Source organism: Lepisma saccharinum, chromosome 7 (assembly GCF_977018435.1).
Source record: "Lepisma saccharinum chromosome 7, izLepSacc3.1, whole genome shotgun sequence".
Taxonomy (NCBI): Eukaryota; Metazoa; Arthropoda; class Insecta; order Zygentoma; family Lepismatidae; genus Lepisma; species Lepisma saccharinum.
The window spans coordinates 31784850-31906745 of record NC_139235.1 but is presented as its reverse complement, the minus strand read 5'-3'; the positions used below and the strand labels follow the sequence as shown (position 1 = coordinate 31906745).

The 121896-nt window shown below is 36.8% G+C and overlaps 1 long non-coding RNA gene across 1 annotated transcript; it reads left to right on the top strand.

Annotated features, from left to right (window-relative positions):
* The first annotated feature begins 3057 nt into the window (after positions 1 to 3057).
* Positions 3058 to 69297, top strand: LOC145990176 (uncharacterized). Its single transcript, XR_014441943.1, has 4 exons — positions 3058 to 3118; positions 11955 to 12081; positions 35972 to 36102; positions 69173 to 69297. It is a non-coding gene; the product is annotated as an uncharacterized LOC145990176 (long non-coding RNA).
* Positions 69298 to 121896: the final 52599 nt, after the last annotated feature.

The window sequence follows — 121896 nt, the reverse complement described above, 5'->3', positions numbered from 1 at the left end:
CTTCGGTATGAAAGTTGCCTTGGACCGAATGACCCGTGTCGCTTTGGTGTGAAATCCTCGTATCGTTTGTTGCGTGTCGCTTTGGTGTAAAATCTCCTTGAGGAAACGGTGCAGTCAGAGCTTTTGTCCCTACGGTTCGAAAGGCTGCATTGATTTCCGACTGCTCGCTTTCAAGCGACATTTGTGGTTTGTCGCCTCGGTATGAAATATCTCTCAGGATACTATTTATATTCTAATAACATAGAAAAATAAACTCTAATACACAGTCCAAGACCTGACGTCCGGAATCACATTGCGATGTTTCTTCTTGTGTTACGCATGCTATTTATTTATTAATTTTATTTTACTTTTCTTTCCAAATTAATGCCATTTCGTGACTGCAAATCACTCCACAAATATAACTGTTTCCATCAATTCACTTACAGCCTTTCTAGAGAAACAAATCTACACAATATATTCCAAAAACTAACTAAGCCGCATTACTTTAATAACAAAATTACCACCTAGGTCGATCGCACAGCCATCTACTTGTCATCGTCTCGGGGAACCAGTTTTTTGGGTCGTTTTCCACACTACGTTATTCAAGGCGCTGTAGTTGTAAGAGAAGCGGGTGGAATGACGTCAGCGTGAGATTCCCTGACGTCATTCCACCGGCAGGAGAAAGGTTCCCGGACATTCAGCGGCTAACGGTTGGGAGCATTCGGGCGCTGGAAGCAAATAAATGTATGCATCGAAATTCGTTTGGAAAAATATTGCGAAGAAATGTATATATATATATATATATTTTTTTAAAAAAATAATAATAAATACAGCCGAGTCATCTGCGATTACCTAGATGACCCAGAGTATACGCCGCCGTAGTGAGAATAAATATGATTCCTTAATCATAAGTACATGAGTATATCAAATAAAGTTTGTTGATTATCAATAGCTAGATAGTGTATAGAATCTGCCTCGCTTTTCTGGCTCCCATCCACTCTTTATCCATCGTACACGCAGGGAGCTTTCAGACAGAAGGGACAGGCGACAAGCGACACAGGCTTTTCGCACCAAAGCAACAAGTGACACGCTCCTTTAGGGATATTTCAGACCGGAGCGACAAGCGACACATGTTGCTTTGGAAAGGGGGAATCAACTGCAACGTTTCACAGCGTAGGAGCATGGTAGGCCGCACAAACCTGCGTTCGATCGGTGAAATCCTGAAGCGATACGTGTTACGGTTCGCTTGTCGCTTCGATGTTAAATCTCCCTAAATCTATAAGCAAGCTTTCACTGTGAATGCACTACCAACAGACAAAGGCGACACTATGCATGCTATTAGAAAACGGCCCAGTCCGAACGACACGCAAGCGACAAAGCAACACGTGCCGCTTGCCGGTCTAGTCGCTTCCTTTCGGAAGGTTGCATTTATTACTGTGGGTTTATTTCCAAGCGAAACGTGTTGCTGACTGCCAGGCGGGAGACCCAGGTTCGTTTCTCGGAGTGGGTGAAAAAGGTCGGGATCTTTCTGCATTGTCCCCGCATAAAGCAGCTCTGGGGCTCAACAGCCTCATATCAATTGGTGCATGGGGCCAATTCTGGAGGGCAAAAGCTGCCGGATTGTGTTGCTGATCACTGTGATCACTTAGCCACCAAAATGACCTTTCCCCCACATCCCGTATATGTGCCTTCATGGCAACTGTGTTATATGCACTTGGAACTTTACCTTTATCTAGGTTTTTAGTGCGAAATCTTTGGGGTTTGCAACCAGCACTCGAGGCTGCTGTGGATTTTGAGAAGTGGGACGCAAATGAAAGAAAGGTCTGTTTGGGCAAGAAATTTTATGACGATTGTCGCCAATAGGGCTGGAACAAGGCCGTAGTAAACAATGACAGTGACTACCTCCGGATCGTTTTGCGCAAGACCCTCCTGTGCACCATACTCCCGCGTGAAGGGGAGGGAGCCCGAGCTGAACTGAAGAAGGGAAAGCTGCGCGGCGACTTTTCGTCCAAGGTTTTTTCCTTGTGGTAGCTCTGAAATTTCAGAAGATACAGGGATTTTGCAAGATAAGATAGGTGGGACACGAGGCTAAAGTCTGGTGAAATTCGTAACGGACAACGTGCAACAAATTAGGATTTTTCAAGGGGGGATCGTAATAAAAGCTGATTTGGGTTTTCAAAGAAAATGCTTTATTCCGAATAAATAAATATTTGCAATTAATTAGTTATTTTGTTTATATTTTTTCCGAGATTTTCGATACGAGACGAGACTTTTCACGAGCCGTCTCGTCCCGTCTCGTGTCTCATCTCGTCTCGAATTTTAAAAAGTCTGGCCCGTCTCGTGGGCGACACTAAATGGGACAATCACAGACGTTTATTATTTTATTTATCGGGACAAGGAAACTGCTTTTTAAGCAAAATGTTAAAAACCCTTGAATTAACCTAAGTTGTTATTGTTATTATTTTAATCAGTATTATATTCATTGCCATTATTATGCTTATTATTTGTCGCTTTCTGGCTTTGTAAGTTTTTTTTTTTAATATAAGAACTGAACCTTTCTAACTTTTCTTTAAATTAGATGAAACCAAGTTTAAATCGTTGGAATATTAAATGCATAGAACATAATCATTATGTAAAGATTCAATTGTTGTTTGGTTTCCATAATTTTGTTTATGGAATAAGTTAGTTACTGATTGTTATTTGGGATTTATATTTTTTATTCACACTGTTTATGTTGTCTAAAGCCCCTCAGGCAAAATGTCAAATAATCCTCATATTAATTTAGTCCTAATTTAGTATTTTTTCACAAAACCTACAATTTTTACGTCTTAAATATTAATCCTTTTTATTACTAGTCTTACACTACCTTATTTACGTTAATTTCTTTACTTGGTTATTGGATTAACTTTAGTTGTTTCCCTCGTCCTCCATTAAAGAGGAATATTTCTAAAAGTAATTAATGTCATACAATTAGAACCTCATGATATACCTGAGATGAATTGCATTAATCATTGTTTGAACCAACATGTTTGTTGCACTTCGATACCTTCCCTGGACTAATATTTTAATTCATATTCCAGAAGATCCGGAAACACACTTCATTAGAAGGACGTTCGTTTCTGATGAGAAACTGTTTGAGGTAAGGATTCTTCTCTTTATTGTTGTTGCATTCAAAATACACTATTCATATATCCCCATCACTGAAACCGAAAACTACAACCGAAAATAGTCTAGTTGATATTAAGTGTACAATCTGAATCCTTTGTAACCATTTGAAAACAATAAATCGAAATAATTGCCGAACGCTAATCTACACCTCGCAACCAACTGGCCGTTAGCAAAAAAGTTTCCCAAGGGAAGGACACACAATCAAGGTCATGCAAGATGGCGTCATGTCTACAGGTCATTACGACTCTTGTGTTTGATTACATGCATAGGCGATCAAGGACGTACTTAGGTGGGGGGGGGGTCCAGGGGGTCCGGATCCCTCCGAAAGGCTTACTAAATACAAAAATCAAATAATGAAAAATACGATAACTAAAATTAAATAATGAAAATATACTTGTTGTTTAATCGAGGGTTATTCATTTCCGCCAAATTCATTTGAAGGCAAGGATATTATAGTGATCATACTACTTTGAATGACACTACCAAAGCAGATTTATGCAAGATTTATTACTTATTATTTATTATTCACATTCATATAATATCACCAGGAACTTTACTTTTCTTCAACTGGATGGAACATCCTATTTTTATATTCAATAAATATTGTTATTTTTATTTATTAGACAATTTCGTTGTCACGGCAACTTTCTTAATTATTTTTTTTAACAAATTTTGCCGATCTTAAATGCACGTAAGCTAGATAATTAATACGTGTTGTTTATATCACTATTCTTATATCGTCCTTTAACCAATTCATGTAATAAAAATACAATAAATAAATTAAAAATAATTAATTTGAATATTTTAATTTTAATTAATTTAATATAATTATAATTATTTTAGTTTAAACATTATTATTATTACTATAATAATAATATTAATAATAATAATAATAATAATTTAAGACCCTTGGTCCAGATCCCCCGAAACATATTTCTAGATACGTGACTGCCGAGGATTGTTTAATAAACAAATATTCCCACGTAAGAATATGCCCAAGTTATTCCAATCCAGCGATACTAATGACGTAGGGCTCGAAAGTTGATGACCTAATATATATAGAATGACGTTAAAATTATTTAAAAATATGACCTATTTCTTTTTTAAATTACCAGAAAAGAAATTTCGCTCATAAAATGTGAGCTTGATTTTTTCATAAATTACAAGAGAGTAGTTGAATAATTCGATAATAACCCATTGTTTGGTTGTTTAAACTACCGAGTCAAAAGGAAAAATAATTAAGTGCTAATGCGATTTTCTTTATTTTTACTTCATTGTTACATAAAATACACAGCACGATTTTTTTTTATAAGTCATTCACCTCCTTTCATAGTGGGTCTTGCATGATACAGTAGTCTCTCAGCATCCTTGTACAGTCGTGTTTCAAGTGCACCAGATTATAGTATTTTTTTATGTTGTGAATAATTTTACTTTAAAACTGCATATTGAAGCGATAAAATAGTGGCCAACAAAGGAACCTCAAAATTACTTCACCTAAAGTGTTTTAAGTTTACTGAAGGAAAAATAACTTTATAACAATTAATTATTTAAATCCACAGTCAAAGATTTCAGTTAATAATACTATTGTGCTTTTGGATTGACGATGTTTTCGATTGATGGCCAACTTGCTAAAAAATATCGTGTTAGGAAATTTACCTAAATGTGAAATCTATGCTACCAAATGCATTTAAAATTCACGAAACAACAGGGAGCAAAAAGAAACCTCAAAAATGATAACAAATTAAACAAAAACTGCAAGAAATTACTGGATTATGACATAAAAGCCAATGGTCGAAAACTGAAAAAAAGAAAACAGAAAATAAAAACAACATTTTCTGGTTCAAGACCCAAAAAGAAAATGATTTTTCATCAACTTGCGAGCCCTACTAATGAGTGCAAACAAACCACAGAATGATAAAAACTAACCAGAATCGGCTTGACCAATAAATTTGTTAGCATGAATTCAAAGGGTCGGGAAAATCATGGTTGACAGTGTCTCAGTCTCTAAGTCATACACAATCGCAACAGGTGCAAGGTCCTCCTGACGAGCGGTAACTAAAAAGGGCAACTTCCTGACATGTTCACTCCTAAGGCCAGCCGCCTGGGGCAAGAGTACCAATCTCTCCCCCCCCCACACATTTGTTCATCATAAATCCCCCCCCAAATTATTTTGATAAATATGTAGTAACTGATTTTAATTTGAATGCAATAGTCTGTCAAGTGATTCACAGTTTAAATTTTCGACATGCAGAAAGGTAGCACATTGATTGATTAGATAATTTGAAATGCCAGGAAATTAGTTATGCACGGACGGGGATTAAATGTTTAAAAGCCGGCAACTTAATGATAAGATAGAAAAATCTAACTGGGCACACCGCTGGCGTACGCAGTATTTTTTTTCTGTGGGGGCTGGAATTGTAAAGGTAGATATTACATAGCTGCGTTCTGGAAGGGGACGGGATATAGATTATAAAAATATTTTGTAAATATCATTTTTAACTTCGTTTTGAAAGTTGTTCAGACAAAAAATGGTAATGGAGGGTTGTTTTAAGGGTAGTTTGCAGTTATCATTTTGCCTTTCCCGAGTTCTTTACTGTTTCCATTTGAAAAAAATAATTTTATAAAAATTTCAGGAGCTGCAGCACCATTAGCCCCCCCTCAAAACCCTGCGTACTCCAGTGGGGTAAACGAAATAATTGTACTGCAGTTGCCTTAACCAAAACTGGTTTGGTCGTGTGACTGATTCAATTGTTGTTTCATACACAGAGCCGTACATAGTGAAAATAGATTTTGGTACCTTCTGCAACAAATTCTCCTATGCTTAGAGTATCCCATAATCAAAATTTTCTGTATTGTATCTGAAGTGCAAAATTCACTTCCTGTGACAAGTTACATTATATACTTTTCTGTTGTATCGGGTTACTTACAATGCGTTACTATGTAGTATATTTAGTAAAATTATTACAGTACAGTGAATAGACAATACAGTAGTATTTATAATAGAACATCGTTAAATGATGCACCTGGAGGAATAAATCGCACGGGCCAAGTCCTGTGAATAGGCTGGATTGGGAATAAATTCGAGGCAAAACTCCTGCAATTTTGTCATTGTGACGCTCGATTGAGGTTTACCTGTTGAAGAAGCATTTTTTGGGCTGTTGGAAAGTGATCTATTCATCTAATAAACTGTGGCATCATCTCCTGAAAATTTACTAAAATATTCGAACAACCCTCATATAGTAGTAGACAAACACTAAGGATTATAATTTCAAAACTGAAGAATATTGTTAATTACTCATAATGCAGCAGTCGACCTTCTATTCGTGGCGGAGTGGTTACACAGCGCACTAGCAGGGGTCACGGTTTCGAATTCAGGGCTGGGGCATGCGTTTTCTTTGTGAAGTGTCATATCACTCATTCTCATTGTCGCGATCAGCCCAAAATGGAAGAAAAACGACGATAAATAATTAAAAAAACAAAACAAATAAAATCGTAATGCAGCTATAGTATAATCCTTCAAAATCATCTTATCAAGAAGTCAAACACTGACAAATGCGAGCGAAGCGAGAAACATTTTTTTATATCTATTTCTTTGCAAACTTGCAAGAATGTTAATTTAATTAATTGGGCGTCAATACTTTCACAAGGTTCCCAAAACGAAAAGGGTGCATCACTAAGAAATGGGGCGAAAAAGTGGTACAATATCAAATAAATGGTCAGATAACCAAATAGTCTCTTTCGTACATGATGTTATCACAAATTGTGAACGATGAAACATTATCTACTTTTATCTGTAAACGATAATACTGGTTTTCAGGAGAGATGACATCCAGCGCTCTGTTTCCCCATCCTTCGACCGGCCCTTGCACACCGTGAGTAGCATTGCGAGCAAGAAAATTTTTAGGGTATTTATTTCGAAACTGGCAATAATACTAACACTAGTGGATATCGTCACAAGGGGCCGCGACCATTACTCTTCCAATTTTTTTTCTTTTTGCTTCTTCAACAACCACTTTACCTTGTGGCGCTCCCCCGTAGCAAATGCTGTGTCTAACCATCACTCATCCTTATTATCCTAAAGGAGCAGAAGAGCCAGCAAAATAAGGACCCGTGGACTTCTTGTTTAATAGTCGGTGCTCTATTTTACTTCACTATTTTTTCATGTATGCGATGTTTGATTTAGGAGTGAAGGAACAAAGGCGGATGGTTATGACACCCACCGCCAATCCGCTTAGCAAATAATTCAGAGTAAACTTCACTTGATACCATGAGACTTCCAAATTATATAGAAAAATGGCAGCCTATATAATGATCATCATTTGAATTTTACACCAAAGTGTTAAAATTTCCCCTCTCCCCCCTAACTTTAAAGTACGACCCCCCTTATTATATAAAGTCCGTGCCAAGCTAAGATTTAACATTCATATCCAATATCGGGATATCTCCCCCGAGATTTTTCCCTCCAATTTAATTCTCAATCCCCCCTAGTAGACGTCTCGTGATAACCTAAGACATAACATTGGTAGTCAAGAGTTTATAGTATTCCCCCCGAAAAATGTAATGCTTAGTCTCCCCACAAGAATTCGTCTGATAATTTAAAACTTAATAAGAACTGGGCACTGCTCCTCCCCCCAAACAATACTTATTACCCGTCTCTTAGCAGTATATTAGCATTATGCGAATTGATTATTACATATTAACGAAGTTCAACTTCAGTCCAGCGATATAATTTTTATTCAGTCAAATTTCCATAACAAAAAAATAATACCCACCCCCAAATTGGGTGGGCGCAACCTGCGTCCGCAAACCCAGCAGTGGGCACCCCTAGACTAAGGGTAATCCCCCCCGACAATCTTGTCCTAAAAAGTCCCTCCCACAAATCTTTCTGGGGAGGAGATTTCTTTTTATGACAACTCAGGGGTGCCCACAGGGGGGATTATGACGTAGGCTGCGCCATAGAGATTTTGGGGGGATTTCTTTCCCTTCAATTAATGTAAAATTCGACATTTATATACTTTTCCAAAATATATGTAAAAATTTTACACCTTAAATGCACCATATTTAATCCATTAGATGAAGAAAAGAAAGTGTTTAAGGGCGTTTTCAAAGGAAGAGAGAGGCAGAAATATCCAGCTCTTACATATTAGGTTTTAATTGACACGTAGGTTCTGTGGGGGATTCTGAATTAACGTTGGGGGGACAGTATCCAACTCTAGGTCTATGATTATTTAGGTATCTAGATATATTAGTTAGAGGGAGATTGATCATTAAAGTGAAGGGGTATCTAATTCTTGTGTATTACTATTGTCTTAGACTGTTGCGGAAATTCTGGTGTGGAGACTGAGTCTTAATTTTTTTAAGGAGGCAATATCCACTCTTCAATATCAACAGGATGTCTAAAATTGGCATGGAAATTTTAGTGGTAGGATTGAGTACTACATTTAAAGGGGGAGATACGAAGCTCTCGATAAAGTGTTAAATCTTAGATTGTCAAGGGATTTCTGTAGTGCACTTCCACGTAGTATACCCTGGACTGCATTTTGCAGACTAACGAGGGTCTGGCGACTGGCCCCATGGCCAGTATAATTCTGTGTCGTCCTGTGTTTTGTCCTTATTTGTGCTGAGCGCCTTTTTAGCCTCAGCTTTTAAGCAAGGTAAGGACATTTTAGTTTTCAAACACGGTTTTATTTTTGTTATGATAAGGGGCTGGACCCCGTATAGCGTGACGGGTGAAAAATAGCCTAAGTGCTGACGCACCCAAAGATTTTAATTCAAATTCAAATTCAAAATTTCTGTAGTGAAGAGAGAGGTCTAACATTAAATTTTCAAGACTGTATTTTGTAGAGCTGAGCCGATATTACCATTAGCCGATATCGATGCCGATACCGATGCCGATACCGATGCCATGACCGATACCCACCGATACCGATGTCGATACCGATACTTGTATAATTCCAGTATAAAATAAAAAGGCTAGTTACCGAGTCATACATCTCGTCACATCACTAGGCACGTATCTAGAAATATATACTAATGTCCAAAATTAAAGCAACAAACGGAAATTCTTTCCCGTGTGTCCATTTGACCACATAATCCGATCAGGTGATAGTAATATTTATGATGTCATAGACAACTGGTTTAAGATAGAAAATAAACAAACCTTAATGTGCCAGGATTTATCAACAAAAAGATCACGATAGCAACAGGTTAAACTTGGCAAATTAAAAAAAAAAGTCACACGAGGAAAGGATTTCTGTTTGTTGCTTTAATTTTGGACACTAGTGTATATTTGGGGAGCCAGTCCGAGTCAAGTGTCTCAGAAATATAATAAAATTGTTTCTATTTAAACGTTAATATAATTTTTTGTAATAATATAAAAGTTAGTTAATTAGTGCATGCATAATTTCTCCGATGCGTATGTAGTATTGTTGTATGTAGCCACAGACTAAAAAACGGAGGAAAGACAACGTTAATACTTATTTTGTTCTTTCTATCGTGACTAAAAAATATTGTTATTACATAAATACAAAGGCGTTATATAAAATCAGAGATAAAACAGCAAATATTCATCATATAGCTTACGTGTAGTTAAGACCGATAAAATTTATGTAAAAACAACAGTCATGGCAAGGAAATTTATGCAAAGAAGTAAAAGCAATGAATATTTATTGAATAACAAAAAGAATGATAGTACGTCCTTTTGATGAAAAGTAAACTTCTTGATAAATATTATATGTCCATTATTGTAAGTAGTGGTGTACATAAATCTTTAGACGGGCCTCTCCGATGGTGTCGCCGTCGCCTTGTAATCAATAGATCCCGGGTTTGATACTCAGTGGAGGCACATAGTGGTTCGGGTCCCACTTTAAAATGTAGGTCCAGTCCCGGTTAGCTTATATTTCTTAGTACTGTCATTCCAAGTCGTATGTTCTCAATCTAAACTCGGCGGAAATTATTATTGATTGATTGATTTGCTTTATTTTACTTCGCTTTATTTTACTTCGCTTTTTGTGCCACTTTTGTCTAATGGGGATGGGGATGGGGATGGGCATGAGTGATGGTGTGATGAAATTGATGAATGTACACTCCCAAACATCCAGGCCGGGATTCGAACCCTGGCGTCGTAGCGCGATGTGCTACCCTCTCCGCCACGGGGGCCGGCTTTCGGCGGAAATAAATAGCCAACATTGGCCGATACCGGCAGTCACACGAAAGACAGAAGTGAAGAGGATAAGTATAAATTCCTGATTCCCTTTCGCGCTTGAACGTAGAAAAAACCAAGCTAATTTCACAGTGATCTTCATCCCTCTATTCCAAGAACCTCGCAAATACCTGACCCGGCGTTAGTTCGACGAGGGTTAAAAACATCCACCTATCTTACCACCACGAGTTTGAAGCAAGAATTGGCAAGGAATGGTTTATTTCCCACAGCGTTAACTAAGAAGTTACATGCCTTCATAGTCACGTTTGGGTTCATCTTTCACTTACCCATGCCTTCGATCTTGCCATCTGCTTCCCAGGAGGATGGGGATTTATGAAAGTATTGACACACCATTAAATTAATATTCTTAAATGCATGCAAAGAAATGGATGCAAAAATGTTCTTGCTCGCATCGCTGGTAGTGTTGTACTAACACAACCGACATTCTCGATATTCATTAATAACATCACTTCTCAAATATATAATGCTTAGTGTTGGTATACTGCTTCTAAATTTAAAGCGGCTGCGTCGTTTGTAATAAAAAGCTAAGAAAAAAGTTACTTTCGGTAGACACTCTGTCGTAATTAAATACTTTGTAGGAATTCTGATATGGATTGAGAGTGCGAATGATATTATTTGGGGAAGTCGGATGACCTGATTTTGGGGGGAGGATGCGCCATTGGCCTTGGTGGTGGGGGATGGGCACAACAACAAAAGGTAAGCAATTTTGGTTTGGTGTTTTAAGTCCACTTTTTGCACAGTAAGGCTAATCGGGACTTTGCCAAAGGTTTAAAGTGGGATCCGACCCACTGTGGCACGTGCCTCCACCGAGTATCGAACCCGGGACCCCTTGATTACAAGGCGATGACGCTACCACTGCGCCATCGGCGAGGCCAAGGTAAGCAATTAGTTTTGACTTCAAATATACTTCACTTATTAAGAGAATAATATCGAAAACACACACAAAGTAGTATTTTTGTGTGTGTTTTGAATGCTTTCTCTCTCTCTCGTCCAAGAGACAATAACAGATCTACACCAATGACATTATACACATACGGCCAATGAAAGTAAAACAAGAATGTAAATCAAATATAACTATGAAATCTAATTAATTTATATTAACATGAAGCAAAAACTAAACAAAACGTATACATAATAAAACTATTTCAACTATTTTGTAATTTATTGACACCTTTAACCAGTTAGTAAAAGAATACTTTGATACCTTATAAATATCAGATATAAATAAAAGTAACAAGTTAATTCCTTTATATGTATAATAATGTCTTTTAGAATAATATTTAGTAATTTACTTTTATATTTATTAACATTACACACATCTATCTATCTATCTATCTATCTATCTATCTATCTATCTATCTATCTATCTATATATATATATATATATATGTGTGTGTGTGTGTGTGTGTGTGTGTGTGTGTGTGTGTGTGTGTGTGTGCGTGTGGTGTAGATTAAGATGTTACTCCCCCCACGAATCTTCAGTGATCTCGCATCCTGGAGAGTAAATCTACTTTCTAATTCCTGCACTCCATGGGACTCAATATGTTGGTGAAAACAGTAAGTAATGTTTTCTTTTTCTCTACAGAATTCAACCCCCAGTTCATGTTCTTCGAGGATATACCTGAAACAGAATCAGTTCAAGACCCCTGCTGATCCGGAGACCGTGCCATAGTTGGGATTACTCATCTGCTCTTTTCCTGCTGTGTTACGAGGTGAGTGCAAATTGCTTCCACTAACTTAACTATAACATAAAAATAACAGGTTGTTTAATCATGCGTGATCTGATATATGGCTAAAACATGTTAAATGATTCATATTATTATCTCCAGTTTTCAAATAATTAATCCATATTTACATTTCACAGAGAAGACTTCTTGAATATCTGTATAACGTTTATGGAGAAATTAAAGAATAAATTTTGGATTCTGATTGCTGCTACTTGACACTCAGGCATTTTGTACAGGCACATTCATTAAGATCCGATTGAATTATAAGGCGATTTCACAATAATTTCGATGAAAAATAATTTGGCAAACAAGGGTAATAGAATTGAAATAACCATAAATCAACTTTTATTTATTTTGGTTACGGTCAGTTTTGTGGACCTGCGTTCTTAAAGAAAACGTTTTAAGGTGCTCAGCGAATAATTGAGCATATATCTTGTCAAGCCTGCGTAAGCTTATGGGGTAACTTCGGTCATGATTATCTCGAGAACTGATCGACAGAATATTTTCAAATTTTATCTGACAACTGAAAAAGGATGTTTCTAGAGAACTACGTTTTGATATTTCAATGTCCCGAAAACTAATTAATTAATTTTGCCTTTGAAATATCGTGTTGTTTTACTTTTCTTGACCGGGCAACCCTGCAGAGAGCCCAGCAAGCTCTTCAGCAGGCTCTTGTTCACGACTATAATGGAGTCGTCGTAGCACAGCGCAGAACGGTTATTTTGACAAAATCCTGTTTCCCTACTCGCTGCTTTGAGGAGGGAGACATAGGCGTGCGCAGACCCTTTGATTAAGTGAGGGAGGGGGGGCAAAGCCTTGATGAAACTTCAGTCTGACAAACTTCATTCCATCTCACTGTTTTATTGTATTGATGGGTACTAAACAGGGGCGTGTGTGTCCGGGCCCACCGAAAATCACTCTTATTAGAAGGATTCCAGCTTCCGTGGCACAAAAGTTCTCTGTTCCCCTCCCTCTTTTTTTGCCTTCTCTGTAGTTCAGAATAATTTACATATAAACATGAGTTCGTACAGCAGATTCAAAACCCAGTGTGTAACCAATTTATTATGCGTTCATATTGATGTAACGAATAAAATGTGTGAGTCTTAGTTGCTGAAGAACGAAGTGAGATAGTCCATTTGCATAGAAAAAAAATCCTCCATAGTTGCTTGGAACTTTCGTCGGCTTGAAAATATATTTTTAAAGACAATAATAGTATTGTTTAATAACGGTATTAAGATTTCTCTGCACTAAATTTATAAGTGAGAGTATTTGGAGGGACAACTGCCCCCCTTGACTCCCGTCCGCCTCCGCACGCCTATGGAGGGGAATTTTTCATGTCACTTCTTGGCCAAGCACTAGGCCAAATTGGTTGTTTGACCGCGAGTTCCTTCCTAGAACGCGGGAACAAAGGGTCGCTGCCACGAAGCCGGTTCCCGCGCCAGATATAACAGCGGCGCGCCTGTAATGAGCCGGGGGAGAGGGGGGAGAGGTCGAGGAGAAAGTACGATCTGCTTTCTACCTGCATGAAACAGGTCTCGGGTATAAATAGCATAGCGAAAAAGCCCTGTGGACATCTGAGTATTTGATAAATTATTGGTTAAAAATGGTCAGACAAAACTGTTCTGTAACACAGTTTCAACGCATATTCACTTACTTTGGAGTATGAAATTGCTCAACTTACGACGATGGTGAAAGTATACAGTAAAATAGTGCTGTGCTCAAGAAGGGGTTGAGGGCGTACATCAAGAATAGATATCAATTACATAAAATCCATTTCAAAATAATTTCAACAACGAAACAAGATATTGATGTTTTGTGATGACAAAAACATAAAACATCTGAGGTCACATAGTTGGAACTTGCACAGTTTTATTACACATTTTAAATGTTGGTTGAAACGTGAGGAAGCTGTTAAGTTAGGCTTGAATATATATTTTATATGTTGTCTTCAAATGAACAAAAATAACCACAACAATTTTTGAAAATGTATTTGAAAGCACATTTTGTTGCGTAAAATGTCTCTCTCTCACACACACGCGCGCACGCGCAGTGGTGTCGCCGATAGTTTGGCAAGTAGGCAGATTTTCATCCCGTATATGTTCGCGTGCAAATCACAGAAGTAGATAAAATAGTGGACAGTGTCGTTAGCCTGGGCAGAAAGTGAACACTTATCCTTCCATAATCCACAAATGTACATGTATTATGGAAATGTAAGACTAGGTATTATATACAGCATGTTCACATGATAGAACGAACAACTAGCGTTTCACCTACTGCTAGTAAAAGTTTCAGAAAACAGGGGAATTAATTTGAAGATGACAACGATGGATGTTGACAGCAGTAAATGCATTATTTCAATATACAGGAAAAAATCTTTGTTTTCGTAATTTTGGAGTAGCATAACGCGATACCAATACAGAGAGTCTAGGTTCAATTCAATTTTAGGAGAGGGGTGTGACGGAAATAACTCTTTTCTTAGATAAATTTGCTGCTTGTACAGTCACGGACACTTCTGGGTTGTAGCTAGTGTTGCCCACGAGACGAGACGAGACTGACTCGTCTCGAAAGTATTCGTTTGTCCCGTCCCGTGTCCCGTCTCGAAGGGTTCTGTCACGTCTCGTCTCGTCTCGAAAAAGTGATCCGGGATATCATGCCAATAAAAGACAAAAGTAGCAGAAACAAAATATTTTTCCGGAAAGTGGGATAAAGCTCCAAATATTTTACCCATTGCATAGTGAGAATAAATAAGGTTCGTTAATCATGAGGACATTAATATAAAAAAATGCAGTTTGTTGGTTACTGATTGCTAGGTATCTTATGAAATCTGCCTTATGTTTTTTCTCGCTTCCATACAACTGTCTATCCATCGTACATTTAAGTGAGTGCTCTTTTTCATTACTGCTATACCTTTTGGAAGTTTTGAAATGTTTTCCCCTGGATCTTCTTTCTTTCTGAATGTCGAATTTCCGTGCACTATGAAAATGTACATTTTTTCATTAAATTCTAAGCTTGACGCTGGGGATCATCAAATACGTTTTTAAATGTGTGGTACGAACACAAAAGACTATTTAAAATTGCAATACTTAGTATATTACAAATAGAAAGCATTTATTGTTAAACATCTCCTTCTATGACATAAGTTTTATAAAATGTTTCTTTGTGATATTGTGCTGTTTCTTATGTTCAGCTTATAACGCACATACTTGTTTGTTTTTCCTTTAGCCTCTAAGCCCGATACCACCACCGCTTGATAAAATTTATCCTTCGGCAGGCACGCATCTAGAAATATATTTTTGTGGGGGATGTTCAAGCCAAGTGTTTCATAGAAAATAATAATAATAACATTAACGACAACAATTAAGCAAATGTTTAAATTAATACATTAATAAAGTATAATTCATAGGTCTATTCACTTCAATATGTAAATTAATTAATTCTATTATTACTATTACATGAAATGTTACAAAGACGGTACAAGAATAGTAATATAACAGCAGGAATATTAGCTAATATCTAGCTTACGTGCAGTTAAGATCGCCAAAATTTGCATAAAAACAGTTGTCCTGGCAAGGAAATTAATGTCAAAAAAGGTGATGAATTGAATATTTGCTGAATAACAAAGAAGGATGTTAAATCCAGTTGACGAAAAATAAAGTTCCTGATTAATATTTTATGCTCATTATTATAAGTAGTAGCGTACATAAATCTTCATTGATACTATCATTCAAATCCGCATGATCCCAATAGAATCCATGTTTTCTAGTAAGTTCGGCAGGAATAAGTAACCCTCGATTATGCTAAACAATATATATTTTATGTTTAGCTAGAGCAAGTACATTGCCCACCTTCGGTACGTCCAGGACTTGACATTTCTTCTCAATGGCAAGGACAGTCAAATAAGGCAGTTTGCATCCAGCATCCTGTTTCGAGCAAGCCTTTTCAAAGATTTTAAGGACGAAAAGGTTCTTTCACAATCACACGCTGCATTGGAAACTGGAATTGTTACAGAGAATCCAACTAGAGTGTGAACCTTGTGAAATGCTAATTTATATTTTCCTAGGATTTCAAAGAAATCCATTAAGTGGGGTACTTCCGTGCCATCTTCGTAACGCTGAAGAGTTTTGGGCAAACTGTGCGTTTCATCTTGCAGGGAAATGTTATCACAGGATTAAAAATCTGAAAAAGGTTACAGTTATCTCATAATACAAGAAATATTCTGACCCTGGCATTAATTACTCTTACTCTACCACTTCAACGTATGTCTGTGCTACCCAATTACAGGTACCTATGGAGTTCGTGGGACCAAGATCTTCGATTTTGATATGTACGAGAAAGAGCGAACCTGCATCTAATGATTGATGAGTGGCAAATCCTAATATGCGTTCTTTTACCTGCCCGCGATATGTTTTGAATCGAATTTTAAGTGTAATTTGCATTTTAAGATTCAAGTTCAATACATTTCCAAATAATACCCCTCATTTTGAAATTAACTTCAATGGTATCGAAGAAATTCCCTTTGTTAAGGTTTGCCTCAGACTCATAATCTCGAAATTCAAGTCCCTGAATAGTACGAAACCGTGATGAATCCACAACAACTGACATGTAGTGTCGGTTTTTCTTCGATCACCTTTTCTCCCGGGTTCGATACCCAGTGGAGACACTTTAAACTGTAGGTCCAGTCCCGATTAGCCTTACTGTGCATAAAATGGACTTAAAACACCAAATCAACAACCAACCAAATCTTGAATCAACTTTGAATGTCTTTTACTAATTAGCGTTGTCACTAACGACCACGATTAGAATAATTTCCCCGTACTACAGATGATGTCTTGTGGTCCGCAATATATTCGTGATGTTTACAAGGTAACGACGCTACCACTGTACCATGGGGGAGTCCCCTCATATAACAAAGTTTTCTCCTACGACGATTATACAGAACTTAGTGCGCTGCCTTCATATGAAATCTATTCTATATCAGCATCAGTATTTCGTTATTACAATCCAAGGAATAGTATTCTCCTTAAATAATAAATAAATAAATAAAATATAAGCATTGGAAATAATCTTGAAACGGACGTAAAAACATCGAATCCAACCACCTATGGAATGCCTGAGGGAAATAACAAGAATTTTCTCAACAATGACATTTCCGAAATTTCCATAACATTCTAATAATTTCGCAACCCGTGCAAATAATCATGTAGTAAAATCTTGTCATGGTTCCCTGTAAACACTAAAATCACCAAATTAGTACTTTCCATATTTTCAGTATTTTCTCTTCTCTTTAGCTCTCAGCTGCTCGGAGTGGGATAATGCAAGATTATTTGTCCCTAATTATCTCCTTCTCTTAGTCTTGCTAATATCTTGGACTCCCTAATAACTTCCCCAACAACTCCTTATCAATTTGTACTGCCATGTTTCCTACAATGTTTTTCCTACTTCCTAATAACATTCACTTCTGTACACCCTTTGATGTAAAAATTAAATAATAATAATAATAATAATAATATTCTTCTTCTTCTTCTTCTTATTATTATTAATAATAATAATAATAAACCCTATTTGTCGGTCCGTTTATCTTTCCAACATATAGAGCTGAGACTATTTTTAGAAGATAAATCTCGGACTCAGACACTCCACGATGTTTCGGCCCCTCCTTCCACCTTTTCTACCTGTCCTTTTACTTGATGTTATTCAGAATTGTATTAGTATCTGGAGTACTATCGTAACATAAAATTATTAACCTGGAATAAATTGAAAAACAAAAATGGGGAGTAACGCTGTGTTTCGGAAGAGTATTGAAAATACATTTAGGTATTCATTCATTACTCTCTTTAGAATAGTCTTATTTTGACTTAATTCACGCTTATCAACGTTTCTAATTGAAATACTTTATTCCAAGCAAACAAGTATTTCCGACTGATTAAATATTTTGATTTTATTTTTTCGAGACATTCGAGACGAGACGAGACTTTTCAAAAGCCGTCCCCTCCCGTCTCGTTTCGAAAACGAGACGAGACTTGCATTCTGTCTCGTCCCGTCTCGAATTTCAAAAGGTTTGTCCCGTCCCGTGAGCAACACTAGTTGTAGCAACGCCATTGACTTCCAATGGGATCATTACAACCGGATCATTACAACCCAGAAGTGTCCGTGACTGTACGTGTATGTGGTATTCATACATGTAAATGGGTGTTCAACGGTGCTACTTAAGTCCCTCGGAATTTTTTTAAAATTATTACGACATAGTCTTATGACATGTAACTGAAAAAAATCCTTCTTCCCTTTACTCGAGATAATATTTCCTGCGAATACCCTTCGGGTTCAGGGAGTTGCTATTGGTGTGCAGATAATGAAAAGTAGAGTACACAATGAAAAAAAATATTTGCATGAGCAGGGAGTGGTCATTTATCATCCCTCATCCTCATCTTCTAGATTAGTCAAAAGAGATAGAAATGCAAAAAGAAATCAATCAATCAATCTCGGTTGGTAGCTCAATAAAATTATATATTAAGCTCTTATTCGTACAGGTTTGCCTTCTTTGGACGAATTAGCATGTTATTATGCTAATACAGCTGATTACATCTCATTAGTCTATGTTTATAAAGTGGATGAAATAGATAGGAATTTAAAAACGAGTCAAGGAAAACTTAATCTTTACTCATATCCTTGGAATACACACACCTTTAAATCCAAAAAAGAATTTCAACTTTTCGATCAAAATTGGAAAAGTATAATTAAACTGATGGATTACATATTGCATTATTAGATTTTAACGGCGAAGCAGGATGGAAGGCACGTTTTGGTTAGTACACGTGGCTAAGTGACTGTTTAGACATTTCATCTTATGTGATAAATGAGGCTTTCTAATAGATAATTAACACTTCTGCTTGACTTTTGGTTCTAGGTTGCACTTCAGTGGACGATTGTCTTCAGGAAAGCCATTTGTGTCTAAGGTAAAGCTTATATGAAGCGCTATAATAAAAACAACAGCAATTTCCACTGAACACGAGTGAGCCAAGAAACTTCAAGTGAAAAGTGAATGTGAGTGTGTTCACTTATTTTCAATCGAAGTGCGACACAAGATCCTAGAAGTGAATTGGTACATTTGCAACATTCGTTCAAATTAAAGCAATGCATACATAAAAGAGGTTGATAGGTTTTAAATGGAAAACAAAGTATTGGGTACAGTGAAAACCGATATGAAACATGCTTAGGTTATATCCAACATATAGAAGTAATGGATTTTATTCATATAGAAGAAAATAAGCAGCTGTCAGGAAGTTCATTGGTAGAATTGTGTGCGTGTGTGATTACCTACTCTTCTCCAACACAGGAGTAAAGTTAGAATTTTGAAAAGTTGTATTCCTACATAAATTCCACTTTTGATTACAAAAATGGAGGCAGTAGTTTAAAAGTCAAAGGGTGGTGGCAGACATGACGAAGAAACAGTGAGCAATTCATCTGAAGACAAAGGAACATATTCTGTGGATGGACAACAACGCATGGCATATGAAAAACGGCCCGGTACATCAGGAATGAGTGGTCAACTTTATGAAATCTACCTATCAATGTATTTTCTTCTCAAAGGAAAAAAGCTCTGCGAGGAAAACAAGATGGAAGACTTCTTGTTAGCCACACATTAGCAGGAGGCAGGCAATTTTGATGATATAGTATTCAGATATCGCTTTGTAGGCCAGAATGGAGCAGTGAAGACAAAGATCATATTCCTACAAGCAAACCACCGAGATGACCCACAGAAGAATAAACTTACTCTAAAGGAAATGCTCTCGAACAAAGGTAAAGAAGACTTTAAGCTGACGACATATTTCACAGCCTACCGTAAGATTAAGGAGTGCTTTCTGACGATGAAAACTCATCCAATATTTGGAGGCAATTTTGAAGACTGTGAGCTCTTTTTGTTCACTAACAACGCACATGATTTCATGGCAAATGATCCAAGTGTTGAAGAGATTGAACTTCAGGAAGATAACATACTATGTATAGGCAATAAAAATAATTATTACAAGCTCAATTTACGTGGAATTAATGGAGAGAAAATCCTAGAAAAACTGTAAAATTAATCTGCTTGTCAGAAACTAGCGGAGCAGTTCGCCGAATATGTTTTTTTCTCAAAAGTGTGTAAGCGTGGTTAAAGGTGTCATGAATTTGTACCACCATGCTCTAGCTAAAGATGTAATTGAAAGTATAGGTGAGAATGAAGGAAAATTCAAGGAACAATTCCTCTTAACTGAAAACGACAGTCCTTACAAACAAATGTTCTTACATGAAATTCAATCTAGAAAAGGGTCACTGAATTTTCTGAGGGAGATCTGAAATCACAACTAGCCACAACAAATATCAACCTTCCAAAGAATTTTGGTCGTATAAAGGACAAAGATAACGCACCAACATTACCAAATGATATTGATCCTGAAACGGACATGGAGGATTTACAGGGAAAATTTACTGTAGAAGACAGTGACAAAGCAAGAAAAATTTGAAAAGTGGTGGAAAACCGACAATTATATCCCCACACAAGACAATAACTTTTATGAGGAATCAGCTACAGTTTCAGTATGGTTTGACGTCAGAGACCCAGTTGAGCTTATTTACAGGAAGAAAAGAAGAGGTACTCACATTGCACGAAGGTTTGCAAAGGAACCAAGGAAATGACAAAACCACTGTTATATCTCAATCTACTTCAGTTAGTGAACTAGTTGGAATAGGGAAGAGTGAGTTAGCAAGAAAATATATTCAAAGGTATTCCAAGGACAATGACGATAATGTCGTGTGGTTAGACTCTGAAAAGTATGACACAATTTGTGAATCATTTCATAGACTAGCGGCAAGCAAGTTAGGAATTCGCACAGAAACCGTGGATATAAAACCAAGAGATATCAAATGCATTGTGAATGAGGTGTATCAAGTTTTCTCAAAGAGGAAAATTCTGTTTGTATTCGACAATTCCGGACAATCTAGAGGTGAAAGAGAAGGAGCTAACGGTATAGGGCAGTTCATGTCTTCATTACCTGCAGGTACTAACAAACCATACATCCTTATAACTTCCCGCAATCAGAAGTGGGGTAACATAAAAGTTCTTTCATTATCCACTTTGACTCAGGAAGAAGCAGAAGAGTTCATTAGAAAAGCTGTAACTTTAGTAGAGGAGTCGGAATAAAATGATGTCAAGACATTAGCTGAAATGTTGCAGTATTTCCCCTTAGCTCTGCAGCAGGCAGTTGCATACATAAGAGAAACGAACAATAAATTACAGATGATGGGTTCATCAATATTCTCTATTAGATATTCCATAGAACGTTATTAGAAGGAATCTGAAAAATTACTCAACTATAAGTTTCCAGATGATAGTTTGGTTCTGTACACCAAAACAACTTTTACAACGTGGAAAATTACTACTGACAAGATACAAGAAAATGTTGATTATGGAGAGCAACAAGTATGGTTCTAAACATTATTGCTAATTTATCTGAAAACAGTATTTCTGTAGAAATGTTCAGAATGTGTGGACAATGAGTGTCTGCAGGTGAATAGTTGCCAAATATATTTGACACACTTAGACAATATTCTATGATTGATGTAACAGAAGGTCTAGTGAACGTTCACAAATTCGTTCAGAAAGTTACGCACATTAACACGAGAGAAGAACGAAACGAATCACATATTTTGAGAGACATTTAAGTTACTAGAAAGCAGTGTACCATATCGTAATCATACATTGGATGATGCTGCCAGGATGATACTGTAAAACCACACTTTGAAGCATTCCTTGCCTACTTTGGTTGTAACGTACGTGGGAATGATGACGATAAAGGGAACTTCGAACGACTGAACCTGGAGCATCTATTAATTAAAATGGGATGGATGTATGAAACCCTAGGAAATCCAAGAAGACAGAAAGAGTTACTTTGTCAAGCTCTAAGAATACAGGAGCAGTATCCTCTACCTGATGATTTGAAAATTGCTTCCACGCTAAAGAACTTGTCCAATAGCTACGGAAATTTAGGAGAACCTCTGAAACAGAAGGAATTACTTGAAAGGGTCTTACATATAATCGAGAAACATTACGGAGATAATGATTTTGTAGTTGCTGGTACCCTTATCAACTTAAGTAATGCCTACGGAGCTTTAGGCGATCCCCTTGAACAAAGAAAATTACTTGAAAGAGCATTGAAAATGAAACATGTCGGCGCTTGATCATTTTGATGTTTCTGTTACTCTTTTAAACTTAGGTAACGTCTACGGAATTTTAGTTGAACCTGTAGAACAAAAGAAATTACTTGAAAGGGCGTTACAAATACAAGAGAAACGTTACGATCCTGATCATCATGACGTTGCAGAATGTGTTTTAAACTTAGGTGAAGCTTATGGAGATTTAGGCGATCCTCGGAAACAAAAGGAATTACTTGAAAGGGCCTTACTTATATTCCATAAACATTACGGTGCTGATCATTTTGAAGGTGCAAAATGTCTTGTAGGAGTAGTATAATTGATGCTATAACCAGGACGAGAAATGATGAGCCCCCCTCAGGCAGATTTGGCTACACTTAAAACAAGCTCAACATGCCCATATGAGGTTTTTGCTCAAGTGTGGAACCCTGTCTAATCCAAGATTTTTGTAAAAATGCCCTCGGGAATTTCTGTGAAATGATGACCCCCCTCAGATTGATTTGCCTACACTTACAAAAGGCACTTCTGTGAGATTTTTGTCCATAAGCTTGTTAAAAATATGCCCCTCTTGATATTTTTTTTGGCTACACTTAAAACTAAGCCAAGATACACACACACACACACACCTACACACCCACACACCCACCCACACACACACACACACACACACACACACACACACACACACACACACACACACACACACACACACACACACACACACAAAACACATTGTTGAACCCAACTGATATTTTTTATTAAGTATAGAGTTTTGATTTGAACCCCAAGAAATTTTATATAAATACCAAAGCCAAAAATATTCACACACATACACACACACACACACTAAATATACAAAACACACTGCTGAACCCAACTGATATTTTTTTATTAAGCATAGAATTTTGATTTGAACCCCAAGAAATTTTATATAATAAACCAACAACAAAAATGCCTAATCAAAAATATTGTAATCAATGCAATAAGAATATATCCAGCCCCAATTGGGTTAAGCACCAAAAGAATTGTAATCCAGATAAAAGCAGAATTCTCACAAAAATATGCCCAAAATGCCATAGAAAATATAACATGAAATATTTCACTTATACTTGTTCTGCACAGTCATCAACATTTCCAAACAAAATTGATTGGAAATATTTGTGTGATTGCCCTGTATAACTTAGATTGCAAGGCCATATTTTGTAATTTTCTAGACCAGGAGCTAGACCCTGTGCACCAGAAACAGGCCATAAAATGCCTCTCCACAAATTATGTGAGCATCATGGAGCACACAATACACTTTACAATTTTGAGAATCTCAATTTAAATTCAGGAACAAGAGATTTGGATTTGATGTATCTGGAAATATCCCTTTTTTCAAAAAAATGTTTGCATCTTGAATCAACCTGCAAACAATATTACATGTTAGGCTGGGCTATCTCAACAGCAGAGGCATGCAGCTTAGTGGTTTCCCGCACTCACACTCTGTAAATACATTCCATGATTTTATTATCCTATTAAAGCACCCAATGCTGCAATTTTTAAATTTTTGCTGAAGAAGATACATGATTATCTCAGTCATGTTCAACATCTGAGAATTGTATGCATCAAAATATTGCAGGTGATGATTGAAATCTGCACCACTATACAACATCCCACTGTCTGTTGTGACAAATTCTGACCTATGGAACCTGTCCAGATGCATCAGCAAAAATCTGAAATGTTTCCAGTTTGAGCTCTGATTGGGAAGGATCTCAAAATCATAGAATCTCCCCACACTTGCATGATTTGAAAACCATCCGCCATAATAGGAAAAATCAATATAATAATAAAAAACAACAAACTGTCCCACAATTCTCCTGCAAGAATTATACTTGTGGCACTCAAAATCAGTGATGTATCTCAAGTTTAGATATTTGAAGCTTTGTGTGCTGTGCAGTGCCCAGTGGAACTCTGTCTTATTGTTGATTGAAAATATTGAGAATCTAATTTTGAAATCAGGAATAAGAGATTCAGACCTAATATATTTTGCAACATTTCTTCTATCAAAAAATGACATGTAGCTATTACTCCAAGAATATGTGAATATTGCTCCTACCCAAAAAACTGTGCACAAGACCCAAACTGAACAATCCCTGTTGTGGAAATTGGTACTCACAACAAAATCCAACCCAGAATATATGAATCCTGTGTTTGTAGTTATAAACTCAAATATGTCAAAATAACATATAACAATATTATGATTGAGTTTGAAGTCTGATCAAAGGGCATATATAAATTGTACATGCATTTGTGAACCAAGTAATTGTTCCTGAAGCCCAACAATTCTCTTATGTGTGAATTCAACCTTTCCCAAATATCCCAGATTCAGGAATCATACAATTCTGGCATATCTATTATCATAGATTTATCAACATGACTACTGTATATTCTTAATTTTAATAGCATCTGGAATTTTATCATAATCTACATATATACTCTGCTCATCCATGTTGAAATTGCCGGGTGTGCAGGGCTTATTGTAGAGGCCTGGATCCTTGAATTTCTTACCCTGTTTCATGTTGCTTGGGGGCTGATCGATCTCAACAGGTTCTATGTTGAAACTGCCGGGTGTGCAGGGCTTATTGTACAGGCCGGGATCCTTTAATTTCATATCATGTTGCATGTTGCTTGCAGGTTGATAGATCTCAACAGGTTCTATGTTGAAACTGCCGGGTGTGCAGGGCTTATTGTACAGGCCGGGATCCTTGGATCTTCTACCCTCTTGCATGTTGCTTGCAGGTTGAATTCATGTCCACTGTCAAGCAACCACCTGAACTCTGTTTCATTCCTAACTGCAAACAGATCATATTCCCGACAAGTCAGAAAAAAAACAAGCCTGAAATCACGCAGCAGTGAATCTGATTTTATGTATTTTGAGAGGTTCCTCCTGTCAAAAAACATTCCTAAATTAACTGCTCTATAGATATGTTAAGATTTGAAGGTTGCAGAAAATTGCACCTCAAAGGTTCAAAATATCTTAAATCATGAAATCTTATCTTCTGGCTCAGCAGATACAGAATAATCTCATTTGCTTTGATAACACTTGTGATGTATTTTCCTCCCCTAACAAAATCCACACCAGAAAACACAAAGCCTGTATCTGTAGTTACAAATTCAAAATCATCATAAGATTTCAAATGAATATCACAATTTAAATGTTTCCAGTTCTCAGATATGTTAAATGGGATATTAAAACAATACAGTGCTTCAAAATATTTTGTTGTGAACCAGTAATTTTTTCTGTAACAATCATAAAACCTACAAAGAGCCCAACAATTCTCCTGTGCAGCAGATATATGTATTGTTCCGTCCTGCCCAACAATCCCAGATGCATGCATCCAAATTCACGGCCACAGTCAAGCACCCACCTGAATTCTGTCTCATTTCTAACAGCAAACACATCATATTCACATAAATTGGAAAATACAAGCTTGAACCTATCTACAAGTGATTCTGATTTTACATATTGTGACAAGTTCCTTCTGTCAAAAAACATAGTGCAATCAGTGCTGTGTGTCATCCCTCTAGGACAATGACACATTCAAAAATGCAATGCTGTAATTTTTAAGGGCATGTTCAACACTATGCCTGAGGATATTGTTCCTCTGCTGCTGATAATCTCTGTTTATTTCCAAATCCCACTGCCGGGAATACATGTTTGATTGTTTGCATTGCGGGATTGATTCCCACTGTACCAACCTATGTATGTATTATTGGGAGTTTAGATAATTGTTTCCCGCACCTGCATGTTTCATTCCAAGAGGTTTTGTCTAGGCACAGTGCAAGGCACTTACTGCTGCAATTTCTGAATTTTTGCCTCAGAAAATACAGAACAAGCTCATTCAGGCATTTGTGCTTTAAATACCCAACAAGATCCGGGTGGAAATCATCTGCACTGAACAAGTGCCCATCATCTGTGGTCACAAATTCAATATTCCTATTAAACAGATTGAGATTGGAAATTATTCTGTTCAAAAATTTAAAATGCACCCAATTTAAGCTCTGATCAGCCATGAACTCTAAATCATAATCTTCATACCCATCACAACAATTGCTGTACCAACATTCATCAAACAATTTCAACCTGCAGAAATAATAATAGCTCCCAGTGTGGTGATGCACAAACAATCCACAAATTCTCTTAAACTTGTTGTACATAAATTTTTCAAACTTGCTGATGCTCTTCAGTGACAAGTATTGAAAATTCTTGTCACTATCAAGCACCCAGTGCATTTCAGTCTCATTCTGAACTGTAAACAGGTCATACTCGGACAGGTTCAGGAACCTAAGCCTAAAATCCCCAACAAGTGATTTAGATTTAATGTATTTTGAAATTGATCTCCTGTCAAAAAAATTCTGCTTTATGACAGGCACAATGGCAGTGTGAACAATTCCCTGCCGCATTGGCATGTATTTTGTATGTTGTGTGCTTCAAGTGACAGGCATATGCATTCATGCTCACAGTTTTTAAATTTTTGCCTAAACATAAACATGAGAATTTCATTGAAGTTTGTATGTTTTAAAAATTTGCTCATGTCTGGCTTAAAATCTTCAGGTAGGTATAAATTGCCCTCATCTGTAGTGACATATTCAAGAGGATTCAGGTCCTCATAAACTCTGTTTGAGATTTTATAATGGACCCAGTTTAGACTCTGCGGCATAATTATGTCCATTCTGTGCACAAAACAATTCTTATTGCAATTGTTGTACCAGTAATCATCATACATTGCAAATCCACAATGCCAATAATAACACTCTACAGAATAATGCACAAAAAATCCAACAATTCTTTTGCATGTATTGAACATGGATATTTCAAATCTTGTCAGGGATTTCAGGGACAGGTAGTGAAAAGCAAAATCACTTGAAAGCACCCACTGCATCTCAGTTTCATTCTACACAGAGAACAGGTCATGCTCAGAGAGTCCAGAGAACCTATGCCTGAAATCCCCAACAAGTGATTCTGATTTTATATATTTGTAAATAGATCTTCTGTCAAAAAATTCCATACCTTTGATTCAATCCTCTCTCCCACTGCTCTGCTTTCCCTGCTGTTTCTGCTCTCTCTCTGCTGTTTCTGCTCTATCTGAAATTAAATTTTTAATCTAGATAATTGTTTCCCACAATTGCATGTTCCGCTGAGATTGCTCCCACCTAGAATCTTTGCAATGCAATCAGAGTCACAGTGTTTGAATTTTTCTCTTATGAAATACATAATAATCTCATTCAAGTATATATGCTTAGAGTACCACACACAATCAGGATCAAAATCATCCCCACTGTACAAGTGGCCACTGTCTGTTGTAACAAATTCAATATTATGATTTGTAGATATCCTGAATTTGTAATGCATCCAATTCAAGCTTGGGTATGAAACAATATTCATCCTATGCTCTGCAAACAAATTATAGCAATTACTCAACCAATGATTATTGAATATTTTAAGCATGAAATAATAACCATAATTATCTGTGTAAAAATTCACAAAAAATCCAGCAATTCTGCCACACTTGTTGTAAACAATTTTTTCAAACTAGCTTATATGTTTGAGGCACAGGTAGTGAAAGGGCAAGGCACTGTCAAGCACCCATTGCATCTCTGTTTCATTGCAAACTGCAAACAGGTCATACTCAGAGAATCCAGATAATCTGATTCTGATATTTTCCACCATTGATCCTATATAAACGTTTCAACGTATGTTGAGGGTAGAAGATCCAAGGATCCCGGCCTGTACAATAAGCCCTGCACACCCGGCAGTTTCAACATAGAACCTGTTGAGATCTATCAACCTGCAAGCAACATGCAACATGATATGAAATTAAAGGATCCCGGCCTGTACAATAAGCCCTGCACACCCGGCAGTTTCAACATAGAACCTGTTGAGATCGATCAGCCCCCAAGCAACATGAAACAGGGTAAGAAATTCAAGGATCCAGGCCTCTACAATAAGCCCTGCACACCCGGCAATTTCAACATGGATGAGCAGAGTATATATGTAGATTATGATAAAATTCCAGATGCTATTAAAATTAAGAATATACAGTAGTCATGTTGATAAATCTATGATAATAGATATGCCAGAATTGTATGATTCCTGAATCTGGGATATTTGGGAAAGGTTGAATTCACACATAAGAGAATTGTTGGGCTTCAGGAACAATTACTTGGTTCACAAATGCATGTACAATTTATATATGCCCTTTGATCAGACTTCAAACTCAATCATAATATTGTTATATGTTATTTTGACATATTTGAGTTTATAACTACAAACACAGGATTCATATATTCTGGGTTGGATTTTGTTGTGAGTACCAATTTCCACAACAGAGATTGTTCAGTTTGGGTCTTGTGCACAGTTTTTTGGGTAGGAGCAATATTCACATATTCTTGGAGTAATAGCTACATGTCATTTTTTGATAGAAGAAATGTTGCAAAATATATTAGGTCTGAATCTCTTATTCCTGATTTCAAAATTAGATTCTCAATATTTTCAATCAACAATAAGACAGAGTTCCACTGGGCACTGCACAGCACACAAAGCTTCAAATATCTAAACTTGAGATACATCACTGATTTTGAGTGCCACAAGTATAATTCTTGCAGGAGAATTGTGGGACAGTTTGTTGTTTTTTATTATTATATTGATTTTTCCTATTATGGCGGATGGTTTTCAAATCATGCAAGTGTGGGGAGATTCTATGATTTTGAGATCCTTCCCAATCAGAGCTCAAACTGGAAACATTTCAGATTTTTGCTGATGCATCTGGACAGGTTCCATAGGTCAGAATTTGTCACAACAGACAGTGGGATGTTGTATAGTGGTGCAGATTTCAATCATCACCTGCAATATTTTGATGCATACAATTCTCAGATGTTGAACATGACTGAGATAATCATGTATCTTCTTCAGCAAAAATTTAAAAATTGCAGCATTGGGTGCTTTAATAGGATAATAAAATCATGGAATGTATTTACAGAGTGTGAGTGCGGGAAACCACTAAGCTGCATGCCTCTGCTGTTGAGATAGCCCAGCCTAACATGTAATATTGTTTGCAGGTTGATTCAAGATGCAAACATTTTTTTGAAAAAAGGGATATTTCCAGATACATCAAATCCAAATCTCTTGTTCCTGAATTTAAATTGAGATTCTCAAAATTGTAAAGTGTATTGTGTGCTCCATGATGCTCACATAATTTGTGGAGAGGCATTTTATGGCCTGTTTCTGGTGCACAGGGTCTAGCTCCTGGTCTAGAAAATTACAAAATATGGCCTTGCAATCTAAGTTATACAGGGCAATCACACAAATATTTCCAATCAATTTTGTTTGGAAATGTTGATGACTGTGCAGAACAAGTATAAGTGAAATATTTCATGTTATATTTTCTATGGCATTTTGGGCATATTTTTGTGAGAATTCTGCTTTTATCTGGATTACAATTCTTTTGGTGCTTAACCCAATTGGGGCTGGATATATTCTTATTGCATTGATTACAATATTTTTGATTAGGCATTTTTGTTGTTGGTTTATTATATAAAATTTCTTGGGGTTCAAATCAAAATTCTATGCTTAATAAAAAAATATCAGTTGGGTTCAGCAGTGTGTTTTGTATATTTAGTGTGTGTGTGTGTGTATGTGTGTGAATATTTTTGGCTTTGGTATTTATATAAAATTTCTTGGGGTTCAAATCAAAACTCTATACTTAATAAAAAATATCAGTTGGGTTCAACAATGTGTTTTGTGTGTGTGTGTGTGTGTGTGTGTGTGTGTGTGTGTGTGTGTGTGTGTGTGTGTGTGTGTGTGTGTGTGTGGGTGTGTGGGTGTGTAGGTGTGTGTGTGTGTGTGTATCTTGGCTTAGTTTTAAGTGTAGCCAAAAAAAATATCAAGAGGGGCATATTTTTAACAAGCTTATGGACAAAAATCTCACAGAAGTGCCTTTTGTAAGTGTAGGCAAATCAATCTGAGGGGGGTCATCATTTCACAGAAATTCCCGAGGGCATTTTTACAAAAATCTTGGATTAGACAGGGTTCCACACTTGAGCAAAAACCTCATATGGGCATGTTGAGCTTGTTTTAAGTGTAGCCAAATCTGCCTGAGGGGGGCTCATCATTTCTCGTCCTGGTTATAGCATCAAGTATACTACTTGTAGGCTTAGGTGTCGCTCATGGAGCTTTAAGTGAACCTCTAGAAGCAAGGAAATTACTTGAAAGGGCCTTGCAAGTACAAGAAAAACATTACGGTCTTGATCATTTTCAGGTTGCTATTACTCTTGGAAATTTAGGTACCACTCACGGTGCTTTTGGAGAACCCCTTGAACAAAAGAAATTACTTGAGAGGACCTTGCTAATATTTCAGAAACTTTATGGTGCTGATGATTTTGAAGTTGCAAAGTGTCTTGTAAACTTAGGTACCATGTATGGAGCTTTACGTAATCCACTAGAACAAAATAAATTACTTGAAAGGGCCTTGCAAATACAAGAAAAACATTACGGCCCTGGTCATTTTCAGGTTGAAATTAATCTTGGAAGCTTAGGTTCCACATACTGTGCTTTACGCAAACCTATTAAACGAAGGAAATTATTCGAAAGGGCCTTGCTTATATTCGAGAAACATTACGGTTCTGATCACTCTGTAGCTGCAAATTGCCTTCTACGCTTAGGTGACGCTTATGGAGCTTTAGGTGAACCTCTAGAACAAGAGGAATTACTCGAAAGAGCCTTGCTTATATTCCAGAAACATTACAGCGCTGATCACTTTATAGTTGAAATTTGCCTCGTACAGTTAGGTAACGCTTATGGAGCTTTAGGTAAACCCCTAGAAAAAAAGAATTTACTTGAAAGAGCCTTGCCAATACTGGAGAAACATTTCGGTCGAGATCATCCTTCCGTTGCAATGTGCTATGCAAAACTTAATTTACTCTTAAGCAGCTCTAGGTGAAGCTCTGGAACAAAATGAATTACTTGATATAATCTTGAGAACAGAAGAGAAACGTTAAGATAAAAATCGTTTCCAACTAGCATAGAGTATTGTTCGAAATTGTAGATTGATTGACTTGGTATTTTAAGTCAACTTTTTGCACAGTAAGGCTAATCGGGACTGGACCTAGAGTATAAAGTGAGATCCGAACCACTATGTGCCTCCACCGGGAATCGAACGCGGGACCCCTTGATTACAAGGCGATGATGCTACCACTGCGCCATCCTGGAGGCCACTTATTAAACAAGAATATTGTAACATTATATGTAATAGCAGTGTAAAGTGGCGACAGTGTTCTGCGTCTGGAATTTACTAGAAGAAAAATAAACAAATAAATGAATTGATACACACATTCAAAGGAACATTTTCATGTGGAAAATAAATGTTAAAAAACTCGAGAGATTGCAATACTCTGAAAATGATCGCGGATTCAAAGACATTGACAAAATATAATGAAATGACCATTTTTATTTGCGGTAATTCAACACATAGTAATTTCACCCCTCTTTCCACTCGAGTTTATGCCAGGCTTCCTGGACAAATATCGAATATCATGTATAAATTTGCTTTAAATGTTTCCACTGATTCATACCACCTTCGTTTTTTTTTGTTACAATCACGTATTCTTTAAACAATACCTGTATAAGTGGCGAGTTGCATTTCAGCTTCTTCTACCTATCTCCAGAAAAGGAAGCTTCTAGGGTAGTGAGTCGACCTCCGTGGCGGAGTGGTTAGCAGAGCGCGCTACAACGTCAGGGGGGTTCCGGGTTCGAGTCCCGGGTAAGGCATGGGTATTTGTGTTTGTCCAAATGATAAGAAACTGAGAAACTGTAAACAATTGAAAACTGTAAAAGTGAGAAAAAGTGAGAATGTTGGGGGATACCTCCGTGTAGGGGGTATTTCCTTAAAAAAAAAAGTGGTTACCGTTAATGATTGTCAACCTGATGGTCGTAGGTTCAAATCCCTCCGGTGGTTGAAACTTTTCATAAGTTTTAGACTTATTCCATTGTATTCATTGTCAACTCCGTGTGAAATGGAATGATTCTGTTTGCCATTAACAATGAAATATAAAAGAATATATTCTCCATTTCATGAAACTGAGAAGTGGAGAAAAATTGGATAATTCTTATACGAGGGTCACTATTTATATTTTGAGCCTTGGCAACACTGATTGAAGTTAGGCGCGATTTGACGTTTGTACGGAATCGTCTGGCATTTTTGACCATAACGTACTTCAAATGTTTTGTCAATAGCTTCATTTGTGTTGTTTATGTTGCCTTGGAGATTGCGCGACAACAATAAAATGGAATTAACTCGTAAACATTTTTGTGCGATGATTTTTTACGATTTGTGACGTGGATTATCAAGACAAGCGTGCATCGATCAACTTACTTCCACATTTGGCGATGAAGCCCCATCCTTTGCCACTGTGAAACGCTGGTATAACGAATTTAATCGTGGCCGCCATTCGCTCACCGACAAGATTCGCGAAGGTCGTCCAAAATCAGTTGTTGTTCAAGAAAACATTGATGCTGTGCAAAACCTAATACTGCAAGATCGTCATGTGACATACTGTGAGATTGAGGCAACCATAGGCATTAGTTCCACCAACATATATAAAATATTACATGATCATTTAGCTGTGAGAAAGGTATGTTCTCGTTGGATCCCACACAATTTGACAAAAACTCAAAAAGATGCTCGCGTCAATTGGTGCAAACAAATGCTCAATAAATACAATCGTGGTGCTTCAAAAGACTTATATAAGATTGTAACAGGTGACGAATCATGGATATATGCATGTGAGCCGGAACGTAAACAGCAGTCGACTGTATGGGTGTTTCAAGATGAACCCAATCCAACAAAAGTTGTTCGCGCTCGAAGCACATCGAAACAAATGGTCGCCTGTTTTTTTCGGGAAAACTGGTCATGTGGCAACTGTGCCTTTAGAGGAACGTAGAACGGTCAACTCTGAATGGTACACAACAATTTGTTTGCCAGAGGTCTTCGGTCAAATACGGAAAACAAACAAACGCCGTCGGATCATTCTTCATCAAGACAATGCCAGCTGTCACACATCTCGTCTAACAACCGACTTTATAAACAGTCAAAAAATCGAATTGATGGGTCATCCGCCGTACAGTCCTGATTTGGCACCCAATGACTTCTTCTTGTTCCCGAATGTCAAGAATAAATTGCGTGGACAACGATTTTCGTCGGCAGAAGACGCCGTTGATGCGTTCAAAAACCATATTATGGAGGTGTCTCAAGAAGATTGGAAGAACTGCTTTGACAAATGGTTCGAACGAATGCAAAAGTGTATTGACCATAAAGGAGAATACTTCGAAAAACAATAAAGCAGTTTTCAATGCAAAATTCCTGTTTTTTCATTGTTAGGCTCAAAATATAATTAGTGACCCTCGTAAATATGAAATTAAATTCATGTTTTTAGTAGTGTAATCGTAGGTAAAATCGAAAGTCTCACGCGGAAGATTTTATCTTGCTCTGAACTCGGCCAAAACGCATTTCGCCTCGAGAATGTATTAGATTGAATGCTTCATGTTGATAATTGGATCAACGCACCAATTCCTGACGCTGAGACGTTATTTTCTGCAACTACCCCATCTCTCCTCTCATCTCAACTCTCTGCTCTTCTTCTGTTCTCGTTTTTTGTCTCCATCCCACTCTTCTTCACTCCCCTCATCGCTTCCCCTGTCTTCGATTTCTGATTCCATTGCATTTTCTCCTCTCCTCTTCGTTCATCTCTTTTTCTCTCTTTTAATCAAGTCTCCACTTACCTCTTTTCTTTTTCTCCTCTCCTCTCATTTCGTTTTGCTCATCTCTTTTCTCTTTGCTCCATTTTCCTCATCTCTCCTCGCATCTCTTTCTTTTCTTCTCACTACTCCTTCTTTCCTCTTATATACTCTCTTTTCTTCCATCCTCTACTTTTACTCTTCTCCTTTCGCTTCCTCTCTCATCTTATTTCCCTTTGTGTAGACTCATCAGCAATGAAATACTTGAAAATCGATTTTCATTATTTCAGAAATTATTGTGCCATTTGCGATACAATACTGATATTTTAAATATTTTTATACATATATTCCTTTCGCGTAATTCATACATATCTTTTGTGAATGTGGCAACCTTGAAATTGAGCCTAACTCTACAAGCAACCCCTTATGTAAGTTCGGTTGCCTATTATAAAAAGTCGTTGTCCTTAGACTTTTGAGAGACGCTGTACACGAACTACGGAATAAATAACCTAAATAGAATTGCCTTAAGCGGCTGTGGGCTTTTAACAAATAAATTTGTGAACATGAATTCAAAGGATGAAGAAAATCGGTGTTGATAGTCATGGCCGTAGGCAACAAAATTTTTCGGGGGGGTTCATTCATAATTGTTCTCATCGGCGACGGAAGAAATTTGAATAATATAAATAATAACTAATAATTATTAAATAATAATTAAAATTTCATAATAATAAACCAATTGATTCCAAACGCATTATCATTAGCTGTCCTTATATCCTTGAGGACACTTTCCACTCTATCAATCAGAAGTGTGAATATGCAGCACAAATCTTTTTACTTTATATTTATTTATTTTTACGTTTCATACAGTGTGTTCTGAAATGGACAGTTATTATATTTTGCTATTAAATTTTAGATACCTCAAGAAAAAGCTTTAAAAGTGTGAGAGAAATTTTAGTCAAAAGTTTGTTGTTTGGCCATTCACATAAAACTTAATTTTTGGAATTTTGAAAACTGTGGAATCAGTTATTTTTTGGATTAAATGGTAAAACATAACCTGGTGCCTGTATTGTAACCACCACGCCGTTTTTCTTTGGTTGTTCTGTTCGAATACTAACTAACTGGACATTATTTCCTTTATTAACAATAAAATTAACAAACGTTCTGCTATGCTGTAACTTGTAATAAGCGATGTGAATTTTTGGGGACGCTCATATTGTTCCTATACTTACCAAAAAGCATTATATACCTATAATTATCACAAAAAGCATTATATACAACCACTATGCACTATACAAGTATGTGCTTTATAGGACCGCATTTGGGTTAAATGTATGTATGTACTATATCGAACGCCGGGTGACGGATAGTGAATGTAACGGGCTATGAAGCAGGATATCCTAGGTTTGAACTCTTACAAAGGGGGATTTAAACCCTTATCGAAAAGGGAATTTAAATGTTGGAACGGAAATTTTTGGACAATCACAAGGAAATTTTCTGTCTGATCCAGAACAGCACTGGATAGAGGACAGCAGAAGTGATAATGAAGGGATCGGGAGTGGGCTGCGATTCTGAGAATTAAATCCGTTTCACTCAAATTTCAGAATGAAAATGTTTGAAAATTCTAGCGCGATCATTTCAGGATTGTCTCCCTGTTGTATATTTGTGAAACTGCAAATACATTTTTGAAAATGTGTTAGAAAGTTTGATTTTTGCAGTTCCATTAATCCAACATGTCAGAAGTTTCGGGGAGGGGGGGTGAACCCTAAACCCTCTAAATACGGCCATGTTGATAGTGTCTCAGTCTCTAGAACAGATGTCGTACAAACTGACAACAGACAATCAATTTGGCGCGAGGTCCTCTTTCGTATGATGGTGAATCGGAATGTGTAAGTGCTGTTTTATTTCTCTCTGCAGAATTCAACCTTCAATTCCTGTCCTTCTGGAATAAACTTCAAACAGAATCACTGCAAGCAAGTTCTGTTTCGCAGACTGTGTCAGCCATCATAGGAATCACTGATCTGCCAATTTTCCTGCTGTGTTACGAGGTTAGTGGAAATTGTTTCTACGCTAATTTGTCTACAGCTTGCAGAAAACAGGTTTGGAATCATGCAGGATTTGAAATGGTTATTTCAGATGGTTAAAATATGATAAAGATTTTTTTAAGAATCAAAGAGGGGAATCCCCGGAGAATGCCTCCTCTACCCGCATATTTCAGGGGTGTGCGGTTTGTGCTCTGGCGTCAGTGTGCTCAGAATTTACCGGTTCACCCGTCTATTTTATTTTTCACTTTATTTATGCCATTACATGCATGTTGCAATCAGTACAAAGTACAAACATAATTGGGTTATATATTTGAGTATCAAGACTTGTTTTGGTAGCGAGAAAAGTTTTGTTTCCAAGATCTGTCTATTACATATAAGGGTTGCCCAAATGAAACTAAGACTTAACTACGCAGAGCTTTGTTTTGCTTTGTTTCAGCTAATTGTTGGAATTCACTGTTCCCTCGGAGACAAAGTAGAAGGGACCGATGATTTTGATCTTCATCAAGCCGCCGGCCGCACCAAACGTTCAATTTCGGAGAACCTTGTTCTCTCACACGAACCTCGTGAGGATTATCGGAACCCCATATCCTACAATTGTGTCGGTTATCATGATGGCTAACATGGAAGGTGGCCTCGTCCGAAAAGCAAACACTGTCCAAGAATAAATCGTCCTGATCAATTTTCCTAAGCATTTCGTTAGCAAATTAGTAGTAGGGACGAGAGAATTCTGGCAACAACCTTGTCTAAGATTAATTGATACTATGGCCTATTTTGACCATAATTAAGGCTAAATTTTTATATATTTCTGGTTGATATTGCCAATTTCTAAGTGTAGCAAATTGTTTAATCATGCTACGAATTCTAAGTCCCCGTAATAGGATGATTAATACGACCTAGTATTAGGATGATTAATATTAGTAGACTATTTTAGTCAAAATTAAGCTATATTTTCATATCTTCTGGTGGACTTAGCTAATTTCTAGGTGTAGCAAATTGTCTAATCATGTTACAAATTCTAAACCCTCGTACTAGGGTGATTAACAAGAGCTTAATTTTGAAATGTCTGGCTTCGATATATTCAACCGCCAGGGTCAAGTTACACTCTGTTGATTAGTTGAGAGTGTATTTGGGGTTATGCTCCAAACAGGTGACTAGTCTTGTTTGAGAATGGTGTCTGAGGTTTGGGTTGGTGTCGTAAATTAGAGAAGTTCCTAATTTGATTTATTTGCAACACCCTACTATTTTAGGTGGTCTGGAAATATATTACATACTATTTTGATTAAATATAATGTGTTTAAATTACTTGAAGAGCTGGTGTACAGAGTCTCTGTCACTGTAGAAGCTCTAACACTCAATATTGCCAACATTGGTTTGTATGGTCTCTCTCTCTATATAAATATTAGTATCCAAAAGTATTTTGCTAACTAATACGCAAGATAGTTTACTGTTCTTGATTTACTTAAGCATCAATTAGTTTCTATTCAATTTTAAAAGTGATTGGGCTTTATATATTATTTCTAAGTAAGATTGAAATATTGACACCCTCTAGAGTTGTAGTCTATGCAGAAAAATGTATATATAAATACCAAATGAAACAAGGGTAAATCCTACTTGAGAAAATGAGTGTCACATTTGTGGTAAATTCATATCTAAAACAAATTTGTCAAAACACTTGGCAATATGCTCTGGCCAACCCAAAAATCCTATATACCAACCCAATCCTGTCCCTATTGTGAAAACCTTATTAGCATAACTAATATGAGCAGACATTAGAAGAGTTGCAAATCTCAAACATCAACCAGTCAGACCAATCCTAGAAAAAGACAAGCAGATATAGCTCCAACTGATTGTCCTGAACCAAAACAAATTAAATCTTCAACCACACCTAGTGTTACAGCTTTTGGAGGTCAACTCAATGATTACTCTTTTAAATCAGAGTCACACTGTGATATCGACAATTTTTTGAAGAACATAAAATTATTAATAATAGAACTCCTGAAAAATAAACTTAAAAGTAACTCTATCAAGTTTAATTCTACTCTATCCTCTGAATATGAGAAACCTGATGGAACACGTCATACATTTTGCCATTCTTCCAAGACCCAGACTCTATATTTGAGTGATATAGATAATTTGGAACAAATCTATGCCCAGCTTATGGACATATTACTCACAGAACATAAGGAATTTGAGGCTAAAGGATCTGGATGGAAATTATGTGGGAGTCCACACAAACTGAAACTGAAAACAAGTCAATTCTCATCTCTTTCTGCTTGTATCTATGTCCCTCTTCCAGTAAATATTCAAAATAAGAAAGCAGTGGTCAATATAAAAAATAAAGATAACATGTGTTTTCTGTGGTGTATCTTGGCAAAACTTTACCCAGTGGATAGGAATTCACAGCTGGTTCTTCATTATATGCAGTATGAGATAAAGTTTAAGCATGCTATGTCAGGTATCCAATAACCTGTTGCTATATCTGATATAACAAAATTTGAAAAACAGACCAAATAATTTTTCTTCGCAATCAATGTGTATGCAACAAAATCTAAAAGTTCTAAAATTTGATACAGGAAAGTTTGCTGATGAAAGAATTAAGAAAGATTACCAAATTAAACTGTCAAATAGATTTGATGTTTTACAGGATTTAAATGATGATGAAAATATAAATGAAACAGACGTAAATAAGAATTGGGAGCACATACATAATGCAATAGAATCAGCAGCTAAAGAAAGTATAGGATACCATAAACCAAGAAAAAGTAAGCCATGGTTTGATAATGCATGTCATAATCTAATAGAAATAAGAAATCAGGCTAGACTTAGGTGGTTAAATAACTCGGATGATACAAATCTAAGCAATTATAATAGAATAAAGCGAGAAGTTAACCGCACGTTTAGAAGTAAAAAAAGAGATTACTTGAAAAGCAAAATTAACGAAATTGAAACAAACAGCAAAAATAAAAATATCAGAGATTTATATAAAGGTGTAAATGAATTTAGAAAGGGGTGGCAACCTAAGTAAACTTGATAAAAGATAAAGACGGTGATTTTCTAGCTGACCCAAGCGATATTCTAAATAGATGGAAGAACTACTTTAATGACCTTTTAAATGTCCATGTAGGAGATAAATCAGAAGTAAATGAAGTACACACAGCAGAACCTTTAGTTCCAGAACCTAACTTGACTGAAGTTAAAGATGCTATTAAAAGGCTTAAGAATAACAAAGCACCTGGCATTGATTTAATATCAGCTGAGTTAATTAAATATGGTGGAAATTCATTAATATGTCAAATTCATAAATTAATTTGTTTAATATGGAATAAAGAAGAAATCCCTCAACAGTGGAAAGAATCCATAATTGTTCCTGTGTTTAAAAAAGGTGATAAAATGAACTGCAATAATTACCGTGGAATTTCTCTACTCTCAACAACATACAAAATATTGTCTAACATTCTTTTAACAAGACTAACCCCATATGCTAATGAAATTATAGGTGATTATCAATGTGGATTTAAACGTAACAGATCAACTACAGATCAAATTTTTCACATCAGACAGACACTTGAAAAAAAGTGGGAATATAATCAAAATGTCCATCAGCTATTCATTGATTTCAAAAAAGCATATGATTCGGTCAAAAGAGATAAATTATATAATATATTAGTAGAGTTTGGAATACCTAAGAAGCTTGTTAGTATGATAAAAATATGCACCAGTGAAACAGAAAGTAAAAATCGTGTGGGTAATAATATGTCTGACAAATTTATAATTCATGATGGGTTAAAACAAGGAGATGCATTATCTCCATTGCTCTTTAATTTTGCCTTAGAATATGCTGTTAGGAAGGTAAAAGAAACTAAAGAAGGACTAAAATTGAATGGTGTGACTCAATTGTTAGCATATGCAGATGATGTAGACTTACTTGGGGATGATGTGAATACAATTAAGAATAATGCTAAAATATTTTTCAAAACTGCTAAAGAGATAGGTTAGGAAGTTAACAAAGAGAAAACTAAATATATGCTTACAGGCCGAAACCAAGTGTTAGGTAATAATCAAAATCTAATTATTGATAACAACTCGTTTGAACCAGTTTCCAAATTCAAATACTTAGGAGTAATATTAACAAACGAAAATGATATTAAAGAGGAAATAAAAAGTAGGCTTAATTCAGGAAATGCATGTTACTTCTCTCTTCATAAACTTTTGTCTTCTCGTTTAATATCTAAGAATATAAAAGTTAAAATATACAAAACCGTAATTTTGCCTGTAGTATTATATGGGTGTGAAACTTGGTCCCTTACATTAAAAGAGGAACATAAATTGAGAGTATTTGAAAATAAGATCCTTAGGAAAATCTTTGGACCTAAAAGGGATGAGGAGACAGGCGAGTGGAGAAGGTTACATAATTTAGAACTACATAATTTGTATTCATGTCCAGATATTATTAGAATAATTAAATCAAGAAGGCTTAGGTGGGCAGGCCATGTGGTACGAATGGGAGAGGAAAGAGAAGTTTACAAGGTTCTTGTTGGGAAACCTGATGGTAAGAGACCTGTAGGAAGGCCAAGACGAAAATGGAGGGACAACGTTGAGATGGACCTAAAGGAAATCGGTAGGGATGGAAAAGAGTATATAGATCTTGCTCAAGATAGGGACAGATGGAAGGCCTGTGTTGCTGCAGCCATGAACCTTCGGGTTTAAGAAGGCTAGAGAGTTAGTTAGTTAGTTAGTTAATCAATGTGTATGCGTATACAGAGAATAATTTTGTATATCCTCTCAGAATAAGCACCAACAATAATAAGAATGCTACTGAGATTGATTTGTTACTTATTTCAGATGACAAGAATTTCCATTACTGTCTTATTCGTAATCTCTCTCGTCTGGTTAGAAGTCAAATAACCAAACATGGGGGAAATTGAGATTTGTCATAGGTGTTTGACCATATTTGATAATCAAGTTCAACAGAATTATGTCATATTTAATAATCCAGAAATTGCTAACCAGAAACTTGAAGAACACAAACTATACTGTGGTAAGAACAAGCCTGTGCGTATCATTATGCCCAAACCAAAAGAGGTTGAGAAATTCAAACAACACAAGGGTCTGTTAAAGCTTCCAGCTATAATAATAGCAGATTTTGAGGCATTTCTCAAACCATTCAACTATTCAGATCCTCAAATTTCTTCTACTAAACCTTATCAACTCCATGAGGTTTGTAGTTATGGTTATGTACTTGTGTGGTGCAATTTATTAAAACCTAATCAACCTTATATATATATAGAGGACCAAATGCTGTCAAACACTTTCTCCAAAAAATAAAAGAAGTGAGGAAAATTGGTATGGTATTATCTGTATCAAAACCAAGAGTACCATTATCTGCTGCTGAAGAGCAATTATATGATGCTACTGAGATTTGCCCACAGTGCAATTTATATTTTACAAATGAAAATATAAATGCTTATCACCATTGTCATTTCACAGGAAAGAAACTTGGGGTCTTGTGTAATACCTGTAATCTCAAAATACAGAGAGACAAATTTGTATCTACATTCTTCATAATGGCAGTGGCTATGATTTCCATCATTTGGTTAAGCATCTTAGTTATGATACAGAGAACATAGAAGTCCTAGCAGAGAATAAAGGTTAGATACATTAGTCTCAGCAAAACAGTAAAGATTCCTGGTGGTGGCATTATTAAGATGAGATACCTACTCCAGGAGATTTCTCTCTGCTTGATTGGATGCTCTTGCCAGGAAACTATCTGATGACCAGTTTCTAATTACAACTAATAGTTTTCCTAGCTTGGGCATAGAACATATTAGACAAACGTTGGCCTATACATATGAATATGTGACTGACCATACTAAGTTTAATAATGAATCATTCCTCCACAAAAGATGTTCTACAGTCAACTCAGAGAAAATAATATTACAGATAAAGATTATCATCATGCACAACTGATGTGGAAGAAATTAGGGTGTAGGGCACTGGGAGATTACCATGATATTTATCTAAAATAGGATGTAACAATTCTTGCTGACGTATTTCGGGCCTTTAGAAAATTGTCTATGAATGTCTATAAATTGGACCCAGCACACTTTTATAGCCTCCCAGGGTAAGCTTGGGCAGCTATGTTGTTGAAAACAAAAATTCAATTAGAGCTGATTACAGACGTAGACATGCTTCTCTTCATACGTGAGGGCATGATACAATGCACACAAAGATATGCAAGGGCCAACAACATACATATGACAGAATAAAACACAAATGAACCTTCTAGCTACATATTTTATGTTGATGTAAATAATTTATATTGTTATTCAATGATGCAGAAACTCCTCTATGGTGGTTTTGAGTGGATAAAACCTACATCAATAGATATACAAAATTTTGATGATACTAAGTATGGTCTCTTTGCTGAGCTGGGTCTTGTTTTTCCTCATGAATTATACAATCTGTTTTCTAATTTGCCACCAGCTCCTGAGTTCAAGTGTCCACCTGAATCAAAATAGAAGAAGCTTCTGATGACTCTTGACCGTAAAGAGAGAGTTATGTCATACAGTATAAGAATCTCAAATGTTTAATGGAGAAAAAGGTTCATATAGTGCAAATTCCAAGAGTTCTTAGATTCAAGCATTCCGAGTGGTTGACGCCTGATATTAAAACTAACACAAGACACAGAACACTTGCTACTTCAGATTTAGATAAGAATTTCTATAAATTAATGAATAATGCTGTCTATGGTAAGACTATGGAGAATATTAGGAAGCATGTAGATGTAAGACTACTTTCTGATCCAAAAAGGTGTAATAAATTAGTGGCAGATCCATATTTAAATTAAGAACAATATATCATGAAGATTTGTCACTTATCCAAATGGAAAAGCCTTGTGGGAGCTACAGTGCTAGATATGTCTAAGCTACATATGTTCCAGCTTCACTATGATACAATGAAACCTTTTTATAAAGATGACCTATCTCTTCTGTATGTGGACAAAGAGAGTTTTTTATATCATATCAAAACACATAATCTTTATGAAGACATAAAACACCCTAAGTTGTTTAATTATTTTGACACATCTTCATACCCTCCTAGTCTTGATATACCTTCCAACAATGAAAAGGTGACTGGCAAATTAAAAGATGAAAAAGGTAATGATATCATTAAGGAATTTACTGGATTACGAGCAAAAATGTATGTAATTAGATCAGAAAGCCAAGGGAGTAAGGAGGTAGAACTACTGTAGAGAATAAACTCTCCTTTCATGATTATTACAACTGTCTCAAAACTAAGTCTCGAAAACTTAGGGAGGAAAGAAGAATCCAAAGTGTTGATCATATATTAATTACAATAAAATAAGAAAAATTGCCCTGGGCTCAGAGGATGACAAGAGAGAGATTCTCTCATGTGAAATACATATATTTGTCAATAAAATAACCATGAATCTGTTTGGGTTTAGAAAACAAGCTATTGAAGTGCCTGTTCAGATAGCCTCACCAAATCTCACTAATCAAAAAAAAAAAGGTAAAGTGCTCCCCTGTGCTTAGCACCACGCCATGAAGGCGTATAGGGGGTGTGGGGGTAACGCCCCACACTTTCTTGATCCGGTCGTGAGTGGGGGTGATGTGATCAGCATCACGCCCCTGACCGCCTTTACCCCCCAGGGTTTCCCCCAGGTACCCATGTTATTCGACGCTGGGTGGGCGCCGGGGCCGCTTCCATCGTTAGAAAAGTTCCCGGATTTGAACCGGCCGGGGATCGAACCCGGGACCTTTAGCATGGTAGTCAGACGCGTTACCGACTGAGCCACCGCGGCCAACCTCACTAAATCTCACTAATCTCTTGTCTAAACTAAATTGACTACTAATTATCCACTTGAGCAGTATCCTAACAGAATATAATGATGATACTGGTAGAATATTTTATATTTTTAATAATAACCTAAATTATTACAAATTCCCCATTGGTGGGAAACTTCAATTTACTATAAATCCTGAGAACAAAGGTGAGATAAAAATATTTACTATGAGTAATATCTATCGTATTAAATATGATAAGATGAATACTATCACCACATATGATATATCTGCAAATGATTGTTTGTATATAGAATTTCTGGGAGAGTATGATAAACTTATGTCTCTGTTTCTAGAGTTAAAAATCACCTATCCTATAATAAATAATCATTACCAACACGCATAATGATATTTTTGGTCACTATATATACACAGGGTGTTTCAGAGCGACCCAGAGACTATCTTCTTCTCGAGAACGGGAGATCGTATCAAGTTGAAACAAAAAATGCACCACTAAGTTGGGCCCAAAGAATCCGTAGAAAGTATTTGCAACAGCCCGAGAGCCACTCTTTGTGGTTTTAGTGTGGTTTTCGTGCGATTTCAAATGGAAAGGGTATGTTTGGAATGCAGATTCGGAAAGGCTGGGAAAAAATACGATTGTCATATGAAACATTTGTCTGTAAAACCTACCGTTTTCCGTGTAGGAAATGGTTTTGCAAAAATAGGAAGGTGAGCCAAATCGAGAATATAGAGCTTAAAAATAACAGTTTCGGAAATTGCAGGACACAAGCTTTCCAACGATATGTTACATGATGACTGCGGGACTAAAAAAGGATGAAAAAAGGGGTCTAAAATTAGGGAAGAACTCGAAAATTTCAAATGGCAAGGGAGCGTCGAGTAATACCTCGTTTTAAAGGTCACAGAGATCGTGAAAAGGATGCGAACATGATTTTGTAATCCACTCACTGGTTTCAAAATGGCGACCAAAACAATTTCGACCCCTGAAGTTGGTGTTCCAAAGTGAGGAATTACGTACGTAAATAGCAAAATACAAACACTGGACAGAGTACATAAGATCCTGTACAAACAATTATGGTAATGGGTCCGCTCTTGAAACACCGTACTACTGTAAGCTTTGCTTGAGCTGCAATTTTGACCGCCCTTTACACTTTCTCCAGGCTTAGGACTGGCAACGAATGGTTTACTGTCACGCACAATAACGAATTCGTTGGCGTGTTTAACGGCTGCTTCGCCAACGAAAAAGGTCCTTTCTAACAATTGATTGCCAAACCATTGTTTGACAAGAGAAATAGGCCTAACTGAAATGATGATAAGAAAAACGAAGGAGTAATCAGAGACCAATGAAGAACGAAAACTAGAAGAATAGGTAAAGCACCCAGTGTGATGACATTTACCAACTTACAGTAGATGTTCGAAATGTCTTCCCTCGGTCTCAATGCATGTTTGCACAAGGACACTGAAATCATTCTGTGCTGCAAAAACTTATGCCTCTCTAATCTACCTGCATGCAGCAACTATGCGCTCGATCATGTCGTCCCTCGTTGTAGGGCGATTTTGGTAAACGATTTCTTTAAGTCGTCCCCAGAGGTAATAATCTAAACATGTTAAGTCTGGTGAGCTAGGAGGCCAGGGCACAGGCCCACCTCTACCTACCCAGCGACCACGAAACATTGCATTCACCTGATTCCTCGCTGTCAGCTCAAAATGTGATGGGCACCATCTTGTTGTAGCCACATGTGTGTTCTGGTGTGTAAGGGAGCATCTTCGAGAAGACTGGGCAATTGTTCTTGAAGAAATGTGTGGTACACAACATCCGTAAGCCTCGCTTGAAAAAATGAGGTCCAATTATTCGTCCGCTGATGATTCGACACCACATATTCACAGACCATCTACGTTGATGATCAACCTCTTGCATCCATCGTGGATTTTCAGCGGCCCAGTAATGCATGTTGTGCCGATATACCTCACCATCAATTTTAAATTTAGCCTCGCAAGACCACAACATTTCGTCAAAGAATCGAACATTTGCATTCACTTGAGCTTGAGACCACATGCAAAATTCTAGTCTGCTTTGAAAATCAGTTCCGTGTAGCTCTTGATGCAAGGACACGTGGTACGGATGAAATCTGTGATCCTTTCAAATCCTTCTCACTGTACTTGCGCTGACACCAGAATCACGAGCAACTTGCCTGAAAGTCTTGTGAGGATTGGGATGGAAGGCTGCAAGTACGCCAGCAGAACTCTCATCTCGAACAGGCCGAGCAATGAGTTCATGTTTGTGACTGCTAGAAGGCTAAACATTGCCCCTTCTGCGTACACGATCGGCAAGGGTGCGAAAAACATGTCTTGAACAATGTTCCCGATCGGGATACCTTGCAGCATACACACGAGCAGCAGCAGAACTAATTCGTTGGAATGAGCATGTCAAATGCTTCTTCGTTCGTGAAAGGAATTATTAGTTCACATTCGACAATTTGCCACTGTGAATGAAGTACAGGAATGCACACTACCCACGAGGAATGCACTGTAGAACGAACGTCCTGAGGTACCACACAATGCCTTCGACGATGCAATCACTTGTAACAGACAACGGTGAATGAGACCAAGATTGGAGGGGCGTATTCGCGTTATCAGTGGAAGCACACTGGAACCAACTGCTATGCAGGAGAGCTCGTCACACCTCGACCCGATTCCCTTTGTTGAACGGGTCAGTAGGAACAGCGTACGTGCAGTCAAATGGAACTGGACGCACCGGCAATTGGTGTACTTTGTAATTTGTCGACTGGGCCAGCATGGTGTCTTGTGTACTGCAGCATACCCAACACGTGCGCTTATGTTTATTCCTACTCGTACACAATGGACTTGAAGTTCTACTCACTGCCTGTTGTACACTCACAGAGGCATGTACTACTACGAAACCGCAAACCTCTCACCCGGACGTTCAGTACACTGACGTTGCATGTGACGGGTGGCATGGTCTGACAATGGTAGCGAACCAGTAACTATTTAGGAACGTTGTAACGAATAAACAGCTGTTCCGCTGGCATTCTTTGTACAGGATCTTATGTACTCTGTCCAGTGTTTGTATTTTGCTATTTACGTACGTAATTTCTCACTTTGGAACACCAACTTCAGGGGTAGGAATTATTTTGGTCGCCATTTTGAAACCAGTGAGTGGATTACAAAATCATGTTCGCATCCTTTTCACGTTTTCTGTGACCTTTTCAACGAGGTATTACTCGACCTCCCTCACCATTTGAAATTTTTGAGCTCTTCCCTAACTTTAGACCCCCTTTTTTTGGTCACACTGTTTCATCCTTTTTTAGTCCCGCAGTCGTCATGTGGCATATCGTTGGAAAGCTTGTGTCTGCACTTTCCGAAACTGTTATGGTGCTGCACTTATCTTAATTTTTAAGCTCGGTATTCTCGATTTGGCTCACCTTCCTATTTTTGCAAAACCATTTTCTACACGGAAAACAGTAGGTTTTACAAACAAATGTTTCATATGACAGTCGTATTTTTCCCAGCCTATCCGAATCTGCATTCCAAACATACCCTTCCCATTTGAAAATCGCACGAAAACCACACTAAAACCACAAAGGGTGGCTTTCGGCCTGTTGCAAATAATTTCTACGGATTCTTTGGGCCCAACTTAGTGGTGCATTTTTTTGTTTCAACTTGATACGATCTTCCGTTCTCGAGAAAAAGATAGTGGCTGGGTCGCTAGATCATTTTCCTCGAATTTTCGGCATTTTCCCGTCATTTCTCGCTATATTCGGTGTATTGTTTCGTCATATTTTATCACTTCTTTCATTTTGGTAATATTCTTGAGTCTTTTCACCAAGGTGAACATAGGCCTATATAGATCTCGCAAGATTGCAATTTACAAGCACAGATGCGGGAAATTAACGCATTTACAATTAATTCAGTGCATACGACTTTATCGTTAAATTGTTTTAAAATTATTCGGTTGTTTCCATTGGAAATCCTCGTTGCATATTTTGATTGAATGTGCACGTGGTATCATTTGGTGCCCTTTTTTAAAAAAAACAAGATTGCATTTTGTTTAATTTCCTTTTCATTTCAATTTTTAACGTAAAACCAACAAATTTAATGGTCTTTTTTCCATTTTTTACGTAATTTTTTCCCATTTTTTAGGACATTCTATAGGTCATATACCTATATTTTTTAGGTCATCAACTTCTGCTCCCTAGTTATTACAAACAAGCTAACAGCTTTTGTTTTTGATTCTTTTGGTGACATACCTCCATTAGGTTTAGTTAGTTATCTCAATACTCGTAATCTCTATTATAGTGACGAGCGTACACAGGGTTTTGAGGATGTAAATTGTGGCCACCTATGTGTTTCAATGTTGGCCTTCCTATCTGGAATAAATAAACCATCATTTGAAGATTTCCAGAAAGTATTGTGGCATCTAAAGCATCATGGGAGTGTTTCATCTTACTAGTGAAACTTAAGTACTAAAACGTAGCTTACACAATGATATTATCTATCCTAAATCTATATCTCTTCGTGCTTTATACAATATGTATCTTATTCCTAATATCACAGAACACAATAATAGGGTTGCAGTAGGAAATGAAAGAAAATATTATTACCCTTGGTCAGTATAATCTACCAACATTACAAGCTCATCTGCCTAGAGGTGTGTTACTATCACAAAACTCTGTTACACGCAGGGTGGAATTAGTTTCTGAAACTGTAACAGTTGATCTGGGTACACTTGGTAATCTACTAGGTTTTGAGAATAATACAAAACTTGAGCCTGCCATCAAACACATAGGTGGCAATATTCCTAGATTCTTAGACATAGAGACTTTGAATATTCATTGTAATGTAGCAGAAGGAATGATTACTAATTCTGATGGCAGCATAGGTAGTCACAAACAAACTGGAATCATAGCAATTTTCAAACCAAATTCTGAGTTCATGGAAGCAACATCTACACACCCTCCTCACCTATCTATTTTCCAGTATCCCATAATCGTGTAGACCACATAGAGCCAGTAGTAACCAACGAAAAAGGTGAAGTAGTAGATTTTCAGGTGCCTCCACAACAGCAATCATAGAAATTAATATATAAAATAACCATTAACATGGAGCATATTAAAAGTTATGAATTACAATATTTTCCTCCCAATCGTCGTACATTTGCTAATCTCAATGAACCCAATCGTGAAATTGAATTTGATGTGTACGTGGGTGACAGTTTTGTACATCCTCACATAACTGACTTGTACATTAAATTTAAAGTAGTAAAAAATGAAAATGATGAGACATTTCCTCCTGGTGCAAACATAAAAGTAGTAGATAATTTTGTACCATACAGGCCGGGGGGGGGGGGGGGGAGGTTTAAATCAGAAACCAAAATTCTGACAAAAAACCACACAGTACTGTTCCCCATGCGTCTGCTGCCAGGTTTCTTCTCAGACTACAAGGACATCATATGAAATGGTGGTTTGAGAATTACTTTTCGTAGGGCAGCCAATGATAATAATGCTCTTCTGCGTTACAGAACCTTAAATGCAGATGGTAAAACACTTCCCAACACCCTACGTGAAGCAGCCAAGTGTATTATCAAGACCATGGAGCTACGAATACCAGTAGTAGAATACGAAACTAATTATGCTCTCAAATACAAAGCAAATATTCTGAAAAATCCACAAGTTCCTATTGGATTTTACACTTACCAGTGTGTCCAAAACCTTGCCTCTGGTGGATGTGATATGTGCTACTGTTTGTATAAATGATAGGAAATTTAGGCATAAATTTATAATTGAAACTTGAGTTGTTTCCGCCATTTGATCGTAGGAAGAGGTTTTCTGAGACAGAGTGGGATTATTTTACACATACATGAGAATGGGTGGTTGTTTAAAGATAGAGACGTATTTTGCACATTTTTTAAAAGCTTAGATAAAACGAGAATTTAGCCTCACTGTTATAAAAAGAAATAACGCAGTACAGGGAAAGAATGACTCTTCACATTTCTCGCACCTGGTGGGATGCAACACACATTCACAAGAGTATTGCAGGAAGTCTATGAACGAAGATGAAGAGGGATACGTGAAATTTGACTTACCTGCGGGTGAATTAGTGGATTCTAATACTCTTAAGGTTGATATTGTTTTTTTTTTTTTTTTTTTTTTTTAAGTCTACTTGATTCGCAAATAGTCTAAATCGCGAACCGCCCTACAGTTTAAAGTGCGATCCGATCCACTTTGTGCCTCCATTGGGTATCGAACGCGGGACCCTTGATTACAAGACCTCGACGTTATTACTACGCCATCGGGGAGGCACGCAATTTACACAAATATGTTGATTCCAATAACACGTTATATGCATATTCTGATAATGATGTACGTTTGGGGCATCTAAACATATTTTTTTCAACTATAGCATGTCTAAAAGAATCATTGAAGTTGGGATTTTTATAACTGCAGGAAGCACGGCTTTGAATGTGCGATATAAAATAAATGCAGGTTTGTCTTCCATACGTGGTGGTTTTGTTACGTTTCTTCGCTTCGTGAAACATGCACTTTTGCAGGAACGGCTTCTTGCATCCGCCTGGGGCCTTGCTCTAACTAAAAAAAATATATTTGTTTAGCATAATCGAGGGTTACTTATTCCTGCCGAACTTACTAGAAAACATGGATTCTATTGGGATCATACGGCTTTGAATGACAGTATCAATGAAGATTTATGTACACTACTACTTATAATAATGAGCATAAAATATTAATCAGGAAAGTAGACTCCACTACAGATCTGACCAAACAATAGACCCTTTAATTGACATTAATGGCTTTTTTATTCATTTTCGAGGGGTGACGCTATTGTTATTTAATCTTGCGCCACGTGTCGTGGGTGGAGGAGGAGATGAGTCATCGATGACTCATGCACACGTGTGAGTTTGAAATTAATGGTTTTCCATTAGTGCACAAAAGACACTATTATGTATTCCGTTTTTGACCTAAGCTAACACTATTGTTGTATTTTATTAATGCGTTTCTGCCGGATATGAGTCACAGATGATTTATACTGACGTTGGAGTTTGGAATTAATGGTTTCTCCATTAAGGTACAAAAGACACTATTATGGAGTTCGTTTTCGGACTATTCTAACACTATTGTTGTATTTTATTAATGCGTTTCTGCCGGATATGAGTCATGGGTGCTTTAGGCACACGTGGGAACTTGGAATTAATGGTTTTTCCATTAATGTACAAAATACATTTTCGGCCTATTCCGGCCATTTTGGCGTCGGTGGTGAGTCATATTTGGTATAATTAAGGATCCGGATTTACCCGTATTCAACCGGTGCCGACGCGTTCGATCGGATGTAGAAGATATTATAACACATGTTCGCTTTAAAGGCGAAGAAATTGAACGATGTATCCTATATGAAAACGAAGTATGCGAGCAGAATCCATGTTATTAATATTAACCTGTTACGGAAGAACCTGTTATGTGGTTGCATTCATCGGCACCCCCAAACCACGCGCGTTCATGGACACGTGAGGGGAAAAAAGGTTCTCTATTGTTACGGCCCCCATCGCTTGGTCTTCTTCCGAAGTTGAATGGAAGTCAAGTGTCGCCAAATTTTTACACACGAGTATTGATTTTCTTTGAGGTTCCAATTTTTTTTGGTGGAAGTAATCTACGCGGTATTTCTGCCGCCTTTCGTAACATTGCAAAGACTATTTAACCTAAGGCGTAACGAATTTGGCTGAACTAGGAACATCAGATCCAGTATCTACAAGTTAAAGTGGATGCGATCCACTATTTGCCCTTATTTCGGGGTTGCGAACCACAGTCCATTTGATTATTGCCTTATAAACATCAGGATTCACGTAAAATTGACCAGATGTTTTTACTGTTAGAGACAATATTTCGCATTTTTTGTGTATTTTTACTCAGAAAACGCTATTTGAACGATTCAAGCAAGAGTTCGCATGGGAATTTAGACACACAAACTGTGTTTCTTCAACTTTAGCTGAAATTTAGGTTTATTTTTTACTCTAATATCACAATTTCTTCTATTCAGGCAACATTTTTTATTAAATTTTGGACTCACAAAGACATTTTTCAACTTTTAACTTGTTATTTTAAAAGTTTATTTCCATTTTTTACTCTAATATCACAATTTCTTCTATTCAGGCAACATTTTTTATTAAATTTTGGACTCACAAAGACATTTTTCAACTTTTAACTTGCTATTTTAAAAGTTTATTTCCATTTTTTACTCTAATATCACAATTTCATCTATTCTTGCAGAAGTGTTTATTGCAATTTTGACTTGCAAAGATAATTTTTTCAACTTCTTTTATTATTTTTTCTATTTATTGCCTTTTGTATCTTATATTTTTAATTCTTAACTTTGAGTTTTGTTCTTTATTTAAAAAATTTCTCTAATCACTAAGGAAGAAGTACTTTTAAGTAAAACTGTACCCACAAAGTTTATTATTATTATTATTATTATTATTAGTATTATTATTATTGTTGTTGTTGTTTTTGTTTTGATGTAGTTGTTGAATCTTGTTGTTGTTGTTAGGGTTTATTGACTTCCACTACGCTATTTTTGGTTTGCTTCGTAGGAAAGTTTGTTTATTTTAGAGTTTCCTCGGTATTTTTTTACTGTTAGGGTAGGTAAAGTTTCTTAAATATATGAGTAGGGTTCCATATATTCTTGTTCTTGCATGTTTTTCATATGATGTGATCACAACAACTCTCCAAGTGCTTTTACTGCATGTTTCCATTTTTATTGAGGCTTAGTGATTCCTAGAGCCACTTTATGCATGAGAGAAAGCTTGAAAATTTCGATCTCAGATAGCCGTCAACCTTATGTCAGAGTATTTTCGAGTATATTTTAGACTTATTATGTGGCAGTAGAATATCACGGCTTGCTTATTTTTTAAGTATGTTGCGCAGTTATTGTATTTTTGCTTTTGCTTTCTAGATAAACTGTATGAAATGTTTAATATTTGTACTTTTTTTTTTGCACTTATAAGAGGCCAAACTTTTACTGTAACTAAAATTATTATGTCTCTAAGCACTGAAACCCCTTTACCAAGAGTACTATAACTGAATGTTTATTAATATTGTTTCTTTCATCCCTTAAATATAACTACTTAACAATATAATGACAAATCACAGGACAAGTCGATGTTAGCAGATGACTACGTGGCTCTTAAGTCCAACTGCCAAACTTTTCTTACCATGCTATTTACCCTTATAGTCTTTTATTCGGGGTACGTTTCAAGTGCTATTGACTTTTTGAGTGTTTGATTAACACCAGGGGTTATTTGTATCTGTTATGCTGTATTATTTGAGGCTTCTTTTTTTATTCTACAATCACTATATGTCCCTGAGAACTAAATTTCCACTGACTGAAGCTTAAAGCTTACGCTCTACAGCATGTTGAATGGTTAAGCACTGGTCAATATGAATTTTACAGAGGCTAGTAGGAGGCATAGGAACACACGCCAGAGCCTTATTAGCATGCAAGAAGCATTTTCAGGGAGTACTACGAGGAAACGAAGTTGATTTTTTGAGTGATTTACCAGTTACACAGCCAATATTTGCTATTTCAAGTAACTACAGGTACCAAAACATTTTAGAGCCCAACACTAACTAGACTTCAATTTATATTTTATTAGGTGCTAAATGTAGCAAGAACACTGATTGTACATACTTTTGAGAATCCAACTATTTCAGGATTTTTTCTATGTAAGCATATTTTTATTGATTACTAACTTTAACAGACCAATCAGGAAGACGCCAAAATTCACTAAACTTAGTACTATAGTGTATGTGATTGCATGAAAAGTAGAAATTATAACAACCACAAGATTTCGCTTTTTTTGCTTTTGGGACTAATCGTGACGCTGAGGATGAATGGATGGCCAAAAATCTTAAGGACTGGATGTATTTTACCACTACAGACGCCTATGTAGAAACACTAGAGTACTGTTAGCTTTCAAAATTGAGGTTATACTGTACTGTTTTTTTAAATATTTCGTATTTGGCACGCTTAACAAGTTACATTTATATCCATTTCAGGACAAATATTGCTAAAACTCTCAAATTAATGTGTACAACTTTATATTTCTGCTATCAAAGGAATTAACAATCCTATTTTACAAACAAAGGGTATTGTTTACACTTTATTTACTTCAATCTGAGACTAATATTTTACAGTAATTGAATCATTCAGCCCTAGTCAATATTTTACTGCATCAGAAAGTTTGTTATTAATCTAATAAGTATCCTATTTTGTGCTATTCTAACGCAAACGTTGTTTAATTCACTGGTTATAATGCAAACTTTTGCAAAATTCGATATATTCACTACCTTCAAACCAAACAATTGTACTTATTTAGCGCATTTCATTTATATTTCTTGTAATTAACTTATGTTTCTTATAATTAACAATCTAAACTAATTACTTTGGCATGTTAAAAACCTTATTTTTTACTATTTCCTATTCTATCAGGTTCTATATTGCTGTTTTTATCAATTTATGTAAGACCACACTCTGGTAAATGCCTATATATTCTCTTTTATACACACGCACGCACGCTACACACACACTCACACACACACACATTTACACACTTATACGAACATACATCTGACGTTTTTCAATATTTTGCTATGAAGTTTGCATCCACGCTATTCAATCAAGGGCAGGCAATGTAGTATTTATGAGTATTAGTAATCCAAAAGTGGTGTTTTTGGTGTCCAAGTTCAGATGAGAGTCTGCTATGTGCCTTTTGCAGGGGATTGCATGTGAAGTGTATCCATATTGAGCATTATTGAGTGTGTATGCTTCCAAGTTTTGCTGTTATTTTCCTATAATTCTGCGAGACTGTAGAGAGTTCTCCCTTTTCAACCAGTTTTCTTTCATTGATTGGATACTTTTTGGGAACTTAGCAGTTTTTTATGTTATGAAGCAGATTGTTGTAGAATATTTTGCATGGTCTTTTGTGATATTGAGTGGGTGCTGTAACGGTAGTAAGTATCTTTCCTTCTTGTGTTGATGTTCTCGTGTAGGTTTCCTATTTTTGGTCAAGTTGCAGTAGGGAACTTAGCAGTTTTTTATGTTATGAAGCAGATTGTTGTAGAATATTTTGCATGGTCTTTTGTGATATTGAGTGGGTGCTGTAATGGTAGTAAGTATCTTTCCTTTTTGTGTTGATGTTCTTGTGTAGGTTTCCTATTTTCGGTCAAGTTGCAGTACTTAGAATAATCGCTATTGTCTTATTGATCTACGAAGCTCCTTTGAATAATCATTTGCATGTGACCCTATACTCCACGCTGTACTTTGTTCTGGGAGCTATCTTTTGAAGCCTTGGCATTCTGCTAGTACAGCATTATTATCGTAGTGGTAAATTAGTTCGTGAAAATATGTATTTTTCTGATTAACTATAGTCACTTAGTTGTTCTAGCAGGTATAAGTAGTTACTGGTGATGTTGTTAATTTTCTATTCGCACGGGCTATGTATGATGTAGCGTATTTGTGTTGGCTGTCCCTTTTATTCCTATGTTGTTGAGTTTCTCCATAAGCATGTCCTGTTTTACTCTATTCTATGCCTTGTTGCTGCTAGATATCTGAGGTATGTTGCTGGTTCATATCTGAGTTAGCTTGTTTGACTATCTATTATTTTTGCTATGGCTGTGGCTATTGATGTCCCTTTCTGAATTCCATGTTGGTTTCTGTTTATCCTTGTTGCTGCTTGTTATCTGAGTTAGGTTGTTTGACTTCAGGACTATCCTTTTTTAACTTTATTGTTGATTGCTTTTTTGTTTATTTCCTTATTTGTTTTTATTTGTTTACTGAATCTATTTGTTTTGTGTCTTGTAATATTATTTACTATAGTAACAAAATTATTTTTAAAAATTGATATTTATCAACATACTTGGATATTTCTTGTTCAGTATACAAGCAGCAACAAGGATAAACAGAAACCAACATGGAATTCAGAAAGGGACATCAATAGCCACAGCCATAGCAAAAATAATAGATAGTCAAACAAGCTAACTCAGATATGAACCAGCAACATACCTCAGATATCTAGCAGCAACAAGGCATAGAATAGAGTAAAACAGGACATGCTTATGGAGAAACTCAACAACATAGGAATAAAAGGGACAGCCAACACAAATACGCTACATCATACATAGCCCGTGCGAATAGAAAATTAACAACATCACCAGTAACTACTTATACCTGCTAGAACAACTAAGTGACTATAGTTAATCAGAAAAATACATATTTTCACGAACTAATTTACCACTACGATAATAATGCTGTACTAGCAGAATGCCAAGGCTTCAAAAGATAGCTCCCAGAACAAAGTACAGCGTGGAGTATAGGGTCACATGCAAATGATTATTCAAAGGAGCTTCGTAGATCAATAAGACAATAGCGATTATTCTAAGTACTGCAACTTGACCGAAAATAGGAAACCTACACAAGAACATCAACACAAAAAGGAAAGATACTTACTACCATTACAGCACCCACTCAATATCACAAAAGACCATGCAAAATATTCTACAACAATCTGCTTCATAACATAAAAAACTGCTAAGTTCCCTACTGCAACTTGACCAAAAATAGGAAACCTACACGAGAACATCAACACAAGAAGGAAAGATACTTACTACCGTTACAGCACCCACTCAATATCACAAAAGACCATGCAAAATATTCTACAACAATCTGCTTCATAACATAAAAAACTGCTAAGTTCCCAAAAAGTATCCAATCAATGAAAGAAAACTGGTTGAAAAGGGAGAACTCTCTACAGTCTCGCAGAATTATAGGAAAATAACAGCAAAACTTGGAAGCATACACACTCAATAATGCTCAATATGGATACACTTCACATGCAATCCCCTGCAAAAGGCACATAGCAGACTCTCATCTGAACTTGGACACCAAAAACACCACTTTTGGATTACTAATACTCATAAATACTACATTGCCTGCCCTTGATTGAATAGCGTGGATGCAAACTTCATAGCAAAATATTGAAAAACGTCAGATGTATGTTCGTATAAGTGTGTAAATGTGTGTGTGTGTGAGTGTGTGTGTAGCGTGCGTGCGTGTGTATAAAAGAGAATATATAGGCATTTACCAGAGTGTGGTCTTACATAAATTGATAAAAACAGCAATATAGAACCTGATAGAATAGGAAATAGTAAAAAATAAGGTTTTTAACATGCCAAAGTAATTAGTTTAGATTGTTAATTATAAGAAACATAAGTTAATTACAAGAAATATAAATGAAATGCGCTAAATAAGTACAATTGTTTGGTTTGAAGGTAGTGAATATATCGAATTTTGCAAAAGTTTGCATTATAACCAGTGAATTAAACAACGTTTGCGTTAGAATAGCACAAAATAGGATACTTATTAGATTAATAACAAACTTTCTGATGCAGTAAAATATTGACTAGGGCTGAATGATTCAATTACTGTAAAATATTAGTCTCAGATTGAAGTAAATAAAGTGTAAACAATACCCTTTGTTTGTAAAATAGGATTGTTAATTCCTTTGATAGCAGAAATATAAAGTTGTACACATTAATTTGAGAGTTTTAGCAATATTTGTCCTGAAATGGATATAAATGTAACTTGTTAAGCGTGCCAAATACGAAATATTTAAAAAAACAGTACAGTATAACCTCAATTTTGAAAGCTAACAGTACTCTAGTGTTTCTACATAGGCGTCTGTAGTGGTAAAATACATCCAGTCCTTAAGATTTTTGGCCATCCATTCATCCTCAGCGTCACGATTAGTCCCAAAAGCAAAAAAAGCGAAATCTTGTGGTTGTTATAATTTCTACTTTTCATGCAATCACATACACTATAGTACTAAGTTTAGTGAATTTTGGCGTCTTCCTGATTGGTCTGTTAAAGTTAGTAATCAATAAAAATATGCTTACATAGAAAAAATCCTGAAATAGTTGGATTCTCAAAAGTATGTACAATCAGTGTTCTTGCTACATTTAGCACCTAATAAAATATAAATTGAAGTCTAGTTAGTGTTGGGCTCTAAAATGTTTTGGTACCTGTAGTTACTTGAAATAGCAAATATTGGCTGTGTAACTGGTAAATCACTCAAAAAATCAACTTCGTTTCCTCGTAGTACTCCCTGAAAATGCTTCTTGCATGCTAATAAGGCTCTGGCGTGTGTTCCTATGCCTCCTACTAGCCTCTGTAAAATTCATATTGACCAGTGCTTAACCATTCAACATGCTGTAGAGCGTAAGCTTTAAGCTTCAGTCAGTGGAAATTTAGTTCTCAGGGACATATAGTGATTGTAGAATAAAAAAAGAAGCCTCAAATAATACAGCATAACAGATACAAATAACCCCTGGTGTTAATCAAACACTCAAAAAGTCAATAGCACTTGAAACGTACCCCGAATAAAAGACTATAAGGGTAAATAGCATGGTAAGAAAAGTTTGGCAGTTGGACTTAAGAGCCACGTAGTCATCTGCTAACATCGACTTGTCCTGTGATTTGTCATTATATTGTTAAGTAGTTATATTTAAGGGATGAAAGAAACAATATTAATAAACATTCAGTTATAGTACTCTTGGTAAAGGGGTTTCAGTGCTTAGAGACATAATAATTTTAGTTACAGTAAAAGTTTGGCCTCTTATAAGTGCAAAAAAAAAAGTACAAATATTAAACATTTCATACAGTTTATCTAGAAAGCAAAAGCAAAAATACAATAACTGCGCAACATACTTAAAAAATAAGCAAGCCGTGATATTCTACTGCCACATAATAAGTCTAAAATATACTCGAAAATACTCTGACATAAGGTTGACGGCTATCTGAGATCGAAATTTTCAAGCTTTCTCTCATGCATAAAGTGGCTCTAGGAATCACTAAGCCTCAATAAAAATGGAAACATGCAGTAAAAGCACTTGGAGAGTTGTTGTGATCACATCATATGAAAAACATGCAAGAACAAGAATATATGGAACCCTACTCATATATTTAAGAAACTTTACCTACCCTAACAGTAAAAAAATACCGAGGAAACTCTAAAATAAACAAACTTTCCTACGAAGCAAACCAAAAATAGCGTAGTGGAAGTCAATAAACCCTAACAACAACAACAAGATTCAACAACTACATCAAAACAAAAACAACAACAACAATAATAATAATACTAATAATAATAATAATAATAATAATAAACTTTGTGGGTACAGTTTTACTTAAAAGTACTTCTTCCTTAGTGATTAGAGAAATTTTTTAAATAAAGAACAAAACTCAAAGTTAAGAATTAAAAATATAAGATACAAAAGGCAATAAATAGAAAAAATAATAAAAGAAGTTGAAAAAATTATCTTTGCAAGTCAAAATTGCAATAAACACTTCTGCAAGAATAGATGAAATTGTGATATTAGAGTAAAAAATGGAAATAAACTTTTAAAATAGCAAGTTAAAAGTTGAAAAATGTCTTTGTGAGTCCAAAATTTAATAAAAAATGTTGCCTGAATAGAAGAAATTGTGATATTAGAGTAAAAAATGGAAATAAACTTTTAAAATAACAAGTTAAAAGTTGAAAAATGTCTTTGTGAGTCCAAAATTTAATAAAAAATGTTGCCTGAATAGAAGAAATTGTGATATTAGAGTAAAAAATAAACCTAAATTTCAGCTAAAGTTGAAGAAACACAGTTTGTGTGTCTAAATTCCCATGCGAACTCTTGCTTGAATCGTTCAAATAGCGTTTTCTGAGTAAAAATACACAAAAAATGCGAAATATTGTCTCTAACAGTAAAAACATCTGGTCAATTTTACGTGAATCCTGATGTTTATAAGGCAATAATCAAATGGACTGTGGTTCGCAACCCCGAAATAAGGGCAAATAGTGGATCGCATCCACTTTAACTTGTAGATACTGGATCTGATGTTCCTAGTTCAGCCAAATTCGTTACGCCTTAGGTTAAATAGTCTTTGCAATGTTACGAAAGGCGGCAGAAATACCGCGTAGATTACTTCCACCAAAAAAAATTGGAACCTCAAAGAAAATCAATACTCGTGTGTAAAAATTTGGCGACACTTGACTTCCATTCAACTTCGGAAGAAGACCAAGCGATGGGGGCCGTAACAATAGAGAACCTTTTTTCCCCTCACGTGTCCATGAACGCGCGTGGTTTGGGGGTGCCGATGAATGCAACCACATAACAGGTTCTTCCGTAACAGGTTAATATTAATAACATGGATTCTGCTCGCATACTTCGTTTTCATATAGGATACATCGTTCAATTTCTTCGCCTTTAAAGCGAACATGTGTTATAATATCTTCTACATCCGATCGAACGCGTCGGCACCGGTTGAATACGGGTAAATCCGGATCCTTAATTATACCAAATATGACTCACCACCGACGCCAAAATGGCCGGAATAGGCCGAAAATGTCTTTTGTACATTAATGGAAAAACCATTAATTCCAAGTTCCCACGTGTGCCTAAAGCACCCATGACTCATATCCGACAGAAACGCATTAATAAAATACAACAATAGTGTTAGAATAGTCCGAAAACGAACTCCATAATAGTGTCTTTTGTACCTTAATGGAGAAACCATTAATTCCAAACTCCAACGTCAGTATAAATCATCTGTGACTCATATCCGGCAGAAACGCATTAATAAAATACAACAATAGTGTTAGCTTAGGTCAAAAACGGAATACATAATAGTGTCTTTTGTGCACTAATGGAAAACCATTAATTTCAAACTCACACGTGTGCATGAGTCATCGATGACTCATCTCCTCCTCCACCCACGACACGTGGCGCAAGATTAAATAACAATAGCGTCACCCCTCGAAAATGAATAAAAAAGCCATTAATGTCAATTAAAGGGTCTATTGTTTGGTCAGATCTGTAGTAGAGTCTACTCAGGAACTTTATTTTTCGTCTAGTGGATTTAACATCCTTTTAATTATTCAGCAAATATTCAAATCATTACCTTTCTTGACATTAATTTCCTTGCCAGGACAGCTGTTTCTATGCAAATTTTGGCGATCTTAACTCACGTAAGCTAGATATTAGCTAATGTTCATGCTGTTATATTATTATCCTTGCACCGTCTTTGTACCATTTCATGTAATAATAATAATAATAATAATAGTAATAGAATTAATTAATTTACATATTGAAGTGAATAGACCTATGAATTATACTTTATTAATGTATTAATTTAAATATTTGCTTAATTGTTGTCGTTAATGTTATTATTATTATCTTCTATGAAACACTTGGCTTGAACATACCCTCAAAAAATATATTTCTAGATGCGTGCCTGCCGAAGGATAAATTTTATGAAGCGGTGGTGGTATCGGGCTTAGAGGCTAAAGGAAAAACAAACAAGTATGTGCGTTATAATCTGAACATGAGAAACAGCACAATATCACAAAGAAACACTTTATGAAACTTATGTCATAGAAGGAGATGTTTAACAATAAATGCTTTCTATTTGTAATATACTAAGTATTGCAATTTTAAATAATCTTTTGTGTTCGTACTACACATTTAAAAACTTTTTTGATTATCCCCAGCGCCAAGCTTAGAATTTTAAGAAAAAATGTACATTTTCATAGTGCACGGAAGTTCGACATTCAGAAAGAAAGAAGGTCCAGGGGAAAACATTTCAAAACTTCCAAAAGGTATAGCAGTAATGAAAAAGAGCACTAACTTAAATGTACGATGGATACACAGTTGTATGGAAGCGAGAAAAAACACAAGGCAGATTTCATAAGATACCTAGCAATCAGTAACCAACAAAATGCATTTTTAATATTAATGTCCTCATGATTAACGAACCTTATTTATTCTCACCACGCAATGGGTAAAATATTTGGAGCTTTATGCCACTTCCCGGAAAAATAATTTGTGTTTCTGCTACTTTTGACTTTTGTTGGCATGATATCCCGGATCACTTTTTCGAGACGAGACGAGACAAAACGAGACGAGACGTGACAGAACCCTTCGAGACGGGAACCGAGACGGGACAAACGAATATTTTCGATACGAGACACCAGCCAAGACAGCATTTTTACGAGGCGGGACGAGACAGACCAAAGTCTCGTTTCGTCTCGTCTCGTAGGCAACACTACTGGGAAAGCCACTGTTAATCTCGGACACATTTTTTTAAAAATCAACTCACCAGAAGATTTTATAATTTCGTATTGGAGACTGAAGTAAGATGAGTTTTCTGCAGGTTTGGATATTATCCTTAAGGGTGCTGTCGCCAGCCTTCACACCTAACCTTAACAAAGCTATAATATCCCATCACTGTTACTTGGATCTTTAATACTTAGAAAGATTTCAGAACGAAAGGGACACGCGATAAATGTCGTTTCAAATGAGTCCATCAACAGCAACGTTTCACATTGTAACGACACAAAAGGCCTCACAAACTTATTTTCGACTTGTGAAATCCTCAGGTGACACGGTGTGAAATCTCTCTTAGTAGGCCACTCGTGTTGACCACAGAAGAAAAATGCCCCCTCAACCGGTGGGAATGTCCCTCAGTTTTCTTCTTTCTCCTTTATTTTCTGTGCTTGTTCGTTATACAGGCAACATCTGACGATTTGATATACACCGGATGTGCACATCAGTCAAATCAGTCAAAGTCAAGAGTGGCTCAGTTGTTAGAGTAATGGCACGGTTTGCCAGAGCCCTGATTCGGTCCCTAGTAGAGTCTGCAATTTCCGCTAAAATGTATACATATGCAACATCTTCGTGCTTTCTCTTATCGCCATTTTCAGCTGTCTCTTGGTAGTTAAGTTTGAGTGTGTGTCGAATCCAGTAGGCTTAAACAAAAGTATATTTTATGCCACGAAATTCTCAGACTGCACACACTGCAACGTCCCTCTAGTGCACTTCTTAAAATAAATTTATACAACGGCTACAGTTATATCTTAATCTCAGGGGATAGGTTCTTTATTCGAGAATTCCAAATAAGAAAGCGTTTTATAGCCAAGAGGATATAGTTAAATGCGGATCTATATTCTGAAAACTGTACACAATACAGAGAAAATATATAGCGAGGCTTGTATATACATTGATATATATATATATATATATATATATATATATATATATATATATATATATATGTATATATATATATATATATATATATATATGTATATATATATATGCTGATTCCAAATTTACGTCGGTAGTATTCTTCTTATAAATATATGCATAATTGAAAGTAGATCTTCTTCTTCTATCGTTGATTAGTGAAAAGGCTTCTTCTTCTTTTCTTCCTTCTATTTTGGTAAAAGGCTTCTTCTTCCTTTCTATCTTTGATTAGGGAAAAGGCTTCTTCCTCTTCTTTTCTTCCTTCTATTTTTGGAAAAGGCTTATTCTTCGTTTCTTTCTTCTAATTTATTGTCTTTACTTTTAAAGCGTAATCTTATTTATTACATATATGCGCTCGGTTTCCCCGCTTCTTTGGCATTATACAAACGACACAGGCTATACTTATAAAAAGATTAGGGGCGACTAAACTGACAATAGCGCCACCTCCTATGTAACGACCAAAAGGGGAATACCCCAGGATCGCCAACAGCAAGCGCTGCCTATGGCCCAATGCGTCTAATAAGAAGCGCAACCGTAAGTGCTTCGGGGCGTCTAATTTGACACAGCGCCACCGAGGGACGGACAAATACAAAAACTGACGATGTTCTCCTCGTCAGAGGTATTAAATGAAATTTTGATCACTACGATAAAAAAGGAGAGTTACATTTCTGAATTCATTTGCTCACTTTCCTAATTATTTCATATACAAGCATATTCTTAATTATCTTAATTGGCTATATAAAGGTAAAGTGTTCCCCTGTGCATAGCACCACGCCATGAAGGCGTATAGGGGGTGTGGGGGTAACGCCCCACACTTTCTTGATCCGGTCGTGATTGGGGGTGATGTGATCAGCATCACGCCCCTGACCGCCTTTACCCCCCAGGGTTTCCCCCAGGTACCCATGTTATTCGACGCTGGGTGGGCGCCGGGGCCGCTTCCACCGTTAGAAAAGTTCCCGGATTTGAACCGGCCGGGGATCGAACCCGGGACCTTGAGCATGGTAGTCAGACGCGTTACCGACTGAGCCACCGCGGCCATATACAACATTTTATTCACTCCTTCTATAATTTTTATACTCTTCCTTTTTTTATTTTGTATTTACTATAATCTATATATAATCACTCTTCTCCGCTATTAGTTTCAACAATGAACTCTGCTCTTCTATATATGGCGTGCTGCCATCTATCGTCGCTCTCGGGAAAGATTTCTTCCTTGCATTTTTCATTGTGTCGTCGGAACTGGCACGTTACAACACGAAATTTGGTCCGGGCACAATTAAATCATTTCTGAAAACTTTGATTGTTAGTTGATCTGTACAACTTATTTCTTTTTATAATAAACCGCTCCAATACCCGGTACTGCTGAAATATTCACTTTAGAAAGATACCATTGATCTCTTCGGTCCTCGACCCGAACTAGAGTGCATCACACATATCTTTGCCGTTGCGCACATACCAATTTTCGTTTCGTCTCCCTCTCTTTTAGCATCACGTGTTCTACGCTGCTCGCCAACCTTCGCCATTTTTGCCATATTGTCATTCCATTCCTGGACACACTCGCGCAAACATCATTGAAAACAATTGAATAGCTCTCCAGCTCGCGGTTAACACCGTTCGGCAGGAACGGTAATGTGGCAATATAGCACGGCGTAGTGGTTGCTTCTTTTATGCAGTGCATGTTCATTGGCTAGCTAGTAACTAGTGTTGCCAACTGTAATAATGAAGCACTATTTGTGTCACGGAAGGAGAAAGGCAGTTAAAGGGACGGTGAGTTTTGTTGGATTCGAAGCACCATATTTTTATTTCATACTAAGTATTTTGACCGGTTTGACGTTGTGTGCGTGATTTGCGTGTGTGTATGTGAAAGTGTGTGTTTGTTAATGAGCGTTAAATTCCATAATGCCTCCAGTTCTGTCAAAGTTGATATCAAAAACCTTGCATAGCCAAGCTCGGAAAATTCACAAATTGTTCATATTTCATAATTTTGGAATTGTTCAAAAGAAATAAATTATGTGGCTCCATGAGCATTTCAACTCTTGGCTTTCTTGTAGAAATTGCATAGAGGAGGCTGTCATTTTTGCTGCTTAATGCGATGCTTATTTTTTTCTGTGTTAAAATTGCCATGCTTTGATGGGTGAAAAGTTCATAGAAAAAAAAAGCCGCGAAGCTTATCATCTAGTGGCAGTATATGCAGTGCTCGAAAAATTTATCTCAAAGCTAGGTGCCAGCTCTGAAAATCAGGCGCCAGGAAACCACCTACTAGCAATTGTGCATACTACAGTATGTTTCAAAAGTCGCGCAATCCAAACTTTGAAAATCTATATCAGAAATCGTTAAGAGATATTTTCACCGGGTTTTCTGCACTAAACTAATCCTGTACGCTATCACTGGGTTCATAAATTTATGTTAGAATTTATCTACATAAAAGCAATTACATTATTTAAAAAAAAAAACATTGTTAATTTGCTGAAAACATTTGAGAACTGATTTTCAACAATAAATACCAACTCTTGAAAAAATTGAGGACATCATTTGTTGGTGTTTGACTGGTTGTTAAACAGTTGCTTTGTGAGGTACAGCAGAAGCAGGGCATTTTTATTGGAAAACCTCTTGCACATGAGTGTAAGAATGAGTAGTAAAATACTCTTCAGCAATGCACACGCACTGCTCCAATGAATATGCCATGCTGAATCATTAATAACACAGGCACAGTAGCGGCGAAAGTGAGTGAAGAGAATTCAATGTAACCAGGGGCAGCCTAGGATTCTCTCAAGAGTCCAATTTCGGCACAAAATCTTGATTTACATTTTTCACGTAAATGTATAGACATATGCTGCATGTGACTGTTGGCAATATTTCGACCTGCTAGTGTTGCCATATACGGAGATATGTCCAAAAAATTGCACTTTTCACCCAACCCATAAAATCGCCAGCAAAAATTCATCAAATGATGCACATGACCAATATTGGTCGCAAATGACAGACTAACATGCCATCAGTCATCAAAGGTCTAATTATGACCCTTCGATAATTTCTTACATATTTTTCTTACTCAGAAGTTCATTTCTGGAAAAAATTTAATGCTCCTTTCCGTCAGTTATTAATTTATACAATTTTCTGTACGGAGTGAACTAATAATTTTAAGCATTGACAAATATCTCAATGGATGAGGCTTTATAATGCAGAAAACCAGGTGTAAATATCTCTTACGGTTTTCATGATATACATTTCCAAAGTTTAGGTTGTGCGACTTTTGAAACACTCTGTATAAGATGCTGAGCATCAAGGTATTCAAATCATCGCTAAATTATTTGAGAAAGCAGGAAATGTGGTGTTGGGGCACAAAGGGTAAGAAATTGTTACTGACTCTATGGAATGTTCACAACGTTGATAAAAAAATAATTTGCTAACTGCAATTTGAACTTAGAATCATCAAAATTTCATAAATATTACAGCATAAGATCACAGTCGCCAGGCTGAAATTTTTAGTCGCCATGGCGACCTGGCGACCGGGATTTTTTGAGCCCTGAGTATATGTACTTGTTATTGTTGTGGAAGCCGGCATCGTTTGTAAATGTACAACAAAGGCAACCCACTGTCGCCCATCACAGAGAGGCAATAATACTGCTTGAGGAGGAGTGATGTGGTCAAATTGTCGCCGTTTAACACGTTCGCATGTTATTAGTTCTCAAAGCAGTGGTAGTGGCGGTCGTGTATTATCTGTCGTTGCAGTTCCGTACCAGTGTAGACTGGTTTTGGGAGTGAACAGTTAGAACTCCACCATTGCATTAATGCAATGGAAAATAATAAAGTGTTTATTTTGTTTGAAATCACTCAAATAAGGAATCACTATGAAGGAGTCTTCTTTGCAGCATTTTTGGCAATTTTACGTATGTGTTAGTTTATATGTATGTAGCTACATACAAAGCCACTTGTTAGTACACATTAATCCTAGTCTTGGTATAATGCATGACGTTTAAAACTCAACGTTAGATAGACCTAATTTTCTTGTTGTACGTAACAGCTGTGCATCGGCGCACTGCAGCGATTTTTCTATCTGCTCCATTAGCAACACTGCTTCTTGAGTTGTGTCGCGCATCGCACGGCAGAAATATATGTGTTGGGCTCTAACACTACACTGAGGCTCCGGAAGTTCCGCTGTCGTCAATGTCTTCAGCTTAGGACCCAAACTGGAAGCAGTAGTAGACTTCGTTACTTTACGGTATAGTCCTTTTCATTTTCGAGTCACTAGATATTATAAAGCTATCAATGGACACTGGCCATTGACGGCGATTCGGGGGTCAAGGGGGGCAGTTGCCTCCACTTTCTTGCCACTTTTACCCCCGCACTATGCTAAACATTATCTACTAAGGGTAAGTGAACTGTCCTTCCCCCCCAGGTTTTGGCATATTGCCCCCCCCCCCCCTGTTTTGGCATATTGCCACCCCAAGTTTTGGAACTCAGTTGTTGTCACTGACATTGGCTGATCACTAATCAACTGTATGAACTGTCACATTTACCTCTGAAGTGTCATTATTAAATTCTGTTGTACAGATCAACCAGGAAATTGAAGCCGCGTATTTCTATCCTCATTATAGAACGTTCCGTTAATATTGCCAGTAGTTCAACTTCTTCCCTTATTCAAGAACGTTCCCTCTCGTGCTTTCCAGAGATTAAAGAATTACAATGAATCGCCCTACGTGTGACGCTACTTTTGTAGCTTCCAAATGCTGACAAGTTCTTACATAGTGCTGTGACAACACCGAAAGCGCATGAAAAGGTTTCGTGCAATATTATCAACAGGGCTATAGAGACATTCTCAGTCTCGCCTCAATAAATATTTAACTCCTTAAATTAATCTTCACATCACTGAAGAAGCCAAAAATCTAATTTTAATTAGCGTAAACTGAAAAATTTCCTTTAGTGGGGGAGGGGGCTCGAGCTCCCTGATTCCCACCTTGGATACATGCTATTAACAATAACAGAGTTACAGAACATTCTCCGTCTTATCTCGATAACTATTTGTCTCAAATTATCATCACATTATTCAAGAACCCGAAAACCTAATTTTATCTAGCGTAAACTGAAAAAATTTCTTGAAAAAGGGGTGGGTGGGCTTGAGCCCGCTTATTCCTACCTTGGATACATGCTATTAACAATAACAGGGCTACGGAACATTTTCCGCTTTTCCTCGATAATCATTTCTGTCCTTAAATTATCGTCATATTATATTATTTCTCACCACAAGAACAAAAAACCTCATTCTATCTAGTATAAACCGAAAATATTCGGGGGGGGGGGGCTCGAGCACCCAAAGCCCCCTTTGATACGTGCCTGGTTTGTGACATTATTGTACCTTACTTATAATTTAGGAGCAACTCCAAACAACCTTAGACCGATTCTGGTCACCTTGTGGTCACATTGCACCCAAGGGCATCCGCAATTTTTTTCTCGGGCATGGGGTCAGAGTGAGATTTCATATCATACCCTTCATTGATATAAACTTTTATTATTGTCATTGCTATTATTGTTATAATTATACTTTACAAATCATAAAATTCAAATTTCATTTAAAATACTTTGGCGTTGTGTACAAGTTCAGATTCCAGTCTGCTATTAAGATCGAAACTTCATTCGCCTTGCTTCCTTTCCATAAACATTTATCACTTTTTTGATGAACAATAGTAATAAATGAAATTGGAATTTTATGATTTATAAAGTATAATATAATAATAATGGCAATGACAATAATAAAAGTTTCTGTGACTGATGGTATGAAATCTTACTCTGTCCTCCAAGCCCAAAAAAAAAAAAAATAATAATTGCGGACGCCATTGGATGCAATGTGACGACAAGGTTGCTCTGGGGGCCTTTGTTAGCCAGTAGGAATAAGGAAGAATCTGAGGTGATAGTTTTTCAATCTGTAGGACTGATGTCGTACAAACTCGCAACAAACAATTAATTTATATCTGGCCGATGTCTGAAGTTATCCAACCCTAAGGTCCTTGGTGAAGCGAATTCTCCCTTTAGTCCCTGAACTGCATGTGACTGTATGTGTTTGTGGATCGGAATGTACTATAAGTGTTATTTTGTTTTTCTCTACAGATCTCAACCTCCAGAGTTCATGTTCTTCGAGAATTAAGCCGAAAGAGGATCACTGAAAAAAGCACGTGCTGTTCGGGAGACTGTGCCACCGTAGGGATTACTCCTCTGCCTTTTCTAGTAGTCTGTTACGACGTGAGTGCAATTTGCTTCTATGATAACTTATCTATAACATTAAGAGAACAGGTTGTGGGATCTGAAATGGTTAATTCAAGATTCATTTTAAAAGAATCATATTACTATCGTCAATTTTGAAATCTTTAATTCACGTTTCACGGTGTGCTATTGAATTATGCACAGAGAAGAGTTTAAAGTACGTAAAGTATTAAGCTCAGATAAATTTATAAGTAAATAATTGAGAAGATGCAGGGAGCTGCATCAAAACACGCTTCAATTGACGAGTTAAAGTACAGCTTAATGTGACAAGAAATACTTTATTGCATCATATGATGCTCCTCGGTGTTACCTTTAAATATAGAATGTCCAAAAATGCATCGAACTCTAAACTTGTTTCTTGACAAATGCCAAAAGAACAGACGTTAAAGCATAAATCGATGCGTTTCAGTTGCACCAATAGATTTGATGTTTTCTGTGTATGTATCTGAATTCATCCTACTGTTTTCACTAAAATATATTTTTCAATACACAAAAACACAAGAAACGGTTTCCTACGCATAATAATTTACAGGTCGTTATGCGAGCAATGTATATGAACATATTCAGTGTTTCATTTGCACAATCTACGAAATATTATTCTGTGACGTAGGGTTTTGGAGGATAATTTTCACATGGCATGCTACGTACAACAAGTCATGTTAGCCGGAAACTTTCAAGTGTGTCTAATTTAATTTAGTTCTCCTTAGCGAACACCACAAGTGAAAAGTTTACTCCAACTTAGGTTCAAAAGAACACACATTCATAATTTTTGCACTTAAATTTGCATGTGAAATATTTCTGACTTTCTTTAATGCAATAATTTAAAGGATCAATGCGAAGAAATTACATCAGATACTACTGTAGAGATATGCACTCGAAAACTGCTAATGTTCATGTTGATTGATAACATACCTCAAATCATTAAGCAATGAGTATACGGAAAGTATTTTCTGTATTGTTGTATTGATTAAAAATAAAGCTAGCAATGTGATGATGTCGTATATTTACCACATTTCTTTCTCCATGGAAGAACAAGGCAGGTTCTTAGTTGTTTTTAGAGTAACATACAGAGCCACCACGATGGTTCAATCGTTAGAGCATCTCACAACCACTCGTGGGAGTCGCTTTCTGATTAGATTTAGGGTTTGTGATTTGAGGTAGAAATTTTGCAGCGTGCCCTTGTAATGGAGCCCCTAGCATCTAATATGTAGGTAATTGTGGATAAAGGCTGCCGATGCCGTGTTGATCACATTACGTCCACAAATGTCGGGATTGAAAAAGTCTGCGGCCTTACTTCCACATGACTTCCCGCATTTCGCAACGTACGGTGGGTTGCCTATTTTCAACTTCTTAAAGTAGCATATGCAAGTCCTTCATGTTACAGCTCTAGGCACATTCCAGTTAATTATTCTACCTAGGTATATTTATGAAGTAGATGAAATAAATAGGAATTTAAAGACGAGTAAAGAAAAACTTATTATAATAAACAATAAATCATTACTAACATCATTGGAATACACACCCCCTTAATCCTAATAAGAATTGGAAAATTATAATTTAAAATGATTACTTATACATTGCATTATTCGATTTTAACGGCAACGCAGGTTAGAAGGCACGCTTTTCTTACTACAACTGGTAATGCGCCATTTCAAAACCCTTCGCTTGATGTGTTGAATCAGACTTTCGAATAGATAATTAAAACTCATGTTTCATATTTTGATTCTAGGTTACACTTCAGTGGACGATTGTCTTCAGGATAGTCATTTGGGTCTAAGATGGATGAAGCACCAGAATCTCCACAACACACAAGTGAGCCAAGAAACTTCAAGTGAAAAACGATTGTAAGTGTGCTCACTTATTTCCAATCCCAGAGTTCATCACAAGAATCCAGAAATTCATTGGTACATTTACATCATTGGTGGAATTTAAAGAAGTGGATACATTAATGAGGATGATAATTTTTAATGAACGCAAGTGTAACTGGTACAGCGAAGGCAGGGACATTAAATAAGGTTAGGTGATCTTAACTCTGTTAAAGGATTGGATTTAATGACTAAGTGCAAGGAAATGTAACTGTATAATTGTGTGCATGTGTAGTGTAATTTCCTATTTATGTCAAACACAAGAGCAAAGTTAGACTTGAATAGTGTATTCACACATAAGTAACACTTTTAATTGGAGAGATGGCGACTGTAGTTTCAAAGCTCAAGGATGTTAATGGCTGTAACGAGAAAAAATGTGATGAAGCAACAGCGAATGATTCACATGAGGACAACGGAAAAGATTCTGCGGATGGACAACAACGCATGACATATGACAAAAGACCGGGGACATCAGGAATGAGTGGTCAGCTTTATGAAATATATCTATCAATGCATTTTCTTCTGAAAGGAAAGAAGATCTGCGAGGAAAAGAAGATGAAGAACTTCTTGTTAGCCACAAATTTGGAACAAGCAGGTAATTTTGATGATGTCGTTTTCAGCTATCGCTATGTAGACCAGAATGGAGCAGAGAAGACAAAGATCATATTCCTACAAGCAAAGCACCGAGATGACCCGCTGAAGAATAAACTTACTCTAAAGGAAATGCTTTCGAAGAAAGATAAAGATTTTAAGCTGACCAGATATTTCACAGCCTACCGTAAGATTAAGCAGTGCTTTCTGACGATGAAAACTCATCCAATATTTAGAAGCAATTTTGAAGATTGTGAGTTTGTTTTATTCACTAACAAAACACATGATTTCATGCCAAATGATCCAAGTGTTGAAGAAGTTGAACTTCTGGAAGACAACATACTATGTATAGGCAATAAAAATAATTATTACAAGCTCAATTTACGTGGAATTAAAGGAGAGAAAATCCTAGAAACTCTGAAAAATTCATCTGATTGTCATAAACTAGCCAAACAGTTAGCAGAATGTGTTGTCTCTAAGAAGTGTGTAAGCGTGGATAAAGATGTTATGAAACTGTACCACCATGCTCTAGCTAAAGATGTAATTGAAAGGACAGATGAGAATGAAGGAAAATTCAAAGAAAATTTCCTCTCAACTGAAAACGACAGTCCTTTCAAGCAAATGTTCTTACATGAAATTCAATCTAGAAAAGGGATCACTGAATTTTCTGATGCAGATGTGATATTTCAAAATATCAAACTTCCAAAGAATTTTGGCAGAATGAAGGATATAGATGAAAAGCCAGCATTACCACATGATGTTGTTTCTGAAGAGGAAATAGAAGATTTCTTAAGTAGGTTTAAGATTTTTGTGAATGAACCTAATGAGAGTGAATTAAGGGATCTCATAAAGAAGGAAATACAGTGTAAGTTCACTGTAGATGACAGTGACATAGAGGGCGTGCTTTCCGAAACAAGGACTAAAATTGAAAACTGGTGGAAACGGAAAGACGATAATTATTTCCTCACACAGGACAATAACTTTTATGAGGAATCAGCTAGAGTTTCGGTTTGGTTTGACGTTAGAGACCCAGTTGAACTATTTACAGGAAGGCAAGATGAGTTTCTCGAATTGCATCAAGCTGTGCAAAGAAACCAAATAGGTGACAAGGCCACTGTTATATCTCAATCAACTTCAATTAGTGTGTCTAGGTGGAATAGGAAAGAGCGAGTTAGCAAGGAAATATATTCAAAGGTATTCCAAGGAATATGACGATAACATCATGTGGATGAACGCTGAAAGTTATGACACACTTTGTGAATCATTTCGTAGACTAGCGGAAAACAAGTTACGAATTCGCACAGAAAACGTGGATGGAAAACCTAGAGATATCAAATCCATTGTGAATGAGGTCTATCAAGTTTTCTCAAAGAGGAAAAGTGTCTTTGTGTTCGACAATGCTCAACAATGTAGAAGTGAAAGAGAAGGAGATAACGGCATAGGGCAGTTTATGCCTTCATTACCTTCAAGTGCTAACAGACCGTACGTTCTTATAACTTCCCGCAATAAGAATTGGGGTAACATACAAGTTCTTTCGTTAACCGTTTTCACCGAGGAAGAAGCAGAAGAGTTCATTAGAAAAGCTCTGACGTTAGTAGAGAAATCTGAAGAAAATGATGTCAAGACATTAGCTGAAATTTTGCAACGTTTGCCCTTAGCTCTGCAGCAGGCGGTTGCATACATAAGGGAAACGAACAATAAATTACATATGATGGGTTCAAGATTCTCTATTAGAGATTACATAGAACGATATAAGAAGGAAACTGAAAAATTACTCAACTATAAGTTTCCAGATCATAGTTTGGATCTTTACACCAAAACAACTTTTACAACGTGGAAGATTACCACTGACAAGATACAAGAAAATGTTGAATACGGAGAGCAAGCAATGATGGTTATACGTATTATTTCATATTTATCTGAAAACAGTATTCCAGTAGAAATATTCAGAGGGCTTGAACAATCTGTGGCTGAAGACGGCAGAGGGCTTGAACAATCTGTGGCTGAAGACGAAAGGTTAACAAATATATTACACATACTTAAACAACATTCAATGATTGACGTAACAGAAGGTCTGGTGAACGTTCACAAATTAGTGCAGAAAGTGACGCAGATTAAAACAAGAAAAGAAGGAAAGGAACAAGAGGTTATGAGTAAAACATTTGAATTACTAGAATTCAGTCTACCATCTAGTAATTACACAGTCGATGGTGCTCTGAGGATGAGACTTTTATTACCACACTTTGAGACACTCCTTACCCACACTGATTGTAGAAATCTTAGCGATGATCGAGACTCACGACTTTACCTGGAGGATCTTTTAAGTCTAATGGCACTGATGTATGATACCATAGGCAATCCTAGAAGACAAAAAGAATCACTTTGTCGAGAACTAGAAATTCAGGAGAAGTATCTTGAAACTGGAGATTTGAAAATTGCTGGCACGCTTGTTAGCTTGTCACACAGTTATGGAAATTTAGGCGAACCTCTGAAACAAAAGGAATCAATTGAAAGAGCCTTGGATATAATCAATGAACATTGCGATGATGATCATTTGGAAGTTGCAACGTGTCTTGTAAGCTTAAGTATGGCTTACGAAGGTTTAGGAGAACCTCGTAAACAAAAGGAATTCCTGGAAAGAGCCTTGCAAATTCAGAAGAAACATTTAGATCCTGATCATTTAACAGTAGCTATTAGTCTTGCAAATTTAAGTAAAGCCTATGGTGCATTAGGCGAAACTCTGAAACAAAAGAAAATACTGGAAAGCGCCTTGCCAATATACGAGAAACATTACGGTGCTGATCATTTTGAAGTTGCAAAATAGTAGTATAAAAGTATATAATATAAACTCGATAAATGATGAGCCCCCCTCAGGCAGATTTGGCTATACTTAAAACTAACTCAAGATGTGCATATGAGCTTATTGCTCAAGTGTAGTACTCTGTCTAATCCAAGATTTTTGTAAAAATGCCCTCGGGAATTTCCCGTGAAATGATGAGCCCTCTCAGATTGATTTGCCTACACTTACAAAAGCTACATCTGCCAGATTGTTGTCCATAAGCTTGTTAAAAATCTGCCCCTCTTGATATTTTTTTTGGCTACACTTAAAACTAAGCCAAAAAGCCACCTACACCCACCCACACCCACATATATTTACTTCCGGTTTAAGTTTAATTGGATACCAGGCTCAACTTGCATATCTAGTACTAAGACAATGTAATATGCAGAGGACTTCTAGAATTGCTCTGTGACTCTCTCATTTCTTACATCATAAACATATGATTTTTCACCTATAAGAATAACACTACATATGGTATCATCAGGGAGTGTATCGTGGAATTCACAGATAATTTTAATGTTTGTCCTGTCATTAACCACAACTTGTTTCCTTTTTGAGGTGTTGATGACAAACATGGGTCTCTGTGTTTTGAATTCATCTGGTGAGTAATACATGTCTGTCTTGCCAGTAGTGACCCTTTTGTATGCTGTAAATGCCTCATATAATTTAAGAAAATAATCCTTGGACATGTTTAAATTATAATTTTCTCTGGGGAACACCTCATTTCTGCCATTTTTAAGATATATGTTCTTGATGTTGCAGCTATCAAACTTACTTGAATTTTTTTCCTGGTTATTGTGTCTTCCAGTCTGAAACAGTACCACCACAAAATCTGGCATGTCATATTGTATACTGGAGAATGAGTTTGTATCATCAAATTCATAATAGCTACCAGTGGCAGGCTTCTGCACACATTGATATGTATAAAATTGTAAAGGCACCTGTGGATTTTTTAGTATATCTGCTTTGTATTTAAGAGCATAACTGGCTTCATATTCAACAACTGGGATTCTTAGCTCCATAGTCTTAATAAGGCACTTGCCTTCATCAGGTAGGGTATTAGGCAGAGCTGCCCCAGTAGAGTTTATTGTACTGTACCTCATCAAAGCATTATTATCATTGGCAGCTCTTCTAAATGTAATTCTTAAACCACCCTTCCACATAATATCTTTGTAATCTGAGAAGAATCCTGGCAACAGGCGCATAGGGAACAACACTGTGTGACTCTTTGTTAATAATTTATCACCAGCTTCAAATCCACCTATTTTGTAGTACGAGGCCTCGGAGTGGAGGCCCATATGTGGCAGAGTATGTATATAGAAGAAATGTTGAAGTGCTTCTAACAAGAGTCCCACAATAATATATAAACATAAAATCAATAAAGCATCTTATACATCCAGATTGTTGCAGGCTGTCCTATGTTATAGAAGTTTGCTTTGAGTACAATTATATCCTATCAACAATGGCAGGTGTAACAACAAAATTGAAAAATGTGTATTACCCAGACATGACAAACTATGAAAAATATGTGCACCCAATAGACCCTGAAGATGAGTGGGTTATGACTGACAAGCTGGATGGGTCTCACATATCCCTTGTGTACCAAGAAGGCTCACCCACTGTGCTCTGCAGCAGGAACACATACAATGTACAGGGCAATTTCTGTGACCTGGAAGGGTATGCACAGAGCATGCACCCTGTGATGCAGAAATTGTTTGAACTTGTTGATGCAGATTTGGATGATACAATTGTAGTGCATGGTGAAGTGATAGGACCCAAGATCCAGAATAACATATCCTATATACCTGATGGATCACAGGTTTATGTCTATGATATTTACAATGTAACAACAGGTAGATTTTTAAGGCCCTACATGAAAATTCTGGATATTTTGAGAGAAGCTGGATTCGAGAATGTAATCAAGGGCAGAATTATACACTTCACTTCTGATTTCTGGGCAAACATAGAGTCTCAAAATTCAATTTTGTTCACGCACCTGGATAAGATAGAGGGATTTGTGTTTTATCACAACACAGAATCCCCTGTTGTTTCAGACTGCAAATTCCAGGAGGGTGTATTCAAGTACAAAACACAATGGTACAAGAAGAGGACCCTGTCAGGAACACCAGCAAAAGTAACCAGGGAGCATTGCAGCAGGTTTCTTGGTAAATATGATATAATACAGGATCTTAAAGATGTAGATGAAATTATAAGAGACAAATTTGTGGAGGATCTGATGTTGAAATCTCTAAGAGATTATATGGAGGAGTGCAGTATAGATTCGAGCCAGATTGCAGCCCTCAACAGTTACATGAACACTCTGTTCAAACTTCTTGCAGAATACAAGTGCATTGTCAGCAAGCAAGAGAAGAAAAATTTGAAGAAGTGGACAATTGCACAGGTACAGAATCCATTTGCAGAAATTTAGGAATTGTAAATTTGATAATAATATATACATGATGTTTCTAGTATAAAATTTCACTCTATCTGTTCAATGTTTTTTGACAGGAGAAACCTCTCAAAATACATAAAATCAGAATCTCTTCTGAAAGATTTCAAGCTTGTATTTTCTGACATGTCGGAATATGATCTGTTTGCTGTGAGAAATGAAACAGAGTTCAGGTGGATGCTTGACTGTGAGCATGAGTTTAGATACCTGAATTTAGGGTATCTGGGTGATCGTGAAAAAATTGTGTATTGTGTACACAGGAGAATTGTTGCATTGTTTGTCAGTTTCCATAATTTACCCAGTGACAATTTTTGGTTCACAAACACAAATTTCACAGCACTGTATAATTTTTCAATACCCTTTGGCATAACTGCAAATTGGAGACATTTCTATAATTATATTGTTTTAGATTATTTTAAGAAATTTGAATTTATAACTACAAACACAGGCATGGGGTATTCCGGTATAGATTTTGAGCACTGTGAAAGTTTCTACAATGATGGAATTATTGACATGAGTGAGATTCTGATGTATTTGTTGGATAAGAAAATTAAAAATGATTCTGCTGCAATAGATATTGTATGTAATTTTATGGATGCCAGCAATATTCAGATATGCTTATAAATTTTAGCAGCATGGTATGAGTCATGGGCAATCCCTATTGCATGTTCTGCATGTATCACAGGCAATCATGTTAATTGCTCATATTGTATGAGTATACAAGCAATCAGGTTAATTGCATTGCATGCTTTACAAAATCAATATTATTATTGGAGATTCTGCACGGGTAATCAGGTTAATTGCATGCTTTACAAAATCAATTGATCTTGGAATTGTTTCTATTGTTTCTTCCTAATCCTCAACAACAGTAATTTCAAAATTGTTGTAATTGATAATAGATTCAAGCAGAAACATGATTGCCTCATTGAAAAATATATAATTTAGAGTGGGTTTTACATCCAGTATTTGAGTTCTTTTTTCATACACATTTCCATCACTATCTGTAAAAATTGTTATCTTATATTGGGTATTTGGGCTATGCTTAATAAACCATCTGCTCTTGGTGTGGGTTCTAGGGAAAAAAAAACATGTAAAATCTACTCAATTCTAAATTTACAGTACTCTTGCTGAACCACACAACATATTTTCCATAATAACAGTGCAGTATGTATGAATTGATTCTTTGCCGATATGTATTGGGTTCAAAATTAGAAACAGATCCAGTACTTATACTTACATACCCAAACACATCATCCCTATCAAGTACCCATCTTGCTTCTGTTTCATTTCTCACTGCAAAAAAATTACTCTCTGAAAGATTTTCAAATTTTTGCTCAAAATAATCCAAGAGGTAGTCTGATTTTATGTATTTTGCAATGTTTCTTCTCTCAAAATATTTCTGCATTTTTTCTTAGATATTATTTTGATTGTAATAGAAGAAGTTGCAATTTATATTGCTTTGAAGCAGGCACAAAAAATACATAATCTTGATTGTATTTCAAACCGCCTCGATATTTTTCTGCATCATATATATTGCCATCATCATCTGTCAGAATTTTCATGTTGGGTTGAATGTGTGGGTTGTTTCTGATATGAAACCACCCACTGCTTGTATAGATGCTGAAGAAATTAAAAAATATAAAATCTAATTGTTTCTAAATTTCTAATTGTTTTGTTGAACCATACAATGTTTTCCGCAATGGCAATGCAACAAATATGCATATGTATTAAATTCATACTTGTTAGGAATGCATCCCATGCCTATACTTACATACCCAAACCCTGAATCCCTGTCAAATACCCATCTTGCCTCTGTTTCATTTCTTACTGTAAAAAAATCATTCTCTGAAAAATTTTCAAATTTTTGTTCAAAATAGTTCAAGAGGCAGTTTGATTTTATGTATTTTGCATCAAATTATGTTTGCATCATATAGGGAAATATTCTGAGTCATAAGCAGATGTGGCTGATAACAATTGATCAAGAAGTGCCTTTCTGAGCAGGTAGCAATTATCTTGAAAGCAGTTATTAGGTTGAAAGCATCATGGAATATTGCATGATGCCTATTAACATAAAAGCTCTGCGGATCTGCAATGTAGAGCCGTGGCTCAGTCTGAATTTACTTCACCACAATTTTACCTACCTAGTGGAGTGCCTTTATAGAGCAGGTAAATATTGTATATACACCCAACATGGAATATAAGGAAGATTTAATTCCAACTGCTCCTCCACCCTATCGGGAAGATAGAGTGAGTAAGAACTGCTGCTGCTCTTGTTCTGATTCTGAATCAGAAGATATTATGTGCAGTTCAACAATTCTAAAAGCTATGTTGGCATTTTTCTGTATACTGTCACTTATTCTGATTCTTGGACAGTTGTATTTCTGGTGATTGATTATACTTGCCGCTTCTCTATTTACAGGTTGGAAAAATTGATTTTGTGAAGTTTGGACCTGAACCAAGCAGCTTGGAAGAGTTTGGACCTGTACCAGGCAGCAGCAACAATTCAGATTTGAGGGAGTTTGGACCTGCACCAGGCAGCAGCAACAAAAGCAAGTATAAGAGATGCAAGTTTTGACAGATTTGTCAGTACAGTGGTGAGGATTGATTTATCTTCTGCCCACTGTAACAATTGTTGTGTTTTCTGTGGCACAAATTAATTGCACTTGCAGATGTATTTGCAAGGTATTAGACATGGATAGTTTATACAGAATTTGCAACATATAAGATGCAGCAGGAATTTTTTGACAGGAGATGTATCACAAAATACATAAAATCCCAATCACTTGTAGAAAATATCAGAATCAGATTCTCTGGCCTGTCCGAGCATGACCTGTTTGCAATACAAAATGAGACAGAATTTCAGTGGGTGCTTACAAGTAAAAATGCTTTTAAATATTTATCACTTGGGTTTATCACCCAGTTTGAACAAGTTGTGTACAACAAGTTTAAAAGGATTGTTGGATGCTTTGTGAGTTTCAACATGCAACATTTTATGTTGGAATTATTTGACAATTATTGGTTCAACAATTGTTGCAAATTGTGCCCCAGACATAAACTGTTTATGCTCACATATCAGAGTTCAAATTGGAGACATTACAAATCTTCAAACAGGAGAAACAATCTATGTATAGATAGGGATGTTGAATTTATCACAACTGAAGATGGGCACCTGTACGGCAGTGCAGATTTTAATCCAAATTTTGTGTGTAGTTATGGACTCACCATGAATGAGATTGTCATGTATTTCATAAGACAGAAATTCATAAATTGTACATGTGATTGTATTATAACAATATTAAGTGAATACTGTTTGCATGAGACATGTGCCTGTGGAAAAGAATTGTGCAATTTCTCAGTGTAATTTTTGTTTTAGGTATTGGCACTGCGGACAGGCAGAAGGGCAAGCAGAGACATATTAAGGTAATATGAATTTTTTAATATGTATTTCAAGTTATATAAAATCAGAGGCTCTTGTGAATGATATGAGAATCAGGTTCCTTGGCCTGTGTGAATATGATTTGTTCTCAGTTAAAAATGAAACAGAAGTGCAGTGGGTATTTGACAGTGATAAAATTTTCAAATATCTGTTTCTGAATAGAATTGGCATTTGAAAGGGTTGTTTACAACAAGTATAGGAGGATTGTGGGTGTGTTTGTAGGTTTCACCAGTCCCAAATCCTATGCCTATTGGTTCATCAGTTTCTATAAATTTGACAGTGAATACAGAATAAATATGATTGCAAATTGGCACCACCATAATTATTTTACAGATGACAATGTTGAATTTATAACATCAGATAGTGGAAATCTGTATAGTGGAGGTGATTTGATTGTTGAGTGCCAAACATATTATGCACAGATGAGTGAGATTGTTTTGTATTTCAAAATTAAGATATTGCACTTTGAAGTGTGTTGAAATGTTGCACAGTAGAAGAATTCTGTGCAGTTGTGGGAACCAACAATTGTATGTGTAATACCTGTTCTAAAAAAATACACAGGCACAGGTTTATTGCAGCTGTGTTTATGTTATGGATTTTTTTGACAGGAGATGTATCTCAAATTATATTAAATCTGAATCACTTGTTGAGAATATCAGAACCAGGTTCCGTGGCTTGTCCGAGCATGACCTGTTTGCAGTTTGCAATGAAACAGAGATGTACTGGGTGCTTGGCAGGGGTGGTGTTTTTAAGTATTTGCACCTGAAAATAATCGGCATGTTTGAAAAAAATGTATACATAAAGCACTGCAGAATTGTAGGAATATTTGTTGGTTTCAGACAGGGAAACTCATATTAAAATTATTGGTTCAACTCTGAATCTCAATCAGAGTATGGAATATATGTTATTGCAGATCAGACCTCAAATTGGGTACATTATAGATTCTTAAATAATTTTTTTAGAAAAAGAACAAATAGTTGTATTGAATTTGTTACTGCAAATAATGGATGCTTATACAATTGTAAAAATATTAATCTTGCTGTAGATCTGAGGCCCATGCAGTTGAATGAGCTTATAATGTATTTTCTAATACAGAGATTTGAAAATTGCAATCTTAGTTGTATGATTGAATCCCTAAAATTTTACAACCATATATGCCCATGCGGTAAAGAATTATATACTATAATTGTGTGATTGCAACATGTGTGCTCGGAATGAAACAGAATTTTTTGACAGAAGATGTATCTTGAAATACATCAAATCACAATCACTTGTGGAGAATATCAGAATCAGATTCTCTGGATTATCTGAGCATGACCTCTTTGCAGTTTGCAATGAAACAGAGATGCAATGGGTGCTTGATAGTGACTTGCCATTTCACTACCTGTGCCTTAAATATATAGGCAGGTTTGAAAAATTTGTTTATAATAGTAGAATTGCTGGAGTTTTTGTAAATTTTTATACAGACAATTATTGCTACTATTTTATGTTGAAGGTGTTCAACAATCACTGGTTAAATAATTGTTATAATCTGTTTGCAGAGTACAGGATGAATGTTGTTTCAAATCAAAGCTTGAATTGGATGCATTATAAATTTAGGATATCCACAAATCATAATATTGAATTTGTCACAACAGATAGTGGCTATTTGTACAGTGGAGAGGATTTTAATCCCGATTCTGTATGGTACTCTAAGCATATATATACTTGAATGAGATTATTATGTATTTTATAAGCCAAAAATTTAAAGACTGTGACTCTGATTGTATTGTTGGGCTGCTGGGGGGAAACAATCTTAGTGGGGCATGTAATTGCGGTAAACAATTATCTAATTTAAAAATATAACAACATCAATTGATTTCAGATAAAACAACAATCCCGGGCAGAGCAGGGAGCAGAGAGCAAGCAAACAGAACAGAGGAAAGAGAAATCAAGGTATGGATTTTTTTTGAGAGAAGATGTATTTCTAAATATATAAAATCAAAATCACTTGTTGAGGATTTCAAGCTTAGGTTCTCTGGCCTGTATGAGCATGACCTGTTCTCTGTAGAGAATGAAACTGAGATGCAGTGGGTGCTTTCTAGGGATTTGGCTTTCAACTACCTATCCTTGAAATCCCTGACAAAATTTGGAAAATCCATGTACAACAAATGCAAAAGAATTGTTGGATTTTTTGTGAACTACTCCACAGACAGTTATAATTGGTGTTTGGGGTATGCAATGCATGATGATTATTGGTACAGCAACTGCAATGAGAATTGTTTTGAGTACAGAATAAACATAATTATGCCCCAGAGTCTAAACTGGATCCACTACAAAATTTCAAATAAGGTTAATTTAAACCTAAATCCTATTGAATATGTTACCACAGATGGGGAAAATTTATATTTGTTGAAAGATTTCAACCCCTTAAGAAACAAATTTTCAAAACATACAAACTTCAATGAGATTATATTGTATATGTTTAGGCAAAAATTTAAAAACTGTGAACATGAATGCATATGCCTGTCACTAGAGGCACACAACATATACAATACATGCCAATGCGGCAAGAAATTATTTACACTGCCATTGGACCTGTCCTAGATCGAGAGAAAATATGCAGAGTTTTTTTGACAGAAGATCAATTTCAAAATACATAAAATCTGAATCACTTGTTTGGGATTTTAGGCTTAGGTTCCTGAATTTGTCCGAGTATGACCTGTTTGCAGTACAGAATGAGACTGAAATGCATTGGGTGCTTGACAGTGACAAGAATTTTCAATACTTGTCACTGAAGCACATCAGCAAGTTTGAAAAATGTATGTATTGCAAGTATAAGAGAATTTGTGGATTGTTTGTGCACTTCTACACTGGGACCTATTATTATTATTGCAGGTTGAAATTGTTTGATGATTATTGGTTTAGCAACTGCTGTGGGTTTGAAGATTATGACCTGGATATGATTGCTGATCAGAGTTTGAATTGGATACATTTTAAATTTTTGAATAGGATTATTGTCAATCCCAAATTGTTAAATAGGAATATTGAATTTGTAACTACAGATGGGGGCTACTTGTACAGTGCAGATGATTTCCACCCCGAGCTTGTTGGGCATTTGAAGCACACATACCTGAATGAGCTCGTTATGTATTTTCTTAGGCAAAAATTTAGGAACTGCAACAATAAATGCATTGTGTTGTCCCTAGATAGCAGCGCTTGGAATGAAACATGCAGGTGCGGGAAACAATTGTTTAAACTCCCAATAATACATACATAGACAATACAATAGTTAATACAAATTAAAAATAATCCATCCTGAAATGAAAAAACTGTATATTGCAATCAAACAATGTATCATGGGCAGTGTGATTTGGACATAAACAGAGAGTACCAGCAGCAGAGGAACAATATCCTCAGGCAGAGTGTTCAACATGCACTCAGAAAATTACAGCATTGCATTTTTGAATGTGTTATTGTATTAGAGGGATGATTATTATATATTACTTGCTGCACTGCACCATTTTGTTTTTTTTTGACAAGATTGTTGGAGAGGTTCAAGTGTATTTTATACCCTCGGAATATGATTAGATAGAATAGGTGGATGGATGCATGCATATGGGATTTTTTTGAACAATACATATATATCTGTTGCATAGGAGAATTGTTGGGAGTTTTGATCTCCTATTTAACGTAAGCAAATTGATGCATTTGAATTTGTGAACAGATACAGGCTTGTATCAGGAGCATTATAAACTTATAGGCCATAAGATTTTAGATATTTCAAACCTCTGAGGTGCAATTTTCTACCCCACAGATATCCTTGGAGCTTAATAATTATTCTGTAAGAATATTTTTTGACAGAAGGAACCTATCAAAATATATAATCAGATTCCCTGCTGGGTGATTTCAGGCTTGTGCTCTCTAGATTTTCAGAATATGATCTGTTTGCAGTGAGGAATGAAACAGAGTTCAGGTGGATGCTTGACAGTGAGCATGAGTTCAGATTTCTGAGTCTGGGATATCTGGGAAAGAGAAAAAATGTGTATTTTATACACAGCAGAATTGTTGGATTCTTTGTAAGCTTCTATGATTCATTCAGGAACAGTTACTGGTTCACAAACACAAATTTCACAGCACTGTACAATTTTTATATGTGACCAGACTATTGTGAGATTGTTCTGAGTTGTTTTGACACATTTGAATTTATAACTACAAACACAGGAATGGTGTATTCTGGGTTGGATTTTGTTGCCAGGCACAATTTCCACAACTGGGGAACTGTTGATGTGAATGAGGTTCTGCTGTATCTGCTGGGTCAGAAAATTAATCTTGATGATTTTACCTCTTAGATGCAATTTTCTAGACAGGAGCAATATTCAAATATTCTTGGGGTACCCATAAAACCTATCTCAATGTCATTTTTTGAGAGAAGGAACATTGCAAAATGTATTAGATCCGAATCTCTTGTTGGGGATTTCAAAATTAGATTCTCAACACTGTCAGAGTATGATGTATTTTCCATTAACAATGAGACAGAGTTTCACTGGGCACTTGACAGCACACACAGTTTCAAGTATCTAAACTTGAGATGCATCACAGATTTTGAGTGCCACAAGTATAACACTTGCAGGAGAATTGTGGGGCAGTTTGTTGTTTTTTATTATTGTATTGAATTTTCATATTATGGGAGATGGTTCACAAATCATGCCAGTGTAGGGGGATTCTATGATTTTGAGATGTTTCCCAATCAGAGCTCAAACTGGAAGCATTTTAGATTTTTGCAGATGCATCTTGACAGGTTCCATAGGTCAGAATTTGTCACCACGGACAGTGGGATGCTGTACAGTGGTGCAGATTTTAATCATCACTTGCTGCCCTTTGATTCATACAACTCTCAAATGTTGAACATGACCGAGATAATCATGTATCTTCTTCAGCAGAAATTTAAAAATTGCAGTATTGATTGCTTTAATAGGATAATTAAATTTCATAATGTGTTTACAGAATGTAAGTGCGGGAAGACACTGAGCTATATGCCTTTGCTGTTGAGATAGCTTGCATGCCTAACATGTAATATTGTTTGCAGGTTGATTGATTCAAGATGCAAACATTTTTTGAGAGAAGGCGCATTTCAAGATACATCAAATCTGAATCCCTTGATCCTGAATTCAAGTTGAGGTTCTCAAACCTGTCAGAATATGACCTGATGTGTGTTGAGAATGAGACTGAGTTTCAGTGGGTGCTGGACAGTAAGCGCAGCTTTGGGCTCATTTTGAAGTTGCTCTTACTCTTATTAACTTAGGTAAAGCTTATGCAGCTTTGGGTGAACCTCTGGAACAAAGGAAATTACTTGTAAGGGCCTTGGAAATACAAGAGAAATATTACGGTCCTGTTCATTTTGAATTTGCTCTTACTCTTATTAACTTAGGTAAAGCTTATGCAGCTTTGGGTGAACCTCTCGAACAAAAGAAATTACTTGTAAGGGCCTTGGAAATACAAGAGAAACATTACGTTGCTGATAATTTTGAAGTTGCTCTTACTCTTATTAACTTAGGTGAAGCGTGTAGAGCTTTGGGTGAACCTCTGGAACAAAAGAAATTACTTGTAAGGGCCTTGGAAATACAAGAGAAACATTACGGTGCTGATCATTTTAAAGTTGCAAGATGTCTTGAAAACCTAGGTAACGTTTATGGAGATTTGGGTGAACCTCTCGAACAAAAGAAATTACTTGTAAGGGCGTTGGAAATACTCGAGAAACATTACGGTGTTGATCATTTTGAAGTTGCAAAATGTATTGAAAACTTAGGTAACGCTTATGGAGCTTTGGGTGAACCTCTGGAACAAAAGACATTATTTGTAAGGGCCTTGCAAATACTGGAGAAACATTACGGTGCTGATCATTTTCAAGTTGCAAGATGTCTTGAAAACCTAGGTAACGTTTATGGAGATTTGGGTGAACCTCTCGAAGAAGAGGTAGCGGTCTCCGAGCTCTTTGAGGACGTCAAGGTAGCCACGCCCAGCGCAACTTGTCAGGTAAGAAGTTTATTTCACCTGTTCGTGTCCCTGCTTTTGTGGAGACGTCAATCAATCTTGCTAGAATTGACCCTTCCAAAACTCTGTGCGACAATGAAAAAAACATAATTAGCATGAACATAATTTATCAGAATCTGAGAGGAGTTCGATCAAAAACCAAACAGTTCTTTTTAAGTGTATTGAGTAACAATTACGACGTGGTCTTGTGCACGGAAACGTGGCTAAATTCTTCAGTTTCAGATTCCGAACTACTCGACGATAGATATAGCGTGTTAAGGTCAGATCGCAACACGTTAGAAACTGGCAAAACACTAGGTGGCGGTGTCCTCATCGCCATAAAGAGAAAATTTAATCCTGTAATGGTCGATGCTCTTTTACACGAACAAAGCATTGGCAGTTTAATTACAAAGTTTAAAACAGAATCTGGTCGCGATTGTTACATGTGTGTAGTGTATATTCAACCTGCATCTCCCGTGGACGTATACAAGACCTTCTTTAGTCATATAACTGCACATTATCCTCTGGGGAGCCCGTTGGTCATTGCAGGTGATTTCAACATCCCTGAAATTAAAAATTCCAACACTGAGTTACTCACGTTAGGCGCACAATGTCGCGAACTGAAATATTTCCTCGATTTCAACGACCTCAAAAGCAAAAATTCCATCCAGAACGCCAATAGTAGAACTCTCGACCTAGTCTTAACAAATATTGAAAATACTAAAATATTTCGCCAAGAGCCTCTGGTAAGCGAAGATAAACACCATCCGGCTCTAGGAATAACTTTAACACAAACCATGCCTAAACAAAGAGCTTTAAATCCAAACATCCAACGATATAATTTCAAGAAAGCAGATTTCATTAATTTGTATCGGAAACTCGAATTAGCTGACTGGGACCAAATAAAAGAATGCGAAGACGTAGATATTGCCGTTGATAAATTTTATGAAATAATCGAAAGCATTTTTAATGAATGTGTTCCACGCTCTCGCTCCTCTGTAAAAAAATCTTACCCATGTTGGTTCACGCGGGAAATTATTAAAAATCTGAAAGCAAAATCACGTCACCACAAAAAATGGAAACAAAGAATGGGAAATGTAACACATCACGAAATTAAGTATAAAACTTTAAGAACGAAATTAAAATGGGAGATCAGTAAAGCTTACCAAAACTATATTGAAACTTCAGAAATCAATCTTGCTCACGATACTAACCAGTTTTGGTTCTTCATTAAAAATCAAAGAAAAAATCCACCCGTGCAGCCAACTAAGTATAATGATAAAACCATTGACGATAATGAAAGTATCCAAGATCTCTTTGCAAAGTATTTTGAATCCGTATATTCCAAAGAACCATCTATCTACAAAGATCCGCATCCTAATGTAAACATGAACTCACTTCCTAGTATCTTAAATATCTCTGAAATATCAATAAATGAAATTGAGGAAGCCATTAAAAATCTGAACCTAAAAAATCCGCCGGCCCTGATTCAATCCCCCCTTATGTAATTAAAGGATGTTCGGAAATTCTTAAGTACCCTCTTCACACCCTTTTCAACTTGGCTGTCAGAACTTCGAGATTTCCAGCAATGTGGAAAACAACAGAAATCTGTCCGATTCCCAAAGCCGCTGATAAGGCTGACATATGTAACTATAGGCCTATTGCAAAATTGTCAGTACCAGCAAAACTCTTCGAGCAGATAATATACAAACATATATATTTTCATATTAAACCCATTCTTTCCCCCAAACAGCACGGATTTGTCCAAAAACGCTCAACCGTAACCAATCTTGTCGAACTGACAAACTACATTGCACCCAGTATAGCTAATAAAGGGCAAGTTGACGTTTTATATACAGACTTTTCAAAGGCATTTGATACAGTTCACCACGATATATTAATACAGAAAATTGCCAACAATAGCCTTTCTCCTCCACTTATTACCCTTCTTTCTTCCTATCTGCAGAACCGCCGACAATATGTCGTGTATCAAGGCTGCAGATCAACCGAATTCGTGGCCAGTTCGGGAGTTCCACAGGGGTCGAACCTTGGTCCCTTGCTATATTTAATTTTTATAAACGATTTGCCAGAACTACTCACAAAATGTGAGACATTAATCTTTGCTGATGATGTTAAAATATACAAAAATATCGAAAACGCTGATGACTGTACAATATTACATGAAGAGCTGAATAACTTGCTTCAGTGGTGTGAAATTAATAAAGTCAGCCTAAACCTAAAGAAATGTAAACTTGTATCATTCACCCACAACAGACACCCTATTCAACATTCATACACTATTTCTAATGTGTTAGTACAAAGTGAGAATATAGTTACCGACCTAGAGGTCACTTTTGACCAAAAGTTAACATTCCAATCACATATTGCCCGCATTTTAAGCGAAGCTCACAGAAATTTGGGATTTATAATGAGAATGGGTCATCAATTTAGAAAAAAGGAAACATTTCTCTTGCTATATTATACGCTCGTCAGATCTAAACTCGAATATGCTTCTCTTGTTTGGAACCCGCAATTCAAGAAAGATATCGAAAAATTAGAAAAGCTTCAAAATAAATTTCTCAGATATCTATTATTTAAACTTGATGGTACATATCCAAAACTCACTCCTAGCAACATATTACGCGAAATCTTTAATATTCCGTCACTCGACGAAAGGAGGCAAACAAGTCAAATAACTTTTCTCTCCAAGCTTATCAATGGTAAAATAGATTCTTTTAATCTGTTGTCGAATTTAAATTTTTATGTGCCAAACTGTATGTTAAGGCCCAGAACTCATTTCTTTCAAATCCCCCTTGGAAGAACCAAAATGACCGAAGCTGAACCCATGAGGAGAATGTGCAAGTTATTTAATTCAGTTTCTAAGAATAATCCAAGCGTAGACCTATTTAAATGTAATTGTAACATAAGATCTAGTCGCTGAATTTTCTGTATGTTTTGTTTTGTTTTGTTTTGTTTTGTTCATTGAATTTTGGTTTTCATTCAGCTTGTAAGGTTATATCCAACAGTTTAGCTTCATTTATTATTGTATTGTCTCTGTGTTCCCTTTGCTTCTATAATCTAATAATTAATTTCTTCTCACAATTGTTTTTAAATGTAAAATGTATATTGCGTCATTCATATTTCTTGTTAAATTTCTTAGTTATGTTCTTGTTTATGTAATGGTGTCATCCCATATTGAACACTGTAATTGGGCATGCGCCTGTTGTGTTTCAATTAAATAAATAAATAAATAAATAAATAAAAGAAATTACTTGTAAAGGCCTTGCAAATAAAAGAGAAACATTACGGTGCTGATCATTTTGATGTTGCTATTACTCTTATTAACTTAGCTGTAGCTTATGGATCTTTGGGTGAACTTCCGGAACAAGAGAAATTACATGTAAGAGCCTTGCAAATACTGCAAAAACATTACGGTGTTGATCATTTTCAAGATGGAAGATATCTTGAAAACCTAGGTAACGTTTATGGAGATTTGGGTGATCCTCTGAAACAAAAGAAATTACTTGTAAGGGCGTTGGAAATACTCGAGAAACATTACGGTGCTGATCATTTTAAAGTTGCAAGATGTCTTGAAAACCTAGGTAACGTTTATGGAGATTTGGGTGAACCTCTCGAACAAAAGAAATTACTTGTAAGGGCGTTGGAAATACTCGAGAAACATTACGGTGTTGATCATTTTGAAGTTGCAAAATGTATTGAAAACTTAGGTAACGCTTATGGAGCTTTGGGTGAACCTCTGGAACAAAAGACATTATTTGTAAGGGCCTTGCAAATACTGGAGAAACATTACGGTGCTGATCATTTTCAAGTTGCAAGATGTCTTGAAAACCTAGGTAACGTTTATGGAGATTTGGGTGAACCTCTCGAAGAAGAGGTAGCGGTCTCCGAGCTCTTTGAGGACGTCAAGGTAGCCACGCCCAGCGCAACTTGTCAGGTAAGAAGTTTATTTCACCTGTTCGTGTCCCTGCTTTTGTGGAGACGTCAATCAATCTTGCTAGAATTGACCCTTCCAAAACTCTGTGCGACAATGAAAAAAACATAATTAGCATGAACATAATTTATCAGAATCTGAGAGGAGTTCGATCAAAAACCAAACAGTTCTTTTTAAGTGTATTGAGTAACAATTACGACGTGGTCTTGTGCACGGAAACGTGGCTAAATTCTTCAGTTTCAGATTCCGAACTACTCGACGATAGATATAGCGTGTTAAGGTCAGATCGCAACACGTTAGAAACTGGCAAAACACTAGGTGGCGGTGTCCTCATCGCCATAAAGAGAAAATTTAATCCTGTAATGGTCGATGCTCTTTTACACGAACAAAGCATTGGCAGTTTAATTACAAAGTTTAAAACAGAATCTGGTCGCGATTGTTACATGTGTGTAGTGTATATTCAACCTGCATCTCCCGTGGACGTATACAAGACCTTCTTTAGTCATATAACTGCACATTATCCTCTGGGGAGCCCGTTGGTCATTGCAGGTGATTTCAACATCCCTGAAATTAAAAATTCCAACACTGAGTTACTCACGTTAGGCGCACAATGTCGCGAACTGAAATATTTCCTCGATTTCAACGACCTCAAAAGCAAAAATTCCATCCAGAACGCCAATAGTAGAACTCTCGACCTAGTCTTAACAAATATTGAAAATACTAAAATATTTCGCCAAGAGCCTCTGGTAAGCGAAGATAAACACCATCCGGCTCTAGGAATAACTTTAACACAAACCATGCCTAAACAAAGAGCTTTAAATCCAAACATCCAACGATATAATTTCAAGAAAGCAGATTTCATTAATTTGTATCGGAAACTCGAATTAGCTGACTGGGACCAAATAAAAGAATGCGAAGACGTAGATATTGCCGTTGATAAATTTTATGAAATAATCGAAAGCATTTTTAATGAATGTGTTCCACGCTCTCGCTCCTCTGTAAAAAAATCTTACCCATGTTGGTTCACGCGGGAAATTATTAAAAATCTGAAAGCAAAATCACGTCACCACAAAAAATGGAAACAAAGAATGGGAAATGTAACACATCACGAAATTAAGTATAAAACTTTAAGAACGAAATTAAAATGGGAGATCAGTAAAGCTTACCAAAACTATATTGAAACTTCAGAAATCAATCTTGCTCACGATACTAACCAGTTTTGGTTCTTCATTAAAAATCAAAGAAAAAATCCACCCGTGCAGCCAACTAAGTATAATGATAAAACCATTGACGATAATGAAAGTATCCAAGATCTCTTTGCAAAGTATTTTGAATCCGTATATTCCAAAGAACCATCTATCTACAAAGATCCGCATCCTAATGTAAACATGAACTCACTTCCTAGTATCTTAAATATCTCTGAAATATCAATAAATGAAATTGAGGAAGCCATTAAAAATCTGAACCTAAAAAATCCGCCGGCCCTGATTCAATCCCCCCTTATGTAATTAAAGGATGTTCGGAAATTCTTAAGTACCCTCTTCACACCCTTTTCAACTTGGCTGTCAGAACTTCGAGATTTCCAGCAATGTGGAAAACAACAGAAATCTGTCCGATTCCCAAAGCCGCTGATAAGGCTGACATATGTAACTATAGGCCTATTGCAAAATTGTCAGTACCAGCAAAACTCTTCGAGCAGATAATATACAAACATATATATTTTCATATTAAACCCATTCTTTCCCCCAAACAGCACGGATTTGTCCAAAAACGCTCAACCGTAACCAATCTTGTCGAACTGACAAACTACATTGCACCCAGTATAGCTAATAAAGGGCAAGTTGACGTTTTATATACAGACTTTTCAAAGGCATTTGATACAGTTCACCACGATATATTAATACAGAAAATTGCCAACAATAGCCTTTCTCCTCCACTTATTACCCTTCTTTCTTCCTATCTGCAGAACCGCCGACAATATGTCGTGTATCAAGGCTGCAGATCAACCGAATTCGTGGCCAGTTCGGGAGTTCCACAGGGGTCGAACCTTGGTCCCTTGCTATATTTAATTTTTATAAACGATTTGCCAGAACTACTCACAAAATGTGAGACATTAATCTTTGCTGATGATGTTAAAATATACAAAAATATCGAAAACGCTGATGACTGTACAATATTACATGAAGAGCTGAATAACTTGCTTCAGTGGTGTGAAATTAATAAAGTCAGCCTAAACCTAAAGAAATGTAAACTTGTATCATTCACCCACAACAGACACCCTATTCAACATTCATACACTATTTCTAATGTGTTAGTACAAAGTGAGAATATAGTTACCGACCTAGAGGTCACTTTTGACCAAAAGTTAACATTCCAATCACATATTGCCCGCATTTTAAGCGAAGCTCACAGAAATTTGGGATTTATAATGAGAATGGGTCATCAATTTAGAAAAAAGGAAACATTTCTCTTGCTATATTATACGCTCGTCAGATCTAAACTCGAATATGCTTCTCTTGTTTGGAACCCGCAATTCAAGAAAGATATCGAAAAATTAGAAAAGCTTCAAAATAAATTTCTCAGATATCTATTATTTAAACTTGATGGTACATATCCAAAACTCACTCCTAGCAACATATTACGCGAAATCTTTAATATTCCGTCACTCGACGAAAGGAGGCAAACAAGTCAAATAACTTTTCTCTCCAAGCTTATCAATGGTAAAATAGATTCTTTTAATCTGTTGTCGAATTTAAATTTTTATGTGCCAAACTGTATGTTAAGGCCCAGAACTCATTTCTTTCAAATCCCCCTTGGAAGAACCAAAATGACCGAAGCTGAACCCATGAGGAGAATGTGCAAGTTATTTAATTCAGTTTCTAAGAATAATCCAAGCGTAGACCTATTTAAATGTAATTGTAACATAAGATCTAGTCGCTGAATTTTCTGTATGTTTTGTTTTGTTTTGTTTTGTTTTGTTCATTGAATTTTGGTTTTCATTCAGCTTGTAAGGTTATATCCAACAGTTTAGCTTCATTTATTATTGTATTGTCTCTGTGTTCCCTTTGCTTCTATAATCTAATAATTAATTTCTTCTCACAATTGTTTTTAAATGTAAAATGTATATTGCGTCATTCATATTTCTTGTTAAATTTCTTAGTTATGTTCTTGTTTATGTAATGGTGTCATCCCATATTGAACACTGTAATTGGGCATGCGCCTGTTGTGTTTCAATTAAATAAATAAATAAATAAATAAATAAAAGAAATTACTTGTAAAGGCCTTGCAAATAAAAGAGAAACATTACGGTGCTGATCATTTTGATGTTGCTATTACTCTTATTAACTTAGCTGTAGCTTATGGATCTTTGGGTGAACTTCCGGAACAAGAGAAATTACATGTAAGAGCCTTGCAAATACTGCAAAAACATTACGGTGTTGATCATTTTCAAGATGGAAGATATCTTGAAAACCTAGGTAACGTTTATGGAGATTTGGGTGATCCTCTGAAACAAAAGAAATTACTTGTAAGGGCGTTGGAAATACTCGAGAAACATTACGGTGCTGATCATTTTGAAGTTGCAAAATGTATTGAAAACTTAGGTAACGCTTATGGAGCTTTGGGTGAACCTCTGGAACAAAAGAAATTACTCTTAAGGGCCCTAACTATACTCGAGAAACATTACGGTGCTGATCATTTTCAAGTTGCAAGATGTCTTGAAAACCTAGGTAACGTTTATGGAGATTTGGGTGATCCTCTGAAACAAAAGAAATTACTTCTAAAGTCCTTGCAAATAAAAGAGAAACATTACGGTGCTGATCATTTTCAAGCTGCAAGATGTCTTACATACTTAAGTATCGCTTATGGGGCTTTAAGTGAACCTTGTAAGCAAAATAAATTACTCGAGCGGGCGTTACAAATACTCGAGAAACATTACGGACAGAATCATCCTTACGTTGCAGAATGTCTTTCACACTTAGTTGACGCTTACGGAGCTTTAGGCGAAACTGAGGAACAAATGAAATTACTTGGAAGGCTCCAGAGAGAAGAAGAGAAACGTTAAGATAAAGATCATTTTCAAGTCGCATAGAGTATTTTCCAAAACGGTGGATTGGCACCATTTGTCTGAGCGATATTTTAATAGGTGTGGCCTGATCGTCAAATATTTGGTCAACATGTTGTTCTTTGGATTCCAAAAACGTAAAAAAATTGTCTAATTTTGAATCGCTATTTTTGATAATAGCTTCCGTATATTACGTTTGATTTACCTACATTTCGTTTCCGATGGTATGCAAGATCAAATTTACGTACATTGATAAAATAATTTTTGTTACCAATTGATTTGAAGAAGACCTCTAACATAGGTACCGAACAGATTAAGCGCCATTTTCTTTAAAAAATAATAGACAAGTGACATTTGCATGAAACAATTCCAATTTATGTTTCGATCCATTTGGTTTGAAAATTTGTATTTAGAGTTGTAATCAGTATTTCAATTGTTCTTAACGACAAATGTTTCGGAATATTTAAAACGGAAGGAGTCAGTCATATGAAGAGGAATATTTCTTGGTAATTTTTTTTTAATGATTTTGTATACATCATTTGAGTCCCGTTTTCATTTCAGTTCAGCCTGATGAGTGTTTGTATGTTTGTAAATGAGTACATCAGTTACGCATCACATGGATCATGATATATTTGCATCTCTGTATGGTGCAGTTGCAAGTAACAGTTACCTTACTTTCAACTTATGTAACAGAGTTACTTTTTTACAGTTACTTTCACAGTTACTTTACGACAATTAAATTGCTATATAAGCGTAGTAAATTAGATTTAGGAATTATAGTGGAACTGGAACTTAGTTTCTGATTGATTGATTGCTATATATTACTTTGCTTCTTGTGCTACTTTTGGATAATTTGCGAAGATGGGGATGGGTGATGATATGATGAAATTGTTGAATGGATATTCACAAACATCCGTGTCCAGGCCAGGATTCGAACCCAGGACCCCTGGGGTTGTAGCGTGATGTGCTAACCACTAAGCCACGAAGGCCGGCGGAACTCAGATTCTCCTGCGATACAAAAGTCCATTCTTTGATGCACTAATCCATGCAAACAATAGATGAAGACGAAAAGAGAAAGTTGTACTAAGTTTGTCTCCTGTCGGTGGCCAGACGGCAGGCTCCAAGTGCTAGGTATTTCAGGATGACAGGTTTATCTTGTTTCATCTCTTCTTTGGGAGTCCTTAATTCTAAAGTGGTGTGCGTACCTTGAGAGAGGGGTGGATTCTAGGAGGATAATTCTTTCCTATTGCTCTTAGTTTGCCATTGCCAGTTGTGCGTTGTGAAGTGTCTCTTGTTTCTGTAGTTTGTTCCTCTTTGGCCTTATAATTTTTAATAATAATAATAATGTGTAAGCAGCATCCGATATTTTTTTATTTGTTAGAATACTCGATTAAAATGAAAAGACATGTACTGCAATATTTCAGTCTTTCTACGAAAGAATGGACGAAGCTGAAGAAAACGAGAGCCACCAAGTACCAATATGATTGGAAAACAAAGTAATTGCTTCTACGTGATTTCATTAATCTCAATTCCTGATAATTTATAAACGAAGTAAAAATATTTCCGTTTAGAATTCGCTAATTTACGATTATTCAGCATTTCTGGAAGTTTTGAAAAAATAGTATATTTTGGAGAGCGATGTTCGTTTAAGTTGTAAATGAGAACCTAATTTCCAGAAATGGCAGACATGACATGTACTTTGGATGCAAGAGTAATGAGAATAATATCACCATTGTTAATGACACAACAATGAATTAAAATACATATGTGCCAAACCTGCGAGTCAGGACGAGCCTAACCATCATTCTCGCTTGCTTGTGCAATCTTCCCAGAGAGAGAACTGAAGGGGTAAGTTTGAAATGTCATCCTCACCTTCATTGATGACGCACAATATTGTAGGCTACTACAGGGGTTCCCAAGGTGCAAGCCGCGGCACCTTAAGGTGTGGTCGCTGGCTTACAGGGGCGCTGCGAAATGTTTCACTATTTTCACTGAAATGATTTGATTGTTCTAATCATATGCTTATTTAGTACTTGTTACATATAAAATGTTTCTGAATTTGGAACACTTATTTATTTTTTTACTTAAGGCAAGCAACCTAACCACACTGGTCGTTGCAAGTGTTAGATAGGCCTACATTCTGAGTAGTGTGCCTCGGAAAAATCTTGAAACAGTAAGGGCGCCGTGAAACGCAAAAGTTTTGGAACCCCTGGGCTACTAAAATAACCCGTGGCTCGACAGCCCTTGAAGGGCCTAGGCTGATCCCCCGTCTGCCAGTATCCCTCCCACAATCCATAGACGTGTGGAGATCTTCATCCGGTACAGATACACCCCCCCCCCACACACACACTTACACTCACACTCTCACACACACACACACACGCGCGTGCGAGATAGAGTGAGAGAAACCAATATGTTAGATGGCATAAAATCATGTTATTTCTATGCAGTTTCTAGAATTGCCCCCAAAGGACATTTCTAAAATACAACGATAATAAATATAAATATATGTAGACTTGTAGTATTGTACCAGGCACGTACGTAAAACACATGTAAGTCTTCACAAATTATTTTATTACAAGTAATGGTCGATTTGTGTAATCACCTAAAACTTGAACCCAAAATATTTCAGAAATGGAAGGTGCTATTGATGTGCTGTTTTCACAGAAATGAAGTGTACCCAAGGGCTCATAATTGTAGCCCAAACACAGATTTTTATAATTATTAGAATGTGTATTTATTTTAGAAAGTTACATTTTCTTAAAAGGAACAATGGCTTTTGACAGTAACAAAATAAAACTAGAGTAAATTAGAATGTCAATAGTGTTTCCTTCAGGATTCCAGTACAAGTAGTTTCCGAGCTATCGTAGTTTGAAAATTGTACAGACCGAAAGAAACACCATTGACTTTCTAATTTACTCTAGTTTTATGTTGTTACTGTTAATAGGTATTATTTTAATTGAAAAAAATAACTTTCTAAAATAAATACACATTCTAATAATAATAAAAATCTGTGTATGGGCTATAATTATGAGCCTTTGGTTACACTTCATTTCTGTGGAAGCAGCACATCAATAGCACCTTCCGTTTCTGAAATATTTGGGGTGCAAGTTTTAGGTGATTCGCCCGGTATATTGTTAACTAACTAACTAACTCTCTAGCCTTCTTAAACCCGAAGGTTCATGGCTGCAGCAACACAGGCCTTCCATCTGTCCCTATCTTGAGCAAGATCTATATACTCTTTTCCATCCCTACCGATTTCCCTTAGGTCCATTTCGACGTTGTCCCTCCATCTTCGTCTTGGCCTTCCTACTGGTCTCTTACCATCAGGTTTCCCAACAAGAATCCTGAAAACTCCTCTTTCCTCTCCCATTCGTGCCACATGGCCTGCCCACCTAAGTCTTCTTGATTTCATTATTCTAATAATGTCTGGACATGAATACAAATTATGTAGTTCTAAATTATGTAACCTTCTCCACTCACCTGTCTCCTCATCCCTTTTAGGTCCAAAGATTTTCCTAAGGATCCTATTTTCAAATACTCTCAATTTATGTTCCTCTTTCAATGTAAGGGACCAAGTTTCACACCCATATAATACTACAGGCAAAATTACTGTTTTGTATATTTTAACTTTTAGATTCTTAGATATTAAACGAGAAGACAAAAGTTTATGAAGAGAGAAGTAACATGCATTTCCTGAATTAAGCCTACTTTTTATTTCCTCTTTAATATAATTTTCATTTGTTAATATTACTCCTAAGTATTTGAATTTGGAAACTGGTTCAAACGAGTATATTGTTATGTATTGGAATGTATGTTCCTAAAGAATGTGTACTTCACATGTTAGTAAATTCATAAAGTTACTTAAGATGTGTTTGTTCCTTTCAAGAGAGATGAATAATTCAGTGAATGTTGAGCAACTCCACATTTTCATGGTCGTCCTTTGAACAATTAAAACATAAAATTATACTTCATACTTTTCATTTGCGCAAGGAGTAGAAAACATCAAGTATCACATGGCAGTAGACCCAAGTCGTGTAGTTGTAGAAGGGTAATTCCATGAGAAGTGGAACCAAAATGTCAAATTCTTAGATGAATTTAAGTTAATGATGTTCACATGTGTAACTTAATAACTTACGACTGACTATAATATGTTAAATGGAACTCTCTGGTATGTACCAGGGGTGTATTTAGCCTTGGTAGACTAGGCAGCTGATTTAGATGGGGCTGTATGTTTCTAGTTGGCAATGTACCTCTTTATATAACACATAAATATGTAAAAATAAAACATTTTTGTCATAATTATACTGGTAACATTTTTATTCACTTCCTTAATTTTTTGAGCTGCTCATAATGGTTTACCCGTTTAAGAGGTAAGTGAGGGTTAAAGAGTTGTAAAGTAATATTCGTCATCAAATCAAATTCGTAAAATTATTCGTATCTTTCTTTATGCTCGTACCATTTGTTCTTGCAAACCTCAGTGAAAGATATTACACGTATATCGGTATTACATCAATCGTTAGGCAACAGTCGAAGAAAAATGCCATTCCTTCATCCGCATTCGGAAGTATACGTTTCTGTCCTGGTGTCTGAAATGTTTACGAGGACGTGAAACAGGTAACTGATCTCCTTTACTGCCGACAATGAGGACATGATAAATTTGAAGTATGCAAAAGACAATGCAATTTTATCGGTCGACCATCACCAATCCAGTTCCATTTGTAACGGCAAAGAGCGAGGGTGTTTGATCAGAGGCGTCAGCTACGGAGAACCATTGGATGGGCTGAACTCAAAGATTTATTTTGTAATATTATGCAATACATGTCGTAAGTACAATGAGGAGTTGCTCTAAAATGCCTTTCTTTTTCCCTTGGCCAGAACATGTAGGCTTTTGCGTATAAAAACAGTTTCAGGCCATTTATGAGAGGAATATATGAATTTTATACTGGCTGTTTTTGTCAAATTTAGTCATAAGTTCCTATTTCGAATATAAATCCTCTTTGAGAGCCTAATACGGGAAAATGAAAAATTTATCGATATTTATTAATTTGTGGCTATTTTGTTTTTTCGGTACTTTTTGCCTACATATTTGAGAGTTTTTAGTGGCTATCCGTCATCCTTGTTATGCTGCTCTACTTTCCTAATAACGATAGGAGCATGGATATAAACACTGACAAGTATCATATTGGGAATGCAACAAACTTTTATAACAGATATTGATAACGCTTAGTCAATAATTAAGTTGTGAGAATTCTTTAGGTGCAAAATTTTATTTTCTTAAGAGCGAGAACTTTACTTATAAAATAAAATATAATAACAAGCAAATCATTGGGTCGGCACGAGCCCCACAGGCCCATGTAAGTTGGCGCCCCTGGGTGTAAGTGTTTCACTTTTGATTCAAGACAAATGTTTGACATTTGGGAAAACTTCTCAATACTGGAAACTGGTGAGACAAGGGAATACAAGAAACTGAGGTTGTGAGAAGGAGTGCAAATATTGATATTCTGTTTAAGAAACTAACAAAGCCAACTTGTTCTGGTTCGAATGTATATATATATCAGAAGGTCATAATTAGAGCACGAATTTGTATGTAATTACATATTCTATTCCGTTCTAGATACACGTCTTGAACAGGAAAATGTCAACGAATTATATAACTGACATGATATTGCATACGTTTTACGTTACATATTCTTACGTATTTGACAGGATATTACATATTTTACATATTTGGTAATTTACATAAAACAATATATTTCGGTAATTTGTTTCCTATCTTGATCCTTTTTCCTATATTTTCGATCTCTGAAACATGATGAAGAGAATTTGTGATGTCATATTTTCTAATCAATAACATGCATAGTGCTTATGGCCACCTAAAATTGAATGCCAAGCAGTGCGCAATGCGGGGGGGGGGGGGGCTGAGGTGTGGGAGCCCCGCTATGTTCTCTCTGTGCTCACGAAATTTGACATAATCCCGGAAATTCAACAGATAGGGTCATCATAATTCATGACCTTTCTTTACCAGAAATGTTACTTATACACGTAATATTTAAAATGTAGCTTCCCACCAAATATTTTCAAATATTTCAAGCCTCGATCTGAGATAAATTTCCCACATTGTTCCACATTGTTACTTTTTTCTTCAAAGGGTCCCAAACACTCAGGAGGTGGATCTCAGGGGCAATTATTCCTTTACCCTTAGATCCAGTAGCCCCTATTCCGCCACCCAGGGAATACAGTGCTCGATGTGAATATTCCTAGCTGCGAATTAGCCTGTCCGAGTTAGGGGATAGAAGGAAGGATCCTTATGTGGATGGACGTGAAGACAATACAGTAGGCGGAGAAGGATGTTTATGCAAATTATCCTGCTGAGGAGGATGCTCTATCATTTTTCTTAGCCTGGGCGGATAGCATCCCCCTGTGTTTCTTCACTTCCCCCCTCACACACAATCTTCGAGTACTCATGATCTATTAACAAAATAGTTCTTGTTTCATGAAAAAAGTATTTAAGCATTATCAGTCGTCTATCGAAAAGAAATGGCATTTTAAAATTATGAATGATAATACTGAGGTACTTTCTCCTCCGTAGCCGAGCAGGTTAAGGCGTTCACTCGTCTTGAGATCGTTCGCTGCGGGACGGCGTAGGTTCGAATCCGGCTCTGGTCGGAATTTATTCGGCCTACGTATAGGGCCGGTGGCAACCCACCATCGTGAGGAAATTGGGGAGCTCCGAGTGAGTGAGCATAATCCGGTCACGGAGACCTACTATAACGGCTGGGGATACGTCGGGCTGACCCCCCGACTATTCCAATACTGGTTGAAGATCTCCACGCTTAGAGGTGACGAAGGAAAGCGTGGGAGGGAGACCGGCAGTCGGTATTAATACTGAGGTCCACTAACCCCAAATTTAACCCATGCCCGTAGGTCAACAACATTTTCTTTTGGTGGGTGGGTGGTCAAGTTCTTCCAATCGCCATTTCATTGTGTGACAAATTTTCAATGAATAAAGTCCAACCTCCACTTCATTATCTATCTCTCAAGATTGGAGTCCGCTACTATTTCTTCGTAGCAGATTGCAATTGACCTTGTGATGGTAGGTTACTATCGACAATCTAAGAATCCGGTTCAACCCCTATGACTGAAATGATAAGTTTGGTTGAGTATATGACTCACTATTAGTATTAGAAGGCTAATGTGAGCGGCTCTCACGTTTAAACTTGACCTGGTGCAGCCAAGGGATGATGGCTTTTGGGGCTGAAGACGCATCCACCTCAAAGTCCAAAAAATGAACAATTTCCCAAATAGTATTTTTTTTAATATATGTGTATTATACGTAACTTAATTTTTTTAAAAATGCTTCGAACAAAAATACAAAGGATTACTAAAAAATATTTGGCTGTGTGAAGCCTCCCCTCCTCCAAAAAAGAATCCTGATTGTGCTGCTGCGTTGAAATAAGAGAAAATATTTCTCATTCCAGATATTTATCAGGGATTCAGACCACCATGATTTAGCTTCGAGGAACTACTACCCTGACATATAGCCTAAGTAGATGACAAGAAATGTGAAGGCAGGGTACTTGCGATAAAATATAATTTATTTTACAACGGGGGGAGGGGGTCTAGCGAACTATTGTGCGTCCGTCCTACTCTGGTATCATCTCGATTTTTTTTTTCCACTAATGGGGCTCCAATATTTTACTTGCAGGGAGGCCCAGAGAACTGCGCTACGCCACTGCTGGTAAGTCTAAAGAAAGTCTGAAGAAAAAAATACGGGAACTGTTATTTATCAAAGATGCTGCAGACTCCCCCCTCCCCTTCCGGGGATCTAGTCATAATGATCATTATTACGATTATCTCTGTCCCAAGATGACAAGTACCGGGTGTTTTAGAAATAATTGAGGTGCTACAAAAATTTATTGCAAGTAAACTATTAATTAAACTTACGTTAATGAAACCAGTCCAGAACTAACGAGGCATGCAAACATTTCTTCGACACCTACAAATGTGTGCACCACGGGTGACATGGCATACATCGACACGACAGTCTAGTTCTTGCCACACTCGCATCAACATGGGCCTCTCGATAGTGTCTTTCGCTGCGATGATACGCTCCCTTAGGTCTGCGATATCACGCGTCATCGGTGAGACTAATAACCTGTCCTTCATGAAACCCCACAAAAAGAACTCACACGGTGTCATGTCCGGTGATCTTGGGGACCAAAACATTGAACAAAACACTGTGAGTGTTGTGGGTGATTTGAGTGATATGCGGCAGTGATATGAACTCTCAGCTTAACAAAACACACACGCACAAACTGTTTGCGTTCCTCGTTCGTTCTGGACTGGTTTCATTAACTTAAGTTCAATAGTTCAATTGCAATAAATTTTTAAAACCCCTAAATTATTTCTGAAACACCTAGTATTACTGTCCATTTCATAAATTCTGACAGTACCCAGCCACTAGCCACTCCTTGCCTGGCTAGTATTTAGTGAGTTCAAAATGCATGTATTATTATGGTTAATATGATTATTACTATTAATATAGTTAGTTGGTAGCACAGCATATTCATTTCAAAATATAGGGTAGCAAATTTTCTTCTGGCTAGGGGCGTCAAATAGCTAAATTCGCCCCGGTTGTATTTTGCCAGCAGGAAAGCTAAGTCCATAACATGCAATAAATGTTACGTTCTAAACATCATTGTACTTTAATTAGGAATTAAGAAAAAAAAATTAAGGTACTATCCAATATACACGATGCTCAACTTAAGCATGAACAAAGTATTGTAATCATTGTTGAGAACCTACAGTAATAACCACATGTGAAATAGCACAACATATCACTTACAAACAGGCATGTAGCTAGGGAAAGGGTTCGAGGGCTGAAACCCCAGCCCCCAAAAATCCTACAAATGTTTTGTTGTGGGAGTTTAGTGTGTACTGGCAATGGAAATGAGAGACATTTCGGTGCCTGATTATTTTGGTGGTAGGTAGTTTTGGTGCCATACATTTTAGTGCTGGTAATTATGGTGTCATTCATTTTAGTGCTAGGTAATTTTGGTGCCATACATTTTAGTGCTAGGTAATTTTGGTGCCATACAATTTGTTGCCTGAGCATTTTGGTGCTACATATTTTCTAGCACTTTTCTCCTTTGCACACATTTTCACTTCTAAAGTTCTGAAACTTGTGAACGAACATTCTCGTGCACCAGCCTTAACCCATTTAGCTGGATTGCACTCCAATTTCTTTAGAGACAATGTAATACATAAGTTTAATACTAAATACGCTAAGCCCTCATAAAGAACACAATAAATCTTTAATATATTAGTAAAGCAGTATCACAAATAGGAAATAATAACGTATGTGGAACGTACCTTCCAGAAGATAACAAAGACCCAAGAATGCATAATGTTGTTTTTTTCTGGTTATTTACCCGTACAACGTTCACCTTCAATACGTGGCAGATTAGATGTCACCTCAGCTTCAGCAGACTCCAAAATCATAATTACTTCTGTGTTGCGTTTTGCTGGCAAGGGTCTTCGTTTCACTGTACAGTAATCCGGCGTTTAATCCACAAATGCCCGGTGCACGTGTATGTTCCTTCACAAATTTTGCAAGTTTATAACTTACATTGTGGGCCAGAGGTCAGACGTAAGGAGTTGTGCAAAAGTGAAAGGAATCAAACGTTAAGGACCAAAATTACCTAGCACCAAATCAAAATATCCGGCACCAAAATGGCCTAGACCCGAAATTCGCATCTTGCGTTGGAACACGTGGAGAAGTATTTTAGTTGTCAATTGCGAATACACTTACTACAAGTACGTTGTTGGTGTGCTTTGTGTAAAGTCAGCTATTTCACTTTAATTAAACTAAACACAACTTCGAGAAGTAAATGGTTTTTAAATGTCGAGGCCCTTATGGCTCTCGAAACCAGGAATCCGCTACGATCTCTTTCAAACCCTCATGGTGATGGGCCATGAAATTCTGCACCTCCAACCGCCACAGCTATGATTAATCATAATTCTTGTTAATTCATAACCAACGTAATTCTGAGACACTAACGCCGGTTCAGCCCTAATTTTAAGTATAGCGAAGAGAGTCAACAAGAAAATGGAGGAAAACAGAGAAGAAGAAGAAGAAGAAGAAGAAGAAGGGGAAGGGATTATCTACGAGGTGAAGTGCAAAGGATGTGAAAGTCTTTAAATAGGGGAAACAAAGAAGAGACTGAAAGACAGGTTAAAACAACGCATGGATGACGTGAGACTAAAGAGAGACAATGCTATATTCAAACACGTTAGAGAAACGGGACATGACGTAGAATGGGAAAAGGCCAGACTTACTCTACGTTACTGTTCTGCTTTTTGTAAAGTTCGCTACTCCCACCGGTGACCGAACCCGAGACCAGTCACATCAAAAGGTGAGAGCGCTCACAATGTGTCTACGCGGAAATTGAAGACTGGGGCTACTAAATTCCTTGAAATCTACAGAGGTTCCTTAATGCTGAGGAACTAATGCCAATTGACTATATTGCATTTTATTTTAATTCAATCCCAATTTGAAACAAAAAGGAGGACAAGAATTATCTTGCAATAACTTAAAGTCAACCACATTCTGGAGTGAAATGAATATGGATTTGAAGCTGCCTCTGCTTCATCATAGGAAGATTAATTTTTGTATCTTAATCGTATTCGAACTCACGCTAGGCATGTTGAAAATTGAATATCTGGAAAATAATAATAATAATAATCTGAAGTAAATTAATTATGAAATGATCTTCTACAAAACAAAATATATATGTAACAATTCATGACGATCCCAAAGGTGCATTGTTTACACTAGCAACATTGATTACAATTAACGTTAACTGCAGTGCGAGAGCTCAATTGATCTTTACTGGACTTTCATGTGAGACTCTTGCATGCGCCCAATCAATATATGCATTTACTTCAGCGAGTCGGTACTCTTTGTGATTTCTAGGCATGCTTGCCGGCGATACGATGAGATTGAGTGATGGTATGAAGAAATTGATGAAGGAACACTCACAAACACCACCCATTCACAGGCCGGGATTCGAACCCGACACCCCTGGCGTTGTTGCACGCTGTGCTAACCACTCCGCCACGAAGGCCGGCTTTACGTGCGTTATATCCAGGCAGTTGTTCTCTCACAAGTTCGCGTGTTCATTGGTACACACAATATTGAGTCATACCCAGGCCCGTAGCCAGACTTTATTTCAGGAGGGGCTCATCCCTTATCAGCAGCCCCCATCGAAAGGTGAAAATGGTGGGGAAGAAGCACTGAAGATGAATTTCTCAGTATATTACAAATTATTATGCAAGATGTTTAATCCTGATAAGGATGTAAAATTAATTACCATTGTACACTATTTGAATTAGAAATTTCTAGAATTTCGGGGGGTGGGGTCCAACCCCTTAGCCCTCCCTTTGGCTACGTACCTGGTCATAGCGGTTTGCTGCATACCAACGGCACGACGGCACCGTCATAGTGGTGAATATTATGAACAGCATTTTAGCTTTCACTTAATATATGTATTGAAAATGTATTAATGTTTTTAGAGTCCTCCTGTCCCTCTTAACCCACGACTCCTTGCTTATTACAAAAGTTGCAGCTGTGAAACAGACCAAGTTATAAAAGAAAGCAACATTTTAAGTGAGATGTTGCAACATGTTAAATGTTGAAACAAAACAACCGCCACTACTAGTGAATGGTTAGGTGAATTTTAAGAGAGAGCACAGCCTTTGTTCGAAACGCATTTTAAATGGTTATTTCACATGACGGCTTGTCATGCACAATCTTTTAAAATAATTGTCATGCGTTGATATCACTGGTGTGCACTTTTCCTTCTTTGTTTTCCTTTGTTATGAAAATGCTCTACACAGCGGGTGTGTTATTATTGTATAAAGAGAAGACTGGGAAACCACAGGCCACGGGTTCTAATGTTTGGTAAGATCTCTCATCTGTCACAGGCCGGAAATAAAATACCGTGTAATCAGAAACGCCAGCAGTCCCCGCGTGACGAGAGGTTGCCAAGAGAGTCTTGATCGACGGAACGAAGCGCGAAGTGTGTTGCGACTGACAGTGTTAAGTCGGTCCGCGCCATCGAAATTTTTGGAGGGATATTTTCCTTAATGTAATATAAAATTCAACATTTATAATTATTTCCAAAATAAATGTAAAGACGTTTACACCTTACACCATATTTAATCCATTAGATGAAGAAAATGAAGTATTTGGAGGTAGCGATGATGACCACAGGTGGGTTTGTTATGTCCAAGCAACTTTTTTTTTTGGGGGGGGGAGCGATTTGTTTGTGATTTGATGTGAAACAGTATAGCATTTGGCACAAGTTGAATTATGTTATTAACTATCCATTGCTGCTACATAAATAGCAAATTCTAAACTTCCAAGGAAATTGTAACGGGTAATATTATTATTAAGGAAGTGAGGATATCCAGCTCTTACAAATTGGGTCTTAAATCGACACGTGGATTCTGGTGGGGGATTGAGGATTAAACGGGGGAGGGGTGCAATATCAGACTATTGCATATCATTGTTAAATCTTAGATTATTGTGGCAATTCTAGTTAGGGGGGGCTGAACATTAAATTTGGGGGGGATATTAGAGTAGGTCTGGGCGACTCTGAACGATTTCGAATATTTTCGGTTGCAGATCGATAAGGCGTAGTTGAAAATGAAAAATTTTTGCATTTACTGGAATCCAGTATATTTCCTCTAAACTAGCATGAACATTTCTACAAAAATGCAAATAGTTTGTCCATTATAACAAAAAATGTTGCATAACTTGTTTCGATCAGAGCCACCACGATAAGCGGGTGACTCTCAACGCACGGCGGGTGAGAATGAACAAGCTAAAGAAAAGTAAAAAGCAAGCACAAAAGACACGTGAGTAGAGAGGCAGCACTTCGTTCCTACGCTTCAGCAAAAATTTGATGCGACTGGTGTTATGTTACATCCGGTAGTAGCGGGCCACGAGCGGTTTTATTGTTGAGTCAGCAGAACGTGTCTGATCACGTTGAAGACATCGGAAGCGGTGGGGGGAGGGGGTCAATGGATTTGTCACGTTGTTTCTTGATGTATGCTAACCTAACACGTGCATATGTTTGTGTGTGTGTGTGTGTGTGTGTGTGTGTGTGTGTGTGTGGAGGAAATGCGCGCGCAACCATTGCGTATGATGGAAAGACATGAAGAAATGATTTAAAGATGGCGCCGAAGGTGCTGTACCCCCCGAAAGCTTAGCGGCTAAGGTTATTGCTCTGTAAAACAAGAGGCGTCGAGGGTTCGATTCCTGGTAAAGTCAATATTGATTGATTGATAGATTGAGTTAGTTTTTTTTAAGTCCGTTTTATGCACGGCAAAACTAATCAGGAATGGAGCTACAGTTGAAAAGTGGTGATTCGGACCACTATGTGCCTCCACCGAGTATCGAACCTGGGACCCTTTGATTACAAGGCGACGATGTCAATATTGAATGGTCTCGATTAGCCTGTGTGTAAATAAAGGCAACAAAATGGTTGAGTTCGAAAATCGAGTTGGGTTAGTGGTTAATGTTGTCACCTGGCAATGAAGAGGTCGCGGGTTCGATTCTCTAGGTAGTTAAATTAGGCCAATGGTTTAGTCCCGCCATTATAGGTCCCCGATTACTCCATCTGTGCATAAATAGTGTTTGAATAAAATCAATATGGCGGCCTTGGGTTAGTGGTTATTGTTGTAGCCTGGTAATGAGGAGGTCGCGGGTTCGATTTTCTAGGTAGTTAAATGAGGCCAATTGTTTTGACTCGCCATTATAGGTCCCGATTACTCCATCTGTGCATAAATAGTATTTCAATAAAATCAAAATGGCGGCCGCGTTTTGTGTTTAGCGGCGGCGGCGGCGGCGGCGACGGCGACCGGGGCGCGGCGGGGGGCGGGGCGGTGCGGCGCGGGGCGGAGCGGGGCGGAGCGGGGCGGAGCGGGGCGGCGCGGGGCGTCGCGGCGCGGGGGGTGTTTTTTATTCCGCGAGATGTTTTAACCAAGTGGTTGACGGTTCGATTCCCAATGTTGGTGAAAATTGGATATTCAATTGTATTTGTTTAAAAGTTCCGATTAGCTTTTTGTGCACAAAGAGAAAATGAACTAATTGGAAATAGGATGTTTATGCTGTAATGAAAAGGTCCCCGGGTTCGATCCACAATGTCAAATTGGCTGATAATGATGTTGTTTTTAAAATAAAAAAAAAGAAGTGTGAATAAATTAGAATCTGTTGTTTTGCCGTGTGGGGCCCCAGTAACGATTATCTTAAATGCATAAAGAGTAGGTAAAATAAGCAAGATGGCCGTCACTATTGTTTTGTGATCAAAGAGGAGTCACAGGTTCGATTCAATGAAAGGAGGCAACATTCTATGTTTCAATTCCATGTAAAAGTCTAAAGTAATGTTTCGATTAGCCTCAATGCATAAAGAGGAATTAAACAAAAACAAGCAAAATGGCGACAGATGTGATAAAAGAAAAATTGAATTAGTTTTTTTATAGTGACAAGAAAAAATAGCGAATCACTGTTAGAAATAGAATGAAAATAAAGATACTTGCCTTTGCGTGTCCAGCGATGTGCAGAAAAGCTCTCATGCTTTATCTCCGACAAGTCCACAATACACAATTTCTTTTTATTGTATAGTTAATTATTAATGTTGTTATTAACACAGATTCTTACAAGTGTGAAGAAAAGCTCTCATGCTTTATCTCCGACAAGTCCACAATACACACTTTTTCATTATATAGTTAATTATTAATGTTGTTATTAACACCGATTTTTACCAGTGTGAAGAAAAGCTCTCATGCTTTATCTTCGACAAGTCCACAATACACATTTTTTCATTATATAGTTAATTATTAATGTTGTTATTAACGATTGTTACCAGTAAAAATATAAACCATGAGGATTTTTAAAGGGGTGACAAATGAAAAAAGAAGCCAAGACATATATTTTATCCCTGTTTATTACCAATATTTACAAAATTCAAAAGAGCCGCACACACACACATACATATGTAAAATGTTTATATTGTGTCACCAGTTTATCAGCATGTTATTTAACAAGTTTTTATTCTTCAAGTTTGTTCACTCACTCACATAAGGAATTGTGTCACTATCATATCAATTTTCTGCTGCAACCACTGAATTAAAATGTTTCACTATTTTTTCCACAAGCATGTTCTCGCAAAAAAGAAACACTTCTTTGGAAAGTCTTTTTCCGTCGATGTTTTGTATAGACAAAGGCTCAGGTTTTGTACATCCATGTAGATGGGAAAGCACAAACTTTTCCTTATTACATGCATGGACAGGGGAAATATCTGTGCAACCGAAACATTGTTCGCGAAGGTCGAGAATGCAAGATTCCACACAGTTTCCAAAATATGATTTCAGATACGGCGACACTGTTTCACACATAACTTTCGCATGCTCGATGCACACAAATATCTTCATAAAGTTCCGCCACGAACTTTCTGCGATGAACACTATCTCCAGGGAACCGTAAGCTGGTTTTTTCCTTATAATGATCTGACGACGATTGTACAGTGTGGTTATCAACAATTCATGTTGCTCACTTAGTGGGTAGGAAACACGAGGCTGCTCACCTGGAATAGCGATGTAATTGTCGATTACTGGAAACAATTCCTGAAGAGCGTGCCACTCCTGCAACTGTAGTTCAACACCGGCCGCCCCGCTTCTGTGTAGCCTGACCACAGGTTGGAAATCCAGATGAGAGGAAAGTCCGATTGAGATAACCTTTGTTTTCGAAGCATTCAAATAGTAGACGTGATCAAATAATATCGACTGGCGTATAAGACTAGTTACTTGTTTTTGTTCTTCAGGTAAATGCTGATCGCTCTCTTTCTGAAGAACCCCCTTGAAATTAGTGTACGGTTGAAATCTTTTTTTCAGCGGCATCGAAATAGAGGATTCCATGACTAAGAACTGCGAGATACTGCATGTCGCAGCGTGCAGATATACATTTGAAGAAATGCGTGGGTGTGTTTTTGAGACGCATGCGCGCGTAGCAAACCAAGCATGTGCTGGACAAAAATGGTGGAGGGGGCGGGGCGTTACAAAGATCAATGGTGAGAGAAAAATCAGCAGAATATCATAAACGTCATATTGAGGAAATATTGGATAACAAATATTAATTAATTTAATTAAGGGATCAACCGCATTGTCGATCTGAAATTAGGTTTATAGACAGGGGGCAAAATGGAAAATATCGACGATGTTCTAGTATTGGATTGTTTCTGTATTTCCATCGGTATAATCCTCCACCACATTTGAAGCATACTGTTTTATCCTCTTTTTGAATGTAAAATAATCCTGCTTCGGACAGAGCTTCTACAAACGGGAATTCTTTTGATTGCCAGTTTCTGAAAGAGGACAATCTAGCATTGAAAGATCCCATCTCTGGATATTGCGTCATTGTTCTGTAAAGACACGAAACAATATAAAGATTATAAGTAAGCTGTTGTAAACTGTAACGCTACAAAATTATTAATATACTATTAGGACTATATGTAACTTGTATAAAATTTCAAACAGTATTTACTGTCAATATTTTCTAGTATACGTACCGAGTATTATAAATTTAAGAGTTTTTTATCGGTACTGGGAATAAAATTTGAAATTTATGCATGGGTTTACCAGAGGGTCTATGGAATAAATACAGAAAACAGTAATGCCCACAGTACACAGACCCGTAACATTGTATCTGATGAGTGTTGTACGTATAGAATTTAGAGTTACTTTCCAAAAATCGCAAATGGTTATGCACATGTGGAGGTTTTCCGTATCTATCAAAAAATTCCCCCGGGAGTTACTGTCTATGTAAATTGCTACCCAGTGCTTCCCGGGGCTATCTTTGGGGTCTGTATTTACAATCAACGCTGCTGGTAGTTCCACATGTACAGGTAATTCATTAGCTGCGAAAACCCCAACATGATGATTGTCAAAGGCTTTATTTGATATTAACCCGTGAAGCAAATTTAAAGTCGACAGTATTGCTGGACACTAAATAGTAATATTGTGCAACTCACCTTTTTATACTTCAAAGTAGACGGTACACGTCACAGTAGATTCCAGAACCAATTTGATCTGGACCACCAAGCTGTTTATCGTTGTTGAAACAATGGAGAGCTATCTAACACAACGCTGATGCTCGGAATATGTAGGCGGGGTTTACAAACGCGCATGCGTACAGTGGTAATGCTACCTGGCATTTTGTTGTGCTGTTGTAAATTGAATTTTGTACTATAAGAAAATTGTTTGTATGTGTGTGTGTGTGTGTGTGTATATATATATACAGACACACACACATATTTATTTATTGATGAAGTATATATATATATATATATATATATAAAATACAATACAATATAATATATATATGTAATTTGAAGATACAACATATCAGTAAAATCTAACAACTAGAAAAATATTCATAACATTCGACTTTTATATTATATGTAATTTAAAACATTCTTCACAGTTTGAAAAATGGAGTGCTTGTGGAAACACCCCTTCTCTGCAATATTGGCTGATCCATCAGGATGCGGAAAGACATATTTTGTGAAGCATTTTCTCCAGTGTTTACCCCAAATGGTAAATGTAAAATTCAACAATATTTTGGTGTGCTACGGGGAATGGCAATCTGCATACAATGATTTCCCTGGTTTTGTACAATTTCGGGAAGGAATGCCTAATATTGACCAATTTGTGCCAAATTCTGGACCACATCTTATTATTATCGATGATCAGATGAGGGAATGCGATCAAAGAGTCACAGATTTATTCACAAAAGAGTGTCATCATCGTGATATTAGTCTTTTCTTTATCACTCAAAATCTATTCCATCAGGGAAAAGGGAATAGAGATATATCTTTAAATAGTCATTATATTGTATGCTTCAAAAATCCAAGAGACAGAGCCCAAATTAATTATTTATCTAGACAAGTATACCCGGAGAATCCAAATTTTATAAAAGATGCATATTACAATGCCACCGCTGAACCCCATGGATATTTGCTGTTTGATCTGAAGCAGAACACTCCGGAAGAAGTACGTTTTCGGTCGCGGATATTTCCCGACGATGATATCAATTATGTATATATTCCTACAAAAAAGCAAGCATAATCACTAGTCGTTTATTCTGTCATCATGGCTCCAAGAGTGAAACACGCTAAAGTGCTCCAGGTTTTGTCGGATGCTAAACCAGCTCTTGACACAGCGATATTACAAGCTGCTGATTCTTCCTTAGTTAATTCAATCTGTGAGTGTTGTTACAATGTTCTAAAAGGGAATGTTCCTCCTTCAACACCTCAGAAAACAAGATTGAGCCGGTACAAGAAGGTGATACGTAATCTCAAATCAAAGCAGAAGAAACAGATACTAGTGCAACACGGAGGATTTCTACCTGCGTTATTAGCCCCTTTAATAGGAGGTGTGTTATCAAGTTTATTTAAGTGAAAAAAAAATCTGAACATGGAGCATGCCAAAAAAATGGTTATAATACCTCAAGAATGTATGGATAACATAAGACATCCTGTTATGTCTGCACCGTCTACATCCTTATCGCAATTGGATCAGGATATGCAAGTAATTTTGAATCTCAAAGGTCTTTCGGATGATGAAAAATGAAATCGTTACAGCATTGTGCTCCAAAAATTTTTGTCTATTACTCGAAAACAAAGAGAACCTGTGTCGCTACCGATTACAGAATCTACTGAGAAGTTGACTGATATGAAAGAAGAAATTCTAGCTGCTACACCTAGCATGTATCGTAGAAAAGCCGAACTGTTGTATGAACGTCTTTTACATAATAGTAATATTGATTGGGATAAATATGGGGCAGTTTTTATTAACAATAATAAAATTGAAGGCTCAAATATTGTCGATCTAGTATCGGATATAATTCGACCACGAAAAACAAGCAATCCTGTTGGGTGGCAACTGTTCAATAGAGCTCTGGTGTTATCTAATATTCCTCAAGAATATATTGGAAACCCCCGGAGACAGGAGTTTATTCAACAGATTGTTTTTGGCAACCCCGGACGCCATATTCCGCTGTCCGGAGCTAACCAAGAAGAGGCACAAGAATTAACAGAAGCAGAAGAAGAAGAAGAAGAAAAAGAACCAATTTCTTTTGTATCATCATTTCCAGGGCACAAACGTAAACGTACTGTTCCCGTTTGGTCAAGATACAAACCATGAGCGAAAAAATATTAGAGAATATCTGGTACAATCCATCTCATCCAGCATCCTATTCTACAGCTTCAACACTATGGAAAGCTGTAAAAAAATCCATACCATTGTCAACAATCAAACATTGGTTGACAAAGCAAACTGCATACACTTTGCATAGACCTGTAAAGCGTCGATTTCCGAGAAACTTTTATTTTGTGCATAATATTGATGACCAATGGCAGGCTGACTTGAATGACATGCAGAGTTTGCGGAATCACAACAAAGGGTACAGATATATACTCACAGTTATCGATATTTTTAGTAGGCATGCTTGGGCTGTCCCTGTAAAAAATAAAACTGGTGTATTTATAAAAAAGGCTTTCCAGCAAATTTTCAAACAAAGCAAAAGAAAACCTTTGAAATTACAAACTGACAAAGGGCGTGAGTTTACCAACAGTATTGTGCAGGAATATCTCAAAAAACAAAATGTAATTTATTTTACAACAAAGAATCCTGATATTAAAGCTAGTATTGTTGAAAGATTCAACAGAACTTTAAAGGAACGCATGTGGAAGTATTTTACTAAGCAAAGAACCAGCTGCTATGTTAATGTACTCCCAAAGCTTTTGAAAGCTTATAATCATAAAATTCACTCGAGTATTAAAATGGCACCAGCAGATGTTACTCGTGAGAAGGTTTTGAAAGTATGGCACAATATGTATGACAAAAAACTCAAATCTGATTCATCTCCACTATTGTCATTGAAGATGCCATTCAAAATAGGAGATACAGTGAGAATAACAAAAACCAAAAAACGCTTTGACAAAGGTTACATGGAAAATTGGACAAGAGAAATATTTGTGGTGGAACGTATTTTGAAAAGAAATCCTCAAGTGTATGAATTAAAAGATCTACAAGGACAAAAAATCGATGGAACATTTTATACGGAAGAGTTGCAACTGGTCCGCTTACCGGATATGCATGAAATTGATAAAATCCTTGCGACCAAAGGTAAAGGAACCAGTAAAAAGTTGTTAGTTCATTGGAAAGGTTACTCCAGATTATTTGACAGTTGGATTAGCGCATCGTTTTTGGAGTCAAAAAAAGAGAGAGAGAGGCATAAATTTTTGTAGATATTCTCATCAGTGGTACAAATAACCTTTATAACACATCATGAGAAAAGCAAACGCTTTCTACATTACTTTGCCTAGTAACAGTTCCATGAAATATTTTCCAAGTAATACTCTAACTAATTACACCACAAAGCTTCAGAACCGTGTGGAATTGGACACCAACAAATGGGAGATGGCATTGGTAGAAGTGCATTATCCTTATTCAATACTAAACATTACAAGATTTAACAACTATATTCAATATAAATCTATGGATGATGTCAAATGGAACGAACTTCGAATATCCGAAGGCTATTACGCATCTATAAACAGCATTGTTGCAGAAATCAATAAATATTCTGAAACATTAAATTTTAGTCTCCGAAATCATCCTGCGTACAAACATGTGACTGTTGATATATCTACCAAGCAGAGAAACATAAATGTACGATTGTCACCTCAACTGGCACGGATATTAGGTTTTAAACCGACCGATGATCTATCAGAAGTAAAAATTGGACGCTCGCCTCCAAATGTTGTGAGAGAAATTCCTTCCCAGATGTATATTTACACAGATATTGCGGAATCACATATGGTGGGAGATGCTGTCGCCCCTCTCTTACGTATTATAAACATTAATCCTATGGAACATACTTTTGGAAGTGATGGTGTGCAAATTTTCGATTCACCACATTACATCCCAGTGCAGAAACATAATTTCGAACAAATAGAAATTGACTTAAGGGACAGCACTGGTGCACACATCCCATTCTCCTTCGGACTAGTGTGTTTGAAACTTCATTTTAGATGTTGTGGTGAAAAGCTGTGATTATGAATAACCCATATTTTCAATACTACCATCAACAAGCTGGATCTGGTGTGGGTAACATATATTACGGTGCTGCTTATCAAAAAGGACATGGCATTGGAAGTTTCCTTGGAGGACTTTTTCGGTCAGCTTTGCCTCTTATCAAGAAAGGAGCGAAAGCTGTAGGGAAAGAAATGTTAAAGACAGGGGTAAATGTGTTAGGTGATGTTGTAGACAAAACACCCCTAAAACAGTCACTACAATCCAGAATTTCGGATGCCAGATCAAATCTTAAAAGAAAAGCTGAAACAAAGCTAAAGGAAATGATTGGTTCAGGTTATCAGGGGCATAAACATTTCAAAAGGAATCACTCTGCTTCGGGACAGCGAACTAGAAGGACCGCTCAGAGAAAGAAGAGATCCAGTGCCAATACAAACACCAAGAAAACAACCAAACGCAACCGTAAAAAAATTCAAATATCATCAGATATTTTTGATTAGATATGGCGCTAATTAGGGAGAAATCATGTGAGTGTTTTAAAAGTGAATTGGATATTTTCTCGGTAAAACCTACTCAGACAAGCATCTTAGAACACCACACCATCGGATACAAACCTGTTAGTTCTCTGGCAGATAATGCTCCCACCGAGTTTGTAATACCTGGACATGGTGATGATTATATGGATTTAGCACACACAATGTTGAATATAGATGCCAGAATTGTAAAAGCGAATGGTCAGTTATTGCTACCCACATATAAAACAATTGGGCCTGTCAATGATTTTCTCAATGCAATGTTCAGCGAAGTACAAATCTACTTAAATAACAAACTCATCTCATTTCCATCTCAAATGCACCCATACCGGTCTTATTTTGAAAAAGCACTGAACTATGACATATCTGCAAAATCATCTCATCTCCAAAGTGCATTGTGATACAAGGATACAGCAGGCGCTTTTGATAACGTTTCGGAAGACAACAAAGGCTTTACAAAACGTAACCAACTAACAAAACAGAGTAAAACATTTGATATGTTTGGTTACTTGCATTCTGATGTTTTCAATCAAGAGAAATTTTTGATCAATGGAGTGGAAATGCGAATAAAACTGATTCCTTCGAAAAACACTTTCTGCTTGATGCGAGTAGATGACAGTGAAGGCAAAGTGGAAATTCTGGATGCTACACTATATGTGAGAAAAGTATCGGTCAGTTCATCCATCAAACTTAGTCACAATCGTATATTGCAAAAACATACAGCAAAATACCCTCTAACAAGAGTACAACTTAAAGCTGTAACTATTCCAAAAGATATTGTTTCAAAAACAATTGACAATGTGATACTTGGACGTCTTCCGAAACGATTAGTTGTGGGGTTTGTTACCAACGATGCATTCAACGGCACTCTGTCTACAAACCCATTCAATTTTCAACATTTCAATTACAACTTCTTTACTTTATATGATGATGGAGTCCAAATTCCCGGCAAACCACTTCAACCAGACTTTGAAAACAACAAGTACATAACAGCATATCACACATTATTCTCTGGAACAGGGATACACTATATGGATGAAGGAAACAATATATCGCGTGAGGAATACCCCCAGGAATACGCATTACTTGTTTTCGATATAACACCAGACGCAGCTGGAAGTGCCATATCCCACTGCAGTCTCCAAAGGCAAGGGGCTGTTAGCTTGGAAGTCCACTTCAAATCGGCTTTGGAATCTACTGTGACTTGTGTTATCTACTCTGAATTTGACGCTCTCATGGAAATTAATAATCAAAGAGATATTCATCTGGATTAATTGTATAACAAGGTGAGTTGCACAATATTACTATTTAGTGTCCAGCAATGCTGTCGACTTTAAATTTGCTTCACGGGTTAATATCAAATAGAGCCTTTGACAATCATCATGTTGGGGTTTTCGCAGCTAATGAATTACCTGTACATGTGGAACTACCAGCAGCGTTGATTGTAAATACAGACCCCAAAGATAGCCCCGGGAAGCACTGGGTAGCAATTTACATAGACAGTAACTCCCGGGGGGAATTTTTTGATAGTTACGGAAAACCTCCACATGTGCATAACCATTTGCGATTTTTGGAAAGTAACTCTAAATTCTATACGTACAACACTCATCAGATACAAAGTTACGGGTCTGTGTACTGTGGGCATTACTGTTTTCTGTATTTATTCCATAGAGCCTCTGGTAAACCCATGCATAAATTTCAAATTTTATTCCCAGTACCGATAAAAAACGACAATATTATAACAACTTATTTGCTGACTCGAAAATTAAATTTATAATACTCGGTACGTATACTAGAAAATATTGACAGTAAATACTGTTTGAAATTTTATACAAGTTACATATAGTCCTAATAGTATATTAATAATTTTGTAGCGTTACAGTTTACAACAGCTTACTTATAATCTTTATATTGTTTCGTGTCTTTACAGAACAATGACGCAATATCCAGAGATGGGATCTTTCAATGCTAGATTGTCCTCTTTCAGAAACTGGCAATCAAAAGAATTCCCGTTTGTAGAAGCTCTGTCCGAAGCAGGATTATTTTACATTCAAAAAGAGGATAAAACAGTATGCTTCAAATGTGGTGGAGGATTATACCGATGGAAATACAGAAACAATCCAATACTAGAACATCGTCGATATTTTCCATTTTGCCCCCTGTCTATAAACCTAATTTCAGATCGACAATGCGGTTGATCCCTTAATTAAATTAATTAATATTTGTTATCCAATATTTCCTCAATATGACGTTTATGATATTCTGCTGATTTTTCTCTCACCATTGATCTTTGTAACGCCCCGCCCCCTCCACCATTTTTGTCCAGCACATGCTTGGTTTGCTACGCGCGCATGCGTCTCAAAAACACACCCACGCATTTCTTCAAATGTATATCTGCACGCTGCGACATGCAGTATCTCGCAGTTCTTAGTCATGGAATCCTCTATTTCGATGCCGCTGAAAAAAAGATTTCAACCGTACACTAATTTCAAGGGGGTTCTTCAGAAAGAGAGCGATCAGCATTTACCTGAAGAACAAAAACAAGTAACTAGTCTTATACGCCAGTCGATATTATTTGATCACGTCTACTATTTGAATGCTTCGAAAACAAAGGTTATCTCAATCGGACTTTCCTCTCATCTGGATTTCCAACCTGTGGTCAGGCTACACAGAAGCGGGGCGGCCGGTGTTGAACTACAGTTGCAGGAGTGGCACGCTCTTCAGGAATTGTTTCCAGTAATCGACAATTACATCGCTATTCCAGGTGAGCAGCCTCGTGTTTCCTACCCACTAAGTGAGCAACATGAATTGTTGATAACCACACTGTACAATCGTCGTCAGATCATTATAAGGAAAAAACCAGCTTACGGTTCCCTGGAGATAGTGTTCATCGCAGAAAGTTCGTGGCGGAACTTTATGAAGATATTTGTGTGCATCGAGCATGCGAAAGTTATGTGTGAAACAGTGTCGCCGTATCTGAAATCATATTTTGGAAACTGTGTGGAATCTTGCATTCTCGACCTTCGCGAACAATGTTTCGGTTGCACAGATATTTCCCCTGTCCATGCATGTAATAAGGAAAAGTTTGTGCTTTCCCATCTACATGGATGTACAAAACCTGAGCCTTTGTCTATACAAAACATCGACGGAAAAAGACTTTCCAAAGAAGTGTTTCTTTTTTGCGAGAACATGCTTGTGGAAAAAATAGTGAAACATTTTAATTCAGTGGTTGCAGCAGAAAATTGATATGATAGTGACACAATTCCTTATGTGGGTGAGTGAACAAACTTGAAGAATAAAAACTTGTTAAATAACATGCTGATAAACTGGTGACACAATATAAACATTTTACATATGTATGTGTGTGTGTGCGGCTCTTTTGAATTTTGTAAATATTGGTAATAAACAGGGATAAAATATATGTCTTGGCTTCTTTTTTCATTTGTCACCCCTTTAAAAATCCTCATGGTTTATATTTTTACTGGTAACAATCGTTAATAACAACATTAATAATTAACTATATAATGAAAAAATGTGTATTGTGGACTTGTCGAAGATAAAGCATGAGAGCTTTTCTTCACACTGGTAAAAATCGGTGTTAATAACAACATTAATAATTAACTATATAATGAAAAAGTGTGTATTGTGGACTTGTCGGAGATAAAGCATGAGAGCTTTTCTTCACACTTGTAAGAATCTGTGTTAATAACAACATTAATAATTAACTATACAATAAAAAGAAATTGTGTATTGTGGACTTGTCGGAGATAAAGCATGAGAGCTTTTCTGCACATCGCTGGACACGCAAAGGCAAGTATCTTTATTTTCATTCTATTTCTAACAGTGATTCGCTATTTTTTCTTGTCACTATAAAAAAACTAATTCAATTTTTCTTTTATCACATCTGTCGCCATTTTGCTTGTTTTTGTTTAATTCCTCTTTATGCATTGAGGCTAATCGAAACATTACTTTAGACTTTTACATGGAATTGAAACATAGAATGTTGCCTCCTTTCATTGAATCGAACCTGTGACTCCTCTTTGATCACAAAACAATAGTGACGGCCATCTTGCTTATTTTACCTACTCTTTATGCATTTAAGATAATCGTTACTGGGGCCCCACACGGCAAAACAACAGATTCTAATTTATTCACACTTCTTTTTTTTTATTTTAAAAACAACATCATTATCAGCCAATTTGACATTGTGGATCGAACCCGGGGACCTTTTCATTACAGCATAAACATCCTATTTCCAATTAGTTCATTTTCTCTTTGTGCACAAAAAGCTAATCGGAACTTTTAAACAAATACAATTGAATATCCAATTTTCACCAACATTGGGAATCGAACCGTCAACCACTTGGTTAAAACATCTCGCGGAATAAAAAACACCCCCCGCGCCGCCCCGCGCCCCGGTCGCCGCCGCCGCCGCCGCTAAACACAAAACGCGGCCGCCATTTTGATTTTATTGAAATACTATTTATGCACAGATGGACTAATCGGGACCTATAATGGCGGGACAAAACAATTGGCCTCATTTAACTACCTAGAAAATCGAACCCGCGACCTCCTCATTACCAGGCTACAACAATAACCACTAACCCAAGGCCGCCATATTGATTTTATTCAAACACTATTTATGCACAGATGGAGTAATCGGGGACCTATAATGGCGGGACTAAACCATTGGCCTAATTTAACTACCTAGAGAATCGAACCCGCGACCTCTTCGTTGCCAGGTGACAACATTAACCACTAACCCAACTCGATTTTCGAACTCAACCATTTTGTTGCCTTTATTTACACACAGGCTAATCGAGACCATTCAATATTGACATCGTCGCCTTGTAATCAAAGGGTCCCAGGTTCGATACTCGGTGGAGGCACATAGTGGTCCGAATCACCACTTTTCAACTGTAGCTCCAATCCTGATTAGTTTTGCCGTGCATAAAACGGACTTAAAAAAAACTAACTCAATCTATCAATCAATCAATATTGACTCTACCAGGAATCGAACCCTCGACGCCTCTTGTTTTACAGAGCAATAACCTTAGCCGCTAAGCTTTCGGGGGGTACAGCACCTTCGGCGCCATCTTTAAATCATTTCTTCATGTCTTTCCATCATACGCAATGGTTGCGCGCGCATTTCCTCCACACACACACACACACACACACAAACAAACATATGCACGTGTTAGGTTAGTATACATCAAGAAACAACGTGACAAATCAATTGACCCCCTCCCCCCACCGCTTCCGATGTCTTCAACGTGATCAGACACGTTCTGCTGACTCAACAATAAAACCGCTCGTGGCCCGCTACGACCGGATGTAACAAAACACCAGTCGCATCAAATTTTTGCTGACGCGTAGGAACGAAGTGCTGCCTCTCTACTCACGTGTATATTCTTGTGCTTGTGCAAGAAGGCATGGTTAATGGTTATTAAATGAAAATTGAAAAGAACAAATAAATCCAGGACACACACAGCCCAAAGACTAGGAACCATTCTGCATCGACAGCATGCAAATTGTCCGCTGTGTCCTGCACCAACACAGATCTCATGGAACCAGACGTGACATGTCTTGCATTGTATCCAGCCACCCAATGCTGATGAACCAGGGGAAAAGTAACCACGTCCACAAAATCCGCAGTTATCTTCCGACGT